We start from the raw sequence: 144,179 nt of genomic DNA, 5'->3' as shown, positions 1-144,179 counted from the left end.
TCAGGAAGGTGAATGCCATTTACTTTCCCAGTGAAGAGGAGGCTGACACAGGCGAAGAGTCTCATTGGACTATTTCATTCCTCATAGTACATTGGTGCGTCCCCTAACCAGTAGTTACATTTCATAATGTGAGTCCAAATCCACCATTGCAAATATGAAACTCAGTTTCACTCTGAACCCCCTCTGAAATGGAAACAGCGTTAAAAATAATCACCCCATCCTCATTGGTGACAATCACTGGCGTTCCACTGCCAGTGCCCTGTGGAAACCCCTCTTACCCTCCCGCTCCACTGGGGTAACCACTGGGAATCTGACCTCAGGCTCACTCACAACAGGGTGTGTCCATTCATGTCCATCTCTCTGCTCAGGGAAGGTGCTGGAGCCAGTCTGTCTGGGAAAGTGGTAAATGCGGGGTCACTTTTAACATTTAAGAAAAATTTGGATGGGCTCATGGATGAGAGGGGTGTGGAGGGATATGGTCCAAGTGCAGGTCAGTGGGACTAGGCAAAAAAATAGAACATAGAACATTCCAGCGCAGTACAGGCCCTTCGGCCCTCGATGTTGCGCCGACCAGTGGAACCAATCTAATGACCCTCTAACCTAAACTATTCCAATGTTATCCATATGCCTATCCACTGACCATTTGAACACCCTTAAAGTTGGCGAGTCCACAACTGCTGCAGGCAGGGCATTCCACGCCCTTACTACCCTCTGAGTAAAGAACCTACCTCTGACATCCGTCCTATAATTACCACCCCTTAATTTAAAGCTATGTCCCCTTGTGTTAGCCATCACCATCCGAGGAAAAAGGCTCTCACTGTCCACCCTATCCAATCCTTTGATCATCTTATATGCCTCAATCAGGTCACCTCGTAACCGTCTTCTCTCCAATGAAAATAACCTCAAGTCCCTCAGCCTTTCCTCATAAGACCTTCCCACCATACCAGGCAACATTCTGGTAAACCTCCTCTGCATCCTTTCCAATATGTCCACATCTTATAATGTGGCGACCAGAACTGTACGCAATACTCCAAGTGCGGCCGCACCAGAGTTTTGTACAGTTGCAACATGACCTCACGGCTCCGGGATTCAATCCCTCTACCAATAAAAGCTAACACACCGTACGCCTTCTTAACAACCTTATCAACCTGGGTGCCAACTTTCAGGGAGCTATGCACATGTACACCGAGATCTCTCTGCTCATCAACACTACTAAGAGTCCTTCCATTAGCCCTATATTCTGTACTCCCGTTAGTCTTACCAAAGTGAATCACCTCACACTTTTCCTTATTAAACTCCATTTGCCACCTCTCGGCCCAGCTCTGCAGCTTATCTATGTCCCTCTGCAAACTGTAACATCCATCCTCACTGTCTACAACTCCTCCGACTTTGGTGTCATCAGCAAATTTACTAATCCATCCTCCTACACCCTCATCTAGATCATTTATAAAAATGACAAACAGCAGTGGCCCCAAAACAGATCCTTGAGGTACACCACTTGTAACTGAACTCCAGGTTGAATATTTCTCATCAACCACCACCCTCTGTCTTCTATCAGCTAGCCAATTCCTGATCCAAACTGCTAAATTGCCCTCAATCCCATGCATCTGCATTTTCTGCAGTAGCCTACCATGGGGAACCTTATCAAACACTTTGCTAAAATCCATATACACCACGTCAACTGCCTTACCCTTTGGTCACCTTTTCAAAAAACTCGATAAGGTTTGTGAAGCACGACCTACCCTTCACAAAACCGTGTTGACTATCCCTAATCAATTTATTTCCCTCTAGATGATTATAAATCCTATCCCTTATAATCCTTTCCAAAACTTTGCCCACAACAGAAGTAAGGCTCACCGGTCTATAATTCCCAGGATGGTCTCTACTCCTCTTCTTGAACAAGGGGACAACATTTGCCATCCTCCAGTCTTCCGGCACTATACCTGAAGCCAATGACAACGTGAAGATCAAAGCCAAAGGCTCTGCAATCTCCTCCCTAGCCTCCCAGAGAATCCTAGGGTCAATCCCATCTGACCCAGGGGACTTATCTATGTTCACACTCTCAAGAATTGCTAACACCTCCTCCTTACGTACCTCAATCCCGTCTAGTCTACAACCCTGTATCTCAGTATTCTGCTCGACTACACTGATTTTTTTCCTGCGTGAACACTGACGAAAAATACTCATTCAGTGCCTCTCCTATCTCTTCAGGCTCCACACACAACTTCCCACTGCTGTCTCTGACTGGCCCCAATCTTGCCCTAACCAATCTTTCATTCTTGACATACCTGTAGACAGCTTTAGGATTTTCCTTGATCCTATCAGCCAAAGTCTTCTCATGTCCTCTTCTAGCTCTTCTTAACTCTCTCTTTATGGTTCGGTACAGACAGGAGGGGCCAAAAGGCCAGTTTCTGAGCTGTAATGTTCTCTGGTTCTATGAGTCTATTCACAAAGCACTGACTTTCCCCTTTACCCCACACAGGGGTAAACTGGGTCATACTCCAGCTTTCCCTCAATTATTATCAGATGCTCGTAACCACACCCAGACTGTGTGCCTCATTTTCACGGTGTTTGCACCGTTTTGAGGTTCCTGAACAGCTGATTTTAAAAAGCGGTGAACAGACCAGCTGTGAGGTTCACTCACTGTATCCTTGAGCCGATATTTAGCCAAGATTAGAAATGTGTCATTTCCCCTGCCACAGGTCTTACGGACCGATGTCCCTCTGAGTCTCTGAAAAGTGTTAAGATTTGTAATTTGTCATTGTAGATTCTGTGTTCGGTTAAATGCCGATGTGGTCACTATTTCTTGTCTTTCCAGGTGGGATGTTGTGTTTTTGATCGCCAGTGCACAGGGCGTGTCTGCTTCACCGTTTAAACCTCTTCAACGCCATCTGCCTGAAAGGTTAAAACGCGCTCTGCAAAATAATAGTGGGCCCAGGCTCGGGGCCTATTGAGACTGTCTGCACTAAACTCTGCCAATCGTGTCCAATGAAATAGTCCCAGAAAAGAACTAGCAGCCCAAAGCGGCATTCACCGTGGGTCACGGAGAATTCTCATAACCAAACTCTCCAGGCAATTAATGAAAGGCGGTTAATAAAAAAAAGGAACTCCCCAGATACTGAGACACTCCATGTTGTGACATCAGTGTGGCTTTAAAATAGTTTCTTTTTTAACGTAATTTCTGCAGCTCACAGCTTCAGTGATGTCATTGTTGCCGGGCTGGCTGTGATGAGAACTTTTATTACTATTTAACTGGTTTAAATTGTGTTTACTCGGGGATTAATTTTACCATCCTGCATTGTTCGGAGAACAGTCACCTGCTTTTGGACAGGTTTTTTCCCCAGTGAGTTTACGGTTTCATTTTCAGTTCTGAGCTGCAGTTAGACCATAAGACATAGGAGTAGAACGAGGCCACTCGGCCCATCGAGTCTGCTCCGCCATTCTATCATGGCTGATATTTTTCTCATCTCCATTCTCCTGCCTTTCCCCATATCCCCTGATCCCCTTATTAATCAGGAACCGATCTATCTCTGTCTTAAAGACACTCAATGACCTGGCCTCCACAGCCTTCTGCGGCAAAGAGTTCCACAGATTCCCCACTCTCTGGCTGAAGAAATTCCTCCTCATCTCTGTTTAAAAGGATCGTCCCTTCAGCCTGAGGTTGTGCCTCTGGTTCTAGTTTTTCCTACTAGTGGAAACATCTTCTCCACGTCCACTCTATTCAGGCCTCGCAGTATCCTGTAAGTTTCAATAAGATCCCCCCCTCTTATCCTTCTAAACTCCAACAAGTACAGACCCAGAGTCCTCAATCTTTCAAAGAACAAAGAACAAAGAACAACCCAGCACGGGAAACAGGCCTTTCGGCCCAACGAGCCCGCGCTGCCGCATCACCCTACACCTATTCTACCCTGCGTATCTACAAATAGAACCCCTGACTTAGCCAGATTCAGGGGAGAATAGTGTCAATTTGGTCAAACCAATCAGCCTAAGAGCACATCTTTGGGGTGTGGGAGGAAACCGGAGCGCCCGGAGGAAACACACGCATCCACAGGGAGAATGCACAAACTCCCACAGACACAGGCCCCAATCCATGTATCTGCACAGCTAGCAGTGCTAGTCACCGAGCTGTTGCGGCGCCCGTCTACCGGTCCAGGATCAAGCACACACACCGACACGAAGTACTCGGCCACTCCCGGAACCTCCAAGAGCAGCCCACGCACGACCCACTGTGTGCATGCCCCTCGTTTGACAACAAGGAGGACCTCCTTGTTCAACTTCCTTATACAACAAGCTCTTCATTCCAGGGTTCGTTCTTGCGAACCTCCTCTGGACCCTTTCCAGGACCAGCACATCCTCCTTCAGATATGGAGCTCAAAGCTGCTCACAATACTCCAATGGGGTCTGACCAGAGCCTTATCCAGCCTCAGGAGTCCATCCCTGCTCTTGTATTCTAGCCCTCTCGACAGGAATGCTAACATTGCATTTGTCTTTCTAACTGCCGACTGAACCTACACGTTAACCTTAAGAGAATCCTGAACAATGACTCCTAAGTCCCTTTGTGATTCTGAATTCCTAAGCATTTTCCCATTTAGAACATAGTCTGTACCTCCATTCCTCCTTCTTTTCTTCTACCTCACACTTTTCCACATTGTATTCCATCTGCCACTTTTTTGCCCGCTCTCCTAACCTGTCCAAATCCTTCTGCAGCCCCCCTGCTTCCTCAATACTACCTGTCCCTCTACAAGGATATTTTGGCCCTGGAGGGAGTGCAGAGGAGGTTTACTAGGCTGATACCGGAGTTGAGGGGGTTGAGCTATGAGGAGAGGCTGAATAAACTAGGCTTGTACTCGCTAGAGTTTAGAAGAATGAGGGGAGATCTCATTGAGACGTATAAGATGATGAATGGGATGGATAGGATAGAGGTGGAGAGACTCTTCCCGCTCAAAAAAGACAGTAGGACTAGGGGGCACAGCCTCAAGATAAAGGGGAGGTGGTTTAGAACGGAGTTGAAGAGGAACTTCTTCACTCAAAGGGTGGTGAATCTCTGGAATTCTCTGCCCGTTGAAGTGGTGGAGGCTGCCTCGCTAAATATTTTTAAGAAGCGGGTTGATGGGTTCTTGATAAGAGAGGGGATTAAGGGTTATGGGGAGAGGGCGGGAAAGTGGAACTGAGCTACGACAGATCAGCCATGATCTTATTGAATGGCGGGGCAGGCTCGAAGGGCTAGATGGCCTACTCCTGCTCCTATTTCTTATGTTCTTATGTTCTTATATCTTTGTATCATTTGCAAATGTAGCAACAGTGCCTTCAGTTCCTTCTTCCAAAATCCTTTGAGTTTTAGAAGGGACAGCAAGCTAAAAAGAAGTGTTTCCCTCTCTCCCTGTATTATTTGGAAATCCTGCCAGTGTTCTTAATGCAAGGTTTTGCCTTCCTGAAGGAAATAATCTGCTGTTGTTGGTTAGCTGAAAACAAGATCTTGTTTTACTGAAGGGTGATAATCTGCTGTTATCGGGGGGCTGGAGCAGAGCCTCGCTAGGGTTTTGAGAAGCTGCCTTGTCTTCAAGCTGCTCGGAGTGCATCAAGACTGAGAGTTTTCAATTCTCCATCCAAAGGACTCAATTTCCGGTATCACGTGAACATTAAGCTTTGCTGTGTTTTAAAGGGTTTTTGTCCAGAGGAAGCTTGAGTTTGATTGGAGCATTCTAGATATCTTTGTCAAGGGTTATACTTGATCATGATTGTTTGTTTCTTGTTGGTGATTGATAAAAGTTCTTGCCAGTTTTCTTACTGTACATGTTAACTAGACTCTTAAATAAACTTTGTTTGATAAAAGCTCCCTCGTGGGTCATTTGAATCATATCTGAAGTGAAACCTATCATGCTTATCTAGCCAAATTCAAAATGTAAACCTTATGATCGAGGTGGGCTCCATAAAACACTTTGGAGTTTCTAACCTGAATTCTAACAATGTCCAAATGCAGCAAGACCTGGACAATATCCAGGCCTGGGATAACAAGATGCAAGTAATATTCATGACACACAAGTGTCAGGCAATGTCCATCTCCAGCAAGAGAGGATCTAACTACCATCTCTTTACGTTCAATGGCATTTCCATCACTGAATCACCCAGTATCAATATCCTGGGGCTACCATTGCCTAGAAACTGAACAGGACTAGCTGTACAAATACTGTGGCTACCAGAGCATGTCAAAGGCTAGAAACCCTGTGGTGAGTAACTACCTCCTGCTCCCAGTCACAAGTCAGGAGTGTGATGGAACACTCCCCACTTGCCTGGATGGGTGCAGTTCCCAACAATACTGAAGAAGCTTGACACCATCCAGGATAAAACAGCCCCACTTGATTGGCACCCCTTCCACCACCTTCAACATTCAATGAACGGTGGCAGCAGTGTGTACAAGATACATTGCAACAATTCACTGAGGATCTCGCCAAGGTTCCTTAGGCAGCATCTTCCAAACCTATGGCCTTTATCATCCAGAAGGACAACAGACACACGGGAACACCACCACCTGGAAGCTTCCCTCTGGTTCTGATTTGGAAATATACCGCTGTTCCTTCACTGCCTCTGCATCAAGATCTTAGAACTGCCTCACTAACAGCACAGTGGGTGTACCTACACCCCAAGGACTGTAATGATTCTAGAAGGCAGCTCATCACCACCTTCTGAAGGGGAATTAGGGGTGGGGGATAAATGCTGGGCCTGGCCAGTGGCAACCACATAACGTAACTGAATAAAAGAAAAAGATTTCACCTCATACTGCAGCAGATCACCAAGCTTTCAATCAGGTAGATCAACCTTGATTGGGTGAAGGGTTTAGAACGGTGGAGCAAGACCAGCAGATTCCAGACAGAGTCACTCATCCCACTATCAATAGGTCGGAGGAAAGTTCTGCAGCTTGATTCTATCCAATCGAGATTGGTAATGGGCACCCCGCTCTCAACAATAGGGACCAAGGCTGTGATGTACAGAAATGGCTTCTCGCAGGGAATCAATGTTTATAATCGGATCAGAACTCTCGTTCTGAGATCCGCAACTTCACAAATAATCCGTTATTCTACAATACTGCAGATGTTGCAAACCTGAAATAAAAACAGGAAAGCCTGTGAATACTCAGCAGGTCTCAGTGAGATCTTTGACCAGGGTCCCTCAGGGCAGGCTGCTGTGAAAGGTGAAGTCACACGGGATCAGAGGAGAGCTGGCAAAATGGATACAGAACTGGCTTGGCCATAGGAGACAGAGGGTAACAGTAGAGGGATGTCCTTCTGAAGGGAAGGCTATGCCTTGCGGTGTTCCACAGGGATCAGTCCTTGAACCTTTGCTGTTTGTGGTGTATATAAATGGTTAGGAGGAAAATGTAGCTGGTCTGATTAGTAAGTTTGCAGATGACACAAAAATTGGAGTTGCAGAGAGTGAAATGGATTGTCAGAATATACAGGCTGGCTGGAGACTTGGGCAGAGAAATGGCAGATGGAGTTTAATCCGGACAAATGTGAGGTCATGCATTTTAGAAGGTCCAACGCATGTAGGAATTCTACAGTAAATGAGAGAACCTTTTATTGACAGGCAGAGAGATCTGGGTGTACATGTCCACCGATCACTGAAAGTGGCAACGCAGGTGGATAAGGTAGTCAAGAAGGCATACAGTACGCTTACCTTCATCAGCCTGGGCATTGAGTATAGAAATTGATTTGATTTTGATTTTATTTGATTTGATTCTTTATTGTCACATGTATTAACATACAGTGAAAAGTATTGTTTCTTGCATGCTATACAAAGCATACCATTCATAGAGAAGAAAAGGAGAGTGTGCAGAATGTAGTGTTACAGTCACAGCGAGGGTGTAGAGAAAGATCAACTTAGTGCAAGGTAAGTCCATTCAAAAGTCTGATGGCAGCAGGGAAGAAGCTGTTCTTGAGTCGGTCGGTACGTGACCTCAGACTTTTGTATCCTTTTCCCAACAGAAGAAGGCGGAAGAGAGAATGTCCAGGGTGTGGGGGGTCCTTAATTATCCTGGCTGCTTTACCGAGGCAGCGGGAAGTATAGACAGAGTCAATGGATGGGAGGCTGGTTTGCGTGATGGATTGGGCCTTTTTTTATTTCATGTAGTCTTAGGCAGAGCAGGAGCCCAGACCAAGCTGTGATACAACCAGAGAGAATGCTTTCTATGGTGCATCTGTAAAAGTTGGTGAGAATCGTAGCTGACATGCCAAATTTCCTTAGTCTCTGAGAAAGTAGATGTGTTGGTGGGGCTTTCTTAACTATAGTGTCAGTATGGGAGGGACCAGGACAGGTTGTTGGTGATCTGGACACCTAAATACTTGAAGATCTCGACCCTTTTTATTTCATCCCCGTTGATGTTGTTGTAGACAGGGGCATGTTCTCCTTTACGCTTCCTGAAGTTGATGACAATTTCATTCGTTTTGTTGACATTGAGGGAGAGATTATTGTTGCCGCACCAGTTCACCAGATTCTCTATCTCATTCCTGTACTCTGTCTCATCATTGTTTGAGATCTGACCCACTACTGTGGTGTCGTCAGCAAACTTGAAAATCGAATTGGTGGAGAGTTTGACCGCACGGTCACAGGTGTGTAAGGAGTACATGAGGGGCTGAGAACACAGCCCTGTGGGGCACTGGTGTTGAGGATGATCGTGGCGGAGGTGGTGTTGCCGATCCTTACTGATTGTGGTCTAATGACAGGTCACGTTGCAACTGTACTGAGCCTTAGGCCTAATTTGGAATCTTGTATACAATTCTGGTCACCGCACTACCAGAAGCATATGGATACTCTGGAGAGGGTTCAAAGAGGTTTACCAGGATGTTGTCTGGTCTGGAGGGTTTTAGCAATGAAGAGAGGTTGGATAAACTCGGCTTGTTCTCACTGGAACAATGGGGGTTGAGGATCTGATAGAGGTTTACAAGATTATGAGTGGCATGGACATGGATAGTAAGATGATCTTTCCTAGGGTAGCAGAGTCAAGTACCAGGGGACACAGGTTTAAGGTGTGTGGGGAAAGTTTAGAGGAGACGTGTGAGGCAGGTTTTTTACACGGAGGGTGGTGAATGCCTGGAATGCACTGCCCGGGGAGGTGGTGGGGGCAGGTACTATAGCGGCATTTAAGGAGCAACTGGACAAATCCATGGATAGGATGGGAATGGAAGGATAAGGACTCTAAGTGCAAACGGTTTTAGTTTAGGCAGACATCATGGTCAGTGCAGGCTTGGAGGGGCCGAATGGCCTGTTCCTGTGTTGTGCTGTTGTTTGTTGTCTGGGAGCGTCTGTGGAGACAGAAACTGAGTAATGGAAGGTACGTTAATGGGGTTTGCAATCCACAGACTTGAACTAATCATCCAGAGAGTGAGAGGTTAAGGGCAACACCCTACTGGCTGGAACCCCTGTGTGAGTCTCCTGTCACTTCCCATGGGAAGATCTCTGGGTAAGGGCACGACGCGTAGGGCCAAGTCCCCAAACGATGGAAGACAGAGGCCGCGTCCCCGCTTGCCGAATTAAACACTCCCCGAATTCCAAATTGCCCTCGGAATTCTGCCTACAGTTCACCAAGGACAGATGGAACTTTTTAAATTCAGTTTTAAAGATCTGGAAATGAAAATCAATGAAGGTGACAAGGTTATCAAACTCCAATATCAATAATCATTGTCCAGCCTGCTTTCTATGTGACTCCAGTCCCACACCAATGTAGTTATCCACCCTCTGAAGATGAGAAATGTCTGACAAGCTAAGAATGAATAATAAAAGCAAGATGAATTGAATATTCTCGTTCCTATCAGAGCGACACGGTGACACAGTGGTTTGCTTTGCTGTCTCCTAGCGCCTGCGCTCAATGCCCGGCTTGGGTCACCATCTGTGTGGAGTTTGCACGTTCTCCCCGTGTCTGCATGGGTTTCCTCCGGGTGCTCTGGTTTCCTCCCACAGTCCAAAGATGTGCAGGTGAGGCAGATTGGCCGTGCTAAATTGTCCCTAAGTGTCAGGGAGATTAGAAGGGTAAATGCGTGGCGTTATGGGGATTGGGCCTGAGTGGGATTGTTGCTGGTGCAGACTCGATGGGCCGAATGGCCCCCTTTTGCATTGTAGGGATTCTACTAATTCTATCAGAAAGTGAGAATGTTGCCTGGGCCACACCCCTTGGAGCAGAATCTAGCGGCTCCCAGTGTAAACCTCCTCGTTCCCCCACCCTGCGTTATTTCAAATTGTCGTGTATGCTCTCTCTAAGTCACTTCCATTCCACCCAATTAGCTTTGGATTAAGTTTCAGTCTGACTTCCTCATCAGCGTAAAGTCTAAAAGCATAACCCTGGGCAATGGATTCCACAAAGTGTCAGAATACTTATTCACCCCCGTTTAGTGCACAATGACTTGTGGGCGTATCTCAGTGTGAGTGTGAAGGCTCACTCTCACACACTTGCCTTCAGAAACTGTCCTTCTTTTCTGATCTTTAAGGTAAGGAGCCTCAAGACACCAGGAAATAGCTGAAAGTTCTTGAGGGGCGGGGCCCTGTGTGATAGACAGCTTTTTTTTTGGTTAATTCTGTGAAGAGTTTCTCTGACATTCTTCACCTGCGGCCTGAAGCTTCTGACAAGGGAATATCTTGAATCTCGGTGAGTAAAATTCCAGCACAAAGCTAAACAAGGAGAGCCACAGGTTGTGGTGAAATTGAGTTAATATTCAACAGTAAAGGTACTCAGACACTCAATAGCTGAGCCACAAACTCAGACTCTGAATCAGGAAGTAGCTATTTGTGTGCCTGGGTATAGTGCAGTGGCGCTGTGTGTGTGCCTGGGTAAAGTGCAGTGGCACTGTGTGTGTGTGCCTGGGTATAGTGCACTCGCGCTGTGTGTGTACCTGGGTAAAGTGCAGTGGCACTGTGTGTGTACCTGGGTATAGTGCACTCGCGCTGTGTGTGCGCGCCTGGGTACACTACACCGGCTCTGTGTGTGTGCACCTGGGTACACTGCACCGGCTCTGTGTGTGTGCACCTGGGTACACTGCACCGGCTCTGTGTGTGTGCACCTGGGTACACTGCACCGGCTCTGTGTGTGTGCACCTGGGTACACTGCACCGGCTCTGTGTGTGTGCACCTGGGTACACTGCACCGGCTCTGTGTGTGTGTGCGCTTGGGTACACTGTGCTAGCTGTGTGTGTGCGCGCATGGGTACACTGCACTGGCTGTGTGCATGTGTCTGGGTACACTGCACTGGCTGTGTGCATGTGTCTGGGTACACTGCACTGGCTGTGTGCATGTGTCTGGGTACACTGCACTGGCTGTGTGCATGTGTCTGGGTACACTGCACTGGCTGTGTGTGTGTGTGTGTGTGTGTGTGTGTGTGTGTCTTTGGGTATATGTCACTGGCTCTGTGTGTATGTTTGGGTATACTGCAATGGCTCTCTGTGTTGGATACACTGCAATGACTCTGTGTGTCTGTTTGGGTATGTGGCACTAGCTCTGTGTGTGTTGGGTATACCGCACTTTCGACAAAGTCTCACAGAGCTGGGCCGAGAGGTGGCGGATGGAGTTTAATGCGGAAAAGTGTGAGGTAATTCACTTTGGCAGGAATAACAGATGTGTAGAGTATAGGGCTAACGGGAGGACTCTGAATAGTGTGGATGAACAGAGCGAACTAGGTGTATGTGTACATAGATCCCTGAAAGTTGGGAATCAAGTAGATAGGGTTGTTAGGAAGGCATATGGTGTCTTGGCGTTTATTGGTAGGGGGATTGAATTTAGGAGCCGCAGCGTCATGTTGCAACTGTACAAAACTCTGGTGCGGCCGCACTTGGAGTATTGTGTGCAGTTCTGGTCCCCACATTATAGGAAGGATGTGAAGGCTTTGGAGAGGGTGCAGAGGAGGTTTACCAGGATGTTGCCTGGTATGGAGGGGAGGTCCTATGAGGAGAGACTGAGGGATTTGAGGTTGTTTTCGTTAGAAAGAAGGCGGCTAAGAGGGGATCTTATTGAAACATATAAGATGATTAGAGGTTTAGATAGGGTGGACAGTGATAGCCTTTTTCCTCGGATGGAGAAAGCTAGCACGAGGGGACATAGCTTTAAATTAAGGGGTGATAGTTATAGGACGGATGTCAGGGGTAGGTTCTTTACCCAGAGGGTGGTGAGGGATTGGAATGCCCTGCCTGCTGCAGTTGTAAATGCGCCTAGTTTGGGGGCGTTTAAGAGATCCGTGGATAGGTTTATGGATGGAAAGGGATTGGTTTAGGTTAGAGGGTCATTGCTTTTTAACTGGTTGGCGCAACATCGTGGGCCGAAGGGCCTGTTCTGCGCTGTAATGTTCTATGTTCCACATTACAGACTACTGTGTAAAGTTAAAGCACATGAGATTGCTTGAGATGGATAGAAAGCTCGTTAGCAGATAGGAAGCATAAAGTTGGTATAAATGTTTTTTTTCTGATTGGCAGTCAGTGATCAGTGGGATTCCACAGATTTGGGCTAGTATGCCAACTGTTCACTTTAATGATTTGGAAGAGGGAACTGAACGTATTATCTCCAAATTTGCAGATGATACAAAGTTGGGTGGGAGGGTGAGCTGTGAGGAGGATGCAGAGATGTTTCAGTGTGATTTGCACAGGCTGAGTGTGTGGGTGTCTGCATGGCAGATGCAGAATAATGTGGATAAATGTAAGGTTATCCACTTTGGTAGCAAAAGTAGGAAGACAGATTATTACTTCAATGGATGTAAATTGAAAGAGATGGATACACGGTGAGACCTTGGCATCCTTGTGCATCAGTCGGGGAGGAATGGTAGCACGATGGTTAGCACTGCTGCCTCACAGCACCAAGGACCCAGGTTCAGTTCCTGGCTTGGGTGACTGTCAATGTCTGTATGTTCTCCCCGTGTCCTCCCACATCCTGAGAGATGTGCTGGTTAGGGGCATTGGCCGTGCTAAATTCTCCCTCAGTGTACCCGAACAGGCACCGGAGTGTAGCAACGAGGGGAATTTCACAGTAGCTTCATTGCAGGGTTAATGCAAGCCTACTCGCAACAAAAATAAATAAAACTAAAAAGAAGTCACTGTAAGTAAGCGAGCAGGTACAGCAGGCAGTAAAGAAGGCAAATGGTATGTTGGCCTTCATTGATGTTTTACTGTAATTGTACAGGGTGTTGGTGAGGCCATGCCTGGAGTATTGTGTGCAGTTTTGGTCTCCTTATCTGAGGAAGGATGTTCCTTGCTATAGAGGGAGCACAGCGAAGGTTTACCAGGCTGATTCCTGGGATGGGGGTCTGTCATATGAGGAGAGACTGAGTGGGTTAGGATTCTATTCACTGGAGTTTAGAAGAGTGAGAGGGGATCTGATAGAAACTTACAAAATTCTAACAGGGTTAGACAGGGTAGATTCAGAAAGAATGTTCCCGATGGTGGGAGAGTCCAGAACTAGGGGTCAGAGTTTGAGGATAAGGGGGAAACCTTTTAGAACTGAGGTGAGGAGAAATTTCTTCACCCAGAGGGTGGGGAATGTGTGGAATTCACTCCCACAGAAAGTAGTTGAGGCCAAAATATTGTCTGATTTCAAGAAGAAATTAGATATCACTCTTGGGGCTAAAGGGATCGAGGGATATGGAAGGGGGGGGGAGGGGAGGATCAGGATATTGAATTCAATAATCTGCCATGATCAAGATGATCGATAGAGCAGATTGAAAGGGCTAAATGACCTCCTCCTGCTTCTAATTTTGAGGTTTTCAGTCAAAACGCTGCAAAGTAAGATAAGTGAGCTGCTTTGTAAAGCTGGAAGGTTAGAGGTCGGCGTGGCTTCACAATATAAATTGTGTGTTTTGTTTTAAGCAGAGGCAGTGTTTGCGATTTACACCTTGTCAGCATTGTCAGTTTGCATGAAGGATCTGTTAAAGAAGAAATTAGACTCTCTGAGCCAGCAGTTGGGTAACTTTCACACTCAGTGCTGTGTTCAGTCACACTTCCACTCCAGGACGTTTACTGTTGATCCCTGTCATATATTCTCGCCCTGATTAGCCCACAACCTATCCCTTGATGCACTTTGCTCTGGGTGAAGCGATCCCAGTTTATACGAAGCAGATGAAAAACATAGACAAAGGTAAACTGTCATGGAGTTTAATTTGTACAGACAGCAGGAGCAACTGAACCCTCAGTGATGACATTTTTCATGTGATATGAATTAGCCTGCCCCTCCCTATCCCTGTAACCCCCTCCAATCTTCTACACCCCTCCCTATCTCTGTAATCTCTTCCAGCTCCTACACCCCTCCCTATCTCTGTAATCGCTTCCAGCTCCTACACCCCTCCCTATCTCTGTAACCTCCTCCAGACCTTACAATCCTCCCTATCTCTGTAAACTCCTCCAGTCCCTACAACCCTCCCTATCTGTTACCTCCTCCAGCTCCTACACCCCTCTCTAGCTTTGTAACCTCCTCCTGTCCCCTACACCGCCTCCCTATCTCTGTAACTTCCTCCTGTCCCCTACACCGCCTCCCTATCTCTGTAACCTCCTCCAGTCCCTAAAACCCTCCCTATCTCTGTAACCTCCTCCAGTCCCTACAACCCTCCCTATCTCTGTAACCTCCTCCAGTCCCTAAAACCCTCCCTATCTCTGTAACCTCCTCCAGTCCCTACAACCCTCCCTATCTCTGTAGCCTCTTCTATCCCTACACCCTCTCCCTATCTCTGTTGTCTCCCCCATCTCCTACAATCCTCCCTATCTCTGTAACTCCTCCAGCCCTCTACAATCCTCCCTATCTCTGTAACCCCCTCCAGCCCCGAGAACCCTCCCTATCTCTGTAAAATCTTGAACCCAGTGAGATCTCTGCATCCTTCTAATTTGACCTCTCGAGCCCCTGCCATTTTCATCACTTCTTCATTCGGGGTCAATGCTTCCAGCCTCTCGGGATCTGGCCACCATGAACCTCTCCTCCACTTTTCAATGCCTCTAACACCTATCCCTTTGACTGATCTTTTTATCACCTGTCCCTCATATCCCCTGATGAGGCTTGGTGTCAGTTTGTGTTTGATAATACTCCACTGAAGCACCCTGGGAGGTTTAGCTAAGTTAATGGTGATTGATGCATTTTGGGGGATCAGATTTAGGTGTGAATTGTACTATTTATATGAATTTAATGTTGGCAAGTGTGAGGTGGTCCACTTTGGTAGGAAGAATGGTAGGAAGGACTATTACTTACGTGGCGAAAAACTGCAGCAGGCGACGGTGCAGAGGGACCTCGGGGTCCTTGTGCATGAGTCGCAAAAACCCAGCTTGCAGGTGCAGCAGGTGGTCAGGAAGGCAAATGGGATGCTGGCCTTCATAGCGAGGGGGATTGAATATAAAAGTAGGGAGGTCTTGCTGCAGCTGTATAGGGCATTGGTGAGGCCGCAGCTGGAGTACTGTGTGCAGTTTTGGGCGCCGCACCTGCGCAAGGATATTTTGGCCCTGGAGGGAGTGCAGAGGAGGTTTACTAGGCTGATACCGGAGTTGAGGGGATTGAGCTATGAGGAGAGGCTGAATAAACTAGGCTTGTACTCGTTAGAGTTTAGAAGAATGAGGGGAGATCTCATTGAGACGTATAAGATGATGAATGGGATGGATAGGATAGAGGTGGAGAGACTCTTCCCGCTCAAAAAAGACAGTAGGACTAGGGGGCACAGCCTCAAGATAAAGGGGAGGCGGTTTAGAACGGAGTTGAGGAGGAACTTCTTCACTCAAAGGGTGGTGAATCTCTGGAATTCTCTGCCCGTTGAAGTGGTGGAGGCTGCCTCGCTAAATATTTTTAAGAAGCGGGTTGATGGGTTCTTGATAAGAGAGGGGATTAAGGGTTATGGGGAGAGGGTGGGAATGTGGAACTGAGCCACAACAGATCAGCCATGATCTTATTGAATGGCGAGGCAGGCTCGAAGGGCCAGATGGCCTACTCCTGCTCCTATTTCTTATTTCTTATATTTCTTATTTCTTATAAATGGCAGAACCCTGAGGAATATTAACATACAGAGGGATCTGGGCGTTCAGGTCCACAGTTCCCTAAAAGTGGCAACACAGGTGGCCAAGGTGATTAAGAAGGCTTATGGCCTGCTTGTCTTCACCAGCCGGGGCACTGAGTACAGGAGTTGGGAAGTCACGTTGCAGCTATATAAAACCTTGGTTAGGCTGCATTTGGAGCATTGCGTGCAGGTCTGGTCACCACACTCCCAGAAGGATGTGGTCGCTTTGGAGAGAGTGCAGAGAAGGTTCATCAGGAAGTTGCCTGGTCTCGAGGGTGTTGGCTATGAGGAGAGGTTGAATAAACTGGGATTGTTTTCCTGGAAAGACGGAGGCTGAGGGGAGACCTGATAGAGGTCTACAAAGTGATGAGAGGCACAGACAGGGTGGGTAATCAAAGGCTTTTTCCTAGGGTGGAAGTGTGAATTATAAGGTGGCAAAAGATCATGGTGAGAGGGGGAACGTTTGAGGGAGATGTGCAAGGGAAGTTTTTCACGCAGAGAGTGGTGGGTGCCTGGATCATGCTGCCGGTGGAAGCAGGCACATTAGCAACCTTTAAGAGATATCTGGATGGGTCCATGAATAGGCAGGGAATAGGTGGGGAATAGAGGGATACGGACCAAGGGCAGGAGGTTTTTTAGTTTAGTTTGGGCATCATGATTGGCATAAGTTTGGAGGGCCAGAGGGCCAGAGGGCCTGCTTCTATGCTGTAATTTTCTTCATTCTTTGTTTTGTTCTCCAGGACAAGATATTTTTATGGTGTTGCTGCAAAGTAGTTGGTTGTGTCTGAGGTCAGAAACCTCAATGGTGTCTCTGTCCATTCTGTAAGGGGAACTGAAAGGTAATGATGAGAGTAAATGATTCCTTTCCCTGGGATGGTAACAGTTACCACGACTGAAATACCTCCCAGTCTGAATAGGCAGTTCCCTATTAAATATTGATGCGATTTGATTTATTACTGTCACATGTTTTGGGGTACAGTGAAAAGTATTGTTTCTCGTGCGTTATACCAGCAAAACATACCGTTCATATAGTCCCGATAGTAAATATGCCTGGAATTTCACAGTTTGAATATACTGAGTATGTTTTATTTATTTCTGGAATGTGAGTGTTGACGGCTCGACCAGCATTTATTACCCATCCCTAATTTGAGGTTTAATTTTAAGTATATTTATTAGTGTTACAAGCTGGTTTACATCAACACTGCAAGAGGCGCCTGTTCGGGTAACACTGAGGGAGAACTCAGCACGGCCAATACACATAACCAGCACACGTTTGGACTGTGGGAGGAAACTGGAGCTCCCGGAGGAAACCCACGCAGACACGGGGAGAACATGCAGACTCTACCCAGACAGTGACCCAAGCTGGGAATTGAACCCAGGTCCCTGGTGCTGAGAGGCAGCAGTGCTAACCACTGTGCCACCTGATATTTACCCTTGCTCCACCCACAGAGAGGGCGTTTCAGGATTTTGACCCAGTGACAGTGAAGGAAAAGCTGATACATTTCCAGGTTAAGATGGTGTGTGGATTGGAGGGGAACTTGCAGGTGGAGGTGTTCCCAGGTGTCTGCTGCCCTTGTCTTTCTAGATGTTGGAGGTCATGGCGTTGGAAGGTGCTGTCTAAGGCTGGGTTGGATTTTTCCTGTTTTGTTGTGTATAGGATATAGCTGGGCAATATCCACATTGCTGGGTCGATGCCAGTGATGTGTTTAAACTGATGAAGGATTTGATCAAGGGACAATCCTTCCCCTGTTTGGGGGAGGATACAACTGGAGAATCTCAAATTTACAGCCAAACTCTTCATGAGTGATATCAGGAAAGACATCCTCACGCAAAGGGTGGGGGAAATCCGGAACTTTCTCTCTAAAAGAAGTGGGTGTTGGGGGAACGATTAACATGGTTGTTTTTATTCCTTGGGTAAGGGCCTCAGGGTTAAGGAGCGATGGTGAATCATTTGGATTTGAGGTACATACCTTCCATGACTGAATACAAGGGCAGGGCCAAATGGCCTCCTCCCTGACCCTCAGCATTCATTTTGAGGAAGGAACGGCTTAGCCGCTGGGGTGGATCACGGAATGCACATTAGTGCAGCCACCTCTGCGATTTGCCACAAACTGAAGATCCCAATCTATTACCCAAGGTTCTGATGATGCCCTCAGTGTGGGGAATGATGTTGATGAGTTTAGAATCCTTCCTCAGGAGAGTGGCTGCATTTATTTAGCACCTTTCACCTCTCACAGGATGTCTGAATGCGTCATCGCCAATAATGCCCGTCAGAGTGTTGTCAATGCAGAGCTCAGAGTTGCTAATTTACACAGGTCAGTGTTCCAGAACCGGAAATGGAAACATTGACCAGAAACTCCATTATGTGACTGCTGGTTAAACTACAAATGTTGACCAGGACGTATTCCAATTTTCTTCAATGTGCCGTGGGATCCTTTCAGTTCTCAGTGGCACGGATGAGACCTGAGCAGACTGTTTCACCCAAAGGATGGGACCTCCAACAGTGCCGCACTTCTTCGGTATAGCACTGAAGTATCAGTCATCTTCGCGCTCCAATCTAAGGTCTGTGTGCTGGTGTTTGAACAGCGGGTGCTGCTGAAGGCAGAGCGCTACAAACTCCCACAAGCCCAGAAAGGCTGACCTATTTCAGTCATGTTAGTGAGAGATAAACACTGTTCAGGAACTGGGAGAATTCCTTTGTTGCTCTATGAAAAGTACGCTGGGAGAGCAGGCTGAGTCTCAGTTCAGCATCTCATCTGAGAAAGAAACTGGGTCTGAATTGATATTCAGCTGGTTTGACCAGAATAGATTGCAGCTGGAGAATGGTTTGTCTCAATAGTGTGGCGTGTGTACGACAGAGGGGTTAGGATGTGGCTTTGTGAACATCATGCAAATCTGTGGAATGGAAAAAACCTTTAGCTGATTTTAGAATTAACCAACCCTGATCAAGACAGAAAAGAAGATAATGTCAGACAGAAAGGATAGATTGCCAGGTCAGAATTCTCCGACCTCGCCCACAGCAGAATTCTCCAACCTCGCATGTGGCTGGGATTCTCCAACTAAGGAGAACGAGGGCACCTCACAGTGTCAGGGATCCGGGTTCAATTCCCGGCTTGGGCCACTATCCGGGTGGAGTCTGCACGTTCTGATGTGATCGGCGCAACTTGTGGGCCGAAGGGCCTGTTTGTGCTGTAGTGTTCTATGTTCTATGTTCTATGTTCTATGTTCTCCTCGTGTCTGCGTGGGTTTCCCCCGGGTGCTCCGGTTTCCTCCCACAGTCTGAAAGACGTGCAGATTAGGATGGATAGGCTGTGCTAAGTTCTCCCTCAGTGTACCCGAACAGGCGCCGGAGTGCGGCGACTAGGGAATTTTCATTGCAGTGTTAATGCAAGCTTAAAAAAAAACCTCACCTGTGGCTGGGGTTTTCCAGTCCCGTTGCTGAGTGGATATTTGGCTGAGCACTAATTCTCCATTCCCGCTGGGAGTGGAAATGGGGCGAGGGATTGGAGAATTCCAACCCCCAGGAAAATCCAACACAGCTGAATTGACGAACCCATTGCAAAATGAAAAGAATAAAAATATCTGGTTGGACATTGTGGAGAAAGAGCAGCTTGCTGGAATTGGGAAGCAATAACAGACAGTCTGGGAGAGGCAGGGACGGGCCTGTCCGTCTGGGAGAGGCAGGGACGGGCCTGTCCGTCTGGGAGAGGCAGGGACTGGCCTGTGAAAGGGATCTGGTCAGTGTTAAATATCAAAGTGTGGTTTGAGCTTCAGTATGGAGATTCCCTTGCTTTACCTTCATTGAACTCTGAGTGTTTAGCTGAAAGTTCCCTCAAAAATGTGAACAATAGGAGTAAAGATCCTGTGCAAAGCAAAACCAGAACGTTACAGCAGGTTTCCTACAGAGAGAATGGGCGGATCAGCAATTCAGATCCGAACGCTTTCTTGCAGGTGGACAGTTAACTAATCAAATAAATCAGCACCCATCCATCACCTTAAACATTCATCTCCACCACCCACACAGCCGTGTGCACCATCCACAAGATGCAGCAACTCACCAAGGCTCCTTTAGGCAGCACCTTCCAAACCCACTGCCACCGAGCAGGACAAGGGCAGCAGATACATGGAGGACCAAGTTCCCCTCCAAACCACTCACCATCCTGATTTGGAAATATATCGGCTGTTCCTTCACCACTGCTGGGTCAAAATCCCAGCACTCCCTCCCGAGCCACTGTGGGTGTATCTATACCTCAGGGACTGCAGTGGCTCGAGAAGGCAGCTCACTACCACCCTCTCAAGGGGCAATTAGGGGTGGGGCAGTGACACATCCTGTAAGTGGATTAAAAGGGATGGGAAATTATAAGATCTGAATGCAGAATGGTAAGAACGCAGAGGCGAGTGTGTGTTGTGACTCAGTGATGGTTCTGTCCCACTCAGCTTTGTTCTCTGTTTTGTGGACTGTGTATCACTGCCCTCTTCACCTGTTCAATCTCAGCCTGGAGAAAGGATTCAATCTTATCTACATTCCCCAGAGTTTACCCGTGTTACTGACAATCCCGGACAGCCCGGATTCCAGCTGGTTTGTGAGGTTTCCTCTTTTCCAATGTGAATTATCCCAGTGAATTTATAAATATCGCAGCCCTCAGTGGATCAATACTGAAGATGATGAGGGAATTTGCTTTGCTCCCTCTGGTGAGGTTTAACACAGAGATCGCACACTGGGGAAGAAATTTAATATCTTCACCTGGATGAGCACCATCATTTATAGAATCATAGAACCCTACAGTGCAGGAAGAGGCCCTTCAGCCCATCGAGTCTGCACTGATCACAATCCCACCCAGGCCCTACCCCCATACCCCTACATATTTCACTGGCTAATCCCTCTAACCTACGCATTTCAGGACACTAAGGGGCAACTTTACAATGGCCAATCAACCTAACCCGCACATCTTTGGACTGTGGGAGGAAACTGGAGCACCCGGAGGAAACCCACACAGACACGAGGAGAATGTGCAAACTCCACACAGACAGTGACCCGAGCCGGGAATCGAACCCGGGTCCCTGGAGCTGTGAAGCAGCAGTGCTAACCACTGTGCTACCGTGCCGCCCATTGTTGGAATAATTTTCTGATCATTTCAGCCTCAAGAGTTTGAAGCAAGTTTGTTTTGGGGGTTTCTGACTGTCGGGGAGGCTGTGTGAGGGTCAGGGCGTGGGGGTATGGGAGGGGGAATTTCAATCCTCAGGAATCTTCTACCCATCTCCTCATCCCAGGAAATAGCCAGCAGTCTGCAGCAAGAATCATTTTCCTCTCCTCATCCCAGGAGCAGAGACAAATGGAGCAAGTTGGGATCTGAGTTTTTGCTGATGTCTGAAGTCCAGTTCCCATAACATGGTTACAATCTGCTCCCGTTCCTGTTCATTGCAATCTCTATCGAATGTTAGGGAGTTCAATCCTGAGTTCAAAATGAATGAAGCTCAAAGAACATCATAACCCAGGAGAAATGGAACTTGTGAGATGTTACAAGTTAGCCAGGAAGGACCTAAAGAGAGAGCTAAGAAGAGCCAGGAGGGGACATGAGAAGTCTTTGGCAGGCAGGATCAAGGAAAACCCTAAAGCTTTCTATAGGTATGTCAGGAATAAAAGAATGACTAGGGTAAGATCAGGGCCAGTCAAGAACAGTAGTGGGAAGTTGTGCGTGGAGTCCAAAGAGAAAGGAGAGGCGCTAAATAAATATGTTTTGTCGGTATTCACACAGGAAACATAAGAAATAGGAGCAGGAGTAGGCCATCTAGCCCTTCGAGCTCGATGGCCTACTCCTGTTTCTTTACCCAGAGGGTGGTGAGGGATTGGAATGCCCTGCCTGCTGCAGTTGTGGATGCGCCTAGTTTGGGGGCGTTTAAGAGATCTGTGGATAGGTTTATGGATGGAAAGGGTTTGGTTTAGGTTAGAGGGTCATTGTTTTTTAACTGGTCGGCGCAACATCGTGGGCCGAAGGGCCTGTTCTGCGCTGTAATGTTCTATGTTCTATGTTTTGGCCTCAGTTACGTTCTGTGAAAGTGGTAAGAATGGACAGAGCTGGCCAATTGGACACTGGTTGCAGGATCACTGTGAAAAGTAGCCAATCTGGATCCCGTGCTGGGTTGTTCTTTGTTCTTTGTTGGATCAGGATGGAGGTACAAATATCAGGGTTGATGATTAAATTTTGCTTGTAGTGTTTTGGATATTTTTACAGAATGTTTCCTCAGGATCCATTAAGAAGCAGGATAGCCAGGGTTTGTGAAATGAAGGTTTTGATTTGTCCCGTCTCTGTTTTATGGATTTTTATGGAATATAATTGGAATTCTTGGGTTAATTCCCAAGATCGATTTGATGGGTAACTCTCTTTGTCCGTGATTCCAAAGGTTGCGAGTTTCAAACTAAAACAGAAAATGCTGTAAAAACCCAGAGGGTCTGAGAGTATCTATAGAATCCCTACAGTGCAGAAGGAGGCCATTTGGACCATTGAGTCTACATCGACCACAATTCCACCCAAGCCCTATTCCCATAACCCCACATATTTATCCTGCTAATCCCCCTGACATTAAGGGTCAATTTAGCATGGCCAATGCATCTAACCTGCACATCTTTGGACTGTGGGAGGAAACCGACACAGACACGGGGAGAATATGCAGACTCCACACAGACAGTGACCCAAGCCAGGAATTGAACCTGATTCCCTGGCACTGTGAGGCAGCAGTGCTAACCCATTGTGCCATCGCATTGCCAATGGTATCTGTGGAGATTGTTTCAGCATCTGCAGTATTTGGCCTTTATTGCTGTGAGTTTCGATCCCAATTCCCAAAATGGTTGTGAGATTGAACACAGGGTCCTGTCTACCCTGTCAATACAAATTCTCCAGTGACACCTCTGAAAAAGGGAGCAGGGAAGTTCTCCCTCGTGTCCTGGCCAATATTTGTCCCTTACTGTCATCAAGAAAAGAGGTTCTCTGGCTATTTATTTCACACCTCTTTGTGGAATCTTGCTCTGCAATCCTATACGACTACACTCAAGAATAACTGATTAATTGACAGCAGAGAGTTTTGGAACATCCTGATCTGCGAAGAATGTTATAAAAATGGAAACCGTTTCTTTAAATAGCGGTGTTGGTTCTGGAAATTAGGATATTTTTATCGAGGTTCTGCTTATTGTTGTAGGCTTTAAATAACCATTGCTGAATAGATTAGATCAGTTTAATTTGACATTGTACAATTTTCAACAATTACGGAAATGAAAACTCTCACTGAGAATAGGTGACGGACAGACAAGCCAGTACACGGTTCGCTGCAAGTGCATTTGTCAAGTTCTGTAGCAAGCTTGAACTTATAACTGCTGAGGAAACAGTCACGTCTCCGAGTGTAGACTGTTTTACAGCTCCTGGTGGGAAATTACTACATTTCAGAACTCTGAGCAAGCTTGTGCCAAGAGAAAAAGCCCTTCTGTTCTTTCCGTTGGCGAGATGATCAAAGTTCCTCATTTTTCTGCAGTTTCACATTTCCGATTTGGGGGTGCGCCCATTTCAAATATGAACTCCAGTTCTGACTGGTGGTCTGATTTGCAGACCAAGGGGAGTTACGTTTGCTGGGCTAGTAATCCAGAGCCTGGGCCAGTGAGCCGCACATCCCAAGTTCAAACCACAAGATGGGCAGTTTGAGAATTTGAGTTAGGCTTTCGGTAAATTGCGGCCTCGGGAAGAGTGACCGTGAAGCGGTTGAATTGTTGTAAAACACACAGCTGATTGGCCAATGTCTTTTACAGAAGCAAACCTGCCATCCTTGCCCAGTCTGGGCTTACGTGGCACTCTGATGCCACACCAACACGGTTGACTTTTAAATAGAACATAGAACATAGAACATTACAGCGCAGAACAGGCCCTTCGGCCCACGATGTTGCGCCGACCAGTTACAAAAACAATGACCCACTAGCCTATACCAATCCCATTTCGTCCATAAACCTATCCAGAGATCTCTTAAACGCCCCCAAACTAGACGCATTTACAACTGCAGCAGGCAGGGCATTCCAATCCCTCACCACCCGCTGGGTAAAGAACCTACCCCTGACATCCGTCCTGTAGCTACCCCCCCTTAATTTAAAGCCATGCCCCCTCGTGCTAGCTTTCTCAGAAAGGGGCCAACAGGCTGTGACTTTGCCATTGATAAATATTAGTCTTGCTCACAACTCAAAGGATTAGTGCTTATTCAAGTCAATCATGTAGCAGCAGCCAAGAAGAATTTGGTATTGTCCAATGGTGGCTATTGATGTGTTGAAGGGATGAGATCAGTCCACACCAAACAAGTGATGAATCAAAGGCTCAGCTGCCATTCAGTCTCTCTGGGAGTCTGCATGCAGTAGATAAGCAGCCTGCACTTGAGTTCCAACTCATTTCCCCTCCTGACCCTGACAGCTGTGAGTTTACGTTCCACTCTTAGCCCACTCCCCAACACGTACAGCACTGATCCACACACAGGCCAGAGGTGGCTAATGTGTTCCGAGAACCTTGCTGAAAAAAAGAGACATGCTGCTGAAGTTTTTCACCTTAACTCATCAGGACAAATGAAAGAATGGCAAATTTCAAATTATCATGACAATTTGTACTGCAGAAGAAAAGGATGCTGATTGGATGGGAAGTCAACCTTGTTAAATAGTGACTCCTAGCTCTAGAATCTCCCACAAGGAGAAATATCTTCTCCATATCCAACATGTCAGTATACCTCAGGATCTTATATGTTTCAATCAGATTGCCTCTTACTCTTCTAAACTCCAGCTGTTGCAGGTCTAGCCTGTCCAAACTTGTATCAATTTTTTAAAAATTAAACATTAAAATTAAAAAAAAAATTCATTAGTGCCACAAGTTGGCTTACATTAACACTGCAATGAAGTTACTGTGAAAATCCCCTAGTCGCCACTCTGCTTGTTCGGGTACACGGAGGGAGAATTGGCCATGGCCAATGCACCTAACCAGCATGCCTTTCGGACTGTGGGAGGAAATCAGAGCACCTGGAGGAAACCCACGCAGACGTGGGGAGAATGTGCAAACTCCAAACAGACATTGAAGCAAGCTGGGAATTGAACCTGGGTCCCTGGCGCTGTGAGGTCGCAGTGCTGACCACTGGCCACCTTGCCGTCCATCTATCCATGCCAATATGTAGCTCCTTATTCCACAAGCTTTTATTTTCACAATAACCTTTGATGTGACACCTTATCAAATGTCTTTTGGAGAGTTTAATACATCCAACCCCCTTTTATCCACCTCCCATGTTACTCCTTCAAAAAACCCCAATAAATTGGTTAAACAAGATGTCGTTTTCATTAATCTATATTGCTTCTGCCTGCTTAGCTTGAATTTATCTAACTGCCCTGCTTACTATCGCTCATTTAATAATAGCTTCTGTCATTTTCCCTACAGCAGAAGTTAAGCTAACTGATCTGTAGCTCCCGGCTTTCTATCTCCCTCCCCTCTCGAATAACGGAGTTATGTATGCTATTTTTCAAACCAATGAAGCTTCCCCTGAATGCATCAAGTTATTCCCAGACATTTATTTTAAGGTCCTGGTGTTATGTATTTATTTTTGTTCATATTGGCTCATTGTGGAGTCCTGTTGCAGTGATGTATGCAAACGGAAGTAAAGTAATGTGATGTCAAACAGGAAACAGAAAGAGGAGCAGCTGTGGAAGATATTACACACCACAAATATAGTTCCGTCCATTTTCATCAAAGTTCTTCCAAGTGCCATGTACTCAGCATCTAGGACAATATCCCGCTGCTCTAACAGTTTGCCCACTACCACTTCCCTGCTGTCTGTAATTTACCTGAGTTCCTCCCTCCCTTCCATTTCCAGATTTTCAACTATTTCTGAGATGCCAATTGTGTTCTCTGTGGTGGAGAATGATGTAAAATATCTCCTCAATTCATCTGGTATCTCCTTACTTTCCACTATCAATTCCTCAGACTCACTTTCTATAGGAGTAAGGCTCACTTTTTGTTCACATTTTTTTACCTAACATTCTCTCATACTTCAAACTTCCCTCTTTATTAACCTTTTACAGTAAGAAATCTCACAACACCAGGTTAAAGTCCAATCCCGAATCACGAGCTTTTGGAGCACTGTGCCTTCAACAGGTGAGTGGTTGGACTTTAACTTGTTGCACTTTAGCCTGGTGCTGTGAGATTTCTTACTCTGTCCACCTCAGTCCAACGCCAGCATCTCCACATCATTAACCTTTTCGCCATTCTTTGCTGTTTCTTATATTCTGTCCAATCTTTTGCCACCTAACTTGGTGCAATGAAATGCTTCTTCTTCAAGTTTGATGCTGTCTTTAATTTTCTTCGTAGGGTTAAGAGGTTTGAATTAGAGGAGTGCAGTTTTCTCAGAGGTTTGTAGGACTAGAGACAATTACAGAGAAAGGGTACAGCTGAGCCACAGCGGGATTTGAAAACAAGGATGTGCAACTGTGTACAAGATACAGGGCAAGAAATGCACCAACATTCCTTAGGCAGCACTTTCCAAACACACAGCCACTTCCAACCAGATGGACAAGAGCAGCAGATATCTGGGAAACATCACCAACTGGATGTTCCCTTTCAAATCACTCAACATCCTGATTTGGAAATATATCGGCCGTTCCTTCATTGTCACTGAGTCAAAATCCTGGAACTGCCTTCCGAACGGCGCTCTACATTGCAGTCCCGTCCTTCCACAATACTCCAGCTGTGGCCTAACCAACGTTTTGTACAGGTCCAACATAACCTCAGCTACTGTGGATTGAAAGGGTGTTATTTATGTTGAGGCTGTTACATTTGAGAAGCCATTGTCTCAAGAAGGAAGTGTTTTATCAGTACTTCTTTCATCATGATGCCTCTTTACTTCATTATTTGCAACACCCTCAGTGACATACAGTCTTTCGGAGACAAAGGTAACTTTTTTGTAAGGACTTAATCAGACAGGACAACTTGGAACTTCCTTCAATGACTCCACTAGCATGGTTAGCTTATCAAATGCAAATGCCAATCCTTTAGCTCCCTTTGAAACTTGTCTACTAGTAGACATAACAAGCTGTGATATTTCAGAAACTGGGAACAGAGTTCTCTTATTCTGAAAGAGTCGAGTTTAAAAATGCGAAATAGCAATAAGGATAAATATAGAGAGTGTTGGGTTTCACTTAGGTGTCAGAGGAACTAAACACTTAAATTAGATTGATAAAAACCAGGTGAATGCCAGATGTCTTCCTCGGTTTGTGTGGGAACAGAAGTTGCGGCTGAGCTGGACAGTGGGATTTCCCGCTTCCCGTTTCTGAGGATGGGAAGGGCAGAGAATCGCTCGGGAGTCTCGAACCGGCTTCCACACAGTGGGACCAATTGTCCCCGTCTCATAACGTAACAGGAACCCCAGCTTTAAAAGTTCGGAGACGAGACCGTGGGGGTGGGAAGTGGATTCCATGGGGATGAGCCAGGAATGTCGGTGGGGCGGAGGGAGGGGTTGTGGATGAGTTCTGTGCAGAAGAGGAGGGGAAGTGTAACTATTTTTATTTTTAAAATGGGTGCCCCAATCTTTTAAAATGAGTGCACCCCGTCAGTGTGATCTCATGGGACCCGTCCCTTACCTCCATAAACACGGTGGCAAAGCTGGGCAATGCCGCTGGCGAACTGCCCTCTGCTTCTTCCAGTCGAGGTGATGCCTTGCCAGGAAATCCTGGCAAAATTCTACCCAGGATTTCAACAGAAACTTGCTAAGTGTGAGAATTTGATTTGATTTATTGTTGTCAAATGTATAGTATACAGTGAAAAATATTGTTTCTTGCGCTCTACACAAAGCATACCATTCACAGAGAAGGAAAGGAGAGAGTGCAGAATGTACGAGCGTGTAAAGAAAGATCTAAATCATTAATATAAATGACAAATAACAGTAGACCCAGCACTATATATCCTGACTTGGAAATAAATCACCATTCCTTCACTACCACTGGGTCAGAATCCTGGAACTCACTCCCTAACAGCACTGTGGGTGTGCCTACACTATACGAACTGCAGCAGTTCAAGAAGGCAGCTCGCCATCACCTTCTCTAGGGATGGGCAATCACCGCTGAGAGAGCCATGACCATATCCTGTGAAGGAATCAACTTAATGCGAGGTAGGTCCACTCAAAAGTCTGATAGCAGCAGGGAAGAAACTGTTCTTGAGTCAGTTGGTACATGACCTCAGACTTTTGTACCTTTTTCCCGACAGAAGAAGGTGGAAGTGAGAATGTCCAGGGTACATGGGGTCCTTAAGTATGCTGGCTGCTTTTCCAATGTCAATGGGTGGGAGGCTGGTTTGAGTGATGGACTGGGCTTTCATGACCCTTTGTATGTTCTTGCATGTAGGGCTGGGGAGAAGGTGGGGCACTGGCACTGACTGGAGTTGCTGCCTTCTACACTGGAACAATCCTGAGATTCAGTGAAAGGGCACAACAATGAAAAATGATGGTGAAGTTTTATTAGAACGAGGAACCTTGTGATGTACAACATGTCCAGATTTTCAAATTCCTTGTTTACAATTTCTGGAAATATGAACTGATCACAAAGCAGCATTCGGAACGTTAGTAAATAATCAAACAGTATACTTAGCCAATTAGATTATAGGATTAAGAATGTTAATTATTCCTTCACAGGATATGGTCTTCGCTCTCTCGGTCAGCGGTTATTACTCATTCCTAGTTGACCTCCAAGAAGATGATGGCGAGCTGCCTTCTTGAACTGCTGCAGTTCATATAGTGTAGGCACACCCACAGTGCTGTTAGGGAGTGAGTTCCAGGATTCTGACCCAGTGGTAGTGAAGGAATGGTGATTTATTTCCAAGTCAGGATATATAGTACTGCGTCCTCTGTTATTTGTCATCTGGATGAGAATTTAGGAGGCATGGTTAGTAAGTTTACAGATGACACCAAGATTGGTGGCATGGTGGACAGTGAAGAAAGTTATCTCCAATTGCAACAGGATCTTGATCAATTGAGTCAGTGGGCTGACGAATGGCAGATGGAGTTTAATTTAGATAAATGTGAGGTGATGCATTTTGGTAGATTGAACCAGGGCAGGACTTACTCAGTTAATGGTAGGGCGTTAGGGAGAGTTATAGAACGAAGAGATCTAGGGGTACATGTTCATAGCTCCTTGAAAGTGGAGTCACAGGTGGACAGAGTGGTGAAGAAGGCAGTCGGCATGCTTGGTTTCATTGGTCAAAACATTGAATACAGGAGTTGGGGCGTCTTGTTGAAGTTGTACAAGACATTGGTAAGGCCACACTTGGAATACTGTGTGCAATTCTGGTCACACTATTATAGAAAGTGTGCAGAAAATATTTACTGGGATGTTACCAGGACTTGATGGATTGAGTTATAAGGAGAGACTGGATTGACTGGGACTTTTTTCTCTGGAGCGTTGGAGGCTGAGGGGTGACCTTATAAAAGTCTATGAAATAGTGAGGGGCATAGACATGATAGATAGTCAATATATTTTCCCAAAAGTAGGGGAGACTAAAACTAGAGGGCATAGGTTTAAGGTGAGAGGGGAGAGATACAAAAGGGTCCAGAGGGACAGTTTTTTCACACAGAGAGTAGTGAGTGTCTGGAACAAGCGGCCAGAGGCAGTAGTAGAGGTGGGTACAATTTTGTCTTTTAAAATTTAGACAGTTATATGGGTACGATGGATAGAGAGGGATAAGGACCAAATGCGGGCAATTGGGACTAGTTTTGGGGTTTGAAGGAAAGGGCTGTATGGATAAGTTGGGTTGAAGGGCCTGTTTCAATGCTGTAAACCCCTATGACTCTAAAGGAAGGAATGAAAATGAGGATGAGTTTGAGTGGGTGAATTCAGTGAGAAATTAACTGTACCAAGAGAAATAGATCAAAAGAAACTTTGGATTAAAAAAAGGCAAAAAGAGACAGAATGGAAAAGTAAGAACATTGAAATAAAAGTGCAATATTGCAGATGCTGGAAATCTGAAATAAAAATAGAAAATGCTGGATAGATTTCTGGCAGCAGCTGTGGAGAGAAAACAGTTAAAATTGACCGGAATCTCCAAATCCAATTCGGCAGCTGAAGGTCTGAGTCTTCATCCTTTTACACTCTGGGTAAAGGAGGTTAATTGCCGATCATAATTGAAAGGTTAGTTGAGCTGATGATAATGAGGTGGGAATTGAATGGGCAGTTAATGTGGCAATGCTGCAAACTGCTGGAAACAACGAGGTTCAGTGTGAGATGTGGTTTCTTCAAAGTTAATAGCAGAACTGTAAAAATCTTCACAACGTGCGGTTGAATTTGCGATTCATGAGGAAGTTGCTTCTTGTAGCAAGTTGCTGAGCAATTCACACATTGCCAGGAGGAGTTTCATTTGCACTCTGTGTTTATATTCTGGCCTGTGTAAAAGTTATGAGGAGTGAGCGGGAGATGGGATTAAATGAAGGGCTTGTGTGAAAAGAGATGCTCTGACCTGACGAGCTGTTTCAATGCTGTGTGGCATGTTGTGATTCCATTAGAAGGTTTGAATAACATGAGATCAACAGGAGCAGGAATAAACCACACCCTCATTCAGTATGATCATAGCGAATCTATGGTTTCACTTATATTTCCACCAGCTCCTCCCCACTTAATTCCCTGAGATCAAAAATGAATTACTCCAGCCTTCAATCTACCCCTGAGAGAAGCATCCACAATCCTCTGAGGGAGAGAATTCCAAAGACTCACAGCCTTTGGGTGAAAATATTTCTCCACATCTCAGTCCTAAATGATCGGCCCCTTACCCTGACACATTGTCCCTGTGGTCAAGATTCCCCAGTGACCAGTCTCACAACACCAGGTTAAAGTCCAACCAGCTTATTTGATAGTAAACCCATAAGCTTTTGGGGTTTGCCCCTTTTGTGAGTCTCACCTGACAAAGGGGCAAACCCCCAAAGCTTATGGGTTTACTAACAAATAAACCTGTTGGACTTTAACCTGGTGTTGTGAGACTTCTTACTGAGTTTACCCCAATCCAACACCAGCATCTCCACATCAAGATTCCTTAGTCAGGGGAAAGGACCTCTTGCATTTAACCCTTTCAAGCCCCTTCTGAATTTTGTACACTTCAACAAGATCACTTTTCATTCGTCTAAACGCCAGAGAATAAAGACTCAACTAAATCAGCCTCTCGTCATTGGACAACCCTCTCATCCCACGGACCAATCAAGTGAAGCTTTGCTGTACCGCCTTCAATACAATATTGGAAGCAAAACTACACGCAGTATTTCACATGTGGTCTCACCAACACCCTGTACAATTGCAGCAAGATTCCAGTCCCCATTTAATAAAGGCCAACATTCCATCTGCTTTCCTAATTTCTTGTAACTGCATGGGAATTTTCTGGCTTCTTAGCATGACACGCCCAACTCTCTCTGCTCATCACTTACAAATTTCTCACCTTTTAAAAAATATTTGGCCTTTTTTTTTGCTGTAAGTGAAATACTTCATAATTCCCTACGCTATACTCCACCAGCCATCTTCTTACCCACTCGGTTCACCTGTTGCTATCTCTTTGCAAACTTTGTGGGCTGGATGACTCCTTTGTTCAAAAAGGGAGGGAGATGGAAAGCGAGGAACTACATCTGTCATGGCAAAAATGTTAGAAGGTGTTATTAAAGATGTTATAGCAGGACACTTGGAAAATTCAAGGATAGTCAGGCAGAGTCAACATGGTTTTGTGGAAGGGAAATCACATTTAACCAATTTATTGAGATGTTTAAAGATGTAACATATGCTGTGGATAAAGGGGAACCAGTGGATGTACTGAATTGGATTTCCAGAGGGCATTTGATAAAGTGCCACATGAAAGATTATTGTGAGATATAAAATCTCAGGGTGTAGCGGGTAGCATATTGGCACAGAAGATTGGCTGGTTAAAAGGAAACAGTTGGCATAAACAGTCTTTATAAGACCCTTGACAGACCCCACTTGGAGTACTGTGCGCAGTTCTGGTCGCCTCACTACAGGAAGGATGTGGAAGCTATTGAGAGGGTGCAGAGGAGATTTACAAGGATGTTGCCTGGATTGGGAGGCATGCCTTATGAAGATGGGTTGAGGGAGCTGGGACTCTTCTCCCTGGAGAGACGAAGGTTGAGAGGCGACCTGATAGAGGTTTATAACATGTTGAGAGGAATAGATAGGGTGGATTCTCAGAGGCTATTTCCCCGGGCTGAAATGGTCGCTACGAGAGGACACAGGTTTAAGGTGCAGGGAAGCAAGTACAGAGGAGATGTTAGGGGTAAGTTTTTCACTCAGAGGGTGGTGAGTGAATGGAATCGGCTGCCGTCGGTGGTGGTAGAGGCGAACTCGCTGGGGTCTTTTAAAAGACTTCTGGATGAGTATATGGGATTTAATGGGATTGGGGGTTATAGATAGGTCTATGGCTTAGTAGGTATAGATGTGATCGGCGCAACTTGTGGGCCGAAGGGCCTGTTTGTACTGTAGTGTTCTATGTTCTATAAATGGATCTTTTTGTGGTTGGCAGGATGTTATGAGGTGTGTGTCACAGGGATCAGTGCTGGCATCTCATTTATATAAATGACTTGAATCAAGGGATGAAAGGTACATCTAGAGTACTGTGTACAGTGTTGGTTTTATGTGAGAAAAGATACAAGTGCTTTGGAAGTAGTTTAGGGAAGGTTTATTTGATTAATACCCAGAAAGGGTGGGTTGTTTTATGAAAAGAGGTTGGACAGGCTGGGCTTGTGTCCACTGGACTTTAACAGTAAGAGGTGACTTGATTCAAACATGAAAGATCCTGAGAGGTAGTGACACGGTGGACGTGGAGACAATGTTTCTTCTTGTGGGAGAAGCTCAAACTAGGGTCATTGTTTAAAAATAAGGGATTGCTCATTTCAGACAAAGATGAGGAAAAACATTCTCTGAGGGTTAAGACTTTGGAACTCTTCCTCAAAATGCATTGGAAACAAAGTCTTTGAATATCCGTCAGGCAGAGCAAAATGAACTCGATGAACCATCGAGTGAGTTAGATGAGTGTCTCGATGAACCATCCCTCGATGACTCTCCCAGATCTTACTGGCCCTTCCTTCTCCACATCTACTGCAGCCGTTGACAGGCAATGTGAGGACCAATAAAATTCCACCCCTGGAATGGGAATTCTAGAATATTGTGACTGGGAGAAGAGAGTCCCACTCACTGAGCTGGGAGTGACTTGTCTTCACTCCGAGGGGGAAATGCTTCCTTCCTGCCTACTTGCTCCTGCCGCTTTGGGACCCAGAGGCTTTGACCCCCACTTTGAACCAATTGGGCAGCACGGTGGCATAGTGGTTAGCACTGTTGCCTCACAGCGCCAGGGAACCCAGGTTCAATTCTGGCCTCGAGTCACTGTCTGCGTGGAGTTTGCAGTTTCTCCCGTGTCATAGAACATAGAACATTCCAGCGCAGTACAGGCCCTTCGGCCCTCGATGTTGTGCCAACCAGTGGAACCAATCTAATGACCCTCTAACCTAAACTATTCCAATGTTATCCATATGCCTATCCACTGATCATTTGAACGCTCTTAAAGTTGGCGAGTCCACAACTGCTGCAGGCAGGGCATTCCACGCCCTTACTACCCTCTGAGTAAAGAACCTACCTCTGACATCTGTCCTATAATTACCACCCCTCAATTTAAAGCTGTGTCCCCTCGTGTTAGCCATCACCATCCGAGGAAAAAGGCTCTCACTATCCACCCTATCTAACCCTCTGATCACCTTGTATGCCTCAATTAGGTCACCTCTTAACCTTCTTCTCGCTAACGAAAATAACCTCAAGTACCTCAGCCTTTCCTCATAAGACCTTCCCACCATACCAGGCAACATCCTGGTAAACCTCCTCTGCACCCTTTCCAATGCCTCCACATCTTTCTTATAATGTGGCGACCAGAACTGTACGCAATACTCCAAGTGCGTCCGCACCAGAGTTTTGTACAGTTGTAACATGACCTCATGGCTCCGAAATTCAATCCCTCTACCAATAAAAGCTAACACACCGTATGCCTTCTTAACAACCCTATCAACCTGGGTGCCAACTTTCAGGGATCTATGCACGTGTACCCCGAGATCTCTCTGCTTATCAACACTACTAAGAGTCCTTCCATTAGCCCTATATTCTGTACTCCAGTTATTCTTACCAAAGTGAATCACCTCACACTTTTCTGTATTAAATTCCATTTGCCACCTCTCGGCCCAGCTCTGCAGCTTATCTATGTCCCTCTGCAAACTCCTCCGACTTTAGTGTCATCAGCAAATTTACTAATCCATCCTCCTACACCCTCATCCAGGTCATTTATAAAAATGACAAACAACAGTGGCCCCAAAACAGATCCTTGAGGTACACCACTTGTAACTGATCTCCAGGTTGAATATTTCCCATCAATCACCACCCTCTGTCTTCTATCAGCTAGCCAATTCCTGATCCAAACTGCTAAATCACCCTCAATCCCATGCATCTGCATTTTCTGCAGTAACCTATCATGGGGAACCTTATCAAATGCTTTGCTAAAATCCATATACACCACATCAACTGCCTTACCCTTATCCACCTCTTTGGTCATCTTTTCAAAAAACTCGATAAGGTTTGTGAGGCACGACCTACCCTTCACAAAACCGTGTTGACTATCCCTAATCAATTTATTTCTCTCTTGAGAAATGCGTGGGTTTCCTCCGGGTGCTGCTGTTTCCTCCCATAGTCCAAAAATGTGTGGGTTAGGTTGATTGGTCATGCTAAATGAAGAAGTGGCAGATGGACTTCAACGCAGATAAATGTGTAGTGGTCCATTTTGGCAGGACCAATGGGATGAAGATAAAGGGGGGGTGGTTTAGAACAGAGTTGAGGAGGAACTTCTTCACTCAAAGGGTGGTGAATCTCTGGAATTCTCTGCCCGTTGAAGTGGTGGAGGCTGCCTCGCTAAATATTTTTAAGACGCGGGTTGATGGGTTTTTGATAAGAGAGGGGATTAAGGGTTATGGAGAGAGGGCGGGAAAGTGGAACTGAGCCACGACAGATCAGCCATGATCTTATTGAATGGCGGGGCAGGCTCGAAGGGCTAGATGGCCTACTCCTGCTCCTATTTCTTGTGTTCTTGTGTTCTTGTGAATACAATATCAAGGGTAGGAGTCTTAGCTGTGTTGAAGAGCAGAGGGATCTTGGGGTCCAGGTCCATAGGACTCTTAAATCGGCCTCACAGGTGGAGGATGTGGTCAAGAAGGCATATGGTGTACTGGCCTTCATTAATCGAGGGATTGAGTTTAGGAGTCGGGAGGTAATGCTGCAACTTTATAAGACCCTTGTCAGACCCCACTTGGAGTACTGTGCGCAGTTCTGGTCGCCTCACTATAGGAAGGACGTGGAAGCTATTGAAAGGGTACAGAGGAGATTTACGAGGATGTTGCCTGGATTGGGAGGCATGCCTTATGAGGATAGGTTGAGGGAGCTGGGACTCTTCTCCCTGGAGAGACGAAGGTTGAGAGGCGACCTGATAGAGGTTTATAAAATGTTGAGAGGAATAGATAGGGTGGATTCTCGGAGGCTATTTCCCAGGGCTGAAATGGTCACTACGAGAGGACACATATTTAAGGTGCAGGGAAGCAAGTACAGAGGAGATGTTAGGGGTTAGTTTTTCACTCAGAGGGTGGTGAGTGAATGGAATCGGCTGCCGTCGGTGGTGGTGGAGACAAACTCGCTGGGGTCTTTTAAAAGACTTCTGGATGAGTATATGGGATCTAATGGGATTGGGGGTTATAGATAGGTCTATGGCTTAGTAGGTGTACAAGTGATCGGCGCAACCTGTGGGCCGAAGGGCCTGTTTGTGCTGTAGTGTTCTATGTTCTATGTTGTAAATTGACTCTAGTGTCAGGGGGATTAGCAAGGTAAACATGTGGGATTACAGGAATAGAGCCTGGATGGGACTGTGGTCAGTGCAGACTTGAAAGGCCAAATGGCCTCCTTCTGAAACTGTAGGAAATCTATGATTCTAAGACCAGGAATGGTAATTAATGAGGACCCATCAGTGTTAACCACACTCTGAAAACAAATCGTTTGCCAAATGTATTTTTCTGAGATGACTACTTGAAGTGGGAATGTGTGCGTGTGTGAGCAAAGCAGGGATTACTAACAACAATGGGATTTTGGGTGACTGACAGAAATGACTGAGAACGGAAATGAAGATCAGGAAGTTGGGAAAAATCAGACATATGAAATATCTTTGATATCTTTGAAAATGCAGTTACAATAAAATATCTTTACAGTATAACAGCCCAATATAGCCATCAGCAACTTACCACTGCTAACGTCATTGATATAAGCGTTAAATATTGAAGATGCTGGAAATCTAAAATAGAAACAGGAAATACTCAGCAGGTCGGACAGCGTCTGTGGAGAGAGAATAGAACCAATGTTTCGCGTCAGGATGGCTTTTCATCAGAGTGGAGAACAGGAGGAGAGTTGCTCTTGTATCAAATTACATAACTGCAATATTCACATCTCATTAGCAACCTCCTCTCTCCTCCTGTGCAAAACCCCCACATCTCGGATCGCTGACTGGCTGTTTAGACAAGACTTAACACCAAATCCATGTGAATACTCTCTGAAGTCCCAACTGGGTCACAGAGAAGCAGCCGCTCTGTGTACTACTGGGGTCTTTATGAATTGTTTAATTTAATTTACAATTTTCCTCATAATGTTGATGAAACACCATTGATATTGGGACATTTAGTAATCAGAGGAAGAGGCTATTCAGACCCTCAGACCTGTTATGTTATCCCATTAGCTCATGTCCACTCTGTACCCTAAACCCATTCTCCTTCTGTGTGACAAGGAAATTGCACAGATGTAATAATCTCACCGAGATCAATCTACCGTTACTTATACAGTGATTAAAGTGCCGTTCCTGTGATGGCAGCACACAGGTCAAAGCCCCAGAGTCCGTTGATTGCCAGGCTGGATACAGACAGCTGATTTTAAACTCCCGCTGCTCCTTCCCCATTGGCACAGTCAGAAATCTCAACACCAGCTTGAAGTCCAACAGGTTTGTTTGGTAGCACGAGCTTTCAGAGCACTGACTCTTCATCAGGTGAGGGGAGCGCTCCTTCACCTGGCGAAGGTGCAACGCTCCAAAAGCCAGTGGCTTCTCCTACAAACGTTGGGCTTTAACCTGGTGTTGTGAGACATCTCACTGTGCCCACCCCAGTCTAACGCCGGCGTCTCCACATCATGGCCTTTCCTATTGGCCAAGTCTGTGCTTGCTCAGTAAGGGAGCTCGTTCTCCAAGGCCCGCAGGGAGGTCGACTGATGATGTGGTCACCATAGCAACAAACATCAAACTAACACACTCCTACATCAAGCAGGTTTGAAATGTCTGGATCCATTTTCTCTTGGTGAAGGTTCGTGGTGGAATTTTACTGTCCAGCCTGCCACAGGAATCGGGGTGGGTGGGATAGACCACGCAAAGATCCGTTGACCTCAGGTAGGATTTTCCGCTCTTGGGGCGAGCGTGGGCAGGATTTTCCACCCAATGAGTCACTTTACGGTGACTTTTGCTTCATATCTGTTAACATCCTTTGACCAATTCTCAACAGTTTTGGGGAGAGAGAGGTCCCTGAGTCCCATCAGCCCTGGTGTGGAATAAATACCCTCTGATTTCATACCTGAATCCAAAGCTTCCGGAGTTTCCCAGGAGAAGAAGTTATTTCTCCAGATCCGATGGTGAGGCGGACAGAATATTCACCCGAGAGAGAGGCCATTCAGGCCATCCGATCTAAACTGGAAAAGTTCAGCAGGACGGACAGCATCTGTGGAGCGAGAAAGAGGGTTAATGTGGAACTCAGAGCTGCGAGGGGGAGAAATGTGACAGGTTTGATGGTGTCTGAGGGGGTGCAGCAGGTGGAGCAATAATAGAGGTCAGGGATTGGTGGGAGCTCAGGAGAGATTGGACATGAACATTCTCGATATATTTACCTAGTTGTATCTTTTTATCAGTTTAACGACTTGCTGGTTTGAGTATCTATTCTCACTGTGCTCTGTTAGTTTGGGGTCTTTGTGCGCTCTCATCTCTTCATAATAATGTCCGAACATCCAGCACTTCCAAACCCAAAACCTGTCTCGTCGTAACACTAGCAAAACCTCACTCCCTTTGAGAGCTGGATTTTATTTGGGGCGGGGAAGGGATGTTGATGGGGTGAGCGTGGAGGGCAGCCGAGTGCAAACCCAAGGCTGAATCCCAGTAGTAAGAACTCTGAGTGTGGGTTCAATAAAATCACCTAATCTTTCTCAGTGCGTCCGTTTTGGAGAAATGCACGAATGCTCTGGGTGGGATTTTCCTGCTGTGCTCAACTCAAAACTGGAAAATCTGTCCTCCAGGTCAATAAACCTCTGTATGCTGCGCCCCCCCCACCCTCCCCCCCAGTATGATTCCCGTGGGGGCGGGATGGGAAAACTACCCCCCACCCCCCCACCGTGTTAAAATGAATTCAATGGTTGCACAACATATTATAGTGCAGACCACCCTTCTCAAACAACCCCTCACCCCCTAACCCCAAACACACTAGTTTTGTGTGTTCATAATCCCTGCGCTGCCGTCATTTTAGGGGAATTACAGTTCAGGAGCCCTATACTGGTTTTATATGGCACAGTATTTTGCTGTCCGTTCATTGGTACAGTAAAACCTGGACAACGCTCAGGATTGGGTTGATAGGTGTCAAGTAACACGCCACACACAAGTGCCAGGCAATGACCATTACTAGAGGAGGAAATCTAACCATCGCTCTTTGACATTCAATGGCCTAACCATTTTTGAATCTCCCATTATCAACATCCTGGGGGTTGCCAATGACAAGAAACTGTGCTGGACTTGCCATATAAATACTGTAGCTGCAGGAGCAGGTCAGAGGCTGGGAGCCCTGTGGTGAGCACCTCACTTCCTGACTCCCCAGAGCCTGTCCACCATCTACAAGGCACAAGTCAGGAGTGTGATGGGATACTCCCCACTTTGCCTAGATGGCTGCGGCTCCAACAACACTCAAGAAGCTTAACACCATCCAGGGCAGAGCAGCCCCGTTTGAATGGCACCTTGGATGGACCTACAGTAAAGAAGGGAAATCGCTACTGCCTCCTCAAGAGTAATGCTGGCCTTGCCAGCGACACCCACATTCCCACAAATCAATTTTGATAAAGACTGGGAGGTTTAATAATGAAAGAAATGCAAATATATTCTATGTCATGTTTAAAAGTGAGACATGCAGTTTAGACAGGAGTGAACTGATTTTACCCGGTGTCTGAGACATTTAAGACTAAGACATACCAACTGACTCAAGAACAGCTTCTTCCCTGCTGCTGTCAGACTTTTGAATTGACTCTGTCTATATAGCCTCGGCAAAGCAGCCAGCATAATTAAGGACCCCACACACCCTGGACGTTCTCTCTTTCACTTCTTCTGTTGGCAAAACGATACAAAAGTCTGCAGTCACAAACCAAGACCCAAGAACAGCTTCTTCCCTGCTGCCATCAGACTTTTGAATGGACCTACCTTACATTAAGCTGATCTTTACTAGGCTGATACCGGAGATGAGGGGGTTAGACTATGAAGAGAGGCTGAATAGACTGGGTCTGTACTTGTTGGAGTTTAGAAGGATGAGGGGGGATCTTATAGAGACGTATAAGATAATGAAGGGGATGGATAGGGTAGAGGTGGAGAGATTCCTCCCGCTCAGAAAGGATAGCAGGACTAGAGGGCACAGCCTCAAGATAAGGGGGGGTGGTTTAGAACGGAGTTGAAGAGGAACTTCTCCACTCAAAGGGTGGTGAATCTCTGGAATTCTCTGCCCGTTGAAATGGTGGAGGCTGCCTCACTAAATATATTTAAAACACGGGTAGATAGGTTTTTGGTAGGCGAGGGAATTAAGGGTTATGGGGAGAAAGCGGGAAAGTGGAACTGATCCACTTCAGATCAGCCATGATCTTATTGAATGGCGGGACAGGCTCGAAGGGCTAGATGGCCGACTCCTGCTCCTATTTCTTATGTTCTTATGCTCTTATTATGCTCTTTCTTTACACCCTAGCTATGACTGCAACGCTACATTCTGCATTGTCTCCTTTCCTTCTCTACGAACAGTATGCTTTGTCTGTACAGCTTGCAAGAAGCAAGACTTTTCACTCTATGTTAATATGTGACAATAAATCAAATGAAATTATAGAACCTCGCTTTCTCGCTGGGGGTTGTTGCAACAGCCGATATGTAAATCCCTAATGCAGGAATTTCATTGGATGCATCATTGGTGGCAAGTTAGTCTGTGATTTGACAAAGCCTATTGTCTGTGGCAATTGCATGTTCCTGCCTGGAATATCGAGAGGCTGAGATTGGGCTGCTTACCCAGTCCTGTCTACTCTTCAGTCCTTATCTCTTATCTGAAGCATGTTGATGATGCATGAGTGAATTATCCCACATGACTGTGTAAACAGGCTGCCTGAACCTTTCGCTTCCCGCAGCTGAGGTTCCTGAACATGTTTCTGTCCAAACTGATTGTGAGGAATGTGAAACCTGCCTAAACGAGATGTGAAGCTTCCCACACATTGCGAAGGAATGAAGCCACACCTACCATGAGTGCAGACCTGCCTGGATTGCCTAACCTTGGGAACAGTGAATGCTGTGCCTTCATTTCGGCTTTATCATCCACACATTTATCAATACCAGTGTCTTACTGATGGGAAGAAGAGCGGTGAATTGGATTAACTCCAGCAAGCTATAACAGTGACTGGAATAAGAACGAAATGAATCCTGAGAAGAAACGTTGAGCGCTGTCGATAATTGATTACATTTTGGGGCTTTTGGCGATTTTACTCCTGGAGAGATTTCAGGATAATCCAAATCGTTGCCATCCAGCACTGACCTTGTGACTTGGAACAGATGAAGAACGATTCATTCGCCATGTACGGATCTCACAAGCTACCAGCACGAGGAGTTCACTCCTGAGTTCATCTTTATTGAGAGAGGTACATTCATTGAGAGCAACCTATGATCTATACTGAGTGACAGAGAGCAGGGATCTAATCCCATTACTTGTAGTCCCCAGAACATAACCAGTGTTCTTGAATTAATCTCAGATTGTCCCACCAACTCGCGAATGGCAACCATTCAAATTGATAACATTGGTCAGGTGGAACGGTTAGGAGATCAGTTCATATCCAAAAGCAGAAGGGGTCATTGTTTTCACATTGCAATATGAATTTAGCATTTGAGAGATTAAATTATAATTTACCAACTCTGTCCCTTTGCGACGCCCCAATGGTCAAAGGTTTGCAAAAGGTTTTCACTGACGTCAGTTCCCCACACATTCAGAGCTCTATTTCCTCATTATTCTGCCATTTCACACTCACAATCTGACCACCAGTCAGCTGAAGTGTTGTAAGCATCTCATTCTCCCCTTCCTGGTTAGATTATATTCCCATGAAGACAGAGAGGACATCTCGCTGGCCTGGAGTCGGCAGTTCCATCATTCCTGAGGTTTGCTTGTTGCTGAACTTGCTTGATGAGATTTTTCCAGAAGTACTCACACTGGGATGGCCCGGATGGTACGCTGCACAACTCCCTGAAATTGGGCTAGGTCGTGTTGTCCTCAGTGTGGTTTTGGGTTCCAGTATACAGCAGGTCAATCAGGATGTACCCAATAGTTAGCTTCACCTGCAAAATGCACAACCTCTGACCATCCAGTGCCTGAACCACTCTGATATTTCATAGAATCCTAGAATCCCTGTGGTGCAGAAGGAGGCCATTCGGTCCATTGGCAGCCTATCCACCTAACCACAGTATTACCCAGCTAATCCCCCTAATCTGCCTGGGGACCTAACCTGCACATCTTCAGACTGTGGGCGGAAACCGGAGCACCCGGAGGAAACCCACGCAGACACGGGGAGAATGTGCAGACTCCACACAGACAGTGACCCGAGCCAGGGATCGAACCAGTGTGCCTGGTGCTGTAAGGCAGCCGAGCTAACCACTGTGCCACTGTGCCATGAAAGATAAGGATGACTTCGCTCTAACCCTTCGTTCCGTTACTCTGCAGCTGGGCGCATCATGGGGGCAGAGGGTAATTTGACTGGGATTCTGGCCTCCTCTCTCTGGAACTCTCTCCCTCAAAAGGCAGTGGAAGCAGAGCCTGTGAATATTGTTAGGGCAGAGTTGGATAGATTCTTGATTAACACAGGAGGTGAAAGGTTATGGGGAGGGTTGGCAGCAATGCGGGGTTGAAGTTACAATCAGATCAGCCATGATCTTATTGAATGGGGGGGCAGACCCGAGGGGCTGAGTGGCCTCCTCCTACTCCTAGTTTGTATGGTGTAATGGTTAGTCTGCCTTGTGTTTCAGCATTTATTAACAGCTTCCCCAGTGAGCTCTCGCTGTTTCTCTCACCCCTGCCTATAATCCTATTAGGCACGCTCCAACTGTATAAAGGTGACTGCACCCAAAGCTTTGCTCCAATTTGCCAGCTTGCGCTGAGGCCTGTTTACACGTCAGCCCTTTGCTCGCTGACCTGCAATGGTTCAGGATCCAACAACACTTCCAGCTTTAATATTCTCGTCCTTGTTTTCAAATCCCTTCATGGCCCCACCCCACCCCCCCCTCCCTATCTCTAACCTCCTCCAATCCTCTCCAGCCCGAGCCTCTTGAGCAGGCCAATTTTAATCACTTCACCATTGGAAGCTGCCAAGTCGCAAACTTGTCGAACCCCCTGGCTAAGTGTCTGTCCTCCCTGCGGACGCTCTGTGACTCTTCGCTCTTTCGCTGGCTCCATATCTCCTTGTCTAGCTCAGTGTCGTATTTTAGTAAAAGCAAATTACTGCGGGTGCTGGAATCTGAAACCAAAGAAGAAAAAGCTGGAAGATTCGGCTGGTCTGTCAGCAAGATGCTACCAGACCTGCTGAGATTTTCCAGCAATGTCCCATTTTGTTTGCCCTGTGAATGGTCCTGCACACTTTTACCACATTAACGGCACTGTATAAACGCCCCTTTGATAGAAATACCCATCGTTTTCTTGAATTTTGAAATATTCCATTAAGAATTCTCTCCTGAGTTAACCCTCTTGCTCGTTTTCCTGTCTGGTCCTTTATCGATCTGGATGAATAAATCTGAATCAAAGATATTTAATCTCTTCCATACCTGCAGGGTATGGAAGGTACGTGTAAAGTGAGACAGTGTTCAGTCTATAAAAAAATCTATTTAAAATTAAATGATATAGACATTGAGCTTTGAGGTTGAAGAGACCTGAACCTGCTGAGCTTTAGCGAGTGTATTTCTGGCAATGGGTACACCACAGTATCCTGGGCTCGTGATTATTTCTCTTCTGATTTGCAGCAGCTCAGATTTGCACCTTGAAGTCTGCCTTCCAGCTGGGGGTCTGACTGGTGAGATCGGGTTTGCAGAAAGACTGGCTGATAAGGTGACAGTTTTTGAGTTGAAGGGAAGAGGTGTTGCAGGGTAGAAGATGCTGTAATATATCCTTCCGCGCAAACCGCTAACATAGAAACTAGAAGCAGGAGGTGGCCATTCTGCCCTTCGAGTCTGCTCCGTCATTCATTTTGATCACGGCTGATCATCGAATTTAATATCCTGATCCCCCCCCCCACCACCCCCACCACCACCCCCACACATACCACCCACCCAGGCCCCATCCTCTTCCTTTTCCCCGTAAGTAAAAATTCCTTCTCTCGTCCCCACTGTTTAAATCTGGCCCTTCGTTTCTCTGCCGGTTATGTTTCTTCTGACTCCTTCCATCCGTTCCCATCCCCCTGCCATTTTAGTGCAACCCTCCCAAACCACCCTAATCAATATTCTCCCGTGGATATCAGATCCGGACCTGCCCAGGTGTAACCCATCCAGTTCCTATGGCCCAGGAATCTGAAACTCTTTCCCTCACTCCATCTCTTCAGCCACATATTCATCCATCATTCCCTGCTATTTCTACTCTGACTAGCACGTGGCATCGGTATTAATCCTGAGATCACTACCTCTGAGGTCCGATTTCTTAACATTCTTCCGAGCTCCCTATTTCTGCTTTTAGAACTTCATCCCTTTTTAAATTGTCACTTGTACCAACGTGCTCTCCGACCACTGGCTGTTCCCCCTCCCCTTTCAGAATATCCTGCAGCCGCTCTGAGACGTCCTTGACCCGAGCACCAGGGAGGCAACATACCATCCTGGAGACTGGTTTGCAGCCACAGAAACGCCTGTCTATTCCCCTTACATTTGAATCCCCTGTAACTATAGCACCAGCACACTTTCTACCCCTCCCCTCTACAGCAGAACTAACCATGGTGCAATGAGTTTGGCTGCTGCTGCTTTCCCCAGAGAGGTCATTCCCCCCAACAGTATCCAAAGCGGTATATCTGTTTAACAGGGGAATGGTCACAGGAGACTCCTGCACTTCCTGCCTTTCTCTCTTGCTCTGTCTGGTGCTCACCCATTCCCTTCCTGCCTACAGAATCTGAGCCAGGGTATGACCATCTCTCTATATGTGCGATTCACAATACTCACTGCCTCAAGGATGCTCCATAGTGTCGCCAGCCGCTGCTCCAGCTCCACAACGCGAGCTTCTAGGAGCTCCGGTTGGAGACACTTCCTGCACACATGCTGGCCCTGAGCAACGGAAATGTTCCTGGCTTCCCTACTATTATCCCTGGCAGGAATAATAGCAGGAGGGATTACTATTTAAAGGGCGAAAAGCTGCAGCATGCTACGGTACAGAGGGACCTGGGGGTCCTTGTGCATGAGTCGCAAAAACCCAGTCTGCAGGTGCAGCAGGTGATCAAGAAGGCGAATGGGATGTTGGCCTTTATAGCGAGGGGGATTGAATATAAAAGCAGGGAGGTTTTGCTGCAGCTGTACGGGGCACTGGTGAGGCCGCAGCTGGAGTACTGTGTGCAGTTTTGGTCGCCGCACTTACGCAAGGATATTTTGGCCTTGGAGGGAGTGCAGAGGAGGTTCACTCGGCTGATACCAGAGATGAGGGGGTTGGACTATGAAGAGAGACTAAATAGACTGGGTCTGTACTCGTTGGAGTTTAGAAGGATGAGGGGGGATCTTATAGAGACGTATAAGATAATGAAGGGGATGGATAGGGTAGAGGTAGAGAGATTCTTCCTGCTCAGAAAGGACAGTAGGACTAGAGGGCACAGCCTCAAGATAAGGGGGGGGTGCAGTTTAGAACGGAGTTGAGGAGGAACTTCTTCCCTCAAAGGGTGGTGAACCTCTGGAATTCTCTGCCCATTGAAGTGGTGGAGGCTGCCTCGCTAAATATATTTAAGACGCGGGTTGATGGGTTTTTGGTAGGCAAGGGAATTAAGGGTTATGGGGAGAAAGCGGGAAAGTGGAACTGAGCCACGACAGATCAGCCATGATCTTATTGAATGGCGGGGCAGGCTCGAAGGGCTAGATGGTCTACTCCTGCTCCTATTTCTTATGTTAGCACGAAGAGCACACCACAACTTGGCACTCTCCTGCCATGATGCCTTTAGATTGAACCTTTGGAAGATGTTGGATATTAGACTATATCCAATCCACTAGAGCTCTTCTTTCCTGCACCTCATTAGTGCCAAATATAACCCTTACAAACTATAAAGCATAGAACAACCTCTGCAAGTAAAGTGATAACTCTAAGTAATAGAAGTATTAACGAAAACAGTCCTAACTTCTCCGATCTATCTTTGTCAGTGAAGTGTTTTATCCCTGGAATGTTGCAATGTTGGCTCTGTTCCCCCTGTACAGAGGCTGCCAGACCTGCTGAAATTTTCCAGCATTTTTCTGTTTTTGTTTCAGATTCCAGCATTTTGCTTTTATCTTATTTCTAATATTCACCAATTCAAACACAGATTCCCGTAAAACTACCTTTATTTTCCTATCACCATTCCGCTAAATCATCTGTGTCCCTTTTGAGGTTCTAAACTGACCTCTTCACAGTTCACAAAGCTTCCAAGTTTTGTACCATCTGCAGAACAGATGTTATCTGCTCTCCGAGAGTATTTTAATCTATTCGATCGAAGTCGGTTCCCACACTGAGGGTTACTCCAGTATAACAGTGAAGGTAGGGGTCTGCTTGAACTCTGCATCAATTTGAAGTGGGCCTGCTGAGATTGCCTTCCGTTCCCCACCCCCTCGCTTGCTGACACAAATGGGACCCGTCAGAAATGGGGTCGAGAATCCTATGTCCCCCGTCACCATTACATACCAACTTACCAATTAGGAGTAGGAGGAGGCCACTCTGCTTCTCGAGCCTGCTACACCATTTAATAAGATCATGGTTGATCTGACTGTAACCTTAATCCCACAACCCTGCTGACCCCAATAACCTTTCACCCCCTCCTTAGTCAAGAATCTACCTAGCTCTGTTTTAAACATATCTCAAGGCTCTGCTTCAGCTGCCTTTCGAGGAAGAGAGTTCCCGAGACTCCAGAACCTCAGAGAAAACATTTCTCATCCGTGTGTTAAATGAGGCACTTCTTATTTTTAAACAGTGACCCCTAGTCCTCCCAAAAGAGGAAACGTCCTCTCCACATCCACCCTCAGGATCTGAAAGGTGTTGATCAAGTCGCTTCTTGCCTTCTGTGAGTAAAAATGTAACTTCTTGAACCTTTCCTCGTAACACAACCCGACCACTCCTCGTACGGTTTCAGTAAACCGTCTCTGAACTGCTTCTAACACATTTCCATCTTCCTTTAAACCTTTCATCATTTTCAAGACATTGACCTGAAGTCACTCCTAAGCTTCCTGTTTTTCACAGAATAGAGATCCCACCTGTTCCTCCTTAGCTGATAGTTTTATCCCTACTTATCCCTGTAAACCTCATCCACATTGCCTGTCCATCCTTGTGGAATATTATGAAGCAACTTTCTGAGTGTGGTCAGAGAAAGGTTTGACAGACACTGAAGCTGACTTCTTTATTTTCAAATTTTATCACCTTATTAAATGTTAGAATCTGTCATCAAGGAGGAAATAGCGAGGCATCTTGAGGGGAATTGTTTGATAGAGCAGACGCAACACGGTTTCGTTAAGGGGAAGTCGTGTCTGACGAATTTATTGGAGTTCTATGAGGATGTGTCTAGGGCGGTGGATAGAGGAGAGCCGGTGGATGTGGTCTTTCTGGATTTTCAGAAGGTGTTTGACAAGGTACCTCACAAGAGATTATTGCAGAAGGTCAGGGGGCATGGAGTTGGGGGTAGGGTGTTAGCGTGGATAGAGGATTGGCTGTCAAATAGGAGGCAGAGAGTGGAGGTCAATGGGTGCTATTCGGATTGGCGGTTGGTGACTAGTGGAGTGTCCCAGGGGTCGGTGCTGGGGCCTCAGCTATTTACCATTTATATAGATGATCTGGAGGAGGGAACCGAGTGTATGGTGTCGAAATTTGCTGATGACACCAAGATTGGGGGAACGGCAAATTGCGCGGAGGGTGTGGAGACTCTGCAGAAGGATCTAGATAGACTGGGCGAATGGGCCAGGAACTGGCAAATGGAATTTAATGTTGGCAAATGCGAGGTGGTCCACTTTGGTAGGAATAATGGTAGGAAGGACTATTACTTACGTGGAGAAAAACTGCAGCAGGCGACGGTGCAGAGGGACCTCGGGGTCCTTGCGCATGAGTTGCAAAAGCCCAGCCTGCAGATGCAGCAGGTGGTCAGGAAGGCGAATGGGATGCTGGCCTTCATAGCGAAGGGGATTGAATATAAAAGTAGGGAGGTCTTGCTGCGGCTGTATAGGGCATTGGTGAGGCCGCAGCTGGAGTACTGTGTGCAGTTTTGGTCGCCGCACTTACGCAAGGATATTTTGGCCTTGGAGGGAGTGCAGAGGAGGTTTACTAGGCTGATGCCGGAGTTGAGGGGGTTGAGCTATGAGGAGAGGCTGAATAAACTAGGCTTGTACTCGTTAGAGTTTAGAAGAATGAGGGGAGATCTCATTGAGACGTATAAGATGATGAATGGGATGGATAGGATAGAGGTGGAGAGACTCTTCCCGCTCAGAAAGGATAGTAGGACTAGGGGGCACAGCCTCAAGATAAAGGGGAGGCGGTTTAGAACGGAGTTGAGGAGGAACTTCTTCACTCAAAGGGTGGTGAATCTCTGGAATTCTCTGCCCGTTGAAGTGGTGGAGGCTGCCTCGCTAAATATTTTTAAGAAGCGGGTTGATGGGTTTTTGATAAGAGAGGGGATTAAGGGTTATGGGGAGAGGGCGGGAAAGTGGAACTGAGCCACGACAGATCAGCCATGATCTTATTGAATGGCGGGGCAGGCTCGAAGGGCCAGATGGCCTACTCCTGCTCCTATTTCTTATGTTCTTATGTTCTCACAACTTCTGGTGGTTTGTACATTTGTATTCACAGATCCTTTTACCCCATTTATATTTTTATTTTTCAAATAATATGTAACTGAGAGCTGCAGAATTATTTATACCGCAAAGAGAGGCTATTCAGCCCATTGAATCCATACTAGCTCCCCGTGGAGTAATCCAGTCAGCGTCGCTCCCCCACTCCGTCGCTGCTGTAGCGTCAAAGTTCCTTTCCTTCAAGTGGATTTCCAAGTGCCTTTCGATGTTGTTTATCGATTCTGCTTCACTGTCTCAGAGCGGTGAGTCCCTGTCATCCTTACCACTCGCTGTGCGAGAGAAACATCCTTCCTCCCCACACCCACCCCGTACTCCCACACCCTCACCCCTCACGCACACCCCACACCAACAACCCCACACCCACAACCCTTCACCCTCACCCATACCCTCATCCCCACCCTACTCCTATTTCCTCACCCCTCATCCCTGACCCCTCACCCACACCTACACCCTCACCCCTGCCATCCTCCGCTCCGAACCCCTGCCCCTCACCCTCTCTTTTGTTGCACAGAACTTTAAACCTGTGCCCCCTAATCCTTGGACGGTCAGCCAATGGGAACAGCTTCTCTTTGTCCACCTGAGCCCAGATTCTCCAACCCACCCCTCGAACTAAAATCCCAACGCCCCCCCCCCCACAAGCACCCCCCACACCCCGCCCGATCTCCGAAACCATCCTGGTAAATCTCCCTCTGCACCCTCTCAAAATCCTCACATCCTCCTGAAAGTGTGGTGATCAGAACTGGAGATGAAACTCGAGTTGGAGTTAACCAGAGCTTTATAAAGTTTTAATATCACTTCTCAGTTTTTGTGCTTCTTGCCTCTATTTGGGCTGTGATTGTATTTGCTTTGAGCTCCGAAGGAGGATCACCCAGACTGTTCACTGATGCTGCTGGACTCGCTGAGGATTTCCAGAATGTTCTGTTTTTATCCCATGTGCTTTGCCACCTTTTCCCTTATGTGGTATCTCCTCAATATCCTCACCTTTGGAATGAGGGAACCGTGCCTGTGAACAGTTGGCCGTCGCAGCGAAGCTTCAGTGAGTTGTCGCGGTGCAGCCCATTCTGAGAACTTTGGTCGTGGGGGTTTTGTCCTCAGTGTTGGATCAGAAGCACCAGAGGTGGAGAGCAGCGAAACGTAGAAACATAGAAGCAGGAGGAGGCCATTTGGCCCTTCAAATCTGCTCCACCGTTCATTATAATCATGGCTGACAATCAAATTCAGATGTCATAGAGTCATGGGGGTCATCGAGGTTTACAGGCCCTTCAGCCCAACTTGTACATTCTGCTCTTTTATTTTAACCACTAAGCATGTCCCAATTGCCCGCATTTGGCCCATATCCCCCTCTACCCATCTTACCCATGTAACTGTCTAAACATTTTTAAAACACAGAATTGAGAAATGTGAAGGTACTCCGCTTATAGAGAAATGCAGTGACTTTTTGAGACAAACTCCATGCTCTCTGGGTGAATCTGCTGAATAACTGACCTTTCCCCTCACTGCCAGGGGTTGGGGCGTGGGGTGGTCTCGGGATTAGGAGCAGTTCCAACTGAGGTGAGGGGAGATTTCTTCCCTCAAAGTGTTGTGAATCTATTTCCGGGGTTTGTGGATGGCCCATTGGTGAATATTTTTGGGTTGGATTTTTGGGAATTGAGTTATATGGGAAGCAGGTGGGAAAATGGAGTTGAATCCTGAGGTCAGTCAAATTCAAATTGAATGGCAGAACAGGCTTGATGGGCTGAATGGCCTACTCCTGCTCCTAGCTCTTGTGATTGGCTGTTTCATTACCCAATGTGGTGCTGGTAGAGAGGATACACCCAAGCAGGACCTCTGAAATGAGTAGAGGAGTGTGAAATTCCCAGCGGCAGATTCCCTCAACCCCATCTTAATAAGAACATAAGCACTAGGAGTAAGAGTAGGCTATCTGACCCCGTGAGCCTGCTCCGCCATTCAATAAGATCAAGACTGATCTTTTTGTGGACTCAGCTCCTCTTACTTGCTCTCTAACCATATCCCTTAATTCTTTTACTGTTCAAAAATGTATCTATCCTTACCTTAAAAACATTCAATGAGGGAGCCTCAACTGCTTCACTGGGCAGGGAATTCCACAGATTCACAACCCTTTGTGTGAAGAAGTTCCTCCTCAACTCAGTCCTAAATCTGCTCCCCCTTATTTTGAGGCCATGCCCCCTAGTTCTAGTTTCACCCGCCAGTGGAAACAACCTCCCTGCTTCTATCTTATCTATTCCCTTCATAATCTTATATGTTTCTATAAGATCTCCCTCTCCTTCCTCTGAATTCCAATGAGTATACCTTCAGTCTCTCCTCATAAACCAATCCTCTCAACTCCGGAATCAACCTAGTGAATCTCCTCTGCACCCCCTCCAGTGCCAGTATATCCTTTCTCAAATAAGGAGACCAAAACTGTACACAGTACTCCAGGTGTGACCTCACCAGCACCTTATACAGCTGTAACATAACCTCGCTGTTTTTAAACTCCATCCCTCTAGCAATGAAGGACAAAATTCCATTTGCCTTCTTAATTACCTGCTGCACCTGCAAACCAACTCCTTGAGATTCCTGCACAAGGACACCCAGATCCCTCTGCACAGCAGCACGCTGCAATTTTTTACCATTTAAATAATAGCCCATTCCTATCAAAATGGATGACCTCACATTTACCAACATTGTACTCCATCTGCCAGACCCTCGCCCACTCACTTAGACCATCTATATTCCTTTGCAGACTTTCAGCATCCTCTCCACGCTTTGCTCTGCCTCCCATCTTTGTGTCATCTGCGAATTTTGACACACTACACTTGGTCCCCGACTCCAAATCATCTATATAAATCTTAAACAATTGCGGCCCCAACACTGATCCCTGAGGCACACCAATAGTCACTGATCACCAACCAGAAAAACACCTATTTTCCCCACTCTTTGCTTTCTGTTAGTTAACCAATCCTCTATCCATGCTAATACATGACCCGTAACACTGTGCACCTTTATCTTATATAACAGTCTTTGGTGCAGCACCTTGTTAAATGCCTTCTGGAAATTCAGACACATCACATCCACAGGTTCCCCATTGTCCACTGCACATGTAATGTTCTCAAAGAATTCTGCCAAATTAGTCAAACATGACCCACCCTTCATGAACCCATGCTGCATCTTCCCAGTGGGACAATTTATATCCAGACTTCTTCCTTGATGATAGATTTCCCGACTACAGAAGTTAAGCTAACCGGCCTGTAGTTACCCACTTTTTGTCTACCTCCTTTTTAAAACAGTGGCATCACATTTTCTGTTTTCCAATCTGTAGGAATCACCCCAGCAAATTTTGGTAAATTACCACTAGTGCATTTGCTATTTCCCCCGCCATCTCTTTTAGTCCCAAGGATGCACTCCATCAGGAGCAGGAGACTTGTCTACCTTTAGCCCTTTCTCTCTAATGATCCAAAATCATAACATCTCACTGCTTAGTACAGTTCTATAAATCACATTCTGTGAAGATAGGCACATAGGAATGAGATAGAGAATCTGGGGAACATGTGCAGAAATAATGATCTCTCCCTCAATGTCAACAAAGCAAAGGAGATTGTCATTGCTTTCAGGAAGCGTAGAGGAGAACATGCCCCTGTCCACATCAATGGGGATGAAGTCGAAAGGATCAAGTTTCTAGGTGTCCAGATCGCTAACAACCTGTCCTGGTTCCCCATGCTGACACTATAATTAAGAAAGCCCACCAACGCCTCTACTTTCTCAAGAAACTAAGGAAACTTGGCATATTATCTACAACTCTCACCAATCTTTACAGATGCACCATAGAAAGCATTCTTTTTCGTTGTATCAAAGCTTGGTGTGGCTTCTGCTCTGCCCAAGACTGCGAGAAATTACAAGAATCATGAATGTAGCCCAGTCCATCATGCAAACCAGCCTCCCATCCATTGACTCTGTCTCCACTTCCTGCTGCCTCGGCAAAACAGGCAGCATAATTAAGGACCCCATGCATCCAGGACATTCTCTCTTCTACCTTCTTCCATTGGAAAAAGATACAAAAGTCTGAGGTCACGTACCAACCAACTCGAGAACAGCTTCTTCCCTAATCTTTATTAATCTGTTTGTAATCTTTATTAATGATCTGGATGAGGGTATAGTTGGGTGGATTAGTAAGTTTGCTGATGACACCAAAGTCGGAGGTGTGGTAGATTGTGAGGAAGGGTGTCGAAGTTTGCAGGGTGACTTGGACAGGTTGCAGAGCTGGGCCAAGAGGTGGCGGATGGAGTTTAATGCGGAGAAGTGTGAGGTAATCCATTTCGGTAGGAATAACAGATGTGTTGAGTATAGGGCTAACGGGAGGACTTTGAATAGAGTGGAGGAGCAGAGGGATCTAGGTGTATGTGTACATAGATCCCTGAAAGTTGGGAATCAAGTAGATAAGGTTGTTAAGAAGGCGTACGGTGTCTTGGCGTTTATTGGTAGGGGGATTGAATTTAGGAGTCGCAGCGTCATGTTGCAACTGTACACAACTCTGGTGCGGCCGCACTTGGAGTACTGTGTGCAGTTCTGGTCCCCACATTACAGGAAGGATGTGGAGGCTTTGGAGAGGGTGCAGAGGAGGTTTACCAGGATGTTGCCTGGTATGCAGGGGAGGTCCTATGAGGAGAGACTGAGGGATTTGGGGTTGTTTTCACTGGAAAGAAGGCGGCTAAGAGGGGATCTTATAGAAACATATAAGATGATTAGAGGTTTAGATAGGGTGGATGGTGATAGCCTGTTTCCTCGGATGGAGAAAGCTAGCACGAGGGGGCATGGCTTTAAATTAAGGGGCGGTAGTTATAGGACGGATGTCAGGGGCAGGTTCTTTACCCAGAGGGTGGTGAGGGACTGGAATGCCCTGCCTGCTGCAGTTGTAAATGCGCCTAGTTTGGGGGCGTTTAAGAGATTGGTGGATAGGTTTATGGACGAAAAGGGATTGGTTTAGATTAGTGGGTCAATGTTTTTTTTTAAAATAAGACTGGTCGGCGCAACATTGTGGGCCGAAGGGCCTGTTCCGCGCTGTAATGTTCTATGTTCTATGTTCTATGTACTGCCCTCAGACTTTTGAATGGGTCTACCTTGCATTACCTTTCTCTGTACTCTAGCTATGACTGTAACACTATGTTCTGCACTCTCTCCTTTCCTTCTCTATGAATGGTATGCCTTGTCTGTAAAGCGCGCAAGAAACAATACTTTTCACTGTATGCTAACACATGACAATAATAAATTAAATCAAACTAGCTGGACTGGATGAAAATTATCAAAATTGAATAAAAGAAATATGGATATTTATAGAGCATTCTCCCTGAGTGTTGAATGATACAACCAATGAAATGCCAGGAGATGCTGGAAGTCTTAAAGCGCATCAAGGTAGATAAATCCCTGGGTTCTGATGAATTGTGTCCCAGTACATTGTGGGAGGCTAGGGAGGAAATTGTGGGTCCCCTAGCCAAGATATTTGAATCATCGATAGTCACGGGTGAGGTGCCTGAAGATTGGAGAGTGGCAAATGTTGTGCCTTTGTTTAAAAAGGGCTGCAGGGAAAAGCCTGGGAACTACAGGCCAGTGAGTCTCACATCTGTGGTGGGTAAATTGTTGGAAGGTATTTTGAGAGACAGGATCTACAGGAATTTAGAGATGCAAGGACTGATTAGGGACAATCAGCATGGCTTTGTGAGTATAAAAATCATGTCTCACAAATTTGATTGAATTTTTTGAAGGTGTAATCAAGAAGGTAGATGAGGGCAGTGCAGTTGATGTTGTCTACATGGACTCTAGCAAAGCCTTTGACAAGGTACCACATGGTAGGTTGTTCCATAAAGTTAAATCTCATGGGATCCAGGGTGAGGTATCTAAATGGATACAAAATTAACTTCCTGACAGAAGCCAGAGGGTGACTGCAGAGAATTGATTTTCAAACTGGAGGCCTGTGACCAGCGGTGTGCCTCAGGGATCAGTTCTGGGTCTGCTGTTATTTGTCATTTATATTAATGATTTGGATGAGAATATAGGAGGCATGGTTAGTAAGTTTGCAGATAACACCAAGATTGGTGGCATAGTGGACAGTGAAGAAAGTTATCTCCAATTGCAACAAGATCTTGATCAATTGGGCCAGTGGGCTGATGAATGGCAGATGGAGTTTAATTTAGACAAATGAGAGGTGATGCATTTTGGTAGATTGAACCAGGGCAGGACTTACTCAGTTAATGGTAGGGCGTTAGGGAGAGTTACAGAACAAAGAGATCTAGGGGTACATGTTCATAGCTCTTTGAAATTGGAGTCACAGGTGGACAGAGTGGTGAAGAAGGCATTCAACATGCTTGGTTTCATCGATCAGAACATTGAATACAGGAGTTGGGACGTCTTGTTGAAGTTGTACAAGACATTGGTAAGGCCACACTTGGAATACTGTGTACAGTTCTGGTCACCCTATTATAGAAAGGATATTATTAAACTAGAAAGAGTGCAGAAAAGATATACTAGGATGCCACTGGGACTTGATGGATTGAGTTATAAGGAGAGGCTGGATAGACTGGGACTTTTCTCTCTGGAGCGTAGGAGGCTGAGGGGTGATCTTATAGAGGTCTACAAAATAATGAGGGGCAGAGACAAGGTAGATAGTCAATATTTTTCCCAAAGGTAGGGGAGTTTAAAACTAGAGGGCATAGGTTTAAGGTGAGAGGGGAGAGATGTCTAGAGGTGCAATTTTTACACACAGAGGCTGGTGAGTGTCTGGAACAAGCTGCCAGAGGTTGTAGTAGAGGTGGGTACAATTTTATCTTTTTAAAAAGCATTTAGACAGTTACATGGGTACGAGGGGTATAGAGGGATATTGGCCAAATGTGGGCAATTGGGATTAGCTTAGGGATTTTAAAAAAAAAGGCAGCATGGACAAGTTGGGCCAAAGGGCCTGTTTCCATGCTGTAAACCTCTGTGGCTTTATGACTGTATCTGAAGTATAGTCACTGTGGCAATGTAAGAAATCTGTCACTGACACTTTCTGTTTACTTGATGCTGAACTTTAGAAAATTTTCGGTGTTTTTCCAGATCACAGGAACAATTTGAGTTCAGAAAGGTTAGTTATTTCCACTTACACTGGGTTCTGCTCCTTGTATGTCTACGGTGCAGTTAGCTGGGCTGGTCAGGGTGAGCAGGGAGCCCTCGTTCACACAGTGAGATTCTAGAATCCTCTCCCTCAGAAGGCCGTGGACACTGGGGGTGAGGGAGGAGGGAAGGGGGCAGGTGGGGTGGGGTGGGGTGAGGGGATGAATCAGTTTGTGTTATTTAGCGATATGGAGCTGTGGTGGGTAGGTGGAGTTGGGGGCAGGTTCGCCATGATCTGATTGAACGATGGGACTGACTCAAGGAAAAGAATGGCCTCCTCCTATCCCTCTATTCCATCCACAGCGGGAAGCAATCCCATACTTTCCCAGCTCTCTCCAAACGTTGCGGGGACAAGATGGTGCTAGTTCAGGCCTGAGAGAGGTACTTTCTGTGTTTATTTATTGAAGCTTGTTTTTTTTTTAATGGATAATAATGTGTTTATTTTTCCCCAGGTTAGTGATGGTGTTTTCCCAGGAAAGCTGAAGCTTTGAAAATGACAGGAAATCAGAACCCTTTGGAAACATGGGTAGATGCCACCACTCAGGCTCTATGTGTTAGATCCAAGAGCTCTGAGGAGGGCCAAGCCATGAAGATCCTTAAAATCTGTTTCTGCAGTACCACCAGCATCAACCTGACTAAAAACTTCAAACTGATTAAATGCGACCAGACAACAGAAATCAGGGTAAGGCTCGATTCTCTCACTGATTCTCCTTCGGTTCATCTGCATTAGTTGCAGCAAAATGTGTTAATGACAGAACAACAGCCAAAGCCCTCTGGAAACTAAACGCAAGGAGCAGAACTCAGTGATAAAACCAAGAGGGAGAGACTCCATTTGTCTGAGAGCCAGGCTAGAATAAAGTAGCCTGATATATAAAATACTCATTGCCGGATCGGATATCAAGGATGGGGGGAATTGTTTTGCACAGGGAGGACTGAGAATGTCACTGCCAGAGGGAATGCTCAAGTCCGCTGGAGGTGATGCATTGAAAGGGAGGTTTGCTGTGTGTGAGGGAGATGTGGTTGGAGGAGGGGCTGTGCGGCAGGGAGATTGGGGATTAGAGGGGGAGGGTGTGTGGATTGTAAACAGCAGCACAGACCTCGTGGGCCGAATGGCCTTTTCCTGTGCTGGAGAGTCATTGGAATGTAATTTCACCACCCGCACCTGCTCAGTAACTGTAGTGGTGGCAAATTACACCCAAAACCTCTGATTCTCACCCTTAACAATTTCACAAACAGGTAGAATTCTTCCCAAGCATTTTAAAAACCAAGTTATTTAGCAATCCAAAATTGAGTGCTGCTGAATAAAGAAACATGCTATTGAAGCTTTTTATCTTGTACTAATCAGTCAGAAAAGGGGAGAACAATTTACTCTGCAATTAAAGATTATCAGTCAGGCTCCAAAAGAGAAAATGCTGGAAAGTCTCAGCAGGTCTGGCAGCATCTGGAAGGAGGGGAATGAGCTGACGTTTTGAGTCAACTTGACCTTTTGTCAAAGCTCAGTCAGGTTTGCTGTGTGACTCACCCACCCACTCTCAAAGCTACATATATTTACACAAGGGTCCTGTCCTTTCCAAACGGAACATGTCCACGATTTGCACCTTTTTCTAACTAAACAAAAAGTTAGGGGCAGCTATTACCCGGTTCATTCCCCATGCTAATACCTTGACCAATCAAAATCAACCTGCCTGATTTGAATTTGAACAAAAACTTGGCAGTTAACTATCCCTGGTGCAATCTCCATGGCAACACTTCGACCAGTTCAAGGTACTTGGCAACCAATCAGCATTCTCTTCCCATGCAGTGTAAATAGTTGTTCCCTTTAGAGTTGGTAGATATTTGCAAGCTCCCTGATGAGTTCAGGACTGAAAACTCATCCAGCCCCTCCCTCCCCTCAGCAATTTACAAATGGCTGTTTCCTCACCGTCTGTATACACCACACACCACCGAGTGCCATCCCTCCCCATAACCACCCCCCCCAACACTGACCCCTGTGTCACTGCCCCCTGTGTCGCTGACCCCTGTGTCACTGCCCCCTCTGTCACTGCCCCCTCTGTCACTGACCCCTCTGTCACTGACCCCTCTGTCACTGCCCCCTCTGTCGCTGACCCCAGCCACCCATTTAATCCCCTCCGACAGCCCCATCTACACCCTTCCACCTGGAGGTGCCCAGTGAAATGGCACCAAGGGATTAGGTTTTGAATCGAGTGGGCACGGGGGTAATGGACTGTAAGCTGTTGTGTCGTCTTTTATGTTAGCGTCCTCGAGCATTCTGTCCAGCTTTATCCATTATTATTGTTAACCCAATTCATCCTCATGGCCTGGCATTTACTGCCTGAGCCTAATTGCCCTGAGGTGCCGGTTGTCGACTTTCTCCCTGCAGTTTTTGTTGGGCTACCTCAGTGTTGACTGGAGTCACGTACAGGCCAGACCAATGCAGTGATTATCGGGCATCATTTGGCAAGACTGGCACACATTGTCCTTCAAGATGGTGGCCAGGCCTTTCCTGTGCCATTGGTGAATGGCCCTTCAAAGAGAATCTAAGCCTCCAGATTGGGTCGGAATAGCTGATTTCCTTCTCACAAGGTTACCAATGAACCTTTGGAGTTGATAACAATCTGAAAGCTCCGTGGTTAGTTTGCTGAATATTTTTTCAGAGAATCATAGAGTCCTACAGTGTAGAAGGAGACCATTCAGCCCATCGAGTCTGCACAATCCCACCCAGGCCCTATCCTCATAACCCCATACATTTGCCCTCGCTAGTCCCCGTGACACTGAGGGAGAATTTAGCACAGCAAATCCACCTACACTGCACATCTTTGGACTGATCAAATTAAGACTGATTCCAGGTTGTCAAGCTGCCAGGGTGAGGTTTATCTGAAGGGTTAGTCGAGGTGCCCGGGTTAGAGGAAATAACCCTCCCTCCATGAATGGTGAGAGGCTAGATGTTTCTGATGAGCTGGCACGTGTGACCTGGCCGAGTATTGCTGGTGGAACGTACCACACTGCACCAAAACACTTGGCCTGTTGCATTTCTGCAATTCTTTTTATGGCTCAGTGAAAGAAACACTCAGCTTCCGGCTGAGGTGGACCTGATGAAAGTGGTTAAAACTTTCAACGTTTCTGATCATTTGTTCTTGCCCGAGGTGTTTTGTTGGGGGTCTGTGTGGGTGAGATGGCAGAGTACGATATAGATGTGAGATTCTGCAGTGAAATTTCCATTTTGTAACAGGAGCTCACAAATACCAATTCAATAGATGGCGGGTTGAACGTGAATGCAAGATTCAATGCTGATTTATTCGGAGCTCACTCCTCAGCTCTGTAATATTGAAGCTGTGATTCTAATATGGAGGGTGCAGTAACATGGCCATCCTATCTTTGGAGGGAGCTTATAGTGGTTTTTTATGAAGATTGATGAAATTGGTGCAGAGAGAAAAGCATTTGTTGACAGGTACTCTAACGGGTGAACTGTTGGAAGAGATCTTGTTGTTCACGAAACTCCCAAAGCTGCTATTAAAGCGAGGTTTGCGTTTGCTGAAAGATGTAAATTATCTAGAAGAATTGATCCTGCGTTATCAGTTCAGTTTGAAAAAGTGTGTCCTTAGCTGGAAGGAAGTGTCCTTGTCCCAGTCAAAGTGCTTTCTGCTTCAGGAGTTTCTTCAAAAGGACATGAGAAATGAAGGTGGGCACAGGGCTCCACAAAGTGGGACTTCGCCACTGCCCCAGTGATGAGGCACCCCAGTTCTATCTTGAACTGAATAATGGGACAAAATAAATAAAAAATCCAGAGTGTCAGATCTCAGTGAATCTGCTGCACTTGCAGTTCTGTGTCAGGGATTGGGAATGCCAGAGGGTGAACTGGACGAGGATAGGAGTTCTTTGGGAGATGCGGAGGTCCAGGAAGCTGGGGATGGCTGCTGAGGGTCAGGATGAGCATCCCGATGCCATGAAAGAGGACATGGGAAACATTCCTGTGATACTGACTTAGCTTCGAGGAAGAGTAAAGTTATGTGAGGTCAGATGGCCACATCTGTCTTCACCCTCAAGAAAGTAACACTTAGCAGCAACAATGGAATTGTCATAATCTCAGTGGAACAAGCTTACTGCTCACCAAGGAAGACACAGCTGAATTAAACTCGCTCCTGGATCCAAACAAAGGAACTATCTCAGCCTGTGACAATGACACTTAGCTTCCACTTTCCACACTCGCTTTCCAGGGTTTACAATGGACAGCTGTAGCTGCGCGATTCTGTGTTGGTGCAGACTTTAAACCATTGGCAGCAGAAGAGACCAACAATCTCGTTAGAAAGCTTGGACCCTTCTCGGGTGCAGACCTGTCAGATTCTTTCCAGTGGGCAGTGGGCAATAGTGCCCTCTACAGAAGGCAGTGGCCAGAGTGCCCTCTGCGGGAAAGGTGGTCTTGGATAAATAGTCGAGTGGTCAATGAGTACCAAAAACTCATAAGAACCAGGAGCAGGAGTAGGCCATTTGGCCCCTCCAGCCTGCCCCACCATTCAATAAAATCATGGCTGATCTTTTTGTGGACTCAGCTCCACTTACCCGCCCCCTCACCATAACCCTTAATTCCTTTACTGTTCAAAAATTTATCTATCCTTGCCTTAAAAACATTCAATGAGGGAGCCTCAACTGCTTCACTGGGCAGGGAATTCCACAGATTCACAAACTTCATGAACAAGTTCAATCAGTAGCGTTCCAGAATCTTGAGGAAAGTACAGGACTTCCACTCATTTCAGGGTGACTTGAGTATTCTTGGAGATCTGGGTTAATTGTTTGGGGTGTCGATTGTAGCAGCTTATCCCCACCTCCTGGTGTGTTTGAGGAGGAGGAGAATGGTTTTCTCTATAGTATATCCATGAGGGATATGAGTTTTACGTTTACTCTCAGTGAAAGAAACACTCAGCTTCCGGCTGAGGTGGACCTGATGAAAGTGGTTAAAACTTTCAACGTTTCTGATCATTTGTTCTTGCCCGAGGTGTTTTGTTGGGGGTCTGTGTGGGTGAGATGGCAGAGTACGATATAGATGTGAGATTCTGCAGTGAAATTTCCATTTTGTAACAGGAGCTCACAAATACCAATTCAATAGATGGCAGGTTGAACGTGAATGCAAGATTCAATGCTGATTTATTCGGAGCTTACTCCTCAGCTCTGTAATATTGAAGCTGTGATTCTAATATGGAGGGTGCAGTAACATGGCCATCCTATCTTTGGAGGGAGCTTATAGTGGTTTTTTATGAAGATTGATGAAATTGGTGCAGAGAGAAAAGCATTTGTTGACAGGTACTCTAACGGGTGAACTGTTGGAAGAGATCTTGTTGTTCACGAAACTCCCAAAGCTGCTATTAAAGTGAAGTTTGCGTTTGCTGAAAGATGTAAATTATCTAGAAGAATTGATCCTGCGTTATCAGTTCAGTTTGAAAAAGAGTGTCCTTAACTGGAAGGAAGTGTCCTTGTCCCAGTCAAAGTGCTTTCTGCTTCAGGAGTTTCTTCAAAAGGACATGAGAAATGAAGGTGGGCACAGGGCTCCACAAAGTGGGACTTCGCCACTGCCCCAGTGATGAGGCACCCCAGTTCTATCTTGAACTGAATAATGGGACAAAATAAATAAAAAATCCAGAGTGTCAGATCTCAGTGAATCTGCTGCACTTGCAGTTCTGTGCCAGGGATTGGGAATGCCAGAGGGTGAACTGGACGAGGATAGGAGTTCTTTGGGAGATGCGGAGGTCCAGGAAGCTGGGGATGGCTGCTGAGGGTCAGGATGAGCATCCCGATGCCATGAAAGAGGACATGGGAAACATTCCTGTGATACTGACTTAGCTTCGAGGAAGAGTAAAGTTATGTGAGGTCAGATGGCCACATCTGTCTTCACCCTCAAGAAAGTAACACTTAGCAGCAACAATGGAATTGTCATAATCTCAGTGGAACAAGCTTACTGCTCACCAAGGAAGACACAGCTGAATTAAACTCGCTCCTGGATCCAAACAAAGGAACTATCTCAGCCTGTGACAATGACACTTAGCTTCCACTTTCCACACTCGCTTTCCCGGGTGTGGTTGGGGTTTACAATGGACAGCTGTAGCTGTGCGATTCTGTGTTGGTGCAGACTTTAAACCATTGGCAGCGGAAGAGACCAACAATCTCGTTAGAAAGCTTGGACCCTTCTCGGGTGCAGACCTGTCAGATTCTTTCCAGTGGGCAGTGGGCAATAGTGCCCTCTGCAGAAGGCAGTGGCCAGAGTGCCCTCTGCGGGAAAGGTGGTCTTGGATAAATAGTCGAGTGGTCAATGAGTACCAAAAACTCATAAGAACCAGGAGCAGGAGTAGGCCATTTGGCCCCTCCAGCCTGCCCCGCCATTCAATAAAATCATGGCTGATCTTTTTGTGGACTCAGCTCCACTTACCCGCCCCCTCACTATAACCCTTAATTCCTTTACTGTTCAAAAATTTATCTATCCTTGCCTTAAAAACATTCAATGAGGGAGCCTCAACTGCTTCACTGGGCAGGGAATTCCACAGATTCACAAACTTCATGAACAAGTTCAATCAGTCGCGTTCCAGAATCTTGAGGAAAGTACAGGACTTCCACTCATTTCAGGGTGACTTGAGTGTTCTTGGAGATCTGGGTTAATTGTTTGGGGTGTCGATTGTAGCAGCTCCTTAATCCATCTTATCCCCACCTCCTGGTGTGTTTGAGGAGGCAGAGAATGGTTTTCTCTGTAGTATATCCATGAGGGAGCAGATTGATGGTGACTCTATCCCCCAGGGATAATAATCAAAGCATGATTACTGTCTCTTGGGGAATATAATCACAGCTTCGAGGAAAAGTAAAGAGTAAAAGTAAAACTCATATCCCTCATGGATATACTATAGAGAAAACCATTCTCCTCCTCCTCAAACACTCCAGGAGATGGCTGTTCCATTTGGGATAAGGTGGATTATGGAGCTGCTGCAATCGACACCCCAAACTATTGACCCACATCTCCAAGAACAAACACTCAGCTGACCCCGGAATGAGTGGAAGTCCTGTACTTTCCTCAAGGTTCTGGGACTTTACTGATTGAACTTTTTCACAAAGGGTTGTGAATCTGTGGGATTCCCTGCCCAGTGAAGCAGTTGAGGCTCCCTCATTGAATGTTTTGAAGGGGAATATGGAGGGTGATGAATGTTAGATGGTTAATGCAGGAAATGGCTTGGGAGCATTGTGAGGATACACAAGATAGCTTCAGTGACACTGGCTCACTCTCAGCCAAGTCAGAAATGTTATGTTTCAATCCCAAACAATGATGTTAATAATGATTACAACTGTTCTCTTTACCCACAGGAGATTATTAACACAATATTGGACAGTGGGAGAGTGGGACCCAGTATCGTTTTTAAGAACTGCTATGGACTCAGATTGAAGCATCTGAAATCTGATGAAGTGTACTGGCTTCACCCTGACCTCACTGTCAATGAGGTTCAGATTAAGTACGAGAGTCTACATCATGAAGCTGAATGGAGGTAATGGCAGTTGTTGCAGTCAGTATTGTATCGCTGTGTATGAGGTGGATTACACATCAGTCAGAAACACCAGGCAGATTTGATTTTTTGCAGCCGAGGAACTTTCAGATTAAGCCACAATGTGAGCTGATGAACGTATGAATTAGGAGCAGGAGTCGGCCACTTGCCCCCTTGGGCCTGCTCCGTCATTCATTCCTGGCAAATCTGATTGTAACGTCAGCTCCACCTTTCCTCTAAACAAAGTTTTGGGGTGGGAAACATGGAAAATTAGAAAAGCAATTTTAAGGAGCAGGTAGGACTGCAGGTTAGTGAAGAGGTGGATTGTTACCAGAAAATAAAAAGGAAAGGACGGAACATGTGAACAGAATATTGCAACAGGGAATTATACGAGAGTAAGAAATTTGATAACAGGACAAACTTAATTGCCTTGTGTCTGAATGCATGAAGCATTTGGAACAAAATTAATGAATTGACAGCGCAAATAGTTATAAAGTTTATTTATTCGTGTCACAAGTAGGCTTACATTAACACTGCAATGAAGTTACTGTGAAAATCCCCTAGTCACCACACCTGTTCAGGACCAGTGAGGGAGAATTTAGCACAGCTAATGTACCCTAACCAGCACATCCCATAGAGACCGGCGGTTATTATTTGATGGTGATTGCTGAGACGTGGTTACAAGGGGATCTAGTTTGGGAATTAAATGTCCAAGGGCACTCAGCATTTCGGAAAGATAGACAGGAAAAGGAGGTGGTCTAGCTATTCTAGTGAAGGAAGGGGTCAGTGCTGTAATGAGAAATGACATAAGCATGGGAGATCGAGATGTGGAATCAGTCTGGGTAGAAATAAGAAACAGCAAAGGGAAGGAGTACTTGGTAGGAGTCTGTAAGTCCCTAAGCAGTAGTTCCGCAGCAGGGCACTGTATAAACCAGGAAACGCTGGGGCTTGCAAGAAAGGTATGGCAATAATCATGGGTGATTTTAATATGCATATTGATTGGAAGAATCGAGTTGGCACGGGTAGCCTGGAGGCAAAGTTCATTAAATGTATTAGAAATTGCTTCTTGAAGCAATATGTTGTGAAACTAACTAGGCAGCAAACTATTATGGATTTGGTGTTGTGTAATGAGCAGGGATTAATTAATGATCTCATAAGAACATAAGAAATAGGAGCAGGAGTAGGCCATCTAGCCCTTTGAGCCTGCCCCGCCATTCAATAAGATCATGGCTGATCTGAAGTGGATCAGTTCCACTTTCCCGCTTTCTCCCCATAACCCTTAATTTCCTTGTCTGTCAAAAACCTATCTACCCGTGTCTGAAATATATTTAGTGAGGTAGCCTCCACCACTTCAACGGGCAGATAAATATGTGAGGTTACAGGGATAGGACAGGACCTGGGTGGGATTGTTGTTGGTGCAGGCTCGATGGGCCAAATGGCCTGATCCTGCTCTGTAGATGCTATAGAAAGATCAAAGGTAAATTATGAAAGAAAACTAGCACAAAATATAAAAAAGATGGCAAAAGCTTTGTAAGTTTATGAAAATGAAGAGATGAGCTAAAGTTGGAGGATGAAGCTGGGGAGTTATTTTGCCTCAGTTTTCACAGTGCAGGTCACTGGTCAAATAGTAACAGAGAATGCAAAAATAATAGGAAGGAACTTCGAAAAATAATCATCATCAGTAGAGAAATAGTATTCAAACTACTGGGATTGAAGGCAGACAGATCCCCCTGCTGGCTTACACCCTGGGGTATGAAAGTAAATGGCAGCGGTCCATTGGTTACAATATTCCAAAATTCCCAGAATGTGGGAAAGGTTCCAATGGGTTGAGAAAAATGTGACTGTAAAAGCGGGGAAGCAGAAAGTAGGAAACTGTAGAAGGGTTAGTTTAATATCTGTCATTAGGAAGTTGTTAGAATTCATTACTCCGGAAGTAAGAACACATCTGGAAAGTCCAATAGCAATTCATTAGAGTCAGCATGGTTTTAGGAAAGGCAAATCACGTTTGACTAATTTACTAGAGATTTTAGATGACGTAACAAGCAAAGTGGATAATGGGGACCCTGTAGATGTAGTATATCTGGACTTCCAGAATTATAGCTCATGGAATAAAATAGTCAGTAACAATATGGTTATGGGATTGGCTAAGTGACAAGAAAAGAATGGTTAATGGATATTTTTTGAGTTGGAGGGAGGTTTGTGGTGGAGTTTGGCAGGGTCAGTGTGGTGACATTTGCTTTTCCTGATATATATACTATATCGATGAGTTATATTAGAATGATAGGGAGGGGATAGCTTGATCTTGGGTTTAGACATAGTTCGGCACAACATTGAGGGCTGAAGGGCCTGTACTGTGCTGTACTATGTTCTATGAATTGGGCACAATTTCAAAGTTTGCATAGAAGAATTGTGAATTGTGAGGGGGCAGAGTTGAATTTCAAAAGGGCGCAAATGGATGGGTGGCATGGGCAGACGGTAGGTAGAGGGAGCAGACGGGTGGGTGGCATGGGCAGACGGATAGGTGGAGGGGGCAGACGGGTGGGTGGCATGGGCAGACGGATGGGTGGAGGGGGCAGACGGGTGGGTGGAGGGGGCAGACAGGTGGGTGGCATGGGCAAATGGGTGGATGGCATGGGCAGACGTGACAGAATTAAATGCAGAGGAGTGTCTGGTGATTCCTTTTGGTGGAAAGGACGTGAAGAGATGATAAGGGGACAACTTTAATGGGGGGGGGTGCAGGAGCAGAGGGACCCAGTATTTATACACAGAAGTTATTAAAAGTGTCAGGACAGGTTGAGAAAGTGGATGATGAAGCATCCAATATCCTGGGATCTGTTAATAGTGGCCTATGGGTATAATGTTGAAGTTGTATCAAACATCAGTTCAGCCTTAACTCGAGTATTGTGTCCAATTCTGGAGGCTACATTTTTGGAAGAATGTGAAGACAATAGAGAGAGTGGAGAAAAGATTCACAAAAATAATCCCAGGGATGAGGAACTTCAATTATGAAGATAGACTGGAGAAATTGGGACTGTTCTCCTTGGGAAAGAGTTCAGAGCAGATTGAATTGAGATGCTCAAAATCAGGAGGAGTCTGACAGTGGATCGGGAGAAACTGTTCCCATTGCTGGAAAGATGGAGAACAATGGGCACGGATTTAAGGTAGTTGGAAACAGAAGTGATGGGGACATGATAAGAATCCTTTTCACACAGTGAGTGAGTGGTTAGGATCTGGAATGTACTGTCTGAGAGTGTGGTGGAGACAGATTCACACAGCGAGCGGTCAGGATCTGGAATGTACTGTCTGAGAGTGTGGTGGAGACAGATTCGCACAGTGAGTGGTTAGGCTCTGGAATATACTGTCTATATTGTGGTGCAGACAGGTTCAATCAAGGTAAATATTTCTATCAGAGGGCTGGTTTGGACACAATGGGCCGAGTGGCCTCCTCCGGTGCTGTAACAATTCTGAATCTGAGATGAAGATGGGGGGCAGCTCAAACACAGGCATGGTGTGAAGGGGCTGAATGGCTGCTCCTGTGCTGGAATTATATAATAGCAGCATCTGTTCCTCCCAGTGTGACTGCCATATTTCCCAGGGCTTGCTGGTAACGTGCAAATAATTGAATGCTGGCAGGGTTACTGTGTGGGGGGAGGCCATTTATCTCCATGTGTCTGTGTCAAAGCACGGCAAATCTGGAAATTCTCAATAAATCTGTTCTTTTGGATGAATCTAAAGGAAACACATTTCTGAAATTTCTTGCAGATACGATCTGAGGATTCGTTTCCTGCCCAAAGATATCATGAAGAGTTTTAAACAAGACCGAACAACACTGCTGTGTTATTACCAGCAGGTCAGTGCAGACTCCTGGATCTGCTCCCTCTGTGTGCGTTGCTCTCACACACACACACACACACACACACACACACACACACACACACACACACACACACACACACACACACACACACACACACACAGTGCAGAACGGATCAGCTTCATAAACACATTCCATCCACTTGATGCTACCTCAATCAGTCAAATGGAAATGAAGATGGTTGTTCCATGTTGAGCTGGGTAGTGGTTGTACCTCCATGGTCAGCAATGTGACCCAGCCAACATCAGTGAAGGTTCAACCAGTTTTACTGACTGCACTCGCTGACCTGTGACAGGGGAGGCAGTGACGTCGTGGTATTGTCACTGGACTAGATCCAGTGACCCAGGGTAAGGCTGTGGAGGCCTGGGTTTGAATCCCACCACAGCAGATGGTGAAATTTGAATTCAATGAAAATCTGGATTTCAAAGCTTAATGACAAGTTTCGACAATTGTCCTAAAAACCCATCTGGTTTATTGACTGTCAGGGAAGGAAATCTGCCATCCTTATCTGGTCTGGCCTACACATGACTCCGGAGCCACAGCAATGTGGCTGACTCTGCAATGCCACTCAGTTCAAGGGCAATGGCCAGCGATCTCCACCTGGCCAGCGATCTCCACCTGGCCAACTGAATTTAAACAAAGACAAGGGTCAGTGTGACAGGTGCTTGGGTTATTGTGTGTGTGGGGATAGAGATACAGGCTGGCGATCGGAATGAGAAGGCTAGACAATCTCTTCTCAATCACATTCCTCTTCAACCTTTTAAACACAAGAAAATATAACAGCTCCAGAGATAATGCAAAGACATAAGAACATAAGAAATAGGAGCAGGAGTAGGCCATCTAGCCCTTCGAGCCTGCCCCGCCATTCAATAAGATCATGGCTGATCTGTTGTGGCTCAGTTCCACTTTCCCGCCCTCTCCCCATAACCCTTAATCCCCTCTCTTATCAAAAACCCATCAACCCGCGTCTTAAAAATATTTAGCGAGGCAGCCTCCACCACTTCAACGGGCAGAGAATTCCAGAGATTCACCACCCTTTGAGTGAAGAAGTTCCTCCTCAACTCCGTTCTAAACCGCCTCCCCTTTATCTTGAGGCTGTGCCCCCTAGTCCTACTGTCTTTTTTGAGCGGGAAGAGTCTCTCCACCTCTATCCTATCCATCCCATTCATCATCTTATACGTCTCAATGAGATCTCCCCTCATTCTTCTAAACTCTAACGAGTACAAGCCTAGTTTATTCAGCCTCTCCTCATAGCTCAATCCCCTCAACTCCGGTATCAGCCTAGTAAACCTCCTCTGCACTCCCTCCAGGGCCAAAATATCCTTGCGCAGGTGCGGCGCCCAAAACTGCACACAGTACTCCAGCTGCGGCCTCACCAATGCCCTATACAGCTGCAGCAAGACCTCCCTACTTTTATATTCAATCCCCCTCGCTATGAAGGCCAGCATCCCATTACATCTGTGCGGTATCCACATCCACTGGTCCCACTTCTCCAGCCTGCTAATTAAATCCTTTCAGATTTGACAAACCAGATATTTTAAACAAGTTTGATGGAATGATGGAAGTGAGATACTTTGCTGTCCGTTAGCCTGACAGCACAGAGCAACATTTCTAATGAAATTCTCAGAAGTAACCACCAACTTTGCACTGTAGTTGTTTTGTAATTCTTACACCCCCAAGCCTCAGCTCGTGCGAGCTGTGAAGTTTGGTGCAAATTCATACCTGCTGACTCTGCCCTGCCTCCGTTCAGTAAGCAGGGACTCCTGTACTAACTCTGCAATACTGGCTGTGTGCCCCTCCCCACCCAGACACTGTCGCACCCTGAGTACTACACAAGGTACTAACCCAGAGACTGTCACACACTGAGTATTACACACAGCAATAACCCAGGGATATCACTTGCTAAGTACTACTCAGTTCCTGCAGAGGTTATGTGCGGAAGTTTCTGGAATCCAGTTTGAAACAATAGCTTTCGGGCTCAGGAACCTGTAGGTATCGGCAGTCACTCCCTTTGTTCTTCAGACTCTGGGTTTAGGGGGTCTCTGGGTTTGAGGCTCGGAGGACGGATAAAGGGGTGATTATCATCGGAGGGCCGGTGGAAGCTTGTCTTCGGATTTTGTTATTTCTCCTTGACTGAGGTGCTGGGCATCTACTGCCTTGGCCTAGAGCCTGTTGTACGGGAGTAGCCGATATTCAATCGCTAACGTACTGCGTGTCTGCACTAACTGAACCGTCTGATAAATTAAAAAAACAAGATAAAAGTTACTCAACTTCAGTTTTGACCCTTAAAAAGAGATGATTTGGTCCCTGGAACCACGAAACAATTATTGTTCAGGAAGAAACCATTCACCCCATTGGGTGGCCTAAACAGAGAAAGAATAACTAGCCACTCATTTGAATTCTATTTTCCAGCCCCTCGCAGGGGTTCCCATCTGGAAGGTGCCGATCCAGGTACCTTTTAAATGAGCTGAGTGTTTCAGCCTCAGACACCAACACAGGCAGTGAATTCCAGACACCCAGCACCCTCTGGATGGGAAAGATTTTCCTCAAGTTCTGTCTTGTCCTTTTACCATGATTCTGTCCTGTCGACCCTATCTCAGTCCCTCATAATTCTGTACATCACAATTAGGTCACCCCTTAATCTCCGCTGTCCTCAGGGAAACAACTCTAGACTGGCCAATCTCTCCTCGTTGCTGCAAGTCTCAAACCCCCTGGCATTCTTGTAAATCTGCTCCACACTGTCTCCACGGCAACGATGTCCTTCCTGTAATGTGGTGACCAGAACTGTGCACAAAACTCCAGCTGTGGTCTAACCAACATTTTATACAGTTCCAGCATTACATCCCTGCTTTTTCATACCTCGGCCTTCTTATTCACCCTGTCCTGTCACCTTTAACAACCTGTGGTTATGCACTTCACAATAAAACAAAACTCCAGAAGTTGGCCGTAAATGAACCATGAAAATAATCGATAACCACAAGCCTCTCATGAATGCAACAGATCTTAACCAGCACTAAAAACTTAATGGACCCACTCAGGGTCTTGCTTTATACAGGACTCAGTACACGAGCTCTACCTGGTGGGCTGATTACCAATCCCCAGGGAGCTCACATTCAATGAGACCAATTGGGAGGCCAATTATTGATTCCCCATGCAGGTCACACACTCCTCAACCCCTCTCAATATCTTCCCATTTATTGGATATTCCTTGCTAATTTTTGTCTCCCACCTCATCCAGACCGTTAATATTGTTCTGGAGTTGACAGCTGTCCTCTTCACTATCAACTACGCAGACACTTTTTTTTGTCTGTTCTGCAAATTTCCCAATCGTGCCTCCCACATTTAAGTTTAAATCATTAGTATAAACAACAAACAGTAAGGACCCCAACACTGAGCCCCAAAGAACATCAAAGGAAACTGTTTCCCATTCACAAAATCATCAATCGATTGTTGTCATTTGATTCTTGTCATTGAGTCAATTTTGGATCCAGTCTGCCACCTCTCCCTGTATCCCAAAAGATCTCACTGATCTGACCAGTCTTACTAAAATCCATGCAGACAACATCCACTGCACTGGACCCTCATCTATCCTCCTTGTTACTTCCTGAAAAATGACGTCAATAAGATGCAATCTTCCTCTAATAAAACCAGGCTGACAATCTGTGATATATCCGTGCCTTTCCAAGGGACACTTTATCCTGGCTCCAAATTGTTTCCGATAATTTTTCCACGTCCTCTCTTTGTTTTCCTAATTAGGGGCAGCACGGCGGCACAGTGGTTGGCACTGCCTCACAGCGCCAGGGATCCGGGTTTGATGCCCGGCTTGGGTCACTGCCTGTGTGGAGTTCGTTCTCCCCGTGTCTGCCTGGGTTTCCTCCAGGTGCTTCAGTTTCTTCCCACAGCCCAAAGGTGTGTAGATTAGGTTGACTGGCAATGCTAAATTGGCCCTAGTATCAGGGAATTAACAGGGTAAATATCTGGGGTTGTGGGAATGGGACCTGGGTGGGATTGTAGTCAGTGCAGACTCGATGGGCAGAATGACCTCCTCCTGCAGTGTAGGGATTCTATGAATTTCTATATTTCCTTCATCCCTGTGCTTTCTACACTCCTCGAGACTTTTTACACTATTATGTTTTTTGTGACTGTCATTCAGTTTCTTTTTAACTTTGTTTTATGCCTTGTTCTTCTGGATAACTGGGAGCTCTGGATTTGGCAATCCCTCCCACGTTCTTTGCAGGGTAATGTTTGCACTGGGCCTGTCGAATTTCTCCTCGGAATGCCTCCCCCTGCTTTGACACTGTTTTTCTTTTAATAACCGAGTCCAATCCAATCTCGCCAGCTTATCTTAGCTTTGACAAATTTGCCTGGCTCCAGTTTAGAATGTTAACTGTGTTCTATCTTTGCCCTGTTCTATAATGATGTTTAATCAGACGCGATTCTGGTGGTTATCTCTGAAATAGTCGCCCATTGCTCATTCATCCACTTGTCCAGCTTCATTCCCTAAAACTAACTCTAGAATTGAACCCCCCCCTCACTCAGCTTGTGATACGTTGGATGGAAAGGTCCTTGAGAAAGGTGTTCAGGGACATTGTGCCCTCTGTGCCTGTCACACTGTTTGTTTCCCAGTTGATATCAGAGTGTTTGAATTCCCCAATGATTACAGTCACATTGTTTTACACTCACAAATCTCTCTGCGTATTTGCTGTTCTTTCCACTATTTGGGGGTCTGTAGTACAGCCCTAGCTGTGGTCAGGACAGTTCTGTTTAATGACGTTTTGGAGAGTGTAATGAATCTAATTGCCCGCGCAGGTACGCAGTGACTACATGGAAGAAGTTGCTGCTCAAGTGGATCAGGAAACAGCCTTGAAGCTTGGCTGCCTCGAGATCAGGTAACGTTCCATATCTGGAATACTCTGCTGATCCTTTCTGTTTCTGGTCCGGAGTTCGGTGGAAGGGCACCCTGGAGATTCACTTCCTGCAAACTACAATATCGCCAGCAATCCCAGATCAAGGCCGTGTCTGGATTGTCCGGCCGTTAATACTCAATGGGAGGGTGCAAGATTGACCACCTGACCCTGAAAACTTCAAAACACAAATCACCTGTAGCGTGTGGGAGGGGAGAGGCTTGGGAAACTGCCAATCCAGCGGGAAAGATGAGAGTTGTAAATTGAAGGTGCTGATTGATGGGGAAGTTGATGGCCGAGTGGTATTATCACCAAACTATTTATCCAGAAACTCAGCTAATCTCATGGAGACCCGGGTTCGAATCCCACCACAGCAGATGGTGGAATTTGAATTCACTAAAAAATATCTGGAATCTGAATTAAGAATCTACTGATGACCATGAAACCATTGTCGATTGTCAGAAAAACCCAACTGGTTCACTAATGTCCCTTTAGGGAAGGAAATCTGCCGTCCTCACCCAGTCTGGCCTATGTGTGACTCCAGAACCACAGCAATGTGGTTGACTCTCAACTGCCCTCAGGCAATGAGGGATAGGATATAAATGCTGGCCAGTCACAAATGTCCCACAAAATGAGTAAAAAAATGCTCAGTCCAGTCAGCTGTGAGGGCTGGGAGTTTGGGTGCGCCTGAATGATGGAGCAGAGTCAATGGGCCGAATGGCTTACTTCTGCTCCTACGTCTTATTGTATCAGTTAGAGTTCAAGAGTGTGTTAGGAGAATATAATCCAGCTCCCTCACACTGTCACTCAGTAACGCCACACTCACCCCCCCAGCACCCTGTGTTACTGACTGTATCTGTACTGATGTTAATCCAGCTCCCTCACACTGTCACTCAGTAACCCCTCTCCCCCCCAGCACCCTGTGTTACTGACTGTATCTGTACTGATGTTAATCCAGCTCCCTCACACTGTCACTCAGTAACCCCTCTCCCCCCCCCCAGCACCCTGTGTTACTGACTGTATCTGTACTGATGTTAATCCAGCTCCCTCACACTGTCACTCAGTAACCCCTCTCTCCCCCCCCAGCACCCTGTGTTACTGACTGTATCTGTACTGATGTTAATCCAGCTCCCTCACACTGTCACTCAGTAACCCCTCTCCCCCCCCCCAGCACCCTGTGTTACTGACTGTATCTGTACTGATGTTAATCCAGCTCCCTCACACTGTCAGTCAGTAACCCCTCTCTCCCCCCAGCACCCTGTGTTACTGACTGTATCTGTACTGATGTTAATCCAGCTCCCTCACACTGTCACTCAGTAACCCCTCTCCCCCCCAGCACCCTGTGTTACTGACTGTATCTGTACTGATGTTAATCCAGCTCCCTCACACTGTCAGTCAGTAACCCCTCTCTCCCCCCAGCACCCTGTGTTACTGACTGTATCTGTACTGATGTTAATCCAGCTCCCTCACACTGTCACTCAGTAACCCCTCTCCCCCCCAGCACCCTGTGTTACTGACTGTATCTGCACTGATGTTAATCCAGCTCCCTCACACTGTCACTCAGTAACCCCTCTCTCCCCCAGCACCCTGTGTTACTGACTGTATCTGTACTGATAATTCAGCTGCCTCGCACTATTGGATCCAATTGGTAATTTGTCTTCCAAATTCTGCTTAAATTCAGCACATTTCACTATAATTTGTGGATGATCTGGTGAATGTTGTGTGTTAATAATGTCTCCTTTTCCTATCAGGAGGTTTTACAAGGATATTCAACCAAAGGCTTTGGAGAAAAAATCTAATTTTGATTTGCTGGAGTAAGTGTTCTCACGGTTATATTCCCTGTTTGGATGTTGTGATGAAGTGAGTTTTTCACATCTGGAGCGCTTAGTGTTCGGTTACAGTTTATCTCGACTTAGAATTAACATCTGGAGAAGTGAATTCGGAGAGTACGTGCACTGGACAATTAGGCTGTCACCTTTACAGAGTAAATCAACCACAAAGTTCTGTGATTCTTTCACTGGAACGTGACAGCAATATATTTATAACCAGCAGAGGCTGGTCCAGATGTTACAGGGTGACCAACAGGATCTGTGTCCTGGTCCAGATGTACAGGGTGACCAACAGGATCTGTGTCCTGGCCCAGATGTTACAGGGAGACCAGCAGGATCTGTATCCTGGCCCAGATGTTACAGGGAGACCAGTAGAATCTGTGTCCTGGTCCAGATGTTACAGGGAGACCAGTAGAATCTGTGTCCTGGTCCAGATGTTACAGGGAGACCAGCAGGATCTGTATCCTGGCCCAGATGTTACAGGGAGACCGGCAGGATCTGTATCCTGGCCCAGATGTTACAGGGAGACCAGCAGGATCTGTATCCTGGCCCAGATGTTACAGGGAGACCAGTAGAATCTGTGTCCTGGTCCAGATGTTACAGGGAGACCAGTAGAATCTGTGTCCTGGTCCAGATGTTACAGGGAGACCAGTAGAATCTGTGTCCTGGCCCAGATGTTACAGGGAGGCCAGCAGAATCTGTGTCTGGTCCAGATGTTTTCCTTCACACTTCCCCAGCCTCTGGGATCAGTCAGGCTCCTTCATTCCATTGGTTTGACACCTGCTACTTTGTGTTATTCTGCTGTGGAAACCCGCACTTGTCCTGTGAGATGCCCCCTACGAGGCGATGACTATTTGACACTGCACTCGCTGAGATGTTTGTCTTTTACTTTGAAGGAAGGACGTTGGTCTCGATCTGTTCTTTCCTAAACAGCTACAGGAAAGTATGAAGGTAAGAATAAACGCCAATAAATGATTTACCCTCCCGGTTGTGACAATTAGTTAAAGGGAGATGTGATTGAAAATTTCAAGATATTAAGGGAAATAGAGAAGGAGGATAGAGAGAAACCATTCCCGCTGACATGGAGGATGGTGGGGTGGGGGTGGGGGGAGTCTCGGATTTTCTTTCTGCAATTGGCAATGGATTGCTGATCGATTATGCCCTGGTCCTGACAGATTAACGTAAACCAGTTGTTTTCTGGGGAGCTGGTTGGGTAAATGAGATAAAGGGGAGGCGGTTTAGAACGGAGTTGAGGAGGAACTTCTTCACTCAAAGGGTGGTGAATCTCTGGAATTCTCTGCCCGTTGAAGTGGTGGAGGCTGCCTCGCTAAATATTTTTAAGACACGGGTTGATGGGTTTTTGATAAGCGAGGGGATTAAGGGTTATGGGGAGAAAGCGGGAATGTGGAACTGAGCCATGACAGATCAGCCATGATCTTATTGAATGGCGGGGCAGGCTCGAAGGGCTAGATGGCCTACTCCTGCTCCTATTTCTTATGTTCTTAATGGTATTGTTAAGATTCCCAGGAAAAGGGCATTGTTTAATTAAGCACTTATAAAGAGAGACTGTTGGAACACTGCAAACATTATCAGGAGCAGACATTAATGTTGCATTCTGTAAATAAACCTATTATCCAGAAAAGGGAGTGTTTGGTTCAAAGGTGGGGAACCTTTTTTTGATTGAAGGTCATTCCCACAGAGACAAAATCACTGGGAGGAGTGGGGGGGCGGGGCACACGTATAAAAACAACGGAATTTATATTCTTTACAGAGAATACGGAAACCCAAATGCTCTTGCTCTTTATTGAACTCTGTAGTGTTTGCTGACACAGACGATGTGGCTACTTGCAACCCACTTTTCCAAATTTGACATCTGACACGGTTGGTGGTTCTTTGCCAGGGAAAGCTTTGACCAATACTGCTCGCAGCGGTCAGTAGTTCCAAACAGCAACGCAAACCAATCACACCAGTTTGACTTCCACCTCCACAAGAAATAATCCTTTGTCAAGTTTTCGTCAAAAACCCGACATTCGGCATCAGTGTTTGTGTTTCTGAGGACAGAGTGCTGCTTTCAAATCAAACTGTGAGAACAGCACGTGCAACAAAATACCAAGCACATTTATTATGTGGGAACAGAGGATTCCAGACAAGATATCAGGACAGAATCGCTGAGAGGAATTGGGGAATTTAAGAAATTCCACCAAAGAATAATATTCTGTGATGAGGATTGTTGAATTTTGTGAGCAGACTGTGAACTTCCCAGCGGATTTTGCATTAATCTCAGTCCTCCTGATCTTTGCTCTGTCAAAGGAAAATATAGCTCGCTACTGCCTTCTACAACCACACAGAAATCAGCCATTCATCATCAATATCTCCTCACATCCCAGCTGTGGTGTCTGGGAGAAGAGCAGCCAGTAAATAAACCCAGTTTGGCCAGGCTGAGCGTGTCTGGGGAGTGGGAGCTGGGTTTGAAGTGGTGTGAAGTGTGTGCAGAATGGTGAAACTCCTCACCGACTGGGGCTTGTCGCTGTGTTACCTTCAACCCACCCAGAGTCAGGAGCACCCGCCCACTCCAGCTTTCACACTGGCGTTCCCCTCCTCCAGCTTCAAGGTTCAGGAATTAAAACATGGGGTCTGGACCCTGGGAGCTCTCCGCAGACGGGCCGGGATGTCTGAGGTCTAAGATGGCGGAGACATTTTCATTATAGACGCACCAAAAAGATCGCCTGGGTCAGCTATTTGGCCCGTGTCCCTCTATATCCATCTTACCCATGTAACTGTCTAAACACTTCTAAAAAGATAGAATTGTACCTGCCTCTGGATAGCCTCCGACAGCTCATTCCAGACACTCGTTACCCACGTGTGAAATCTGTTAGTTTTTCCTGCCTGTGTTTTGTTCCAGCTCTGAAGCAATCCCACCTTCAACAGACGGTCAGCCTTAACCCACCTTGTTTTTGGGACGTGAGAACTGGTGGGATCTCCATCCTGAAATTGCCCTGGAGAAGGTGGTGTCGGGAATGTAGCTCTTTCATTCTGAGTATTTATACTCGATGTTTGGTGCTGGGTTGTGGGGACCTCCCAGGTTTCAGATATGAGCTGAGATAAATCTCAAAACTGTACAGCAAGATAGTGTTGCTGAAAGTGTTTCCAGCTCGTCTGCTTGTTCTGTCTGTCTGAATGGGTTTGATATTCTCTCTCTAAGAGTTTGTAATCGCCCTCATTGCGCTGTTATTATCCTGTGTGTTGTGCTGTGCTCCACTGTGCTGCTTCCTCTGCTGCCCAGTCTCCTGTCCCGTGCTGCATCTTTTCAGCAATATTCATACTGAATTTAGGATCATTTCTTACCCTGGAGAATATCACTGGGATGAACATATCATTCACACAAAGCAACCTTTATTATTCCTGCAACTGGTACCAACAATATGGTATTTGTTTAACATCTTTAACACAGAGACTATATCCCAGCTGCTTCACAAGCTGCTGTTACGATCCTGGGCTAAAACCTGAAGCTACATGATGACAAGACCCCAACAATTTTTCTATTTTGATACAAGTGTGAGAATAGGATACTTTGCTCCAAGAGTGATTCCCACTGACAAATTAGGGATCTTTTACAGTAAGCAAATTTTATTCAATAACACAGTTTAAATATAATTCTAATAAATGGAGCAGCTCATTAAATAATTAATTTAATTAATTAATAAATAAGCAATGATATTTTAAAATGAAAAGAACTCTAATTTCTAACTTATTACTGTTTCAGTTCCAAATAAACAACATCCTCTTACAGACCTAAATTCCACTTTAAATACAGTTAGCAACCATACATATACTTGCTAAAAGGAATAGACACAGTCTCGATGATCTCGGAGGGATTTTGATTTTCCGAGCAGATTGCAGACTTTTGCCTTTAACAAACCACAGCCAAAACTGAAAACTGTTTTTCTCTGTTATAAATCTAGCTCTTCCCATTAACCACATTATCTCATGACCCTAAAAACCTGGGGAAATCTTCATCTATAAACAAAAATCCATTAGTTCTACCCTAAGTAAACACTGTAAAGCTAAAATGAGTAATTATTCTGCTTTCCCAGCATCTGAGCTGCATTCCCCCCAGACATACGGACTACCTATAGGAAAAAACTGAATTTAAAAATATTCCCCTAAAACATAAAATATGCCAATAGCACACTATCATCACAATGCCATCATAGAACACTACAGCACAAACAGGCCCTTCAGTCCACAAGTTACGCCGATCACATCCATACCTACCAAGCCATAGAACTATCTATAACCCCCAATCCCATTAGATCCCATATACTCATCCAGAAGTCTTTTAAAAGACCCCAGCGAGTTCGCCTCTACCACCACTGACAGCAGTCGATTCCACTCACTCACCACCCTCTGAGTGAAAAACTTACCCCTAACATTTCCTCTGTACTCACTTCCCAGCACCTTAAACCTGTGTCCTCTCGTAGCGACCATTTCAGCCCTGGGAAATAGCCTCTGAGAATCCACCCTATCTATTCCTCTCAACATTTTATAAACCTCTATCAAGTCACCTCTCAACCTTCTTCTCTCCAGGGAGAAGAGTCCCAGCTCCCTCAACCTATCTTCATAAGGCATGCCTCCCAATCCAGGCAACATCCTTGTAAATCTCCTCTACACCCTCTCAATAGCTTCCACATCCTTCCTATAGTGAGGCGACCAGAACTGCGCACAGTACTCCAAGTGGGGTCTGACAAGGGTCTCATAAAGTTGCAGCATTACCTCCCGATTCCTAAACTCAATCCCTCGATTAATGAAGGCCAGTACACCATACGCCTTCTTGACCACATCCTCCACCTGCGAGGCCAATTTAAGAGTCCTATGGACCCGGACCCCAAGATCCTTCTGCTCTTCAACACAGCTAAGACTCCTACCCTTGATATTGTATTCCTGCATCCCATTGGACCTGCCAAAATGGACCACTACATTAGCAAAAAGAAGAATGTTGGGATAAATAAGTGATCAGAAAGGATTATTGGAAGCTCAGTCAACAAAATGAAGTTAAAGAAGCAGTTTCAGAGAAGCGTAGAGTGAGGGTTTGAGGGACGGAGTGTCTGCTTTCCAGAGCTGAAAGCACGGTCAACAATAGTGCAGCCAGAGAGCGGGAGGATGCACAGGACGCCAGAGAGTGTTCTAGCATCAAATGAGGCCATTCATCCCATTGTGTCTGTGCTAACTGTGCAAGTGTCACCTAATGAATCTCAATCCCTTGTTCTTCCTCTTTTCAAGTCCTCATTCCTGTGTGTTGTCTTCCTCCAGCAGGTTAAACTGATCTTCGCTCCTTCCACTAACTCCTTCTCCGCCTGACATGGTGCCCGTTTCTCCCTCAGTAATTTCCTAATATTCCCAGATAGGTGAAAAACCCCGGTTATTCTGTGTATAGTCTTTCCATTATCTGTCTGCTTTCACCCTGCTACCTGTCAGCCTCTGTGAAGATCGCAGAAACAACTGTAAAGAGGCAGGAAAATGCCTGTATTTGTCTCACGGCCTCAGCTGTCTGTAATGTAGGAAACGCAGCAACACTTTGTGCACACGAAGTTCCCACAAACAGCAATGTATTTTTAAATTCATTTATGGTTTGTGGGCGTTGCTGGCTCCCTAGATGAGGGAAGGGCATTTAAGGGTCAATCACATTGCTGTATCAGGCCAGACAGGGTAAGGATGGCAGACTTCCTCCCCGAAAAGACACCAGATGTGTTTTTCCGACAATCGACGAAGATTTTTACTTCCAGATTTTTGATTGAATTCAAATTTCACCATCAGCTGTGGTGGGATTCGAACCCGGATCCCCAGAACATTACCCTGGCTCTCTGGATTGCGAGTCCAGTGACAATCCCACTGCATCACCGCCTCCTGTCTGAGTGGCCCGTGTGCAGAATGGGGGATGGTCAAGAAGCTGAGGACATGGTGTACGGGGCAGTGGCTGGAAGCAGGTGGCCACTTGGTTGTCCGAAACTCTGCTGCAGGGATGCTGACAGGTTTAAGGTGAAGGCCCAGCTGGGAGAGGGAAATAGTGGCACTTCCTCGGTGTTTATCATGATGCCACTGGCTTCAGCAACTCGGCAACAGTCACCAGTGCCAAAAACAGCAGCCCAGAACATCACACGGTGGCTTCACATGCAGAGTTTGTGGCAGAACCCTCCCATTTGCTGCCTGTTTATCTTTTATCATTGACAGAATTAAAAACACAAATGGCCAAATAATCATTGTCCAGGACACCAGGGAGAACCACCTGCTCTTCAGAATAATACCATTGGATCTTTCATGTCAACTGACAGAGGGATGGGGTCTCAAACTGACATCTTAACAAACCCTGTGATAATGCTGAAACCATGGATACCTTACAGTGCAGAAAGAAGCCATTCAGCCCATCGAGCCTGCACCAACTCTCCAAAAGAACATCCCACCCAGACCCTCCCCTTCACCCTTGACCTGTAACCCCTTGTGTTTACCATGGCCAATGCCATCCAACCCACACAGACACAGAGAGAACGTGCAGACTCCACACAGTGACCCGAGCCGGGAATTGAACCCGGGTCCCTGGCGCTGTGAGGCAGCAGTGCTAACCACTGTGCCACCATTCTGCCCTGGGTCCCTGGCACTGTGAGGCAGCAGTGCTAACCACTGTGCCACCATTCTGCCCCGGGTCCCTGGCGCTGTGAGGCAGCAGTGCTAACCACTGTGCCACCATTCTGCCCTGGGTCCCTGGCACTGTGAGGCAGCAGTGCTAACGTCCCCTAGTACAATGGTGAGAATTTTTTATTTTTAGTGTCTCGCTGGAATATTGTGATTGGCTAATTGCTGAAATCAGAGATATCTTCTTTTTCTCTCTCCTCCTCTTCACAGGCCAAGCATTTACGGAAACTAATCCAGCAAACCTTCCTGCAGTTTGGTAATATGAAGGAGGATGAATGTATCTGCAAATTTTTCGAAATCCTTCATACTGTCAGAGACTTTGAACATGAACATTACAAATGTGAACTGGGCGTAAGTTCGTTATTAACCGCTTTTGAAGAAAAGCTTTCTTTGTGTTGTCACCTTGTGGGAACAAGAGCAATCAATGATTAAAGCATTGATGAAATCTGGCCACGGTTCGTTTATAAACTTCCCAGTATTTCTCCTCTCTCCACAGGGATTGGGGACACAGTGGCAGAGTGATTAACATAGAACATTACAGCGCAGTACAGGCCCTTCGGCCCTCGATGTTGCGCCGACCAGTGGAACCAATCTAATGACCCTCTAACCTAAACTATTCCAATGTTATCCATATGCCTATCCACTGACCATTTGAACGCCCTTAAAGTTGGCAAGTCCACAACTGCTGCAGGGAGGACATTCCACACCCTTACTACCCTCTGAGTAAAGAACCTACCTCTGACATCCATCCTATAATTACCACCCCTTAATTTAAAGCTATGTCCCCTCGTGTTAGCCATCACCATCCGAGGAAAAAGGCTCTCACTGTCCACCCTACCTAACTCTCTGATCATCTTGTATGCCTCAATTAGGTCACCTCTCAACCTTTTTCTTTCTAACGAAAACAACCTCAAGTCCCCCAGCCTTTCCTCATAAGACCTTCCCACCATACCAGGCAACATCCTGGTAAACCTCCTCTGCACCCTTTCCAATGCCTCCGCATCTTTCTTATAATGCGGCGACCAGAACTGTACACAATACTCCAAGTGCGGCCGCACCAGAGTTTTGTACAGAGATTAGCACTGCTGCCTCACATCGTCAGGGTCCCGAGTCAGAATCTCAGCTTCTCCCCCCTCAGTGCCCCTGGTATTTTGTTTTTATTCATTTGTGGGGCATGTGCATCGCTGGCTGGGCCAGTGTTTATTGCCCATCCCTACTTGCCCTTGGAGGGCAGTTGGGGATCAACCACATTGGCTGTGGTTCTGGGGTCACCTGTAGGCCAGACCGGGTAAGCACGACAGATTTCCTCGTGAACCAGATGGGTGTTTCTGACAATGAGCAATGGTTTCATGGTCACCAGAACTGAGATAGGCTTCAGTTCCAGCTTTATCTTCTTTGTCATTGGGATTTAAATGTTGTGGTGGGACCGTGAATCCACATTCCCGGAGCGTTAGCCTGGGCCTCGGGATTAACACCCCAGCACTGTTACCACAAAAAGAAATGATAAAATAATAAAACAGGAGCCAGATATAAACACAATACCAATACTCAGTAACACAATAACAACTTGCAAAAAGAATGGAATCCATTAGAAATTATCTGTAATCTTCCAGGGTTTTGCCTTTTTGGAGGTTTCTCCATAGGGGTTTCACCTCTCGGGGTTACACCTTGCGGGGTTACTAACAGTACATCCAAATACTTCCAAAGGTCGACTCGAGGCCAGACCTTCCGAGGTTCCATCTTTCACTCTCCGTCACCCTGACTGTACTATCCTCCAGCACACACACCCAAACCAATTTCACTCTCTTCAGCTTCTAGCCTCCTTCACTGTGTGAATCTTTACCCAAGGCTGTGGATGGATTTTGACCTCTGAATTGTCAATAAAGTGTGAGTAATTGATAACTGAGCAGCATTGCGCTGTTGGTAAATCCCCTTTCCAGCAGCTGCCCTCCTCAAATACAGGAAATCTTTTCCTTTCACCCTCCCCCGCTCCTCTTCCTCTCTCATTTTTCTTCCTATCCCTTTCATGTCTCTCCCTCTCCCCTCCATCTCCGTCTCTCTCCCTTCTTACACTCCCTCTCCCTCTGCTCCTTCTCTCCTTCTCTCCCTAACGCTCTCACTGTTCTCCCTCTCTGTATTCCTAAAGAGATTTTTGGAAAGGTTGTGCTGCTTTTTGAAAGTTGTGGGCAGGATTTTATGTCCCGTTTGGGTGAGACCGGAAACTCCCGCCCGAGGTTAATGGAAATTCCCGTTGTCGGAGCCTTGCCCGTGCCAATTTTGTGACGGGTGAGTTGACAGAGTTCCGGCCTGTGTCCTGACAGATTTCCCTTCAGATCCCCGCTCTCCACACTGATACCCTCTTGTGCTTTGTAGAATGATCTGAAACCCTTCTGTCTGAGTAATTCCTCTTGCAGCTGCCGTGTCCTCCGTTCCGAGCCCCTATGCGATCGTTCTTCTTTATCTTTCAGCAAGGATGGACCATAACGGTGGAACTGGTTATTGGAAGCGATGGAATTGGCCAAGTAATCAATAAGGATGAAGTGAGTAAAGATGCTGAACCGTGACGTTCCGAGTCATAAAACTAACCAGGCCCAGAATGTGACCCAGGCTCACATTCCCACCTGCTGGGAGGTTGGATTTTCACGGGAATGCGGTCTTAATGATTCCAGGGGTGGGCCGAATGGCCACCTTCTGCACTGATCCTATGGTTCTCACTGCCTTGTCCAGCAGCGAGGGCCCAGCAGATGCTGTTTTGACCTGATGTCCACTGACATGGTCCTCGAACCAACAGGCAGAGACCCAGAGCAGCACCAAGATAGTCAGAGGCTGAAAATCTGTATCCCAGACAGCAGAGATTCCCTGGATGGAGGAGGGACAGGCTGATCCCATGATATGAATAAGGTTTTATCCTATTTCTATCCAGTTTAGCAGAATTAAAGTAAATTAGTTAGTCAGGGGAAACGAACTAGGGTAAATGCGTGGGGCTGTGGGGATAAGGCCTGGCTGGGATTGTGGTTGGTGCAGACTGGATTGGCCTCCTTCTGCACTGTGAGGCTCTGTGATAAATAATCTAATTTTATTTTTCAATTCTGAACAGCCTATCAGACTGGCAGAATTTAACCAAATAAAAAGCATCAACTTTGTCCACACGGAGGATGAGAAGAAAACTTCACTGCAGCTGGAAATTAAAGGAGCGCCGCAGGTACAGACATTTGTGAATGGAGGAACGGCCCTCCCGTAACCTCAATCACCCCGCTGTGTACAATCGTCAGCTCTGATCAGCCTGGCCCTGTATCTGTCACTGACGTCTATCTGAGCTATTTGATTGATTGGTGATGGTGGAGTTAGCTCACTCCTGTCGGAGTGAAGAATGCACTCTTTCTGATCTCAGTTTAAATAAACAAAGAACAATACAGCACAGGAACAGGCCCTTCGGCCCTCCAAGCCTGTGCTGATCATGTGTTCCTAATTCAACCATCTGTTTGTATCCCTCTATTCCCAGTCTGTTCATGTGGCTATCGAAATAAGTCTTAAATGATCCAAGTGTGTCCGCCTCAACCGCCTTGCTTGGTAGCGCATTCCAGGCCCCCACCACCCTCTGTGTAAAATACATCCTCCGCGTATCTGTACTGAACCTTGCTCCCCCCTTACCGTCAACTTGGGACCCTTGTGTTTGTCATTTCCAACCTGGGAAAAAGCTTCCAACTGTTCACCCTATCGATGCCCTTCATAATTTTATAGACTTCTATTAGGTCGCCCCTCAACCTCTGTCTTTCCAGAGAGAACAATCCCAGTTTACTTAATCTCATCTCAGAGCTAATACCCTCCATACCAGGCGACATCCTGGTAAACCTTTTCTGTACTCTCTCCAAAGCCTCCATGTCTTTCTGGTAGTGTGGCAACCAGAACTGGACGCAGTATTCCAAATGTGGCCTAACCAACGTTCTATATAACTGCAACATCATATGCCAACTTTTATACTCTATGCCCTGTCCTATAAAGGCAAGCATGCCATATGCCTTCTTCACCACCTTCTCCACCTGTGCTGCCACCTTTAAGGATCTGTGGACTTGCACACCCAGATCTCATTGAGACGTATAAGATGATGAATGGGATGGATAGGATAGAGGTGGAAAGACTCTTCCCGCTCAAAAAAGACAGTAGGACTAGGGGGCACAGCCTCAAGATAAAAGGGGGGCGGTTTAGAACGGAGTTGAGGAGGAACTTCTTCACTCAAAGGGTGGTGAATCTCTGGAATTCTCTGCCCGTTGAAGTGGTGGAGGCTGCCTCGCTAAATATTTTTAAGACGCGGGTTGATGGGTTTTTGATAAGAGAGGGGATTAAGGGTCATGGTGAGAGGACAGGAAAGTGGAACTGAGCAGCGACAGATCAGCCATGATCTTATTGAATGGCGGGGCAGGCTCGAAGGGCTGGATGGCCTACTCCTGCTCCTATTTCTTATGTTCTTATGTTCTTATGATCCCTCTGTGTGTCGATACTCCTGATGGTTCTGCCATTTATTGTATAGCTCCCCCCTACATTAGATCTACCAAAATACATCACTTTGCATTTATCTGGATTAAATTCCATCTGCAATTTCTCCGCCCAATTTTCCAACCTATCTATATCCTGCCGTAATCTCTGACAATGTTCATCGCCATCCGCAACTCCAGCAATCTTTGTGTTGTCTGCAAATTTACCAATCAGTCCAGCTACATCTTCTTCCAAATCATTTATATATATCACAGACAGCAGAGGCCCCAGTACGGAGCCCTGCGGAACACCACTAGTCACAGACCTCCAATCAGAAAAAGACTCCTCCACTGCCACTCTCTGTCTTCTATGCCAACACAGTAAAAAGTCTCACAACACCAGGTTAAAGTCCAACCAGTTTATTTGATAGTAAACCCACAAGCTTTCGGAAACAGTGTTCCTTCATTAGGTGTATGGAGGGTTCCTGTTGTTGTGAGACTTTTTACTGTGTTTACCCCAGTCCAACACCGGCACATCCACTTCTGTGGCCAAGCCAGTTCTGGACCCATCTAGCTAGTTCACCTTTGATCCTGTGAGATTTAACCTTTTGCAGCAGCCTGCCCAGCAGGAGCTGGGTTTTCCAGTGATGTTAACACCTCGACCACACTGGGCAGAGGGTCCTATCCATTCACATTTCAAACATTAGGAGTGTGCAGGATGGGATATTGAAAATCTATCCAGTGATGGTGAATGGGGAAGGGATTGAGAAGTTTGTACGATGGGTATGAACAGGAAGGGCTAAGGTGCATTGGAAAACTAAAAGTTTAACTTGTTGAAAGTTATTACAAAAGAAAGGAGTTTGGTCAATGGGGATTATTTCCTATGGAGAAGAGTTCAGCCCACTGTGTCTAAAGAGGGTGAGTGTGAAGAGGTTTAATCCATTGGGATTGTGTCCAGTGAGCTAGTCCGAGCTGATTGAGACACATCATGAACTTCCTGGACTGCCAGACCCGTGTGTATCCAAACCCTTTTATCTCAATGGCAGCTGATTCTTAACATCACCAATCTGTATTTATTTCTGTTGTGATGGGCTCTATTTATTTGGGTGAGAGTGGGGGCTGCAGGGGGCGTGAGCTAACTGACCATGGCACCGTAGGACTGGAAGCCACTCCAGCTGGGGGTGGCCACGAGGAATGGAGTGAGTAAGGGACAGTATAATCAGGGGGATTGACACTGTTCCCTGCTGCAAGGGGCAGGCGGCTGTGTTATCTGCCTGGTTCAGGACATCTGCTCTGGGCTGGGGAGGAACCTGCAGCGGGAGTGGGGAGGATCCTGTACCTGAACTATCCTTGTACTGGAATCTCCTCGCAGTAAAGGCCAATATCCTACATGCCTTGCTAATTGCTTGTTGAGCTTGCGTGCTGACTTTCTGTGTCAAGTGTTAAGCAAGTGTGAGGTTATCCACTTTGGCAGGAATAATAGTAGGAGGGATTACTATTTAAAGGGTGAAAAGCTGCAGCATGCTACGGTGCAGAGGGACCTGGGGGTCCTTGTGCATGAGTCGCAAAAACCCAGTCTGCAGGTGCAGCAGGTGATCAAGAAGGCGAATGGGATGCTGGCCTTCATAGCGAGGGGGATTGAATATAAAAGTAGGGAGGTCTTGCTGCAACTGTACAGGGCACTGGTGAGGCCGCAGCTGGAATACTGTGTGCAGTTTTGGTCGCCGCACTTGCGCAAGGATATTTTGGCCTTGGAGGGAGTGCAGAGGAGGTTCACTAGGCTGATACCGGAGATGAGGGGGTTGGACTATGAAGAGAGACTAAATAGACTGGGTCTGTACTCATTGGAGTTTAGAAGGATGAAGGGAGATCTTATAGAGATGTATAAGATAATGAAGGGGATGGATAGGGTAGAGGTAGAGAGATTCTTCCTGCTTAGAAAAGATAGCAATACTAGAGGGCACAGCCTCAAGATAAGCGGGGGGTGTGGTTTAGAACAGAGTTGAGGAGGAACTTCTTCACTCAAAGGGTGGTGAATCTCTGGAATTCTCTGCCCGTTGAAGTGGTGGAGGCTGCCTCGCTAAATATTTTTAAGACACGGGTAGATAGGTTTTTGGTAGGCAAGGGAATTAAGGGTTATGGAGAGAAAGTGGGAAAGTGGAACTGATCCACTTCAGATCAGCCATGATCTTATTGAATGGCGGGGCAGGCTCGAAGGGCTAGATGGCCAACTCCTGCTCCTATTTCTTATGTTAAAGATTATTCTTACTGCCGCAGTGAATAACTCCAAATAATAAGACTTCATTTCTCCTGTGACTTCTCTGTTTCTCTGCAGCCGTTAACAATAATAGCCTCGTCGCACGCTACCATGGAAAGCATGGCAGATTTAATCGATGGCTATTGTCGTTTGGAAAATCAAACCATGTCGTCCTTTATCGCAAGGCCAAAGAGAGGTAGAGACAAACGGCAGCAACGCTGTGTGAAAGCTATGACTCCAGACCACACACTCATTACCAATGTTCCATATCAATGTATATTACCCTGGAGTGTGATGGTGTTGTGAATATTTGCTGGTGTAATGGATTAGGTGGATCCGCAGTATGAAGTGATCACAATCATCGCTTTTCCACCTTGTTCCTAACGGGAATTTACACATCCAGCTGGGAAAAACTCTCCTCTCCTGATTGGCTGAGAGGGTTCTAGGTTCTCAATCAGGTTCCTGAGGTCAGAGTTCAGACCGCCCTAATTGGACATCATTGAATCCTCACGTGACCAATTGGAAACTGACGTGATTGGACCAATCATCTGATTTTAGCTGCATCCACTCGACAGCTGATTGGTGGAGAAGCTGTGGGGGGCGGGAGCCTCATGGAAATCGCCCCCCACCCCCCCCCCCCCCCCCACCCCATGCCTTTTGCCGCTGCACAGAGGGGGTTTCCTGTATGAGCTGATGCTGCCTTCACTACCCTGTCCCCACCCGTCACCAGGACGTGTCTTGTTGCCATCCCAGCGGTGAAGGTTCCCAGTGGAGCTCCCTGGGTGGATATCGGAGATATCCCCCGTTGATATGGGAGACCCCGGGGGTGGAGGGTGTTGCACACAGCCACAGATTGCCTTGGTTCACAGACTCCCAAAATACCTGCCTGAAGTGCGGGGACTGTGTTTGTAGAGGTTGTTTCAGACTGCATTCCCTTCTCAGTTATTTAAAAAAAAAACCTTTTGTTGCAGTTTATTTTTGCACTTCAGTCCCACGCTCCCGAACGACAGGTACCCGGTGCGGAGGCGGCGGGGGGAGGTGGGGGGAGGGGGGAGTGGGGAAGGCAGGGGGAACCTCCCTGTGAACCTGCTGCTGGCCTTTAACAGGGTCCGGACAGCGGGTGATCCAGGGGGCTGTCTGCCCCCGTACCGTGGCTACGTTCAGGGCCGAGTGTCCCTGGAGAGAGAGAACGTGTGGGATCCACAGGCACCACCCGGACACTCCATACTCACTGGGCACTGTAGGGGCTGTACTGTGTTATCCACCCCGTTAGTCTCCTTTTGGTTTCATGTTGTAAGTTTCGTTTGTGCTTTACTTTTGTTTTGGGTGGACCCTCATTAAGGGGCTTTCCCATTTGTGCTTTGTTCGTTATTTTATTTAATTTAGTTTAATTGTTTGACTCAAAAGGATTAGAGAACTCGTTTTGTGTTAAATCTGTTGTGACTGTTTCTCTCCGCAGATCATGAACTCCCTGGGCTGCCAGACCGGTGCGTATCCAAACCCCTTCACCTCAATGACAGCTGAGTCTCAACAACACCAATTTGTATTCATATAGCACCCAAAAGACTGAAAGCCCTTCGTTGGATTGTAATCTGATAAAAATTGACACCAATCAAGGAATGGGGGACGGTGTTTCGCTAACCCAGCAGCTTTTAAAAGTGGGGACAGATTTCCAGAGCTTAGGGCGAAGGCAACATGTATCCCCTAACGGCTGTGTCCACAGAGAGAGGAACTGAACTCAGAGGAACAGAATGGTGGGCCAGTACTCTGCTGGAGAATGTTAGAGAGAGACAGGGAAGGGTGACACCATGGAGAGACCAAAATACTGGGGGGAGCGGAGAACTTTCAAACCAAGATATTGGTGGAGCCAGTGTAGGTCAGAGGGCACGAGGGGATGGAGAAATGAGACTTTGGTGCAGGCGAGAGTTGAGGATGATATCGAGGCTGTGGGCTGGGAAATTGGATGAGGGGGTGCTGGAATATTCCATCCTGAACAAAGGCACTGATAAAGGACTCAACAGCAAATGAGGTTGGAGAATTGATTCAAATGACTTTCGATGGCTTTGTGCTAGAGTTTGATTGGTTCTGAGATCACAGACAGTCTGTGTCCAGGCTGCAGTCTGCGTCCAGGCTGCAGTCTGCGTCCAGGCTGCAGTCTGCGTCCAGGCTGCTGTCTGTGTCCAGGCTGCTGTCTGCGTCCAGGCTGCTGTCTGCGTCCAGGCTGCTGTCTGCGTCCAGGCTGCTGTCTGCGTCCAGGCTGCTGTCTGCGTCCAGGCTGCTGTCTGCGTCCAGGCTGCTGTCTGCGTCCAGGCTGCTGTCTGCGTCCAGGCTGCTGTCTGCGTCCAGGCTGCTGTCTGCGTCCAGGCTGCTGTCTGCGTCCAGGCTGCTGTCTGCGTCCAGGCTGCTGTCTGCGTCCAGGCTGCTGTCTGCGTCCAGGCTGCTGTCTGATGTGCCTCCGGTTTTCCCAGGGGAAGGAGCTGTTAATTCTCGGGTCTGTCACTCAGCGAGCTGTGGTCTATTCCTGGGTGAGGCTGTCCGAGTTCACTGCTATCCCTGACGTGTGAACACCCCGGAATTGAAATGCTCCATCTTATCGTGTCTGTTTGCAAACTGACAGCCAGGATGGCCATTGACCATCCAGACATAGGAAATAGGAGTGGGGACAGGCTCAAAGGACTGGCCATTCAGCCCATCGAGCCTGCTCTACCATTCATTGTGATCGTGGCTGATCATCCAACTCAACAGCCTGATCCCCCCCCTCCCCCCACCCCCCACACACCCCCCCCCCCCACCCCCCCATATCCTTTGAGCCTCTTCACCCTGAGAGCTATATCTAACTGGCTTCTTGAAAACGTTCAATGTTTTGGCCTGAGTTGCTTTCTGCGCTGGTGAATTCCACAGACTGACCCCTCTCTGGGTGAAGAAATGTCTCCTCACCTCCGTTCTAAACGATCGACACTGAATCCTCAAACTGTGATTCCTGGTTCTGGACTCCCCCCACCACTGGGGTCTACCCTGCGTCTACCCTGTCGAGTCCTGTTAGGATTTTATACTTTTCTATGAAATCCTCCATCATTCTTCTGAATTACAATGAATACAATCCTAACTGAGTTAGTCTCCCCTTCTATGTCAGTCCTGCAAATCCAGGAATCAGCCTGGTAAACTTTCTCTGCACTCCCTCTACAGCAAGAACATCCTTCCTCAAATATAGAGACACAATATTCCTGGTGTGGCCTCCCCAAGGTCCTGTATAATTGCAACAACACATCCCTGCTCCTGTACTACTTTTCTACTAAATTTTCCTGTACTAAATTTTCTATTCGAATCCTCTCACTATGAAGGCCAACGTACCATTTGCCTTCTTTACCACCTGCTGCACCTGCACGCTTACCTCCAGTGACTGGTGCACAAGGACACCCAGATCCCTCTGCATAAAGGACAAAGCAGCCCCGCTTGATTGGCATCACATCTACAAACATTCACTCCCTCCACCAGCGACACTCAGGAGCAGCCGTGTGCACTATCTACAAAACACCCAACAGCAATTCACCAAAAATCCTTCAACAGCACCTTCCAAACCCACGACCACTTCCATCTGAAAGGACAAGGGCAGCAGATACAGGGGAACACCACCACCTGCAAGTTCCCCTCCAAGTCACTCACCATCCTGACTTGGAAATATATCGCTGTTCCTTCATAGTCACTGGGTCAAAAATCCTGGAATTCCCTCCCTAACGGCATTGAGGGTCAACCCACAGAACATGGACTGCAGCGACTCAAGAAGGCAGCTCACCACCACCTTCTCAAGGGCAACTAGGGATGGACAATAAATGCTGACCAGCCAATGATGCCCATCTCCCGGGAATGAATAAACAAAAGTAGTCACTTCCTGCCGTTTGGAAAAAACCCATTTATTCCTACTCTTGTTTCCTGTCTGCCAACAAGTTTTCCATCCATCTCAATAACCTACCCCCTATCCCATGTGCTCTCATTTTACAAACTAATCTCTTATGTGGGATTTTGTCAAAAGTTACTGAAAGTCCAAATAAACCACATCCATGGGCTCCCCCTCATCAACTCTACTAATCACATCCTTGATTTGCCAAGCGTGATTTCCCCTTCATAAATCCATGCTGACTCTGTCTAATCCTGCCACTGTTTTCCAAGTGCTCTGCTGTTGAATCTTTAAGGATGGATTTGAGAATTCCCTCGCTGCCGACATCAGGCTGATTGGTCTATAATTCCCTGGATTTCCTCTACCTCCCTCTTTGGTTGAACTCTCCATGTACCTGCGTGCTGTAAACCTCTGAGACTCTGGACTCGTTACTGAGCCTCCACAACAGCTCTTACTCAGTTTAGGATAGTCCACTTAGATTTGTTCCTGAATCCCAATCCCAGGCAAGGTGGGAGAATCCCATTCCCGGGAAAAGGTGGAAGATTTTGTTGCCGTGCCTGTTTCCTATCAGGGTTTGTTTGTCCCTCTCTCTCGGTTTCTCCCGGGATGACTGGAGCCGGTATCTTTGTGAATCCGGTATTCCGTGGTTCCTGCCCTGGGTGGTTCTGTTCACCCTGTCTGCCTGACCCCCTGTTCTGGATCTTGCAATGTGACGCCGCAGGGTGACAGGATGTAACAGCTCAACACCGAGAGAGAACAGGAGCCGGGGGAGGCCATTCAGCCCCTCAGCCTGCTCCGCCGTTCAATCCCATCGTGGCTGATCTTGTCTCAGCCTCACTCCCTTTTCCTGCCTGTATAAGAATGGGGAGCAGGACAGGGTGAACCAGCCTCTGGTAAAGGTCTGGATATTAATATTGAATGAATGGCAGTGAAGATGATTTCTACCCAGTGAAATCCCTGTTGGTGACGGGTATAGTTCCTGATCTGTACAGTATATCAGGAATACATCCCCTCGTACCCAATGAAAACACAATATTCCTGACAATTACTCACTTTTAAAACTCTCAAGTAACTATCTCTCTCTCTCTATTTGTGTCTCTCACTCTACCTCTCTCCGACTCATTCTGTCTCTCTCTCTGTGTCTCTGTCTCTGTCTCCGTCTCCGTCTCCGTTTCCGTCTCTATCTCCGTCTCTGTCTCTGTCTCTGTCTCTCTCTGTCTCTGTCTTTCTATCTCCCTCCGTCCCCCTCTCCCTCCGTCTCCCTCTCCGTCTCTGTCTCCCCCTCTCTCCCCATCTCTGTCTCCCCCTCTCTCTCCGTCTCTGTCTCCCCCTCTCTCTCCGTCTCTGTCTCCCCCTCTCTCTCCGTCTCTGTCTCCCCCTCTCTCCCTGTCTCTGTCTCCCCCTTTCTCTCCGTCTCTGTCTCCCCCTTTCTCTCCGTCTCTGTCTCTCCCTCTCTCCCTGTCTCTGTCTCCCCCTCTCTCTCCGTCTCTGTCTCTCCCTGTCTCTGTCTCCCCCTCTCTCTCCGTCTCTGTCTCCCCCTCTCTCTCCATCTCTGTCTCTCCCTGTCTCTGTCTCCCCCTCTCTCTCCGTCTCTGTCTCTCTCTGGTTAGACCCAAGTCTGAAGTGAGAATCACAGAGGATCCAACAATGATGCCATCGCGATGCAGTATGGGTAAGTGTCACACTCTGTTTTATCCTGCAGTATAATTGGGTGTCCCTGCAGATTGGGGTGGTATAGTGGCACAGTGGTTAGCACTGCTGCCTCTCAGCTCTAGGGACCCGGGTTCGATTCCCGGCTCGGGGTCACTGCCTGTGTGGAGTTTGCACATTCTCCCCATGTCTGTGTGGGTTTCCTCCGGGTGCTCTGGTTTCCTCCCACAGTCCAAAGATGTGCGGGTTAGGTTGATTGGCCATGGTTAAATTGACCCTGCGTGTCAGGGACATTAGCAGGATAAATATGTGGGGTTACAGGGATAGGATCTGGGTGTGGGCTGAATGGCCTGCAGGGTTCTGTGAGTCGAAATGTGCCGGTGTTATCCACACACCTGCTGCCCTCTGGTGGGAATGAGGGAGAATCACAAGCGGCCGAGGGAAACTGGAACTTGGAAAATTCCTCATTTGTGAAAGGATTACAGAAATGTTTTAACGCTGGAATCGACAAGACTGGATCACATTAATATCAGAAATTCCAGTGGAAATATAACTTGCTATTTACTTTGGGGGCAGCTGTAACAGCGAGACGTGTTAACTCCTGGTTTAAGCTCTTTATAAAGACAGTTTCTGGAAGGGAACATTTGTGTCCATCACTTTCCTGACTGTTTTCCCTGTTTCTCCGGTGATCCAGTGATTTGTCATCTCATTGCCCCATCCGGGAACCCCTCCTACCTCCTGCTCAGTGACGCAGTGCCTCCTGCTGTTTAAAACCCTCTCCTGATGGAAAAATTGGCTGGAGTCCCAATGGGATATTTCCTGCAGATCAACTGACGTACGGACCCTGGGAATTGGGACTGGGAGGAGTCGGGCTGTCAAAGGCTGTGTTTGGGCATTTATTGCTCATTGCACACAGGAGGAAAGACTGGCCATTGGATGGAGTGTTGCGGCTATTTGGAAATGGTCAGTGTGGATGTTGAGGACAGCTCAGTCTGATCTCCCAGGACAACCAGTCTGCCCGTGATTCCCGAGGGATTCCAGGGTTTCCAAACTCTTTGGGGAAGATTGTGTTTTCCAGGGGTTGCAGTGACAGTCACTGTGAAGGGGAGTTTAATGATTTTTAAACTGATGTGGATCAGGAATTCTCCCAGATCCCCAAATTTCCAGCCCCAATTCAATCCCTCGCCCGTCCATCGCAGTGAATGAGAGGTGGACTCGCCGTCACTGATTGGACTCGAACCCCCCCCCCCTTGCTACTCAGTGAGGTCTGGAGCTGAAGGTGTGGAGGTGTCCCACACTCACCTGGCCAGGCGCACCTTCCCCAGAGAACTGACAGAGTGGACAGGATTGTCCCCTCTCCCTTGGCCCAAACCCTCCAGGTCCCTCCCAGGGTCAACATGGTCCAGCCCTCTCCCACTCCGACTCCTGTGGGGGCAGAATGGGAAAGCTCCCCCCAGAGTGTGTGCGAGTCACTGTTTCAGTTAATGAAATGTTTGTGAATGTTTTACAGAATCAGATATCTACGCTGAAATCCCAGATACACCAAAATCTGCAGGTACGTTCTCGTGTGAAGGTCAAACAGATAGGAGGCTTTGGAGAGGGAACAGAAAAGATTTACCAGGATGTTGCCTGGTATGGAGGGCATTAGCTATGAGGAGAAGTTGTAAAAACTTGATTTGTCCTCACTGGAGCGATGGAGGTTGAGGGAGACCTGATAGAAGTCCACAAGATTATGAGGGGCATGGACAGAATGGATAGTCAGAAGCTTTTTCCCAGGGTGGAAGAGTCAATTACTCGGGACACAGGTTTAAGGTGCGGAGGACAAGGTTTAAAGGAGATGTAAGAGGCAGATTTTTTACACAGAGAGTGGTGGGTGCCTGGAACTCGTTGCCGAGGGGAGGTAGTGGAAGAGGATACGGTAGTGACTTTTAAGGGGAGTCTTGACAAGTACATGAATAGGATGGGAATAGAGGGATATGGTCCCTGAAGAGTAGAGGGTTTTAGTTAAGTCGGGCAGCATGGTCGGTGCAGGCTTGGAGGGGCCGAAGGGCCTGTTCCTGTGCTGGAATTTTTTTTTGTTCCTGTTCTTTGTTCATTTTTATTTCTCTTTTTTTTTTGCTACAGTTCCTCAAAATTCAATTTCACGAGAAAATGTGGTGCTTGGCCGGATTCTGGGGGAAGGATTCTTTGGAACAGTTCATGAAGGAATTTACAAAACAGCCGTGAGTCAGCCTGAAAACTATTATTTTTTAATAACGTTTTTATGGAGAATTTTCAACATCACATTCTACACAAAACGGGACAAGTTTTGAGGATTCAGCACAGTACAGAACAGGAACTGTTTCACACACACACACACCCGGAGAAGGGAGGATGGGGTGGCAGAGAGTTCACGTCTCTGGGCACAGGAACAGTTGCAGTCCCACAAGCTCCGGCAATACTCATCGAGTAATCCTTTCATTTATCCTGATACACAACCTGCGATTGGTTGTTCCTGATGTTTAGAATCTGTGCGATGTTAGTGGAAGCTCCAGGTTAGAGTGCGGGGAAGCTGAACTGAGTGGAAGAGATCTTTGTCTGTGTTTGTCTGTGTGTTTGGAGCTGGTTTGGGTGGGGTTTGCTCCATATATAAACCTCGCTGGTAATTTGGACCCATTCTTGGGAGTTTGGTGTCAAGGTGAAGACCTTGTGGAGAACGTGTTCTGCTCCCGATGGTGAGTTCTTGCCATGATAAACCGCGAGATATCCCACACAAAGTGAAGTCGGTTTCTGTGCCAATTTACAGATTAGCTCCCAACAAACGCTTTTTGGCCGGGATTCTCCTCAATTCATGTGAAAATGGGAGTGATTTCCATCATTCCAGCAGAATTCACTCTGAGAATCAGTGGGCGGGGCCTATTCCCGATGGAGAGGCCATCAGCGTAGCGCTGAGTGAGCCATTGCGCATGTGCCGATCTGTCAGCGCCGAGATTGGCGCACGCACAGTAGACCCGCACTGCCGGTCTCCCAATCGCTAGCCAGCCCCACAACCCCCCCCATTGCTGGCCAACTGAACCCCCCCCCCACCCAATCACCGATCGCTGGCCTCCAGGACCACCCCACATCAGCCCCCATGTTCTCCCTCCTCTCATCTTGATGGCCAGCCCCGGTCGCTGTCCTCCCTCCCTCTGCTTGTGATCCTAGTGCAGAGTGGCAGCGAGATCCTGCCTCCTAGGCCCCATCCCCTTGGATCGGTGCAGCTCCAACAACACTCAAGAAGCTTGACACCATTGCCAACATTAAGGGCATTTAAATGGTCATTGGATAAACATATGGATGATATTGGAACAGTGTAGGTTAGATGGGCTTTAGATTGGTTTCACAGGTTGGCGCAACATCGAGGGCCGAAGGGCCTGTACTGTGCTGTAATGTTCTATGTTCTACGTACCATCCAGAGCAAAGCAGCCCGCTTATTGTCACCCCATCCACAAACATTCATTCCTTCTACCACCGATGCTCAGTCTCAGCCGTGTGTACTATCTACAAGATGCACTACAGCAACTCACCAACAATCCTTAGACAGCACCTTCCAAACCCATGTCCACTTCCATCTTGAAGGACAAGGGCAGCAGATACAGGGGAACACCCCCACCTGCAAGTTCCCCTCTAAGCCACTCACCATCCTGAGTTGGAATATATCGGCCGTTCCTTTACTGCTGTTGGGTCAAAATCTTAAGAATTCCCTCCCTAACAGCACTGTGGGTGTACCTACACCCTGGGGACTGCAGCAGGTTCCGGAAGGCAGCTCACCACCACCTTCTCAAGGGGCAATTATTGATGGGCAATAAATGTTGGCCAGCCAGTGACACTGGCATTGCCTGATTCTGCGTCCGTCACACGTCACTCATTCCAACACTGACATTTTCTAACTGACAACAGAGGACCAGTGTTTTGGGATAACAGAATTAGTGCTTTTCTGATCCAGTAATGCAAGTTAAAATGAGGAAAGAGACATTGCTTAAGACTCTGTATGTCCATGGTTTTTAATAGACAATTTATTGCCATAATCTCACTCTCTCTCCCCCTCAATGAATCACCTTCTGAGTGAAGAGATTACACGGACCATTTTTATTTTAAATATGAATCAAGTCAGTTATAATAAAAGTTTAACACAAACTTGTGTCAAAAACAAAGAGAACTCAGGAGATATCCCACACAAAGTTAAGTCAGTTTCTGTGCCAATTTACAGATTAGCTCCGAACAAACACTTGTAACCCCTTGCAGCCCTGAAGTCTTTAATAAAGCCATTAATAAATTAAATTTAGAACATAGAACACTACAGCACAAAGAGACCCTTCGGCCCACAGGTTGTGCCAATCCTATCCCTATCTACCAGGCCTATCTATAACCCTCAATCCCATTAAATCCCATGTACTCATCCAGAAGTCTCTTAAAAGACCCCAGCGAGTTTGCCTCTACCACCACTGACGGCAGCCGATTCCACTCACTCACCACCCTCTGAGTGAAAAACTTACCCCTAACATCTCCTCTGTACTTGCTTCCCAGCACCTTAAACCTGTGTCCTCTCATAGCGACCATTTCAGCCCTGGGAAATAGCCTCTGAGAATCCACCCTATCTATTCCTCTCAACATTTTATAAACCTCTATCAGGTCGCCTCTCAACCTTCGTCTCTCCAGGGAGAAGAGACCCAGCTCCCTCAACCTATCCTCATAAGGCATGCCCCCCAAATTGTTTGGTTTGTTCTTTGTCAAAATATTAACACCTAAAATATTTTTAAAATTTCATATTGAAATCCCACTCTCAGTTCCCTCTGTCTTTGTACCCACAGAGAGGTGAACAGGTTGCTGTGGCTGTGAAAACCTGTAAATCAGAGTGTCCTTTCGAGATCAAACAGAAATTCTTAGAAGAAGGAAGTAAGAGCCGTTTACCAATAATTTATAAAGTTGGAACAAATTCCATTCATGAGCTTACTCTCTATTTCCCTTCGCTGCTCTTTGATCAAACACCACCGTAATCCCATTGATTAGTGACCAATACTGTCCAGACTCTGCCTCTCTCTGTCTCCACTCCTGTGTTTATGCTTCTCCTTATCCCTCTGTTTCTGTTTCTCTCTGTTTTGCTTCATGTTTCTTTCCTGTCTGACTTTGCCTCTCAGTCTCTCGCTCTATGTTTCTCTTTCTCTCCTTTTCTCTTTCCCTGGGCCCTATTTTACCATTTTGATTCTAAGTGCTGGGCGGACTGGAAACTGGGAGTGTTTCAGATCCGACTTTTAGACCCGTCCTCAGGCTCCCCCAGACGCATTCTGCCTGAGAGATATCAGTAATTCCGAATTGCGCTGTGGGTGGGGTTTAACACTCCTGAAATCCTGCAGCTCCGATCGGTGTCTCCAACTGCACATGCGCAGAAAAACATGATAGAAAGCAGCTCCCCTTCCACATCTCTCCTGGATCTGGTAATGCCTCCCCCTGGCCCCCACAAACATTGCCCCACCCCCACAACATTACTGCCCTCCTTATCCTACCACCCCCTCCCCCACCCTGACCGATCATGGGCCCCTCCCCCCTTTTCCCTCACTGATCTCAAGCAGAGAGCCGCTCACCTCCTCCCGAATCGGAGCGCCTGAACCGGACTTCTATGGACCATGTCTGTTTTGCACCGATTCTGGACGGTTGAAGGCGGTGGTAAAGGGGGGAAGTATCGGTAAAGTTGGGTGTGCAGCCCATTAAGTCAATTTAAATGCATGCAAATGTTTCGGGCGTGGTTCCAATCGCAGCCATTTTCGGGCCTTGGTAAAGGGGGAACCGGCGCGGAGATGGACGCTACTCGCCCGTCTATACCAAGTTTTCACATCTGAAAACAGGTGCAACGCGATGGTAAAATTTGGCCCTCTGTCTCTCTCATTGGGGGTGATCTTACCAATAAAATTCTAAGTCCCGAATGAGCATAAAAACAGAAGAAATTCATGCTGCTTTTCTTCAGACACCTTAAAAATCCTACCTAACTGTGTCAAACTTTTCTTACCAAACTTGGATTCTGCCAGCAAGGGGAGTGGATGGTGCTTAAATCGCCTGAGAGCCGGCTGATAGCAGCAGAGGGCACCTTGCTCAGATATCTCTGCTCTACAACAACCACCCAGCCATCGGAGGCTGAACTTGCCAGATATCCGGTGTCAGTAAGATCAGGAGAGTTCGGCTCCCTCGCGATCTTACCGGATTGCTCGGTGCGACAATAAGGATAAGATTACCCTGTTCTCTCTGTCTCTTTCTCTCTCTCTCTCTCATTCTGTCTCTCTCTGATGTTCCTTTGCTCTGTATGGATGCTGTGCTGTTGTTTTTTTCCTGCTATTATTTCAGATTTCTGTTAGTTTTTTAAGTTTAATCTGTGCTGATACCTTTGATTGTTGCAGTCATCATGAGACCTCTGGATCATCCCCATGTTGTTAAACTGATTGGGATAATTGAAGAGGAACCAGCTTGGCTAATCATGGAGTTATATCCACACGGAGAGGTATGAGTGTAACGGCAATGACCTCTGGGGGAGCAGAGAGCCGAGGACACAATAACTTTACAGCAGATTATCTTTGTGTTCAATGTTTCCTAATTTACAAGAAGGTGTAAATGAATTGGAAACAGTTCAGAGAAGGTTTACTGGACCAGTAGCAGGAAGGGGCGGGTGGTGTAATGAGGAAGGGTTGAAGAGGTTGGGTTTGTTGGAAATGGAGGGATACAAACAAATGGTCTAGTTGGACCAATGTGCGACACAGGCTTGGAGGGCCGAAGGGTCTGTTTCCTGTGCTGTACTGTTCTTTGTTCTTTATTCACTGGAGTTCAGAACAATGAGAGGCAATTTGACGACCACCTTTTAGATTCCGAGGGGGTGTTGACAGGGTGGGTGCGGAGTGGATGGTTCCTCTTTTGGAGAATCTAGAACCAGGGGTGACTGTTTAAAAATGAGAAGTCGCACATTTAAAATAGACGTGAGGAGATATTTTTTTCTCTGAGGGTGGAGGATCTCTGAAACTTTCTTCCTGAAAGGGCAGTGGAAGCAGAGTCTTTGGATAATTTTAAGGCAGCAGTGGATTGGTTCATGATATGCAGTGAGCCTAAAGATTATCGGGGATGGGCAGGATGCAGACTTGAGGTTGCTATCAGATCGTCCGTGATTTTATTAACTGGCGGGGCAGGCTCGAGGGGCTGAATGGCCTTTTCCAGCTCCATGTTTGTATGTCCCTTGTCCGCTGCCTGTAGTTTGACCCTCACTGCAGTGAAGTCAGAGTTCCCAGCCTCTGTTCCTCGGGGTAACTTGGATTACACTGATAATATAACCCCACCCCCCCTCACTGGACATTAAACATCTGACCCTGAGCAAGTCCAGCATGTTACCAGGCTGAAAGGGAGCAAAGGCTCCACCCTCTGTCACCCCCTTACCCAGCTCGGAATCTCAGCCTATCCTATGTTTGAGGCGGTTATATTTTTATGATGTCGCTGGTTATGAAACGTGTGTGTTTTGTCGATTCAGTTGGAGAGCTACCTCGTCACCAACAAAACCAACCTGGATGTCCTGACCCTCATTGATTACTGCTGGCAGGTTTCCAAAGCTCTAGCCTATCTCGAGGGAGTGAAGGTTGTACATCGGTAAGTCGAACATTAATAACTACCAGATAACCAGGATAACTTGTTCACTGACCCAACAGAGAGGTGTGTGAAGAGCTTCAACCACTTTTAGAAAGGTTGGAATTGCTAAGTTATTGAGCAGTGATAAAGAGTCAGATTGGACTCGAAATGTTAACTCTGTTTCTCCGCGGCCTGACCTGGAGGTTTTCCAGCATCTTCTGCTTTTATTTCAGACTTCCAGTATCTGCCGTGTTTTGTGTTTTAAATATATTGGATCGCAACTAAGTTATTCTTGTAGAGGGGCTCCATGGGCTGAACAGACTCTGCTCTGGAACCAATTTATGATTAGTCTAATCCTTCAGGGACGAGAGGACACATCACAACAAAATCTAGATTGTCCGAGCTGTGTATGAGCGGCGTTGTCGTGGGAACAGAGTTGAATTTCTCACTGAAGCAGCTGATAGCAAAGAATGATTCTGAAATGAGATTGAAAATCTGGAACTCCCTCTCTCCCAGAAGCTCGGGGGGGGATCAAAATAATTTCCCACAACCGCGATTGAAATGTTTGTGTTTGGTAAGAGATTCGGAACTCAGTGTGATGATGGTTTCAGAAAGATCAGATATGATGGAATTGAATGTTAGAATCGCAGTGAGGGGTGAAGATAAACTGCTTCTCTCATTCCCAGGGAAGGCAGTGGAACAGCCAAGATTCATCATAATCCATTAAAACTACACATGGAATGCTGTGTACAATTCTGTTCAGGATATTATTAAACTATAAAGAATGCAGAAAGGATTTTGGCAGGTGGGAATGGCGATGGTGGTGCAGAATCTAGTGGGAGCCCCAAGACGACATTTATATCACTGGAATTTCCTGTTGCGTTTATCCCCACCCCCTCACCAATGCCATCAAATGTCAGGAGCCCCATCGGTGAACATTACCGTATACGGGACACACCTCCCCACTGTGTCACCCTCCATGTAGGGAACCCCCACCCGTGTGACACCACGTCAGCAGGGTTTTGTAAAATGGGGAAACTGGTGAAGAGAGCCCGCTGGGGGCACACAGGGAAGTACAGTCCCGGGCGGGAGGGCGGGGGACACTGCTCCCTGGACACTGCTTTCGTTGGGTAGGTTTGGGGTGTGAGGTGTTCTGTATCTGTGGGTGGAGGGGGGCTTCTGATTTTATGTTTTCTCATTCAGAGCCCACCTAGCTGGCATGACCCGCTTCTCGGCTATTTTTAAATCAAAGTGATTAAAAATAAAGTGGGAATATCCAACAAGGCAGCTTCAGGGCTGCTCTCTGCTATTTCCACTCAAGACAACACCAAGAAAATAGTTGAAAAATTCCTCTCCTTGTTTTTTGTTAATTAACCTTATTCCTTTAAAATCCCAGAAGTCTTATTGGGTTATTTGCAGCTGAAATGAGTACATTTCCTTCTCATTTTCAGAATATAGAATAAAGGGCTATGGCCTTTAAACCAGGTTTCCCTCTGGTTTCTCTGAAATTATCACCTGCTGTGTCCATAACACTTTTCAGTATAATCACTGAGATTTACTGATAATTATTCACAGAATTGCTGATTACACAAATACTTCCTGTATTTAAACATCACGTACTCAATACCTCATTGCATCTACAAATGGTTCAGTCAATCTAAGAAATGTTTTTATGATCAGAGTTTGGTAAAGTAATAATTAACACATATCCTGCTCTCTGGCTCCTCCATTCCTCTCATTCTTTCTTTAATCTCTCTCTCTGTCCATTTCCCCCTCTCTCTCTCTCTGGCCATCTCTGCTTCACCTTTGTCTTCATTCCAGGGACATCGCAGTGAGGAATGTTCTTGTTGCTTCTCATAACTGTGTGAAGCTGGGTGATTTTGGTCTGTCTCGTTATATCGAAGAGGATAATTATTACAAAGGTAGGAGACAGCTTTGAATCATCCATCCCTTCCCCGCCCCCGTGCTGTTAATCTGGGAATGGTATGGGGATCTGTGATTTGTAATGATGTAATTACCCACATGGTGATTTGAAATGGCACCCCCAGAGCTGGTCTCCGAGCGAGCAGCTTGTCAGTTCAAATCCCACTTGAGAGGAATGCAGTGTAATCCAGGCTGGTGCAGTACCGAGGGACTGCTGCTCATTCCATTGGTTGTGAAGCCAAATTTGCCCCTTGAGAAGAGTGTCCACCATCCCATGGAACTATTTGAATGAGCGAGTGAGTTTTCCCCAGTGTCCCTCAAACAGCATCTCAAAAACGACTCGTTTGCTGTTTATGGGGAGATGGTGGCACAGTGACATTGGCACTGCCTAGTGGCACGGTGATATTATCCAGATACCCAGGGTAATGCTCTGGCAATGTGGGTTTGAATCGGTAGAATTTAAACGCAACGAATAAAAATCCAATGATAAACATAAAATCCATGCCATTTAGGGAAGGAGATCTGCCGTCCTTACCTGGTCTGGCCGATATGTGATTCCAGACCAACAGCAATGTGATTGGCTCTGAAGTGCCCCCAGAATGCCTAGTGAGCCACTCAGGAAACCAATAAGAAATAAACAGGACACCGACCGAGAACCAGAAACAACAAGAGTAAACTCAGCCCTGTCGACCCTGCAAACTCCTCCTTACTAACACCTGGGGGCTAATGCTAACACTGGGAGAGGGGTCTCACAGACTGGTCAAGGAACAGCCTGACACAGTCACTCTCACAGGATCACATCCCAGACACCACCATTCCCATCCCTGGATATATCCTGTCCCCCCGGCAGGACAGACCCAGCAGAGGTGGTGGTGGCACAGTGATATACAGTCAGGAGGGGGCTGCCCTGGGAGTCGTTAACGTCAACTCCGGACCCCACAAAAGTAGCAGTGACCACTGCACAGTCCTTGTTGGACACAAGGGTCGCACCATCGGTGAGAATCCCCCCCAGTCTGTTCTGTGGCAGTGGATTTGTTCTTGGGTGGAAATTTTCCAGTTTTAGGGCGAGCATGGCTGGAAAATCCCAGCGGAGATATCGACCTGGTGAAGACACAGCAAGATCCAAACAGCACAAGCAGGAAGTAATAGGCAGAGCTAAACGATCCATAACCAATGGATCAGATTTAAGCTGTATCTAACCCTGTGCTGTACCTGTCCTGGGAGTGTTTGATGGGGGGGGACAGTGTAGAGGGAGCTTTACTCTGTATCTAACCCCGTGCTGTACCTGTCCTGGGAGTGTTTGATGGGGACAGTGTAGAGGGAGATTTACTCTGTATCTAACCCCGTGCTGTCCCTGTCCTGGGAGTGTTTGATGGGGGGACAGTGTAGAGGGAGCTTTACCCTGTATCTAACCCCATGCAGTACCTGTCCTGGGAGTGTTTGATGGGGACAGTGTAGAGGGAGCTTTACTCTGTATCTAACCCCGTGCTGTACCTGTCCTGGGAGTGTTTGATGGGGACAGTGTAGAGGGAGCTTTACTCTGTATCTAACCCCGTGCTGTACCTGTCCTGGGAGTGTTTGATGGGGACAGTGTAGAGGGAGCTTTACTCTGTATCTAACCCCGTGCTGTCCCTGTCCTGGGAGTGTTTGATGGGGGGACAGTGTAGAGGGAGCTTTACTCTGTATCTAACCCCGTGCTGTACCTGTCCTGGGAGTGTTTGATGGGGACAGTGTAGAGGGAGCTTTACTCTGTATCTAACCCCGTGCTGTCCCTGTCCTGGGAGTGTTTGATGGGGGGACAGTGTAGAGGGAGCTTTACTCTGTATCTAACCCCGTGCTGTACCTGTCCTGGGAGTGTTTGATGGGGACAGTGTAGAGGGAGCTTTACTCTGTATCTAACCCCGTGCTGTACCTGTCCTGGGAGTGTTTGATGGGGACAGTGTAGAGGGAGCTTTACTCTGTATCTAACCCCGTGCTGTCCCTGTCCTGGGAGTGTTTGATGGGGACAGTGTAGAGGGAGCTTTACTCTGTATCTAACCCCGTTCTGTACCTGTCCTGGGAGTGTTTGATGGGGACAGTGTAGAGGGAGCTTTACTCTGTATCTAACCCCGTGCTGTACCTGTCCTGTGAGTGTTTGATGGGGGGGACAGTGTAGAGGGAGCTTTACTCTGTATCTAACCCCGTGCTGTACCTGTCCTGGGAGTGTTTGATGGGGGGACAGTGTAGAGGGAGCTTTACTCTGTATCTAACCCCGTGCTGTACCTGTCCTGGGAGTGTTTGATGGGGACAGTGTAGAGGGAGCTTTACTCTGTATCTAACCCCGTGCTGTACCTGTCCTGGGAGTGTTTGATGGGGGGACAGTGTAGAGGGAGCTTTACTCTGTATCTAACCCCGTGCTGTACCTGTCCTGGGAGTGTTTGATGGGGACAGTGTAGAGGGAGCTTTACTCTGTATCTAACCCCGTGCTGTACCTGTCCTGGGAGTGTTTGATGGGGACAGTGTAGAGGGAGCTTTACTCTGTATCTAACCCCGTGCTGTACCTGTCCTGGGAGTGTTTGATGGGGACAGTGTAGAGGGAGCTTTACTCTGTATCTAACCCCGTGCTATACCTGTCCTGGGAGTGTTTGATGGGGGGGACAGTGTAGAGGGAGCTTTACTCTGTATCTAACCCTGTGCTGTACCTGTCCTGGGAGTGTTTGATGGGGGGACAGTGTAGAGGGAGCTTTACTCTGTATCTAACCCCGTGCTGTACCTGTCCTGGGAGTGTTTGATGAGGTGCAACTGGTGAGAAAAATATTTTCTGCATCATTGCTAACACATACATGTTGACAGATATTTGTGAAAGATCTCGATATACCGGTGCCTGATTTCAGTGTTTAATTTTGTGGGGAGACTGTGATTGTTCCAGACATTCTCACATCCTGTGCTCCATCCACAGCGTCAGTCACCAGAATGCCCATTAAGTGGATGGCTCCAGAATCCATCAATTTCAGACGCTTTACCTCCTCGAGTGACGTGTGGATGTTTGGTAAGTGACTGAGAGTCAGAATGTGTAAAAGGTGCAGCAAGGAGGCAGCTTCATCACGAGGGTCAGTGTACCGGTTACACAGAATAGTGACCTGCCTGAGCAGTGTCACCCAGCCAGTGGCCCTTCCCCACTCACTCCCTCTCTTTCTGGAAGTGTATTTCCTTCAAGCGATCATCCAATTCCCATTTTGAATCATTGCCTGTTCCCGCTTTCACCGCCCTCGTGGGCAGCACATTCCAAACTGTCAGCACCCAGAGTGCGGAAATATTCCTGCTCACATTCCTCACCCAGAGTGCGGAAATATTCCTGCTCACATTCCTCACTCAGAGTGCGGAAATATTCCTGCTCACATTCCTCACTCAGAGTGCGGAAATATTCCTGCTCACATTCCTCACTCAGACTGCGGAAATATTCCTGCTCACATTCCTCACTCAGAGTGCGGAAATATTCCTGCTCACATTCCTCACTCAGACTGCGGAAATATTCCTGCTCACATTCCTCACCCAGAGTGCGGAAATATTCCTGCTCACATTCCTCACCCAGAGTGCGGAAATATTCCTGCTCACATTCCTCACTCAGACTGCGGAAATATTCCTGCTCACATTCCTCACCCAGAGTGCGGAAATATTCCTGCTCACATTCCTCACTCAGACTGCGGAAATATTCCTGCTCACATTCCTCACTCAGACTGCGGAAATATTCCTGCTCACATTCCTCACCCAGAGTGCGGAAATATTCCTGCTCACATTCCTCACTCAGACTGCGGAAATATTCCTGCTCACATTCCTCACTCAGAGTGCGGAAATATTCCTGCTCACATTCCTCACTCAGAGTGCGGAAATATTCCTGCTCACATTCCTCACCCAGAGTGCGGAAATATTCCTGCTCACATTCCTCACTCAGAGTGCGGAAGTATTCCTGCTCACATTCCTCACCCAGAGTGCGGAAATATTCCTGCTCACATTCCTCACTCAGAGTGCGGAAGTATTCCTGCTCACATTCCTCACTCAGAGTGCGGAAGTATTCCTGCTCACATTCCTCACCCAGATTGCGGAAGTATTCCTGCTCACATTCCTCACCCAGATTGCGGAAGTATTCCTGCTCACGTTGCCCCTGCAGCTCATACCCAAACTCTGTGTCCCCAAATCCTCGGACAGTCAGCCAATGGGAACAGCTCCTCTTTACTTGCCTTAAGAAGTCTCACAACACCAGGTTAAAGTCCAAAAGGTTTATTTGGAACCGCAAATCACATGACTCACCTGATGAAGGAACAGCGCTCTGAAAGCTCATGATTCCATATAAACCTGTTGGACTTTAACCTGGCATTGAAAGACTTCTCACTGTGCCCACCCCAGTCCAACACCGGCATCTCCACATCATGGTTATTTACCTTAGCCAATCCTCACATAATCTTGTCCTTCTCTATCAACTCTCCCCCAGTCTCCTCTACTCCAAGGGAAACAACCCCAGCTCCTCCAACCCAACCCTCAGACTAAAATTTCCTCTGATCTCCAGAACCATTCTGGTAAATCTCCCTCTCCACTCTCTCAAAAACCTCACATCCTTCTGAAAGTGAGCTGGATGCAATGGTCCAGCTGTGACCTAATGAGAGCTTTAGAAAGGTTCAGAGCAACTCCCTGCTTCTGTATTCAGTGCCTGTGTTTATAAAGGCCCACATCCACATGCTGTGCTTATTACTCCCAATCTGTCCTAACAGGTTCACGGACTGATACCCATGGATGCCCACCTCTCTCTGTCCCTGCACAGTCTTCAGAACTGTGCCAGCAAGTCTTTGTTGTCTCTCACTGTTCCTTCCACTAAATGCATCATCTCACATTTACCTGTATTAAATTCCAGCTCCCACTTGTCTGCCCATTTTACCCATGTTTTGTTCCAAGTGATTTGTAACATCCTCACTATCAACCACTCCACCAGGTTTGGAATTCTCAACAAATTCTGAAATTATACTTTGTATTGGAAGATCCAGGTCATTTATTTGTAGCGTAAGAAATAGTGTCCCAGCACTGACCTTGGGCAACACCTCTGTCCCCCATCCTCCTGTCTGAAAAATCAACATCTACCCTAACTCACTGTTTTCTATCCTTCAGCCAATATTTTATCCACTTTGACATTGAACCTCCTGTTCTGTAAATCTCAAATGTTGTAACCAATCTTTTAATTGTCACCTTGTTAAACACTCCCTTCAAATCCATATAAACCACATCCACCACATTCTCTTTATTAACCTCTGTTCCTCCATCACAAATTCAATTCAAATAGTCAAACACAATCTAGCTTTTACAAATCCATGCTGCTCCCCTTAACTAACCCAAAGCTTCATTAACTCAAACCTCTCCAAATGCCTGTTGACTTTTTTCCTGATCCTTGACTCCAGAATCTTCCCCATTATTGAGGTTAAGGTAGTGGGCCAGTGAAATTGTGAGTCAGTGCTAATGTCCTTGTCCTGAGATTCCTGTCTGTAACTGTGAAGTGTGCTGTGAGATGGACTGTCTATTCACCATCACTGAGGGACAGCTACTGTGGAAGTTAAAATGCTCAGATTAAAAATTTCCTGCCTTCTCTGTAACAGCGAATGAGAATGTTAACACTTGCAGACCTCCAAGGGAATCTGTCTGCTTTCAGATACTTGTATAGGGCCCATAACATTCAGCTTTTTAACATAGAACACAGAACACTACAGCACAAACAGGCCCTTCGGCCTACAAGTTGCGCTGATCACTTCTATACCTACTAAGCCATAGACCTATCTATAACCCCCAATCCCATTAGATGCCATATACTCATCCAGAAGTCTTTTAAAAGACCCCAGTGAGTTCGCCTCCACCACCACCGATGGCAGCCGATTCCACTCACTCACCACCCTCTGAGTGAAAAACTTACCCCTGACATCTCCTCTGTACCTGCTCCCCAGCACCTTAAACCTGTGTCCTCTTGTAGCCACCATTTCAGCCCGGGGAAATAGCCTCTGAGAATCCACCCTATCTATTCCTCTCAACATTTTATAAACCTCTATCAGGTTTTTATAAACCTCTATCCTGCTTTTTGACTGTCACTGGAGGCTGAGCAAGACCAGATTTCTCCATAACAAATACCAAAGGTGAGATATGGGGATATTCTGTGCAAATGAAGGATTAGCAGAAGTCAATTTTTCATTGAATGAGAAAAGGCGAAAAGCCGGGATTTAGTTGGCAAAAATGAAAGTCAGTGAAGGATGTGAAAAAGTGCCTGTTCCTGATTTACTGTAATTGACGATAACTGCTTAGCTGTTTTCCCTGTAATGAAAGAACCGCTCCAGTCATTTTGATGGTTGGCGGGGGGAGGGGTGGGGGGAGTTGGGGGGGAGGTTCTCCTTGTGGACAAGTCATTAAAGGCTTTGCATTGAATGCATGGTGTCTGTACAAGAGTTGACTAAGAGTGCCTGAGGTAGCTGATATCCAACATCTCTGACACTCATTATCATTGCTGGTCTACCCTATGGCCTGAGGGTAATCCCTCCAGCTCCTTGCTGACCCTTACTTGTCACTCCCTCTCCAGGTGTTTGCATGTGGGAAATCCTCAGCTTTGGCAAGCAGCCGTTCTTCTGGCTGGAGAACCGTGATGTGATTGGTGTGTTAGAGAGAGGAGACCGACTGCCCAAGCCAGATTTATGTCCACCAACGGTCTACACCCTGATGACCCGCTGCTGGACGTATGAACCTCGGGAAAGGCCAAAGTTCACCGAAATCGTCTGTCAGTTAAGGTGAGAAGATTGAAAGCAAAATAGAGAGGGGTCTGAGCCCAAAACATCTGACAGAGGAAAATAATTACACACAGTGGACATCTACCTAGGAGAGGGGTTACTGAGTGACAGTGTGAGGGAGCTGGATTAACATCAGTACAGATACAGTCAGTAACACAGGGTGCTGGGGGGGGAGAGAGGGGTTACTGAGTGACAGTGTGAGGGAGCTGGATTAACATCAGTACAGATACAGTCAGTAACACAGGGTGCTGGGGGGGAGAGAGGGGTTACTGAGTGACAGTGTGAGGGAGCTGGATTAACATCAGTACAGATACAGTCAGTAACACAGGGTGCTGGGGGAGAGAGGGGTTACTGAGTGACAGTGTGAGGGAGCTGGATTAACATCAGTACAGATACAGTCAGTAACACAGGGTGCTGGGGGGGAGAGAGGGGTTACTGAGTGACAGTGCGAGGGAGCTGGATTAACATCAGTACAGATACAGTCAGTAACACAGGGTGCTGGGGTGGGAGAGAGGGGTTACTGAGTGAGGGAGCTGGATTAACATCAGTACAGATACAGTCAGTAACACAGGGTGCTGGGGGGGAGAGAGAGGGGTTACTGAGTGACAGTGTGAGGGAGCTGGATTAACATCAGTACAGATACAGTCAGTAACACAGGGTGCTGGGGGGGGAGAGAGGGGTTACTGAGTGACAGTGTGAGGGAGCTGGATTAACATCAGTACAGATACAGTCAGTAACACAGGGTGCTGGGGGAGAGAGGGGTTACTGAGTGACAGTGTGAGGGAGCTGGATTAACATCAGTACAGATACAGTCAGTAACACAGGGTGCTGGGAGAGAGGGGTTACTGAGTGACAGTGTGAGGGAGCTGGATTAACGTCAGTACAGATACAGTCAGTAACACAGGGTGCTGGGGGGGAGAGGGGTTACTGAGTGACAGTGTGAGGGAGCTGGATTAACATCAGTACAGATACAGTCAGTAACACAGGGTGCTGGGGGGGGAGAGAGGGGTTACTGAGTGACAGTGTGAGGGAGCTGGATTAACATCAGTACAGATACAGTCAGTAACACAGGGTGCTGGGGGGGGAGAGGGGTTACTGAGTGACAGTGTGAGGGAGCTGGATTAACATCAGTACAGATACAGTCAGTAACACAGGGTGCTGGGGGGGGAGAGAGGGGTTACTGAGTGACAGTGTGAGGGAGCTGGATTAACATCAGTACAGATACCGTCAGTAACACAGGGTGCTGGGTCTCCTATATAATGATACTGTGCTCTGTCTGTAAATGAGCACTGGTCAGTGGGTGTGTGCTGTGACTGGAAGAACGAAGAAAATTCCAGCACAGGGACAGGCCCTTCGGCCCTCCAAACCTGCAGTGACCATGCTGTCCGACTGAACTAAAACCCCCTACCCTTCTGGGGACCGTATCCCTCTGCTCCCATCCTATTCATGTATTTGTCAAGACGCCCCTTAAAACTCAGTATTGTATCCACTTCCACTACCCGCAACACCCCCCCTGCTCCCCCCCCCACCCCCACAGCAATGAGTTCCAGGCACCCATTACTTTCTGTGTAAAAAATCTGCCTCGTACATCTCTTATAACCCTTGCGCCTGGAATGTTAAACCTGTGCTTTTTCTCCACTGGATCTCTGCTGTTTCAGTGATATTCACCAGATGGAAATGGAGCAGCAGAAGGAGCAGAGATACTGGACCCAGCGTCGCTTCACATCCCGGAACCTGGATCACCAAATCATCGTCAGTGAGGCTCCTCCGAAGGTATTGCCGCAAGGTTATTAACAACAACGAGTGAGATTGTCGTTAATATTAACTCATCTCCCAGAACCTCAGCAGCTTTCACTGTGGGAGCACCAAACCTTTGATGAATAAAATTAAATCACTGTGGATGATGGCTATCTGAACTAGAAACAGAAAGTGCTGGATAAGGTCTGGCAGTGTCTGTGGAGAGAGAAGCAGAGTTAATAACTCAAACCTGTGTGACCCTTATACAGAATCTCCAACTTGCCCCAGCCATGGCCTTGTCCGTGCTTACGTGGATTGAACAGTCCATTTATTTTTAGGTCAGTGACAGGATGTGGTTGTCGCCGTCTGCTCAGCATTTATTGCCCACTCCCTAGCTTCCCTTCAGAAGGTGGTGGTGAGCTGCCGTCTTGACTCGCTGCAGCCCTGACATGTAGGTGCATCTGCAGTGCTGTTAGGGAGGGAGTCCCAGGATTTTGACCTGAAGTGACAGTGAAGGAACGGCGATGTATTTATTAACAATCAACCCTTTCTCTTGCTCTCTGAAAGCTGTAGGTTTTTCCTCACGTTGTCTCTCCAGGGAGATAGTGGAACCATCTGTTAATACAAAATAGAGAGATTATTTCAGAAAGACATATTTTGCGCTCCAAAATCTGAATAATTTGGTGTGTGCTTGAGTGTATGTAGAAACATAGAAGATAGGAGCAGGAAGAGGCCATTCAGCCCTTTGAGTCTGCTGCACCATTCAATGTGATCTTGGCTGATCATCCAACTCAATAGCCTAATCCAGCTTTCTCCCCATAACATTTGATCCCATTTGCTTCATTCGTACCATGGAGAGAGGACCAGGTCAGTTGGTCCCCTTAGTTTTCAAGCTCTGTAATGTTGGTGTTTTCTCACCTTTATTCGGGACTGTTGTAGATTCATTATTAATGGTTGGCTGTGATTAATCAGCGAGTCCATTCTCATTGTGCCACAGCACTTCCCAGAAGATTAGATGCTGTTCCGGCAGTTTGCGTTGAGCTTTACTGGAACATTGCAACAGGGACAGACATGTGGGATTGGGGGGGAACAGGATTGTGTGCTGACACATTCGATGTGTTTTCTTTGAGAAATGGCAGTGTTCCATATTCCAATATTCAGTTCCTCACTCTCGTTCCTCGCTAAATATTGGAGGATAGGAAATGGGGTCCGTGTTGGGAGGAAACTTCCTCCTGCTCCTGGCGTCACAAGCGATTTCTTTCCACATCCAAAAGTATCTTCTTTGTGATGTTTGGTTCCCAGGTTGGAGTTGCCCAACCGCTTACTGATCCGTGAGTAAAGGTTCTGACACCTGTCTGCTGGTTGTGGTTAGGGGCTGATACCTACCCCAGACCAGGAGTGAAATTCATTTCAACTCCCTGCATGGCCTGAGAAACGGGGTACATTTCACTGACTGCTTACAGCCCCAAAAGAGGCCATTCAGCCCGGCATGTCTGCTAGCTGCCGTTTACTGGATAGACACCGACACGAGCTCCCTCCTCCATTTCCATGCACCTCGCTGCCACAGCCCGGTCCCTACCCCTCTCTGCCTAAGAGGGGATTGGTCACCATGGGCTTCCACTGGATTGGTTAATGACCGTACGTGGCACAGCGTTGCAGTGGTTTGCTGTTACCCTCTACGGTGACGAACCAGGAAACTCTCCCACTCTTATCTCCTGCCGTCAGGTATTTGGAAGGATTTACAGGCTGATAATCAGTCTGTTTGGCAGCATTACCACGGCCATCAAATCCTGGAGTGGAACCTGAACGCAGAGCTTCTGGCTCAGAGGTCCCACTGCGCCACCAAACCTGCCGTCTACTCCTCACCAAATTCATTTAAGTCCTTCCAACACTGCAAGGGTCATTTGATTCATTTGATATTATCAATCTGACTGATATTTGACATTAAATGTGTGTGCCACACCCCCAGGCGATTCTCACTCTGTCCATCTGTCCCTCTCCATCCATCTGTCCCTCTCTGTCTGTCGACTACTCAGATCCAATTTCCCTGAACTGCGATGTGACTACACTGTGAAATGTGCTACCCCAGCGCTCCCGTGCACCCTGCAGTAATGCAGAGCTCCCGTGCACCCTGCAGTAATGCAGAGCTCCCGTGCACCCTGCAGTAATGCAGAGCTCCCAGCGCTCCCGTGCACCCTGCAGTAATGCAGAGCTCCCAGCGCTCCCGTGCACCCTGCAGTAATGCAGAGCTCCCAGAGCTCCCGTGCACCCTGCAGTAATGCAGAGCTCCCAGCGCTCCCATGCACCCTGCAGTAATGCAGAGCTCCCGTGCACCCTGCAGTAATGCAGAGCTCCCCGCGCTCCCATGCACCCTGCAGTAATGCAGAGCTCCCAGCGCTCCCATGCACCCTGCAGTAATGCAGAGCTCCCAGTGGATCCAGCACTGATCCCTGAGCTCACAGTGGGTCCAGCACTGATCCGTGAGGCACACCGCTGGTCACAGGCCTCCAGTTTGAAAAACAGCTCTCTACAGCCACCCTCTGGCTTCTGTCAAGAAACCAATTTTGTATCCATTTAGATACCTCACGTTGGATCCCGTGAGATTTAACTTTATGCAACAACCTACCATGTGGTACCTTGTCAAAGGCCTTGCTAAAGTCCATGTAGACAACATCAACTGCACTTCCCTCATCTACCTTCTTGGTTACCCCTTCAAAAAACTCAATTAAATTTCTGAGATATAATTTTCCACTCACAAAGCCATGCTGATTGTCCCTCATCAGTCCTTGTGTCTCTAAATGCCTGTAAATCCTGTCTCTCAAAATACCTTCCAACAATTTACCCACCACAGATGTGAGGCTCACTGGCCTGTAGTTCCCAGGCTTTTCCCTGCAGCCCTTTTTAAACAAAGGCACAACATTTGCCACTCTCCAATCTTCAGGCACCTCACCCGTGACTATCGATGATTCAAATATCTTGGCTAGGGGACGCGCAATTTCCTCCCTAGCCTCCCACAGTGTCCTGGGATACACTTCATCAGAACCCAGGGATTTATCTACCCTGATACACCTTAAGGCTTCCAGCACCTCCTTCTCTGTAATATGTTCACTCCTCAAGACATCAATATTTATTTCCCAAAGTTCCCGAATATCCATGCTTTTTTCAATAGTAAATACTGATGAGAAACATTCACTCAGGGTCTCACCCATCTCTAGTGGATTGGTTAGAATGGATCACTTGCTGATCTGAAATTACAGAGGCAGCGCCAATTCCTCACACTCACATTCTGTTCTGTGCACAGTTCGGGTCACTCTGTCATAGAAAGGATATTATTAAACTAGAAAGAGTGCAGAAAAGATTTACTAGGATGCTATCAGGACTTGATGGTTTGAGTTCTAAGGAGAGGCTGTATAGACTGGGACTTTACCCCTAAGCTTCCTATGCTCCAAGGAAAATCTCATAGAGGTCTATAAAATAATGAGGGGCATTGATACGGTAGATAATCAATATCTCTTCCTATAGGTAGAGTCTAAAACTAGAGGGCATAGGTTTAAGGTGAGAGGGGAGAGATACAAAAGTGTCCAGGTGGGCAATTTATTCACAGAGTGTCTGGAACGAGCTTCTAGAGGTAGTAGTGGAGGAGGATACAATTTTGTCTTTTTAAAAGCATATGGACAGTTACATGGGTATGATGGGTATAGAGGGATAGGGGCCAAATGCGGACAATTGGGATTAACTTAGTGATAAACACTGGGTGGCGTGGACAAGTTGGGCCGAAGGGCCTGTTTCCATGCTATAAACCTCTATGACTCTGTGACAGTCACCTCTCTGAATCTCAGCCTGTTTGACTGTAGAGGCTGGAGCTGAAATAAATTACAACACAGCTGACTCGATCGAACTAAGATCCAAGCTTGAATCCCTGGTGGAAATGATATTAATGTGAGTGAGGAGAACTTTAACCCGATTGTCCATGTTGGATCTTCAAGGTGACAATGCCCAATGATTCACTCTGAGCGTGTGAAATGAAACTGGCACCCCTTGTTCTTGATTGCAGCCTGCAAGGACCAGAGGGATTCCAACAAAGTCACCTCCACTCGCATTCCAGAATCTAAATCTTCAGTTCCAGGTATTTAACTGCTTCAATCCCGTTTGTTAGAATTAATTAACTGTCTTTGCGGAGTTTGCATGTTCTCCCCGTGTCTGCACAGATTTCCTCCAGTTTCCTCCCACACTCCAAAGATGTGCGGGTTAGGTGGATTGGCCGTGCTAAATTGCCCCTTAGGGTCAGGGGGACTAGTTAGGGTAAATATGTGGGATTGTGGGGATAGGGCCTGGGTGGTCAGTGCAGACTCGATGGGCTGAATGGCCTCCTTCTGCACTGTAGGGATTCTATGATGCTCTGATTCTAGTCTCGCCCAGTGAAGGTTCACATTACACGGGACTGACAGTGGAGCACTAAGTGAGGCAGCTGTCCTGTGTATTTAAAGCTAATTAAACTAGTGGGATTTATTTTAAATTGGTTAATTCCATAAATTTAAAAACAACCAGTCAGTCACAGATTGAGTGGTCATTCCAGGAATCAGTGAGTGAGTGAGTGAGTAAACGAGTGAGTGAGTGAGGGAGGGAGGGAGGTTTCAGATTACCCAGGGAAACAGCACTAGCACAGACTGTCGATGTGTGAGGGAAATGAACTGGACGGGGTCCCGGGGGGATAATGTCACACACAGGAAAGGTCACCGGCTGTGGAATTGGAGCTGTTCCAGCCCCGGGATAGGATGGGAGTGAGGATGGAAGGGCAGAGGTTACGGAGTGCCAGGGGTCAAAGGGCAATGTTGTTAAAGAGAAGGAAAAGTAATTAGAATTAGGAAAGTGTGATTGGTTGTTTGAGAGCCCTTGTTGCATCTTTCAGGCTTGATCCTGATTATTGAGGAGACGGTATATCGATATTAAATCAGGCAATGTTTGAGATTTATTAACCATTGGAGTGAGGAACTCCTGAGAAATCTAACTTTAGTTTGAGGTCAGTGGAGAGCCTCTTTGGTGTCATACCCGGTGTGAAATGCTCCAGGAATTTACAAACTGCATCACGAGAGTTTGAATGTGAGCTTGTGGAGTTTTTGCTTTCAGATTACCCTATCAGTGAAGGCACAGTTACAGGAGTTCCCGTTACAGACTGGGTTACAGGGTGAACTCCGCGTTACAGGAAGCTGTGTCCCCCCTTGCTGCTTTCACAAGCTGTGGATTGTTGCCTTGCTCTGTGCCACGTGCTTTGGCCACCGTGTGTCTTGCTGATTGCTGTGTTTTCTGTGTGTCTGTCTGCCCTGCCCAGATGCCGGAGTCTCTGTGTGCCAGCTCACCGCACATCCCCTGCCCTCCGAGCGAACAGGCAGCTGGCAACTCTGTCAGCACCTCCCCTCAGAAACCGTTCCGGCGTCTCAGTGTACGGGTAAGGGCAGCTTGCTCCTGTAATCGTGCTTTGTACATCTGTCCTCCCCAGAGCTGAACCTTCAACTGATCGGAGGAGCTAACCTGTTAGGGAGCGAAAGGAAAGGACTTTTCACCTCCAGATATCCCACTGTGTTTACAGCCAGTAGGTGATCAGCAAGATCCCACAATCAGCAATGTGATATTGATGAGTTAATTGGGTTCAGTGTGGGATAACTATTGGCCAAGACAGTGTGGACAACTCTCATGCCCTTCTTGGAATAGTACCAGGAACCTTTTATACCCACTTGAGAAGGCAAAGAGGTCCTCATTTTACCATTCCTCTGTCCCCTCTGGCAGTGCTGCACTCCCTCACTATCAGACTCCGAGTGTCAGCCTAGATTCTCTGCTCAAGTCTCTGGAACCTCGTACAGTGTTACTCTCACCGAGAGCGGGATAGTTACTGCAATCAGTCTGAGTATTACCATGAGTACCGTTCCCAGTCCTGCCTCCTGCTGGGACTGGTCAGTGCTGCACTGTCCTGTTCAATTGGCTTGAAGTCAATTTCTGTCATTGAACGTCACCCTGATCCCGAATGGAAACGGGAGATTGAAGGATTTCCCATTCTCCTGAGAAACTCCACCTCTCTCAGGTGGAGGTGAGGCAGATTCTGATCGAGTTCCACATTTGGAATTGAAAGCTGGACCCTGTTGGTGTTGATCTGATTTGAGCGCGAGGAGTTTGAGAGATTGGAAGTGGGGCCTGGGGATGAACCTGGTTCAAACCACCAGCCCTGAGCTGTAGAAGATAACAAGATTGTCATCGTGTGGGCTGGGCCAACGCTCGGCCTTCCATCCCCAGCTCGCCTGGAAATGTCAAAGCTTACATTAGGAGGAGGTACACTCGGGGGAACCTAAACTGCTATAAAATCTTCACAGTGAGGAGATTACTGCAAGGTGTGAGTTGGAGTGTGCCTCTTACCCTCTGTTGTTTCTTACTCCCTATACTGAGCATTCTCTGTATTGGGCAGTGCAGCCAATGTGGAACTGTTAGCACAATCCTGGCCAGGACTGCACAGTAACAAGAGTCTGTACCTGACCTCGGGGACTCAGCAAACTCGGCATGCATTGTGCTCCTGACTTAGAGTTCAGAGTCCTTCTTGCAGGCAGGGAGAGGATATTTCTGTGCAGGATCAGACCGAGCTCCACCGGTCCCCAGTGCGGAGCTCCACCGGTCCCCAGTGCGGAGCTGCGTCGGTCCCCAGCTCGGAGCCCCACCGGTCCCCAGTGCGGAGCTCCGTCGGTCCCCAGCTCGGAGCCCCAGTTTATGTTTATGTTTATCTATGTTTATGGGACAAAGCTGATTAATTTTCCGGATTTGATAGGAATCTGATCTTATTGGTGAGATTAACAATAAAGAGGAGGTTCAGAAACTCAGGGAGTTGGAGCAAGACAAACTCCAGGAGAAAATTAGACAACAACAACGGGAAATGTTGGAGGATAAAAAATGGCTGGAGAAGGAGGAGAAACTTCTGGTAAGTTATTTTTTAATTCATTAACGGAGAAGCAGTGTTACATTTGGTATTATTTCACTACAAGGAGATTCCAGTTTATCAGATGTTATCAAATTCCAAGGAGACAGATTGGATCTGATGGGATTTGATGGGATCGGGTTTCAAGTCTGGATCTTCTTGTTAATGACTCTGATGTTCAGAGTTTTACAACCTTCGCAGACTGTTAAGAGTTACATTAAATCACTGAGGCTGCAATGTTCTTTGGGAATTTGCTGATGTCCTGTTTATAAGTCCATTGGACAGATACATTTCCAACAAAAATGATTTGTTTATTGATTTCTGGATGTATCACTGGCTGGAACAATTGCCCATTCCACAATTGTTCTTGAGGAGGTGCTGGTGATCTGCCTTCCTGAACCCACTGTAGTCCCTGAAGGTCAGGTAGGTACATCCACTGTGCTGTTACACAGGAAGTTCCTGGATTTTGTCCCAACAAGTGTGAAGGAACAACAATATATTTCCAAGCCAGGACAATGAATGACGAGGTTGTGTGTGTGTGTGTGTGTGTGTGTGTGGTGGGGAGCGGAATCTTGCAGCTGTTGCCATTGCCATGTATCTACTGCCTTGTCCTGTGAAGTGATAGAGACTTTGGATTTGGAAGGTGCTATTGAAGAGATTTGTGAGCCCCCACAGTGCATCTTGTAGATGGAACACACAGCTACCATTGTGCATCGGTGGTGGAGAGAGTGAATGCTTGTGGACGGTGGGCCCAACAAGTGGAAGAGTTGAGAGATAAAAAGGGCAAAGCTGTGATGTGTAAATGCGTTTATTTGTAATAAGGCCCTGTTGAAGTGAAATTATAAGGAAATTGGTTAGATTTAGAAATTTGCATTAAGAGATAGAAAGGGACTTAGCTTTTTAGCTGTTACATTTCAGAGGGGAGTAAGGAACCTTTACAATGTACAAAGGTTTCATAAATAAACAAGGGAAGGTTATTACATTTTATTTGAGCCAAAGGAGAGGCAATAGGAACATAGGAAAGAGTTTAATATTCTTGGAAAAGCTAAGTTGAAAGAAGAGTGAGGAGGATGGAACAGGAGATGAAAGAGATAAAGGATGTTTAAGGAGAGATGTTGAGTTGTGTTGTGTTGGTTCTGTGGGGGAGATATCCTGGGGCCAGGTTAGTGCTCAGAGAAACAACCATCCAGAAACCAGAATATATAGTCATTGTTTCAGAAAGTTTTGGAATATTCCTCGGGTTTCAATGGCAGTGAGTGAGCAGTTGTGTTACTATAGCGACAGCAGTTTGGCCTGTGATAATATTGTTGTCTTTAACCCATCTCATCCAGCAAAGCCACAAGACCAGCTGTACCAATGGGATTCTTTATTGTTTCTTTGAGAATTTCTGTTGGTGGATTTGAGTAACGTGTCTACATTTTCACTCTTTGCTTCATTCCCAAGGCTCCGAATGAAAAGGACAAGACACACAACGTAAGTTTTAATTCAATAAATGATTAATTTCCAAAATCTCATTCATGTTTGCACTTTGAAATGCAGTGAGGTGGTGATGCATTGAGACTGATTCTATTATCTACAATTGATGCTCCAGTGTGGACCATTCAGGGCAACCACACCAAGGGTGTTAACCCTTAAGCTGCTGGCAAGTCCATTCAGTCTCCTGTCATTTTACTTATTATTAATTCTGCAATTGTGATGAAGAATAATTATCAGTGTTGCTTTAGTAAAGTTCCTCTGACAGCAGGAATGGATTTGTCACTCTGTGTGTGTGTTTTGTCAGTTTCCTTATGTTTAACTCCACTTGGAAAGACATCCTTTCCTAATCTGATCTTCCCTGGGTCGAGAATAACACTGACCAGTCAGTATTTTAATGCCCTTTTCCAGTTAGCCTGTGTGCATTAAGAGTGAACAAAGTGTCAGGGGACTGGAGTCACATGGAGATCACACACACACACCCACACACACACTCACACTCACACGCACACGCGCACACACACACACACACCCACACACACACACACACACACCCACACACACACACACGCACACGCGTGCACACACACACCCACACACACGCACACGCACACGCGCACACACACACACACACCCCCCCCCACACCGGACTGGCTGACACAATCCCTCCACTGATCAACGCGAGGGAAGCTGCTGACACTGTGATGATGATCCAGGAGATTCCAGCATCACCTTTGCCTGTTGCCGGTCACAAACGGCCGTTTCTGGAATCCCGGCTGCAGCAAATCTAACAACAGCACAACGTCTAGCTGGTGATTGGTGCTTTTGGGGAAATTGGTGGATTTGATTGGTTGTTGCAACAAACTAGTGGCTTTGATGGATCCCATTTTACAGCGAATGGAATTTAACTGTCAGCCAATCAACCGCACACACAACAGAGCACTGCCGTGTGATTGGCTAATGGCCAGTGTTCCCAGGGAGTTGATAGGACAGCTGACCGGATTGTATTGGATTAATCTCCAATCAGATTTGCTGCTGGGTCAGGTGGTTTGTTGAACGGTTGGGGAAGTGGGTTTGACAGCGGAAGTTGTCTGATTGTCAGTGAGGTTAAAGATTCACTGCAATGTGATAAAATGGACGGCAGAAAGGAAAATGCTTCATGGATTTAGCTCAATGGCATTTAGCAAAGGAATGGAGAAGTCAAAATGTTCCTGATTTCCTTCCTTTTCTTTTCCAGGATAATGATCAGGAAACTCCCTACAGTAAGTACCAGATCCATAAACGCAATTGGTTAATGTTGATAGTGATAAAGGTAGGAATGTAGAAAATAGGAGCAAGAGAAGGCCATTCAGCCCTTCAAACCTACCGTTCATTTTGATCATGGCTGATTATCCAACTCAATATCCTGATCCCCCTTCCTGCCATATCAGTTGATCCATTTAGCCCCAAGAACTAGATCGAATTTCTTCCTGGAAACGTGTAGGGCTGGATTTTTCTTCCTCTCTGTGGTGAGTTTTGCAGTGGTGGGAGGTGACAGCCACTCACTGGTGGCAGAATCTTATGGTTCCAACCCTGTCAACGGGGTTTCACACTGAACTCACCCCTGGAGAAACCCATAAGATCCCATTGGCCTGAACAGCAGCAAGATTTCGGTGACAATGTTTTGGCCCCAGATACATCCTGTGGTAGCAAATTCACACGTTCACCGCTCTCTGGGTGAAGAAATTTCTCACCTCAGTTCTAAAAGGTTTATCTCTTATCCTCAGATTATGACCTCTGGTTCTGGACTCCCCCACCATCAGGAACATTCTTCCCTACATCTACCCTGTCTGGTCCTGTTAGAATTTTATTGGTTTCCATGAGATCCTCCCTCATTCATCTAAACTCCAGCGAATATAATCCTAACCAGCACAATCTCTCCTCGTACATCAGTCCCACTATCCCAGTGATCAGTCTGGTAAATCTCTGCACTCCCCCTATGGCAAGAACATCCTTCCTCAGATAAGGAGAACAGAAGTACTCCAGGAGTGGCCTCATTAATCACCTGTATAATTGTACCATGATATCCCTACTCCTGTACTCGAAACCTCTCTATGAAGGCCAACTTGCCATTTGCCTTTTGTTCAGCGACTGATGTACGAGGAAACCCAAGTCTCATTGCACATTTCCCCCTCTCAATTTATAGCCAATCGGATGATAATCCGCCTTCCTGTTCTTGCTCCCAATTTTTCCACTGAATGTCACAGTGATGTGTGTAGGTTATTTCTGATTGGGTAGGTCATTGCCTGGTATTTGTATGCCATGAATCTAGCACTTATCAACCTAAGACTGAATGTGTCCAGGGGCCAGGAGTTTCCAGCCCTTTCCACCAGCAGGATCTTCCAGTGCTGCCAGAATCGGCCGTGTTCTCCAGTGGCAGGATGGGTGAGCTACAGAAAATGCCATGAACTTCAGCGGGACTGTAAAATCCCACTCTCAGTCAAAAGCCTCTATCACAGGGAGACAGTGACATTGTGGTCATGTTGCTGGAGTAGTAATCCAGAGACCCAGGGTAACGCTGTGGGGACCCACACGGCAGATGATAAGCTTTAAATTCAGTAAATATCTGGAATTAAAAAGTCTAACGATGGCCATGAAACCTTTGTCGATTCTCAGAAAAACTAATGTCCTCCAGGGACATTAGGGAAATCTGCCGTCCTTACCCGGTCTGGCCTCCAGAGCCACAGCAATGTGGGTGACTCTTAAATGCCCTTTGAAGTAAGGGACATTTAGAGATGGGCAATTAACACTAGCTAGCCAGCGACACCCACATCCCGGTGGATGATGGAAAATCCCGGGCCAGGTCGTGCTGTACCTGGACATGAATTGCATCAGGAAATAGAACGGACCAGAACGAAACCTGTACGTTTATATTGCAGTTGAATAGTGACACTGAGTGAACCACTCCATCACTGTCCGATCAATAAAATGATGCAACACACATTGTCAGTCTGAATGTGGGGATCTTACAGAGTGTGTCTGTAATGAAGATCATTTTTAAATTGTTTTACTGTTTGAATTGGGCTTTGCAGCGCAATGTCCACTACCCCCCGGGACTCAGTCTGAATCTACCTGGCTGATGCCCCATGGGTGAGGCTAGTTAATACACTGTTAACTCAATCATTAAGAGGAATAATACTCACCGCCGTGTTCTGGGAAACCGTGAGGGGTCTGACACACTCGTGCTGTTTAAGCAGTGGTGAGTACAGACCCAAACAGCAGCGTCAGTGTGTGGGAGACTGGAGAATATTTAAGGCTCTATGTAAATGCCAGTTGTTGTTGTTGTACTAAACACAGTTTGCTTTGTCTTTTCTGGAGCCGAGTTCACAGCACCACCTGAGAAACCTCCGAGGAAGAACCTTCCGGTGAGTTCTCGGAATGAGTTTGTCTAAATTCCTGGAATCTGAGAATGCTGGGCTGAGATTATGGAACAGGTTCAATCTGATAACTGAGATCAGCAGTTAGTATCCTGTGTATTGTACAGCGCTCCCACACCGGTTAATATCCTGTGTATTGTACAGCGCTCCCACACCGGTTAATATCCTGTGTATTGTACAGCGCTCCCACACCGGTTAATATCCTGTGTATTGTACAGCGCTCCCACACTGGTTAATATCCTGTGTATTGTACAGCGCTCCCACACCGGTTAATATCCTGTGTATTGTACAGCGCTCCCACACCGGTTAATATCCTGTGTATTGTACAGCGCTCCCACACCGGTTAATATCCTGTGTATTGTACAGCGCTCCCACACCGGTTAATATCCTGTGTATTGTACAGCGCTCACACACTGGTTAATATCCTGTGTATTGTACAGCGCTCCCACACTGGTTAATATCCTGTGTATTGTACAGCGCTCCCACACTGGTTAATATCCTGTGTATTGTACAGCGCTCCCACACTGGTTAATATCCTGTGTATTGTACAGCGCTCCCACACTGGTTAATATCCTGTGTATTGTACAGCGTTCTCACACTGGTTAATATCCTGTGTATTGTACAGCGCTCTCTCACTGGTTAATATCCTGTGTATTGTACAGTGCTCCCACACTGGTTAATATCCTGTGTATTGTACAGCGCTCCCACACCGGTTAATATCCTGTGTATTGTACAGCGCTCACACACTGGTTAATATCCTGTGTATTGTACAGCGCTCTCTCACTGGTTAATATCCTGTGTATTGTACAGCGCTCACACACTGGTTAATATCCTGTGTATTGTACAGCGCTCACACACTGGTTGATATCCTGTGTATTGTACAGCGCTCTTACGTTGGTTAATAATGTGAGAGGGACCTGGGTGTGCAAGTCCACAGATCCTTAAAAGTGGCATCACAGGTGGAGAAGGTGGTGAAGAAGGCATATGGCATGCTTGCCTTTATAAGACGGGGCTTAGAGTGTAAAAATTGGCGTCTGATGCTGCAGTTATATAGAACGTTGGTTCGGCCACATTTGGAGTACTGCGTCCGGTTCTGGTTATCACTCTACCAGGAGGTCATTGAGTCTTTGGAGAGAGTACAGAAAAGGTTTACCAGGATGTTGCCTGGTATGGGTTAAGGGCATGGGTTGGGGGGGATTCTTCACACAGAGAGTGGTGGGAGTGTGGAATGAGCTGCCAGATAAAGTGGTAAATGCGGGGTCACTTTTAACATTTAAGAAAAACTTGGATGGATTCATGGCAGAGAGGGGTGTGGAGGGATATGGTTCAAGTGCAGGTCAGTGGGACTAGGCAAAAAATGGATGGACACAGACAAGAAGGGCCAAAAGGCCTGTTTCTGAGCTGTAATTTTCTATGGTTCTATGGAGGGTCTTAGCTATAAGGAGAGATTGGGTAAACTGGGGGTGTTCTCCCTGGAAAGACAGAGAATGAGGGGAGACCTAATCGAGGTGTATAAAATGATGAGGGGTATGGATAGGGTGAACAGTGGGAAGCTTTTTCCCAGGTCGGAGGTGACAGTCACGAGGAGTCACAGGTTCAAGGTGAGGGGGGGCGAGGTTTAACTCAGATATCAGAGGGATGTATTTTACACAGAGGGTGGTGGGGGCCTGGAATGCACTGCCAAGCAGGGTGGTGGAGGCGGACACACTTGGATTGTTTAAGAATTACCTGGATAGACACGTGAACAGACTGGGAATGGAGGGATACAAACGAATGGTCTAGTTGGACCAATGAGCAGTGCAGGCTTGGAGGGCCGAGGGGCCTGTTTCCTGTGCTGTATTGTTGTTTGTTTCTTTGTTCTAATATTCTGTGTGTTGTACAACACTTTCACATTGGTTAACATCCTGTGTACTGTACAGCGCTCTCACATCAGTTAATATTCAAAAAGTTTCAGAGATGTAGAGGAAAGGATTGCAAAGATGGTTCTAGATAGGAGCGAAAGTAACAGGGTAGCTGTTATGGAGGATTTTAACTTTACAAATATTGACTGGAAAAGCTATAGTTCAGGTACTTTAGATGGGTCAGTTTTTGTCCAATGTGTGCAGGAGGGTTTCCTGACACAGTATGTAGATAGGCCAACAAGAGGCGAGGCCACATTGGATTTGGTACTGGGTAATGAACCAGGCCAGCTGTTAGATTTGGAGGTAGGTGAATACTTTGGTGATAGTGACCACAATTCGGTTACGTTTACATTAGCGATGGAAAGGGATAGGTATATACCACAGAGCAAGAGTTATAGCTGGAGGAAAAGGAAATTATGAGGCAATTAGGCAAGATTTAGGATGCATAGGATGTGGAGAAAACTACAGGGGATGGGCACAACTGAAATGTGGAACTTGTTCAAGGAACAGCTACTGCGTGTCCTTGATAAGTATGTACCTGTCAGGCAGGGAGGAAGTGGTCACGAGGGAACGGTGGTTTACTAAAGATGTTAATCTCTTGTGAAGAGGAAGAAGGAGACTTGTGTCAAGATGAAATCTGAAGGCTCAGTTAGGGCGCTTGAGAATTGCAAGTTAGCCAGGAAGGACCTAAAGAGAGAGCTAAGAAGAGCCAGGAGGGGACATGAGAAGTCTTTGGCAGGTAGGATCAAGGAAAACCCTAAAGCTTTCTATAGATATATCAGGAATAAAAGAATGACTAGGGTAGGATTAGGGCCAGTCGAGGACAGTAGTGGGAAATTGTGTGTGGAGCCCAAAGAGACAGGAGAGGCGCTAAATGAATATTTTTCATCAATATTCACAGGAAAAAGACAATGTTGTTGAGGAGAATACTGAGATACAGACTATTAGACTAGGCAGGATTGAGGTTCATAGGAGGAGGTGTTAGCAATCCTGGAAAGTATGAAAATAGATAAGTCCCCTGGGCCGGATGGGATTTATCCTAGGATTCTCTGGGAGGCTAGGGAGGAGATTGCAAAGCCTTTGACTTTAATCTTTATCGTCATTCTCTACAGGAATAGTGCCATAAGAACATAAGAAATAGGAGCAGGAGTAGACCATCTAGCCCTTTGAGCCTGCCCCACCATTCAATAAGATCATGGCTGATCTGAAGTGGATCAGTTCCACTTTCCCACTTTCTCCCCATAACCCTTAATTCCCCTGTCTATCAGAAACCTATCTACCCGTGACTTAAATATATTTAGCGAGGTAGCCTCCACCACTTCAACGGGCAGAGAATTCCAGAGATTCACCACCCTTTGAGTGAAGAAGTTCCTCCTCAACTCCGTTCTAAACTGCCCCCCCCCCTTATCTTGAGGCTGTGCCCTCTAGTCCTGCTGTCCTTTCTGAGCGGGAGGAATCTCTCTACCCCTACCCTATCCATCCCCTTCATTATCTTATACGTCTCTATAAGATCCCCCCTCATCCTTCTAACTCCAATGAGTACTGTCTCAGTCTATTTAGTCTCTCTTCATAGTCCAACCCCCTCATCTCCGGTATCAGCCTAGTGAACCTCCTCTGCACTCCCTCCAAAGCCAAAATATCCTTGCGCAAGTGCAGCGACCAAAACTGCACACAGTACTCCAGCTGCGGCCTCACCAGTGCCCTGTACAGTTGCAGCAAGACCTCCCTGCTTTTATATTCTATCCCCCTCGCTATAAAGGCCAGCATACCATTCGCCTTCTTGATCACCTGCTGCACCTGCAGACTGGGTTTTGCGACTCATGCACAAGGACCCCCAGGTCCCTCTGCACAGTAGCATGCTGCAGCTTTTCACTCTTTAAATAGTAATCCCTCCTACTATTATTTCTGCCAAAGTGGATAACCTCACACTTGCTAACATTGTACTCCATCTGCCAGGTCCTCGCCCCCTCGCTCAGCCTATCCAGATCTCTCTGCAGACTTTCCACACCCTCCGCACAATTTGCTTTTCCACTCATCTTTGTGTCATCAGCAAATTTCGTCACCCGACACTCAGCCCCCTCCTCCGGATCGTCTATATAAATGGTAAATAGCTGAGGCCCCAGCACCAACCCCTGCGGCACTCCACTAGTCACCAACCGCCAATCCGAATAGCACCCATTGATACCAACAGAAGACTGGAGGATGGCAAATGTTGTCCCTTGTTCAAGAAGGGGAATAGAGACCATCCTGGGAATTATAGACCAGTGAGCCTTACTTCTGTTGTGGGCAAAGTTTTGGAAAGGATTATAAGGGATAGGATTTATAATCATCTAGAATGGAACAATTTGATTAGGGATAGTCAACACAGTTTTGTGAAGGATAGGTCGTGCCTCACAAACCCTATTGAATTCTTTGATCACCTTCTCAAAGTGGTGAATAAGGGTAAAGCAGTTGATGTGGTGTATATGGATTTCAGTAAAGCGTTTGATAAGGTTCCCCATGGTAGGCTACTGCAGAAGATACAGAGGCATGGGATTGAGGGTGATTTAGTGGTTTGGATCAGAGATTGGTTAGCTGATAGAAGACAGAGGGTGGTGGTTGATGGGAAATGTTTATTCTGGTGTTCAGTTACTAGTGGTGTACCACAAGGATCTGTTTTGGGGCCACTGATGTTTGTCATTTTTATAAATGACCTGGATGAGGGTGTAGAAGGATGGGTTAGTAAATTTGCGGACACTAAAGTTGGTGGAGTTGTGGACAGTGCGGAAGGATGTTGCAGGTTACAAAGGAATATACATAAGCTGCAGAGCTGGGCTGAGAGATGGCAAATGGAGGTTAATGTGGAAAAGTGTGAAGTGATTCACTTTGGAAAGTAGAACATAGAACATTACAGCACAGAACAGGCCCTTCGGCCCACGATGTTGCGCCGACCAGTTACAAAACAATGACCCACTAACCTAAACCAATCCCTTCTCGTCCATAAACCTATCCACGGATCTCTTAAACGCCCCCAAACTAGGCGCATTTACAACTGCAGCAGGCAGGGCATTCCAATCCTTCACCACCCTCTGGGTAAAGAACCTACCCCTGACATCTGTCCTATAACTACCACCCCTTAATTTAAAGCCATGCCCCCTCGTGCTAGATTTCTCCATCAGAGGAAAAAGGCTATTACTATCCACCCTATCGAAACCTCTAATCATCTTATATGTTTCAATAAGATCCCCTCTTAGCCGCCTTCTTTCCAGCGAAAACAACCCCAAATCCCTCAGCCTCTCCTCATAGGACCTCCCCTCCATACCAGGCAACATCCTGGTAAAAGTATAACAGGAATACAGAATATAGGGCTAATGTAAGATATTTGGTAGTGTGGATGAGCAGAAAGATCTTGGTGTCCATGTGCATAGCTTCCTGAAAGTTGGCACCCAGGTTGATAGGGTTGTTAAGAAGGCGTACGGTGTGTTAGCTTTTTTATTGGTAGAGGGATTGAGTTTTGGAGCCATGAGGTCATGTTGTAACTGTACAAAACTCTGGTGCGGCTGCACTTGGAGTATTGCGTACAGTTCTGGTCGCCGTATTATAAGAAAGATGTGGAGGCATTGGAAAGGGTGCAGAGGAGGTTTACCAATATGTTGCCTGGTATGGTGGGAAGGTCTTATGAGGAAAGGCTGAGGGACTTGAGGCTGTTTTTGTTAGAGAGAAGAAAGTTAAGAGGTGACTTAATTGAGGCATACAAGATGACCAGAGTATTAGATAGGGTGGGCAGTGAGAGCCTTTTTCCCCAGATGGTGATGGCTAACACGAAGGGACATGGCTTTAAATTGAGGGGTGTAGATATAGGACAGATATAGTAGTAAGGGTGTGGAATGTCCTGTCTGCAACAGTAGTGGACTCGCCAACATTAAGGGCGTTCAAATGGTCATTAGATGAACATATGGATGATATTGGAATAGTGTAGGTTAGATGGGCTTTAGATTGGTTTCACAGGTCGGCGTAACATGGAGGGCTGAAGGGCCTGTATTGCGCTGGAATGTTCTATGTTCTAATATTCTAGTATTGTACAGCACTCCCAGATCAGTTAATCCCGTGTGTTGTACAGCGCTCCCACACCAGGGGATGGTAATCCTGTTTCCTGGGGCTCAAATCACCCTCGACATTTTTAACCTTCCACCAGCTCGAAGTGAATGTGGAGTTTTGATGAAGATTCTCACAGCTCCTGTGGCCAGGCTGTTAAAACTTTCTAACGTGACTTGAGTCAGTTCCAACCTCTCCCCCTCACCCACCCCACCGCAGCAGCGATTTGGACGTACCAACCGTCAAGGCAGTATCAGGTCTAACACACGTTCAGCCGGAAGTAACACGGCTGAAAATGGTGCAGAAACAGTTAGCACAGTAAGAAGTCTCATAACACCAGGTTAAAGTCCAACAGGTTTATTTGGTAACAAACACCACTAGCTTTCGGAGCGCTGCTCCTTCGTCAGGTAAGCGGGCGACATCGGAAACAGTAAATCAGGAAAGTAAGAATACCACCCCAAACTACTCTGTTCTTCTGGACACGGAAATTAAATTCAGTTAAAAACTCTGGAATTGAAAGTTGGTCTCAGGAGTGACAATTATGAAATCCTTGTTGATTGTCAGAGAAACACGTCTGGTTCACTAATATCCTTTAGGGACGGAAATCTGCCTTCCTTATCCGGTCTGGCCTACATGTAATTCCAGAGCCACAGCAACGTGGTTGACTCTCAACTGCCCTCAGGCAACTAGGGATGGGCAATAATTGCTGGCCAGTCAGCAGCGCCCGTCCCCTGAAATATTAAACAGACAAAATACAACTCGCCTCACAGTGGGCAGCACGGTGACACAGTGATTAGCACTGCTGTCTCACAGCGCCAGGGACCCGGGGCAGCACGGTGACACAGTGATTAGCACTGCTGTCTCACAGCGCCAGGGACCCGGGGCAGCACGGTGTCACAGTGATTCACACTGCTGTCTCACAGTGCCAGGGACCCGGGGCAGCACGGTGACACAGTGATTCACACTGCTGTCTCACAGCGCCAGGGACCCGGGGCAGCACGGTGGCACAGTGGTTAACACTGCTGTCTCACAGTGCCAGGGACCCGGGGCAGCACGGTGACACAGTGATTAGCACTGCTGTCTCACAGTGCCAGGGACCCGGGGCAGCACGGTGACACAGTGATTAGCACTGCTGTCTCACAGCGCCAGGGACCCGGGGCAGCAGGGTGACACAGTGATTAGCACTGCTGTCTCACAGTGCCAGGGACCCGGGGCAGCAGGGTGACACAGTGATTAGCACTGCTGTCTCACAGTGCCAGGGACCCGGGGCAGCAGGGTGACACAGTGATTAGCACTGCTGTCTCACAGTGCCAGGGACCCGGGGCAGCAGGGTGACACAGTGATTAGCACTGCTGTCTCACAGCGCCAGGGACCCGGGGCAGCAGGGTGACACAGTGATTAGCACTGCTGTCTCACAGTGCCAGGGACCCGGGGCAGCAGGGTGACACAGTGATTAGCACTGCTGTCTCACAGTGCCAGGGACCCGGGGCAGCACAGTGACACAGTGATTAGCACTGCTGTCTCACAGCGCCAGGGACCCGGGGCAGCACGGTGACGCAGTGATTAGCACTGCTGTCTCACAGTGCCAGGGACCCGGGGCAGCACGGTGACACAGTGATTAGCACTGCTGTCTCACAGCGCCAGGGACCCGGGGCAGCACGGTGACACAGTGATTAGCACTGCTGTCTCACAGCGCCAGGGACCCGGGGCAGCACGGTGGCACAGTGGTTAACACTGCTGTCTCACAGTGCCAGGGACCCGGGGCAGCACGGTGACACAGTGATTCACACTGCTGTCTCACAGCGCCAGGGACCCGGGGCAGCACGGTGACACAGTGATTCACACTGCTGTCTCACAGTGCCAGGGACCCGGGGCAGCACGGTGACACAGTGATTCACACTGCTGTCTCACAGTGCCAGGGACCCGGGGCAGCACGGTGACACAGTGATTCACACTGCTGCCTCACAGTGCCAGGGACCCGGGGCAGCATGGTGACACAGTGATTCACACTGCTGTCTCACAGTGCCAGGGACCTGGGGCAGCACGGTGACACAGTGATTCACACTGCTGTCTCACAGTGCCAGGGACCCGGGGCAGCACGGTGGCACAGTGGTTAACACTGCTGTCTCACAGTGCCAGGGACCCGGGGCAGCACGGTGACACAGTGATTCACACTGCTGTCTCACAGTGCCAGGGACCCGGGGCAGCACGGTGACACAGTGATTCACACTGCTGTCTCACAGTGCCGGGGACCCGGGGCAGCACGGTGACACAGTGATTAGCACTGCTGCCTCACAGTGCCAGGGACCCGGGGCAGCACGGTGACACAGTGATTCACACTGCTGTCTCACAGTGCCAGGGACCCGGGACAGCACGGTGACACAGTGATTCACACTGCTGTCTCACAGTGCCAGGGACCCGGGGCAGCACGGTGGCACAGTGATTCACACTGCTGTCTCACAGTGCCAGGGACCCGGGGCAGCACGGTGGCACAGTGGTTAACACTGCTGTCTCACAGTGCCAGGGACCCGGGGCAGCACGGTGACACAGTGATTAGCACTGCTGTCTCACAGTGCCAGGGACCCGGGGCAGCACGGTGACACAGTGATTAGCACTGCTGTCTCACAGTGCCAGGGACCCGGGGCAGCACGGTGGCACAGTGATTAACACGGCTGTCTCACAGTGCCAGGGACACAGTGTTGATTCCCAGCTTGGGTCACTGTCTGTGTGGAGTCTGCACATTCTCCCCGTGTCTGCGTGGGTTTCCTCCAGGGGCTCTGGTTTCCTCCCACATTCTGAAAGATGTGCTGGTTAAATGCATTGGCCATGCTAAATTCTCCCTCAGTGTACCTGAACAAGCGTCGCATTTGGTGACGAGGGGATTTTCACAGTAACTCCTTTGCCGTGTTGATGTAAGCCCTACTTGTGACACTAATAAATAAACTAAAAACCTCACCCTGACACCAAAGGAAATGCACAGCAATACACAGTGCCCTGTCCTGAAAGGCTACTGGACTAGCTGAGCTCTCTTGATGGCATGTGTCCGTTACATCCAGCTGTGAACAATCTCCAGTCGTGTCCGCCCTCACTGACATATCTGGACAAAAGAATTTGCCTCATCCTAACACCCTGTAGCGATGTTCTCCCAGATCCTAAACCTACCATCAGCGTCCACACTGGAGAACACAGTAAGAAGTCTAACCACACCAGGTGAATCGCTTGATGAAGGAGCAGTGCTCCGAAAGCTAGTGCTACCAAACCTGTTGGATTTTAACCTGGTGTTGTGAGACTTCTCACTGTGTGCCAGCATCTCCACACACATTGGAGATGACAGGTCCTAAATTGTGAAGTAAATATATCTGTGTGAACTTCTGTCTCCTGAGGTTTCTCCTTTTCTCCATATTCAGCCGATACAAGCAGCTCCCACAGCAAACCTCGATCGCACTGATGACAAGGTCTACCCTCTTGTCATGGAACTGGTTAAAGCTGTGCTGCATCTGAAGAACCAAGTCTACCAAATTCCATGTGAGGAATATATCAACCTGGTGAAGGTGAGATCGTTCAACCCCGGTGCAATCTCGGCATGTCTCAAACTACCCCGACACTGAGAGGCAGCCACAAATAACAACCTAGTCATAGCCATCTGTCTTTGTGATGTTGATGAGGGGTAAATATTGGCCAGGGCTCTGGTGAGAACTCCCCTGTTGCACTTTGATACAGGGTGGTGAGATCATCCACATCTAACTTGAGGGGGGGAGGTGCAGTCTAAGTTTTATTTTGACCTCTGCTCTGAGCGGTGGCACATCCAACAAAGCAGCACTGAGCCGTTGCCCCGGATTTTGTCCACAAACCTCAAAGGGAGCTTTGAACCTATAACCAACAATGTACAGAGGGATCTGGGCGTGCAGGTCCACAGTTCCCTAAAAGTGGCAACGCAGGTGGCCAAGGTGATTAAGAAGGCTTACGGCCTGCTTGTCTTCACCAGCCGGGGCACTGAGTACAGGAGTTGGGAAGTCATGTTGCAGCGATATAAAACATTTATCAGGCCGTATTTGGAGTATTGTGTGCAGTTCTGGTCACCACACTCCCAGAAGGATGTGGTCGCTTTGGAGAGAGTGCAAAGAAGGTTCACCAGGATGCTGCCTGGTCTCGAGGGTGTTGGCTATGAGGAGATGTTGAATAAACCAGGATTATTTTACTGGAAAGACGGAGGCTGAGGGGAGACCTGACAGAGGTCTACAAAATGATGAGTGGTGCAGACAGGGTGGATAATCAGAGGCTTTTTCCCAGGGTGGAAGTTTCAATTACAAGAGGGGTTCAAGGTGAGAGGGGGAAAGTTTAAGGGAGATGTGCGGGGAGAGATTTTCAGAGAGCGATTGGTGCCTGGAACGCGCTGCCAGAGGAGGCGGTGGAAGCAGGAACATTAGCAACATTGGGTGGGTCCATGGATAGGGAGGGAATAGAGGGATACGGACCAAGGGCAGAAGGTTTTTTTTTAGTTTAATTAGGGCATCGTGATCAGCACAGGCGTGGAGGGTGGAGGGGCCTGTTCCTGTACTGTATTTTACTTTGTTCTGTTACTGAGTCATATTCACCCATCACTGAATAATGAACATGGAGATTATTGGCTGGTTGGATTTTGGAGCAGTCTTGAGGAATATTCTTTGGGCTAATAAGCCGGGATTCTCCACTCCTCATCTTCCTGGGGTGAGTTTGATTACAGAGAGGAAAGTTTTCCCGTTGGCCCAAATTGTGTTTTATGTTGGCAGGAAGTCTCATTGCATTTTTCCCTCCACAACAGCAACCCCCCCCTCCACCCTCAGCCGCACCCCCCCTCCCTCCCCGCCCCCCACTGTCAGTGATATAATGAGAATCTCGACATTCATCTTTGGAAACACCATCAGAATACACTCGAAGCTCATTACCCAGGTACCCAGGCCTCTGTGTCCGACCATCGCCCCAATTCGATTACCCAATCTCATCGGCCATGAGGACACACTGATGTGAATCACGGCCGTTCTCCCATTGGCAGAGCAGCTGCTGGGCAGACCCCCCCAGAGGAGATCAGATAGGTGAATTGTTCAGGGAGGGGAGAGGGTCAGGTCTGGACCTGGGGGGAGAGGGTCAGGTCTGGACCTTGGGGGGAGAGGGTAAGGTCTGGACCTGGGGGGAGAGGGTCATGCTTGTTGGGGGTGGGGGGGAGAGGGTCATGTTTGCGAGGGGGGGGAGAGGGTCATATTTGTGAGGGGGGGGGGAAGAGGGTCATGTTTGGGCTGTCCCGGCATTGCCTCCTTCTCTGCAGCAAGATGCCTTAGAAATGGAGTCTAAGAAATGCTGACGAAACGAGATCAATCAGAGCCCACCCCACCAGTGTGACACGGTGGGACCACAACCATCCAGAGGGTGGGATTTTCCAGCCGCAATCGCCCCAAAACCAGAAAATCCCACCCGAGGTCCGCATCATCCACACTCCCCGCTGCCCTACCCCCTCCCCCTCCCCTCCCCCTCCCCCTGCCCGCTACAATTCCTGGGGCAAGTAGGACAGGAAAACTCCCCTCATGTTTTGGCTGGAATTTTACCGTTCCACCCGCCACGGGAATTGGAGCGGATGAAGGGCAGACGGTGGGAAAGTCCGTTCACCTCAGGCAGGATTTCACAGTTTGAGGATGAATGAGGCTGTAAAATGCCGTCTTCTTTTCCTGTGTTCCTAACAATGCTGCAGAGAAATCCATCAGTACACATCGCTTTTCACACCTACTGTCAAAATCCACATCAAAACAGGTATAATCTCACCCATCACATCCAGCTGGGAAACTCCAAGCTTCAGTGAGTTTGGGGAAAATGCAGCATGCAGTAGTGTTGTAGTTTGAATGATCCAGAGACCCAAGTTATTTATCTGATTCAAATCTCTGAAGTTAAACCAAAGTCTAGCATCAATAAAACTCACCCTGAAATGCAAAAACCCAACTGCTTCCTGAATGTTCTTCACTCTGCCTGGCCTAAACATGACTCCAGTTCCATTCCATTACAAGACAGTTTGAGTTAGTATTTGTATCAGATTGCTCCAGGAAGATGAGGGATGGATGATAAAAGCTGTTCTGGTGAATCCCGAGAATGAGAATAATTTCACAAATGATTCATTCCGTGGCAATTTGCACATTGTGTTCCAATCAACCTCCCAGGCGCCAGGAATTAACTTTAACAAGTGTGGAGTCTGATTCCATCGGATTGTGAGTTTTTCTGGCTTTCAATCAAACACTCTTTTTTTCATTTTTCCTTTTGTTTTATCTGATAGCACATTCCTGTGAAATGCTTTAGGGGGCGTTTTATGACCTTAGGAGTGTGAAATTAGGCTGATTGGCCATGCTGAATTGAACCTTGTGTCAGGGGGATTAGTGGCTAAATATGTGAGGTTTCAGGAATTGGGCCTCGGTGAGAGTGTTGTCAGTGCAGACCTGATGGGCCAAATGGCCTTCTTCTTCATCTTAAGGATTCTAGAAATTACTGTCACATTGGCCACATTATAGAAAACCTTGTTCCCTTATCCCACCTGTGTGTGTGTGTGTGTGTGTGTGTGTTGTGGGGTTAATTTAGCACTTGCTGCTGCCAGCTCCCAGCACAGTCAGTATTTATTCTGTGATCTCCTCGAATTAGTTTCTGAGCCAAAGCTTGCATTCTTTGTTGACTGTGGGTTCATCGACTGACTGACCTGATCCTAGACTCAGCTTACACTCTGTGCTCAGGGATTTATAAACATCACAATCCCCTTCAAACAGGACCACAGTTTAGAATGGCCACATACCTTGTTACAGACAAGGCCATTGGCTGAAATAACCTGTGCTATTACAGCTCCTTGTGTATTCAGGAGTTTGACTGAAAAACCTTTGAGTGCTCAAATACTTCAGACAATCTCTGCTGTCTGACAAAGCAGCCCAGGATTTCAGAGGCACTGTCCATAACCTTTCCGACTCCCTTAGACTTGACCAGTGCCTGGACGGGGGAACTGCAAACATTATGCCCTTGTTCAGATAAAGAAAAGCTCAGCTTAACTTCACAAAAGGGGAAACTTCTGGAAACAATAAGCTTCACATTTAGCCGCAGTGTTTTGTGAACTCAGATAGAAACAAAGTTAATGGCCTTTCTTACAGTAGCTCCTACAACAGGGGTTTTCACACCAGTTGGTTTGATTTCCACGGTTATTCCACCATGAGTTAACAGCTACAATAATGTCTACGTTGCAGACAGTGGGGATGCACCTTCGCAATCTGACTGGCAGTGTGGATGAGCTCTTACCAAAGTTACCAGCAGCTTCGCGTACAGAGGTGAGTCGCAGAGAATGTTGTTACCAACTGCAACACTCGTCCTCTGGATGGCCAGGGCAGCAGACAGACCCTTCCCCGGTACTTAGACACCTCAAACGAGCTTTCGTTTGCGACTATGAGAATGGCTTCACCTGGGACGGAGGCTATTGTAACATGTGCATCGCGCAGAGAATGGGATCATTTCCACAGGAGGAGATTGGAGATAACTATATGATTTTGTAGATATTGCGGAGACTCAGTTGAGAGAAGACAAGATTGGCAGCTTAATGTTCCAGAATTGTGATGTTTCAGACTCAACAAAGAGGGATGTGAAAGGGGTGGGGGAGTTGCGTCACTGATTTGGGAGAATATCACAGCTGTACTGCGGGAGGTCTCGTACAGTGAGACAATATAGGTAGAGCTCAGGATAGGGGGGGTGCAGTCAAGCACCCCAACAGCCAGCAGGAGATAGAGGAACAGGCATGCAGACAGATTGTGGAGAACTGTAAAAACAACAGGGTTGTTGCAGTGTGTGGTTTTAACTTCCTCAATATATTGCCTGGGACTCTCTCGGTTCTCAGGGGCCTCGGACGGGGAGGTATATGTAAGGTTTCAGAAACTGGAAACAGACAGAGCTCTTGAAGAATATAAAGAAACCAAGAAAGAACTTAAACAAGGAATTAGGAAGTAAACAGGGTTAAGCAAAATCCCAAGGAGCAAGAGGGTAGCTAGGGAAAGGCTAACTCCACTCAAGGACAGAGGAGGGAATTTATGCTTGGAATCAGAAAAAGCGGATGAGGCCCTTAATGAAAACTTTGCATCGGTATCCATAAAGGAGAGGGACTTGGTAGATGTGAATGCAGAGAGAGTTTGTTGATATTCTAGGGAATGGCGATATAAAAAAGGAGGTGCTGGGTGTTTAGAAAGTGTTAAGTAGACAAGTCCCCAGGGCCTGATGGGATCTATCCCAGAACACTGAGGGAGGCGAAAGGAAGAAATCGCTGGGGCCCTGTAAGAAATCTTTCTGTCCTCTTTAGTCACAGGAGAGGTCCCAGAGAATTGAAAAATAGTCAATGTTGTTCCTTAATTTAAGAAGGGCAACCAGGGAAAATCCAGGAATTACAGGCCATCAGGGTTAGGGAAATTATTGGAGAGGATTCTTAGGGACAGGGTTTACTCACATATGGAAAAATAGTAAGATATTAGTAATAGGCAGCATGACTTTGTGCAAGTGAGGTTGTGTCTCACAAACTTGATGGAATTTTTTGAGGAAGTGATGAAGATGATTGAGGGTGGGGCAGTGGATATTGTCTACATGGACTTCAGAAAGGCCTTTGACAAGGTCCCTCATGGCAGACTGATGCAGAAGGTGAAGTTGCATGGGATCAGGGGTGAGCTGGCAAGGTGGATACAAAACTGGCTCAGTCAAAGAACGTAGTAAAAAGTCTGACAACACCAGGTTTTAGTCCAACCTATTTATTTGATAATATACTCACAAGCTTTCGGGGTTAGCCCCTTCGTCAGGTGATTCACCTGACGAAGGGGCTAACCCGAAAGCTTGTGAGTATATTATCAAATAAATAGGTTGGACTAAAACCTGGTGTTGTCAGACTTTTTACTGTGTTTACGCCAGTCCAACGCCGGCATACCCACATCAGTCAAAGAAGACAGAGGGTAGCAGTGGAAGGGTGTGTTTCTGATTGGAAATCAGTGACCAATGGCGTTCTGCAGGAATCAGTGCTGGGATCCCTATGTGGTCTGATTGGTACATTTGCAAACGACACAAAGACTGGGGAGCTGCGGATAATGAAGAGGATCGCCAGAGGGTACAGCAGAATGTAGATTGGCTGGAGACTTGGGTGGAGAAATGGCAGGTGGAATTTAATTCGAGCAAATGTGAGGTGATGCATCTTGGAGGACTAAAGCAGGTGGGAAGTATACAGAAGATGGCAGAACCCTTTAGAAGCATTAACATACAGAGGGATCTGGGTGTACAGGTTCACAGCTCCACATTTGGAGTATTGCATACAATCCTAGTGCCGCACTACCAGAAGGATGTGGAGTCTTTGGAGAGGTTACAGAAAAAGTTTACCAGAATGTTACCTGGTTTGGAGGATATTAACAATGAAGGGCAAATGAACAAACTTGGTTTGTTTTCACTTGAATGTTGGAGGCTGAGGGTGACCTGATAGAGGTTGGCAAAATTGTGAGATAGGTTGGATGGTTGGAGTCTTTTTCCCAGGGTCGAGATGTCAGTTTGTACACAATGCCATGCTGAGAGTTTGGTATTGGAGGGAGAGGAGAGAGGACCCCGAGGCAGTCTGATCCTGATGGAGCGAATGAGATCATTCATCTTTTCCTTATACTGTGTGCGGATGTCAATTGTGCTGACCACCTGGACGATGGCCTCCCAGGCCGGAGAGGTTGCTGTGAATCCAGGAGCCCGCCCAGGTCACAGGACACGCATTCCCTCCTTTGTCCTTGAGTGGATTTAGCTTTTCCCTAGCTACTCTCTTGCTCCTTTATATACATATAAAATCTCTTGGGATTTTGCTTAACCCTGTTTACTTCCTAACTCCTTGTTTAAGTTCTTTCCAGGTTTCTTTATATTCTTCAAGAGCTCTGTTTGCCTTCTGTTTCCGAAACCTTACATATACCTCCCCGTCCAAGACTCCTGAGTGTGGACATTTTACTTGAAGCTGCTAGCCTTTTCCTTACGAGGAGAGACTAAATCGGTTAGGATTATATTCAGTGGAGTTCAGGAAAGTGAGAGGGAATCTGATAGAAACTTATAAAATTCTAACAGGGTTAGACAGGGTAGATTCAGAAAGAATGTTCCCAATGGTGGGGGAGCCCAGAACCAGGGGTCAGAGTTTGAGGATAAGGGGGAAACCTTTTAGAACTGAGGGGAGGAGAAATTTCTTCACCCAGAGGGTGGGGAATGTGTGGAATTCACTCCCACAGAAAGTAATTGATGCTAAAATATTGTGCCATTTCAGGAAGAAATGAGTTAAGAGTTCTTAGGGCTAAAGGGATGTAGAAGGGAAGCAGGGGGGATCAGGATATTAAGTTTGATGATCAGCCATGATCACAATGAATGGTACAGCAGGCTCAAAGGGCCAAATGGCCTCCTCCTGCTCCTAGTTTCTATGTAACTCTCTCCTCCACTTTGATTTTTGTTCCCCACCCCCTCTCCCCACAGTGCCAGTCTGGAACGTGTTCTTGTGTTTAGTTTCCAGAGGGCATTGCCCCCTGTTCTGTCATTGACACGTTCTGCTGTAAGCAGTGCAGATGAACCAAAGGCTGACTGAGATATCACAAACCCCAGAAGATGTTTAACTGCACACGTTCACACCCTGTGAAGAAATGGCCGCAGTATTTGAGGATTTTGGAACGTCTAGGAATCCTGAGTGAAGTTGTGGGAATGTCACAATATTTCCTAATTCCTGTTTTTTGCTGAGATGATTGAAGACCAGGATTTTTGCTTTGTGTTTTTGTCAGATTGAAGGGACACAGAGGCTGTTGAATAAGGACCTGGCTGAGCTGATAAACAAGATGAAACTGGCCCAGCAGAACTCGGTGACCTCCCTGAGCGAGGAGTGTAAGAAGCAGATGTTAACAGCTGCCCACACTCTGGCAGTGGATTCCAAAAACTTGCTGGACGCTGTGGACCAGGCCAGGGTGCGAGCGGGTGAAGCCAAACCAGTCCCAAACTGATGGCCAATTGATCAACTCATACACTGGCAGTATGAGGCTGGAGAGACACAGTCACTCACCAAGACCAACAAAAGTGCGTGAATAGGGAAGGGATTCTATCCGGGGTGAGGACATCGTTAAATTAAACTGCTCACTGTATTGATGGGGGCAGGAAGACACTTTTGTTTGGAAGGGGTGGAGGGGATGTCCATTAATCCAGGAATTCCATGGAAAAGGCAAAAGAATTATGCATCTCAGGCAGATTTATACAACGTGGAATTAATCCATTGCGGGGAGTAATTAGTAAATTCATAACTCTGAGGAACAAACAAAGTCTAACTTGAAGTGCGTAATTAAAGACGGAATGAGGAAATCTCGAGATTGTAAGTAAGATGTGAACAAATCTTGTATTCATTTTGATCAATGTTACAATATCCATCTGTAAATACAACATTGTATTGGATATTTATACGGATGATGGAATGGTCTGAGTATTGAGTAAATGTAAAATTATACAAGTTTCACATCCTCACATCTGCTCACATTGAGATTCAAAAACGTCTCTTGCATGTGGTTGGCTGTTGGGTGTTTTAAGATTAATCTCATTCATGGCCTTCAGGAGTTGAGTAAGACGTTACTGCAAAGTTACCAAGAGTAATGTAAATGGGTAAAATATTGTATTTATGGTTGTCGGAACATGTGTGGGATTTGGGAATGTTACTGATATTGTTGGGATATTGTTGATCGGAGCGTTTGGATTTCTGGCCTGTTCACACCCACATTCAGGGCTTTAGATTTGATTGTTATGAGAAGATTTACAAAGATCCAACCCCTCACCATTCAGCTCCCTAAGAGACGTACCTGCTGAGATTAGCCTGACGCGTGACTGCAGTTCAAGTTTCATCTTTGCTGCTCTCTGCAAACCACCCGTGACCCATATGAATAACTCAGGGTCAATGCTCCGTCTCAATTTTCAATACTCAAGGTGCTGCCTCCTTTGTATCGCGCACACAGTGCAACTGATATCAAGAATCCAGTGGAATGGGAATCGGTTCCCTCCCCGACCCCGCCTATTATACAATTAGGGAACCATTTCCCATGGTTGTTGATTTGTATGTGACCTTTCCAGAGCTCTAAGCAGGGCCCTGTTGCTGTCAGATTTTGCTAATACTGTAAGTGTTGGCAATGGTCTCCATCTCTCATCACTCTGACCTTCATTAGTTTGGCCTGACTCGGTTTTGTTCATTAGCCCTATGGAACGTGCCGGATTGTTGTATTGTGGGGAAGATTGTTTGTATCCCCCACCCCCCCACCCTCTCACACGCCTGCCAAAGGTGTCAGGATCAGAAGGAAGTGAGGCCCAAAGAGGTCCCGAAGGTAAGGGCAGTGCCAGTTTCTTGAGATTGTTCCCAGCGCTGGCCACTTTGGGGGAGGCACATTCTGAGTCCAGCAAAACGGCCTTTCTGAACATAGAACATTCCAGCGCAGTACAGGCCCTTCAGCCCTCCATGTTACGCCTACCTGTGAAACCAATCTGAAGCCCATCTAACCTACACTATTCTAATATCATCCATATGTTTATCCAATGACCATTTGAACACCCTTAAAGTTGGCGAGTCCACAACTGCTGCAGGCAGGGCATTCCACACCCTTACTACCCTCTGAGTAAAGAACCTACCTCTGACATCTGTCTTATGTCTATCACTCCTCAATTTAAAGCTATGTCCCCTCGTGCCAGCCATCACCATCTGAGGAAAAAGGCTCTCACTGTCCACCCTATCTAACTCTCTGATCATCTTGTATGCCTCATTAGGCCACCTCTTAACCTTCTTCTTTCTAACAAAAACAACCTCAAGTCCCTCAGCCTTTCCTCCATAAGACCTTCCCACCATACCAGGCAACATCTTGGTAAACCTCCTCTGCACCCTTTCCAATGCCTCCACATCCTTCTTATAATGCGGCGACCAGAACTGTACGCAATACTCCAAGTGCGGCCGCACCAGAGTTTTGTACAGTTGTAACATAACCTCACATCTCCGAAATTCAATCCCTCTACCAATAAAAGCTAACACACCGTACGCCTTCTTAACAACCTTATCAACCTGGGTGCCAACTTTCAGGGATCTATGCACATGTACACCGAGATCTTTCTGCTCATCCACACTACCAAGTATCTTACCTTTAGCCCAGTATTCTGTATTCCTGTTACTCTTTCCAAAGTGAGTCACTTCACACTTTTCTGCATTAAACTCCATTTGCCACCTCTCAGCCCAGCTCTGCAGCTTATCTATGTCCCTCTGTAACCTGCAACATCCTTCCGCACTGTCCACAACCCCACTGACTTCTGTGCCATCCACAAATTTACTAACCCATCCTTCTACACCCTCATCCAGGTCATTTATAAAAATGACAAATAGCAGTGGCCCCAAAACAGATCCTTGAGGTACACCACTTGTAACTGAACTCCAGGTTGAATATTTCTCATCAACCACCACCCTCTGTCTTCTATCAGCTAGCCAATTCCTGATCCAAACCGCTAAATCACCCTCAATCCCATGCATCTGCATTTTCTGCAATAGCTTACCATGGGGAATCTTATCAAACACTTTGCTAAAATCCATATACACCACGTCAACTGCCTTACCCTCATCCACCTCCTTGGTCACCTTTTCAAAGGATTCAATAAGGTTTGTAAGGCACGACCTACCCTTCTCAAAACCGTGCTGACTATCCCTAATCAAATTATTTCTTTCGAGATGATTATAAATCCGATCTCTTCTAATCCTTTCCAAAACTTTGCCCACAACAGAAGTAAGGCTCACCGGTCTATAATTCCCAGGATGGTCTCTACTCCCCTTCTTGAACAAGAGGACAACATTTGCGATCCTCCAGTCTTCCGGCACTATTCCTGTAGCCAATGACGACATAAAGATCAAAGCCAAAGGCTCTGCAATCTCCTCCCTAGCCTCCCAGAGAATCCTAGGATAAATCCCATCCGGCCCAGAGAACCTATCTATTTTCATCAACTTTTAGGCAGGGATTGAACCCACAACCTTCACATCATTAGCAGGCACTCCAAGTATCTGAGCTAATCAGCCCCCAGCCTCCAGAAAGACATTCCTTCACCGTGGCTAACGAAAGTGGCTCAGTCAGAGCCCAGTTAACCGCAGCTGGAGGAAACTGGGTGAGGTTTTCCAGTAAAAAGTCTGACAACACCAGGTTTTAGTCCAACCAATTTATTTGATAATAGACTCACAAGTGAGTCTATTATCAAATAAATTGGTTGGACTAAAACCTGGTGTTGTCAGACTTTTTACTGTGTTTACGCCAGTCCAACGCCGGCATACCCACATCATGAGGTTTTCCAGTCAGTACAATTTCCCGATGCTGGGGTAGATTGGTGGGCAGTGGGGGCACCCAATGGCAGCTGGTGAGGGGCTGGGGGTTACTGGAGGTTGGCCTACAGGTCATCCCTGTGTGCCTGCAGCCATGTTGAAGCACTCTCTGTGTTAGCCTTTACTGATTGGTCCTCTTTGAAAACCCATCTCCAGCCTTTGGACATGAAACTTGTCTCCGTGTCAGTAAAAGAAACGTCTCTGGCTAAATCCCAATGAGTGAATATTTCCCCATCCTGGAATAGAACATAGAACATAGAACACTACAGCACAAACAGGCCCTTCGGCCCACGAGTTGCGCCGATCACATCAACACCTACCAACCTACAGACCTATCTATAACCCTCAATCTCATTAAACCCCATATACTCATCCAGGAGTCTTTTAAAAGACCCCAGTGAGTTCGCCTCCACCACCACTGACGGCAGCCGATTCCATTCACTCACCACCCTCTGAGTGAAAAACTTACCCCTAACATCACTTCTGAACTTCCCTCCTTGCACCTTAAATCTGTGTCCTCTCGTAGCAACCATTTCAACCCGGGGAAATAGCCTCTGAGAGTCCACCCTATCTATTCCTCTCAACATTTTGTAAACTTCTATCAGGTCGCCTCTCAACCTTCGTCTCTCCAGGGAGAAGAGTCCCAGCTCCCTCAACCTAACTTCATAAGGCATGCCTCCCAGTCCAGGCAACATCCTTGTAAATCTCCTCTGTACCCTTTCAATAGCTTCTACGTCTTTCCTATAGTGAGGCGACCAGAACTGCGCACAATACTCTAAATGAGGCCTGACAAGGGTCTTATAAAGTTGCAGCATTACCTCCCAATTCCGAAACTCAATCCCTCGATTAATGAAGGCCAGTAAACCATACGCCTTCTTGACCACATCCTCCACCTGCGAGGCCGATTTAAGCGTCCTGTGGACCCGGACCCCTAGATCATTCTGCTCTTCAACACTACTCAGACTTCTGCCCTTAATAGTGTACTCGTTCATCCCGTTGGTTCTGCCAAAATGGACGACTACACATTTATCCGCGTTGAAGTCCATCTGCCACTTCTCCGCCCAGTCCTGCATCCTATTTATGTCCTGCTGCAACTTTTGCCATCCTTCCAGACCATCCACAACACCACCAACCTTAGTGTCATCAGCGAACTTACTTACCCATCCCTCCACTTCCTCATCCAGGTCATTTATGAAATGAAATTTATGAAAATGGAATGTCCAGGAATGTCCTGGTTCCCGCTTCCCAAAGTGAACATTCAGGTCCA

General features: G+C 46.9%; 1 protein-coding gene across 2 annotated transcripts; it reads left to right on the top strand.

Annotated features, from left to right (window-relative positions):
* Positions 1 to 40,454: 40,454 nt before the first annotated feature.
* LOC145351213 (protein-tyrosine kinase 2-beta-like) lies at positions 40,455 to 140,721 on the top strand. Of its 2 annotated transcripts, XM_080200918.1 has the most exons (31): positions 40,455 to 41,045; positions 56,013 to 56,242; positions 62,896 to 63,074; positions 66,834 to 66,921; positions 71,755 to 71,834; positions 73,601 to 73,663; positions 74,575 to 74,629; positions 80,576 to 80,716; positions 82,834 to 82,905; positions 83,463 to 83,567; positions 87,173 to 87,290; positions 88,554 to 88,581; positions 92,600 to 92,661; positions 94,150 to 94,194; positions 94,764 to 94,861; positions 97,469 to 97,553; positions 99,047 to 99,147; positions 100,159 to 100,274; positions 102,075 to 102,175; positions 105,115 to 105,204; positions 108,760 to 108,964; positions 110,623 to 110,737; positions 114,756 to 114,827; positions 116,031 to 116,147; positions 117,510 to 117,659; positions 119,100 to 119,129; positions 120,367 to 120,391; positions 122,487 to 122,533; positions 131,928 to 132,071; positions 135,762 to 135,842; positions 139,323 to 140,720. In XM_080200918.1, exons 2-31 carry the CDS (start codon positions 56,054 to 56,056, stop codon positions 139,536 to 139,538), a joined length of 3,018 nt encoding a protein of 1,005 aa, XP_080057044.1. In that variant the 5' UTR covers positions 40,455 to 41,045; positions 56,013 to 56,053; the 3' UTR covers positions 139,539 to 140,720. The 2 variants fall into 2 exon arrangements, with proteins under 2 accessions (XP_080057044.1, XP_080057043.1); XM_080200917.1 differs by lacking the exons at positions 40,455 to 41,045; positions 56,013 to 56,242; positions 62,896 to 63,074; positions 66,834 to 66,921; positions 116,031 to 116,147 and having other exon boundaries at positions 71,757 to 71,834; positions 139,323 to 140,721.
* The last annotated feature ends 3,458 nt before the right edge of the window (positions 140,722 to 144,179 follow it).

This window comes from Carcharhinus amblyrhynchos, chromosome 12 (assembly GCF_965287045.1).
Source record: "Carcharhinus amblyrhynchos chromosome 12, sCarAmb.v2.hapA, whole genome shotgun sequence".
In the NCBI taxonomy this organism is placed as follows: Eukaryota; Metazoa; Chordata; class Chondrichthyes; order Carcharhiniformes; family Carcharhinidae; genus Carcharhinus; species Carcharhinus amblyrhynchos.
This window is presented reverse-complemented; position numbering and strand designations above follow the sequence as displayed.

Bases quoted from the DNA above. Each gene is read 5' to 3' on its own strand.
- LOC145351213 (XM_080200918.1), top strand. From the start codon at position 56,054: ATGACAGGAAATCAGAACCCTTTGGAAACATGGGTAGATGCCACCACT. The intron at 66,922-71,754 runs GTCAGTGCAGAC...TTGCCCGCGCAG, and splicing joins TGCTGTGTTATTACCAGCAG to GTACGCAGTGACTACATGGA. The intron at 73,664-74,574 runs GTAAGTGTTCTC...TTTACTTTGAAG, and splicing joins TCTAATTTTGATTTGCTGGA to GAAGGACGTTGGTCTCGATC.